Source organism: Crassostrea angulata, chromosome 5 (assembly GCF_025612915.1).
Source record: "Crassostrea angulata isolate pt1a10 chromosome 5, ASM2561291v2, whole genome shotgun sequence".
Lineage (NCBI taxonomy): Eukaryota > Metazoa > Mollusca > Bivalvia > Ostreida > Ostreidae > Magallana > Magallana angulata.
Window position 1 is genome coordinate 18,989,558 of NC_069115.1, and position 144,179 is coordinate 19,133,736.

Consider the following 144,179-nt stretch of genomic DNA (forward strand, 5'->3'; position numbering starts at 1 on the left):
GTGTTTTGTTCAATATTTCTTCTTAAAATTTATTTTTTTTTTTTATTTTGGGACGTTGATAATAAGTTCGGACTAAAGTTATGGTTACATATTGTTGAATACTGCTTTTCAATTCTTTTTTTATTTTGAGATATTGAAGATCAAAATGTTGGACTTCTGGTCCCTTAAAATCCCTAATTAAGGAACATAGGTGTAAACAATTTTCGTGTATAGGTACATCACATTTCGATTAACATAATTGCCTCTGTAATGTATTACTAAATATTTCATAATTAAAAGTTATGGTTAAAAGACTTTAGAGCCTTAACGGCCCCTAATCGAAGGACCAGCCCCTTTTCTTGATGTGAAAAGAAAGCTCTACTCATTTTACACACATTTTGTTCAACAAGTGTTTAGAAAGTATGTACCGTTCAAGAGAAATCTGGAGAAGATCATTTTAGGGGCCAACCTTTATAACTCCTTTTAGGAAGTTATTAACAAATAAAGTTATGGTTACATATTGTTGAATACTGCTTTTCAAATTTTTTTTTATTTTGAGATATTGAAGATCAAAATGTCGGACTTCTGGTCCCTTAAAATCCCTGATTAAGGAACATAGGAGTAAACAATTTTCATGTATAAGTACATAACATTTCGATTAACATAATTGCTTCTGTAATGTATTACAAAATATTTCACAATTATTAGTTATGATTAAAAGACTTTAGAACTCTATCGGCCCCTAATTTGAAGGACCAGCCCCTTTTTCTTGGTGTGAAAAGGAAGCTCTTGTCATTTCAAACACATTTTTTTCAACAAGTATGTAGAAATTATATACCATTCTAGAGATATCTGGAAGAGATCGTTTTAGGGGCCGACCCTATAACTCCTGTTAGGGACCGAATAACAAACAAATTATGGTTGCAAATTGTTAACGACATTATTTGGAGCATCTTTTCTTCAACATTGCTTTTCAAAATTTCTCTCCATTTTCAGATATATAAGATCAAAATTTCGGACTGCCGGCCCCTTAAAATCCGTAATTACGTAACAAAAGAGTAAACAATTGTCATGTATAGGTACATAACATTACGATGAACATAATTGCTTCTATAAAGTATTACAAAATATTTCACAGTAAAAAGATATTATTAGAATACTTTAGAGCCCTTTCGGCCCCTAATTTAAAGGGCCAGCCCCTTTTCCATGATGTCAAATGAAAGCTCTTGACTTTTAGAGTTTTTTTGTTCTACAAGTCTTAACAAAATACTTTTGAGAAAAAAGATATTCAAAGAAAACCACAAAAAAATCATGACGCTTTTTATCTCAATTTTTAGGCTCAGGCGAGCTTCGGTGTTTTTTGTCACAAAACAATGAAAATGCTTCTGTCATGTCTACAATCATAGGTCTACAAACCCTGAAAATTTGAATCAAATATTTGTTTTCGTTTAGGAGAAAATCACCGGACAAGCCAACCCTTTAAATATCGTAAAAACGTCAATATCTTTAAAACGGAAATGACGTCATCAATATAAAAAATTTCCAATAAGGTTCAGATCAATATGTGTTAGTTCTGAAAGATTCATTAAAATCAGTCAAGCCGTTCCCGAGAACGTGCGTGCACAAAAATGCGTAAGAAAAAAAAAGAAGAATAATAATAAGGGAAACAGAAACAAAGCAATAACAAGAAGGTCTTCCGTTGGAAACGGAAGACCTTAACTAGAGCAAAGCTCGTTGCAAAGCAACGAGTGGGTCTTCCGTTAATGTTGAAAGTAAAGCTGGAAGTTCCTGTAAGAAGCAGAGCTCTTAAACCAATAACAAGAGTAACTAAAATAAAAAGATGAAAAAAATCGAATATTCCTGGTACGACTTAACAAAATCCGAATGATTTTAAGAACGTCTTAACAAAAACCTTTCTGATTTCAAGAACGACTTAATAAAAAAAATCCGAATGTGTCCAAGTACGACTTAACAATTATTTTTGGAACGAGTTAATATTACTTTGAACATTACGCTATTTTTTAAACCAAGGACGCGGAATCAAAATTTCCGGAAAAATCAATTTTTAAACCCCGATATCTCTGTAATGCATTGTCCGATTTTAAAACGGCTTTCAGTGTTAGATTCAGCTTAATAAGCTCTACAAAACACATATACATTTTTGATTAAATCAGAAAATTCATTTTTTCAAAAAATTTGTTTTACTTCCGGTTTCGACCGGAAGTGATAGATTTTCATTTCCAGCCTTATTACAGAGGTAAATCGATCAAATCATAAGCATTCAAAATTTCAAGCCTCTATCTTAAAGCGTTTTTGAGAAAAGTCCGGGACAAAATGACTTTTTGAAATTTTTAAAAATGACGTCACGTCAAAACGGAGGTGACGTTCTCTTTAAAACTTTTACATTTTTGAGGGACGCCAACTTGCAAATATCTCTGAAAATTTCATCAAAATCGGTTAAAAATCTTTTGAGTTATGAGGCAAAAAAGGAGTCAGAAGAAAAGAAAAAGAAGAATAATAATAATAACTAGAGCAAAGCTCGTTGAAGCCACGAGTGGGTCTTCCGTTAATGTCGAAAGTAAAGCTGGAAGTTCATGTAAGAAGCAGAGCTCTAAAACCAATAACAAGAGTTACTAAAATAAAAAGATAAAAAAAAAAAAATGATTCCTGGTACGACTTAACAAAATACGAATGATTTTAAGTACGACTTAACAAAAACATTTCCGATTTCAAGAACGACTTTACAAAAAAATCCGAATGTGAAATTGTACGACTTAACAATTATTTTTGGAACGAGTTAATTTTACTTTGAACATTACGCTATTTTTTAAACCAAGGACGCGGAATCAAAATTTCCGGAAAAATCAATTTTTAAACCCCGATATCTCTGTAATGCATTGTCCGATTTTAAAACGGCTTTCAGTGTTAGATTCAGCTTAATAAGCTCTACAAAACACATATACATTTTTGATTAAATCAGAAAATTCATTTTTTCAAAAAATTTGTTTTACTTCCGGTTTCGACCGGAAGTGATAGATTTTCATTTCCAGCCTTATTACAGAGGTAAATCGATCAAATCATAAGCATTCAAAATTTCAAGCCTCTATCTTGAAGCGTTTTTGAGAAACGCCGCGGACAAAATGACTTTTTGAAAATTTTAAAAATTACGTAACGTAAAAACGGAAGTGACGTTTTCAAATAAACTTCACAAACTTTGAGGTATTATAGTTGCACACAACCTCTGAAAATTTCATTAAAATCGGTTGTAAACTTTTTGAGTTATAAAGCCGAAAAGGAGTCAGAAAAAAAAATAAAAAGAATAATAATGATAATAGAAAGAAACCGAAGAATAACAAGGGGCTTCCGTTGAAAACGGAAGACCCTAAAAAGAAACCGAAGAATAACAAGAGGGTCTTCCGTTGAAAACGGAAGACCCTAATAATAAAAAGAAACCGAAGAATAACAAGAGGGTCTTCCGTTGGAAACGGAAGACCCTAATAATGAAAAAGAAACAATAGAATAACAAGAGGGTCTTCCGTTGAAAACGGAAGACCCTAAATAATAGGGAAAAAGAAACCGAAGAAACAATAGAATAACAAGAGGGTCTTCCGTTGCAAACGGAAGACCCTAAAAAGAAACCGAAGAATAACAAGAGGGTCTTCCGTTGAAAATGGAAGACACTAATAAAAATAACTAGAGCAAAGCTCGTTGCAACGAGTGGGTCTTCCGTTAATGTCGGAAGTAAAGCTGGAAGTTCCTGTAAGAAGCAGAGCTCTTAAACCAATAACAAGAGTAACTAAAATAAAAAATTGAAAAAATTGAATTATTCCTGGTACGACTTAACAAAATCCGAATGATTTTAATAACGTATTAACAAAAACCTTTTTGATTTCAAGAACGTTTAATTAAAAAAAATCCGAATGTGTTCAAGTATGACTTAACAATTATTTTTGGTACGAGTTAATTTTACTTTGAACATTACACTATTTTTTAAACCCAGGACGCGGAATCAAAATTTCCGGAAAAATCAATTTTTAAACCACGATATCTCTGTAATGCGTCGTTCGATTTTCAAACAGATTTCAGTTTCGTATTCAGCATAACATACTCTACAAACCTCAGAAACATTTTTAAATGAAACGAAAAATTTAAAAAACCGAAAATTTTAAAACAGTTCAGGTTTGGACCGGAAGTGACGGAAACTAAATTCCAGCCTTATGTCCAAATAAAAACGATCAATGCTTCAACACAGAAAATTCCAAGTCTCTATCTTCAAGCATTTTTGAAAAACGCCCTGGACAAAATCACTTTTTCAAAACTTAAAAATTGACGTTACGTAAAAACGGAAGTGACTTTGTAAATCAAAATTTAATATCTTTGAGGTACAGTGATGCTCCATAATCCCTGAAAATTTCATGTAAATTTGTTGAAAACTTTTTGAGATATTAAGCCTTAAAAAAGTCAGAAAAATAAAGAAAAAGAATAATAATAATAACTAGAGCAAAGCTCGTTGCAAAGCAACGAGTGGGTCTTCCGTTAATGTCGGATGTAAAGCTGGAAGTTCCTGTAAGAAGCAGAGCTCTTAAACCAATAACAAGAGTAACTTAAATAAAATGATGAAAAAATCGAATGATTCCTGGTACGACTTAACAAAATACGAATGATTTTAAGTACGACTTAACAAAAACCTTTCCGATTTCAAGAACGACTTAACAAAAAAAAATCCGAATGTGTTTAAGTACGACTTATCAATTATTTTTGGTACGAGTTAACTTTACTATAAACATTACGCTATTCTTTAAACCAAGGACGCTGAATCAAAATTTCCGGAAAAATCAATTTTTAAGCCCCGATATCTCTGTAATGCATAGTCCGATTTTAAAACGGCTTTCAGTGTTAGATTCAGCTTAATAAGCTCTACAAAATATTCATTTTTGATTTGATCTGAAAATTCATTATTTCGAAAAATTTGTTTCACTTCCGGTTTCGACCGGAAGTGACCGATTTTCATTTCGAGCCTTATTACAGAGGTAAATCGACCAAGTCATAAGCATTGAAAATTTCAAGCCTCTATCTTAAAGCGTTTTCGAGAAACGCCGCGGACAAAATGACTTTTTTAAACTTTTAAAAATGACGTAACGTTAAAACGGAAGTGATATTTTCAAAGAAACTTCATAAACTTTGAGGTATTATAATTGCACATAATCTCTGAAAGTTTCATTAAAATCGGTTCTAAACATTTTGAGTTATAAAGCCGAAAAGGAGTCAGAAAAAAAATAAAAAGAATAATAATAGCTAGAGCAAAGCTCGTTGCAAAGCAACGAGTGGGTCTTCCGTTAATGTCAGAAGTAAAGCTGGAAGTTCCTGTCAGAAGCAGAGCTCTTAAACCAACAACAAGAGTAACGAAAATAAAAAGATGACTAGAGCAAAGCTCGTTGCAAAGCAACGAGTGGGTCTTCCGTTAATGGCGGAAGTAAAGCTGGAAGTTCCTGTAAGAAGCAGAGCTCTTGAACCAATAACAAGAGTAACTAAAATAAAAAGATGAAAAAATCGAATTATTCCTGGTACGACTTAACAAAATCCGAATGATTTTAAGTACGACTTAACAATTATTTTTGGTACGAGTTAACTTTACTTTGAACATTACACTATTTTTTAAACCAAGGACGCGGAAACAAAATTTCCGGAAAAATCAATTTTTAAACCCCGATATCTCTTTAATGCATTGTCCGATTTTAAAATGGATTTCAGTGTTAGATTCAGCTTGATAATCTCTATAAAACACATATTCATTTTTGATTTGATCAGAAAATTCATTTTTTCGAAAAATTTGTTTCACTTCCGGTTTCGACCGGAAGTGACGGATTTTTATTTCCGGCCTTATTACAGAGCCAAAACGATCAATATATAAGCTCGAAAAATTTCAAGCCTCTATCTTAAAGCGTTTTTGAAAAAAGCCGCGGACAAAATGACATGAAATTTTTGAAATTGACGTAACGTAAAAACGGAAGTGACGTTATCTTTGAAACTTCAATATCTTCGAGGCATTATAATTGCACATTATCTCTGAAAGTTTCTTAAAAATCGGTTAAAAACTTTTTGAGTTATGAAGCCGAAAAGGAGTCAGAAAAAAAAAGAAAAAGTATAATAATAAAAAGAAACCGAAGAATAACAAGAGGGTCTTCCGTTGAAAACGGAAGACCCTAATAATAAAAAGAAACCGAAGAATAACAAGAGGGTCTTCCGTTGAAAACGGAAGACCCTAATAATAAAAAGAAACCGAAGAATAACAAGAGGGTCTTCCGTTGAAAACGGAAGACCCTAATAAAAAGAAACCGAAGAATAACTAGAGCAAAGCTCGTTGCAAAGCAACGAGTGGGTCTTCCGTTCATGTCGGAAGTAAAGCTGGAAGTTCCTGTAAGAAGCAGAGCTCTTAAACCAATAACAAAAGTAACTAAAATAAAAAGATGAAAAAAATCGAATTATTCCTGGTACGACTTAACAAAATCCGAATGATTTAAAGTACGACTTAACAAAAACCCTTCCGATTTCAAGAACGACTTAACAAAAAAATCCGAATGTGTTTAAGTACGACTGAGCAATTATTTTTGGTACGAGTTAATTTCACTTTAAACAAAACGCTATTTTTTAAATCAAGGACGCGGAATCAAAATTTCCGGAAAAATCAATTTTTAAACCCCGATATCTCTGTAATGCATCGTCCGATTTTAAAACGGCTTTCAGTGTTAGATTCAGCTTAATAAGCTCTACAAAACACATATTCGTTTTTGATTTGATCAGAAAATTCATTTTTTCGAAAAATTTGTTTCACTTCCGGTTTCGACCGGAAGTGACAAAATATTTTTTTCTGTACATTTGCCATAAGACAATCCGCAGATTTACAATCACAGAAAATTTCAAGTCTTTATAAACAACCGTTTACGAGAAAAGTGCTGGACAAAATCACTTTTTGAAAATTTTTAAAATGATGTAACTAGAAACCGGAAGTGACTTAATGACTAAAAGTTTGAAGTCTTCAAGGGACAAGAAATTAAAATAATCCCTGAAAATTTCTTGCAAATTAGTGGAATAGTTTTTGAGATATAAAGGAAAAAAGAAGTCAGAAGGAAAAACAAGAAGAATAATAATAATAAAAAACTAGAGCAAAGCTCGTTGCAAAGCAACGAGTGGGTCTTCCGTTAATGTCGGAAGTAAAGCTGGAAGTTCCTGTAAGAAGCAGAGCTCTTAAACCAATAACAAGAGTACCTTAAATAAAAAGATGAAAAAATCGAATTATTCCTGGTACGACTTAAAAAAACCGAAGACTTTTACGTACGACTTAACAAAAACCTTTCCGATTTCAAGAACGGCTTAACAAAAAAAATCCGAATGTGTTACAGTACGACTTAACAATTAATTTTTAGGTACAACTTAATTTAACCAAGAACTTGATAATAATTTCTTAACCAAAAACGCGGAATCAAAATTTCCGGAAAAATCATTTTTTGAAATCGTATATCTCTGTAATGCATCGTCCGATTTTAAAACAGCTTTCAGTGTTAGATTTAGCTATATAAGCTCTATAAAACACATATTCATTTTTGATTTGATCAGAAAATTCATTTTTTTGAAAAATTTGATTTCCTTCCGGTTTCGACCGGAAGTGACAGATTTTCATTTCCAGCCTTATTACAGAGGTAAATCGATTAAATCATAACCATTGAAAATTTCAAGCCTCTATCTTAAAGCGTTTTCGAGAAAAGTCCGGGACAAAATGACTTTTTGAAATTTATAAAATTGACGTCACGTCAAAAGGGACGTGACGTTCTCTTTAAAATTTAATACTTTTGAGGGACGCCAACTTGAAAAAATCTCTGAAAATATCATCAAAATCGGTTAAAAACCTTTCGAGTTATGAAGCAAAAAAGGAGTCAGAAGAAAAGAAAAAGAACTAGAGCAAAGCTCGTTGCAAAGCAACGAGTGGGTCTTCCGTTAATGTCGGAAGTAAAGCTGGAAGTTCCTGTAAGAAGCAGAGCTCTTAAACTAATAACAAGAGTAACTAAAATAAAAAAGATGAAAAAAATCGATTTATTCCTGGTACGACTTAACAAAATGCGAATGATTTTAAGTACGACTTAACAAAAACCTTTCTAATTTCAAGAACGACTTAACAAAAAAAATCCAAATATGTTCAAGTACGACTTAACAATTTTTTTAGTACGAGTTACTTTCACTTTGAACATTACGCTAATTTTTAAACCAAGGACGCGGAATTAAAATTTCCGGAAAAAATCAATTTTTAAACCCCGATATCTCTGTAATGCATCATTCGATTTAAAAACGGATTTCAGTTTTGAACTCAGCATGAAAATTACTGTAAGATTCGTAAGTAAATTTTTTAAAATTGAAAAACATGAAAATTCAAAAAAATTGGTTTTGCTTCCGGTTTCGACCGGAAGTGTCCGAATTGAGTTTCCAGCCTTATGTCATAAGTAAAACAGTAGTTCTACCTTCTCTGTAAATCTCATAGCTTTATCTTAAATCAAAAATGAGAAAAGCTCCGGACAAAATCACTTTTTAAAACGTGAAAAACGTCAATATCTGACGAATTTGATGACGTCATCAAATAATTTTTTCATATTATGGAGATCTTTTAAATACACATTAAACCTGTAAATTTCAAAACAATCGATGCAAGCGTTTTTGAAATATTTGAGTTGGAAAAAAAATAAAAAGAATAATAATAATAAGAATAAGAAAAAAAAGAAACCGTAGAAAAACAAAAGGGTCTTCCGTTGGAAACGGAAGACCCTAATAATAATAATAATAAAAAGAAACCGAAGAATAACAAGAGGGTCTTCCGTTGGAAACGGAAGACCCTAAAAACAATAGAATAACAAGAGGGTCTTCCGTTGAAAACGGAAGACCCTAACAAGAGGGTCTTCCGTTGGAAACGGAAGACCCTAATAACTAGAATGGTACTAAGTTGAAATTAAAGGTCCGAGATCAAAGATCTAGTAAAATTGGGCCAGGAAAACTAAATGATTTTATGAAGGGTGGGGGGGGGTGGTCGGTGACTTCTATATTAAACGGAAAATACTAAATTCCCAATATCACTAGAGTTTGAGATACATGCTTGACCTTTATTTTGCTATTTACCAGCTAAACATGATTTGGAAATAGAATGAAAAATCCTTTGATTTAAACAGACTCTTTTCTTCAATTTCTATATCCTCTTTTTCTTTTACAAATAAATCATAAATGTATTGGACTTCTCCTTATAAGGACCATTAAACGAAGTTTTGGTGGTTAAATATTATTACGAATATTATTCTGAGTATCTTCTCTTCTATAATGCATTTCAAAATATTTCTCCTTTTTAAGAAATAAATGATCAAAATATTGGACTTCTAGCCTCTTTAAAATCGAAATTATGTAACATATCAGAACACTTTTAACAAATATAGGTCGATAACTGGAAGATAAACATTTTTGCTTATATAATACATTACAAAATATTTTTCATTAAAGAGATATAGATAAAAGACTTTGGACCCCTCTTGGCCCCTAATATGAGGGGTCAGCCCATTTTGCTTGCTGTCAAGTGAAAGATCTTTTATAGATTAATTTCTGATGCTCTACATGTGTTAGCAAAATATTGATTAGAAGAAAGACATTCGTGTTCAAATCTCAAATTTCGTAAAAATTGTCAAAAAAAATTAACATCAACATTTTCAGTTCCGGGCGAGCTTCAAGGATGATGACTTTTGGTCAAATCTAAAACAAGCAAGCAAATCCACCACAACCACTTTATCTTGCATATAAATTTCAAGTCCCTAACTATAACAGTTTTTGAGGAGATGTGTGGACAATATCATGTTCCAAAATACATCAAAAAGGGAGATAATTCAGAAACGGAAGTGAATTTTCAGACAGGAAGTAAGATGCAAAGAGATATTCACCTAAGACATCATCCCTGTAAAAATCATTCAAATCGATTGAGAAATGGCTGAGAAATTAAGGGTGACTACCAAGAAAAAAAATAATAATATAGAAGAATGAGAACGCGTAGAAAAGCAGTAAAAACAGAAAATAAGAATAAAGAAAAAGAAACCGTAGAATAACAAGAGGGTCTTCCGTTGGAAACGGAAGACCCTAAAAATAATAATGAAGAATTTCCAACAGAATCAGTACAAGGTCTTCCGTTGGAAATGGAAGACCTTAATGAAAAAAATAAACAGGTAAAAAAATTATGTAGATATTGCATATAGTCATACCATTAAATAAAAGTGGGAAATTACACACCTACAAACAGGTACCGGGCTCTCTCTCTCTCTCTCTCTCTCTCTCTCTCTCTCTCTCTCTCTCTCTCTCTCTCTCTCTCTCTCTCTCTCTGGGTAGGGGGTTGCGCTGTATATATCATAACCATTAAAATTAGTACATTTGGCATACTTATTGTAGAGCAATACTCTCTCAAAAATTCTTTGACGTTCGTTGATACCTAAATAAAACTATAAGTTGACAATGATGCAAGGTACAGTATGTGTAATTCTTGCTGCGCTCGCCAGAACGGTAGCACCGTAAAACATATTATTTATCATGCATCAGCCCTTGGTTACCACAGGGAAAGCGAAAGTAAAAAGATCCAGTTTTTTCTCATTGCGCATGCTTCTCTATTAATCTCCCTTTGACATAACTTTGATAATGCAAATATACAACTACTGTGAAAAGGAGAACAATAGACAAACATGCGCTGACAATGTATAATGAAAATAAATTCGTACTTGGTAACAACATACTTTTAATTAACGCAAATACGCAAAGTTGCAGTTTAGATGTTGACCATTTCTGCAATTGAAAGAAAAATCTTCAATTTAAAGCTGAACACCGCTCGTAAATAGGCACTGTCCGCCATATTTCTCTTTAATCACTGCTGTCCCTATAACCCTTATATAAGGGACAGACTTCTAAACAGTTCAAAGTACTTCGCTGTAGAGGTCTCACCTGTGTGGACGTACATTTCGCCTCGCCGTGTTACCCGGTCGCGATGAAATTATCAAATTTTACGCACTTTTTGAAGCCAGGAGAATACTAACATCAAATAAATTGGTCAATGCATTATTTACGAACAGAAAATGAACATAAGATAAGAAAAAAATGCATAAAATCTAACGACCACGAAAGGAATACTACATGTCGGCCACGAGGTTCAGGTGTGCAATCGGGTGTAACGAAATCGAAGGGTTTATATACCAGGTATCTGTGTGACGGTGCCTATTTACGAGTGGTGTTCAGCTTTAAAGTTTAGTTTGTCTCAAATATCGCATGTCCTTAAGTACAGTCATCCTTTGCTGCTGAATACCAAATATATAACAAAATGATTTCATCTGGCTTTACTTGATCTTTTACAGTATTTATAATTTCAATAATTTTGATATTGGTATAAACAATCAAAACTTTAAAAAAATAAGTCCTTGCATCTATTGTGTGAATAAACAGTCAATCAACTTGGCATTTTAGCAGGAAGACCTGATCTCAAGAGAATTGTATGGATTCTTAGATATTTTTCTGTACACCATGAGATACAAAAATATACTTCAATCTGTATTCATATGCATTGAATGTGTATAGCTACAAATATGTAAAATGTTCGCAACATAATAAATAGTTGTGTCAACAATTAGCAACTGATTTTCATAATATTGACTTTGACACATTAAGTGTGTATATCGTCAATCAACAAATATGTATACTACTTGATACATGATTGTAGCATTACCCTCCTTTAGGTGGAATAACACACATGGAAAAAATCACTCGAAGTAACTGTTAATTATTTGATTATGAAAGATATAATGATAAATAAACTATACATATGTCAAATAAGCGAAAATTTTGCAAATTGGGGATTAAAAATGAATATCTAAAAAATCAATTTAGTAAGTAACAACAAAAGCCCCTGCTGAATTCGAACTCAGTATGTACGGGTCACAAGCCCGACACTTTATCCACTTGGCTGTGAGGTAAGTTATATGTTGCCGTCGATAAAATCCTTTCAATAAAACAAAATGTCGTTTCGATCAGCGGTCAGCCATTTTGTGACGATATGTTATTCCACCTTAAGGATATTGTTTCATCAGGGTTTGAGTTCTCAAATTCGGATTCATATAAAGTTTTGTGACATGAGTAAAACTTTTTCTCAACACAAAGTTTTAAAATGAATTATTATTTACATAACAATGACCCCCACCCCCACCAATTATTCTTCAGCAGGGGTGGGGGACCCCTGCTGAAGAATAATTGGATTTTTTTAAGTAAAAAGACCCAGGGGTTATTTTTCGTCATGTTAAACATGATGGAAAATGACCCCCGTAGGAAAATGACCCCCCCCCCCCCCCCGTACACAAGAATAGAAATTGGTTACCCCGTATCCAAGATACGACTTTGAACATACTTGAATTTTCATTCTGTTCAACTGATTTTGAAGCTATAAAACCGAAATTGTAAATAAATCACTGTATATAGGTTTTATACCCGTAGCAACAGTTACGTCACTTCTCTCGTCGACATATTGCGGGAAATGACTCTAATAAGGAAAAACAAACTCATAAACAATGAGGATATTTTGTAATAATTAACTAACAATAATCATGAAAGAATTATTGCCGAAATATTATAAGCAATATTCATTGGTGAATGAATTGTCAATCAAAGAATGATACATGTATATATTTTATTGGAAAAGGACTAAGGAGGCAGGAAACCTAGAAATATGAATACTTCTTATTTACATTTCTGTGGGAAAGTGGTCATTTTAATACGTTAGTTTTGTTTTCTTCTACGTAATACATGAACATTGAAATTCTAAACATTTATTGTAATGTTGTATTTGTGATCATGAATACACTTTATTCTTTTAGAGCAAAAATGTGAAGAGTACCTGTCAATATTAAATCTTAAATAGTTAATAAACACTGATCGATTATAATAAGAAGAGATTGTTTCTAATAGCCTTGATAAGGGGTTTGGGCTCATATTAGGGGTTTATATCCCCCTTGATTTTGATCACACGATCATTACTGCATCCAAAGTTGTGAATGCTCATACAAACTATTGATGCATTAATCATCTTGATATTAATTAAACTATGCCGATGATAAAGTAAAATATATTTTCTGTTCGAGTACTCTCAGTACTTTGACGATTTTCCTTGTTGGCCGTTAACTTCTACTGGCGTAATGACTGCTGTTAGTGCCTGCTAATTTCAGCTTGGTTATTATGCCTAATAATGGAGTAAACTTTTCACAATTTTGGTTTCATCATTAATTTTGGGTGATGCACTTGCATACCTAGCAGTTTGTAGTAGGGGAAAATCGTCAATGCAAGTATAATTCATGAACAATATCGAGTCTACTCTGTTATTGCCAAAAATCATAATTTTTTGTTTATAGTGTCTTGTATCTCCAAAAAATTTGAATGTGTTGTCACTCGTAATTATGAGATACATGTCAATATAATCGTTAAGATGACAACCATACCCCGATGCAATACGTCAGTATCTTGTTATAACGAAACTATTTTTATTTTCTAAGATATACCGCTTCTTTCACTTTAATTTTATTTGAATATGAATTATAATTTGTGTTACTTTCTGTAAACTGCAGTAATTACAAGGGGGTCATAACAAAAAAATAATAAAATTAACTGAAAAACTTTAATCTACAAGGGGGTCATTTTTCTACAGGGGTCACTTTTCTTCATGTAGAGTGTGCTAATTTTTATGAAAATGACACTTATTCTTCAGGCAAAAGGGTCATTTTTCTACGTAGAATAGTGACCGGGGGTCATTTTCCTGCATAGAATAATAACTGAGGGGTCATAATTCTACGTCGAAAAATGACCCCTGGTCATTATTCTACGGGAGTCATTATTCTACGTTACACCGGCAATCCTCTTCAAGTAACATTTATTAAAGTTAAAAACAATGAAAAATAATCACATTGGTTTTATAATAAGTACAAGTTCATTAATATAACACAATCCAGTGAAGATTACCCCGTGACACTATGCCTTACAAATATGCATTTTAGTCCGCAGTCAGTTTGAATTAATAAATTAAACATTAATTATGACATTTATCACAGAAAAAAGTGACACTGTATACTTGTTACCTGTCCAACCAATCAAATAAATGTTTTGTTTAAGAAATGAATGCTGTATGTAGTTGTAATAAAATTATAACTAGCAATATCATTAAAATGATTCACAATAAAACTGGGTTAAGGAAGGAGTCTTTTTATTATCAAACATACTTCTTATAATAAGAAATGCATGACATTTTGACACAGTCAAACGGATCATATTACTTAATGATTCTATCAGTTTAATTAAATTTGACCTTTTTGTTTTTGGATAAAGGTCAGGTCAAGGTCACTACCTTTTTCCTCAACGTAAAGAGTGATAAAAATAAGTGTAGCTCTTTAAAGTTCTGTAGACATTTGTTTAAGATTTGAAGATTCAAATCTTCAATGAAATCATAGACCATGAGAGTGTCTATCAGCTTATACTACTAAATTGGATTAAATATTTATACTAAAATTGATATTGCTTAGCCCGCATTTCCTCTAATTTTCTTAAATTTTGAAGAAATTTTGATTATTTTTTTATGCTTCCAATAATAAAATATTTCTAATTTCTATGTATTATGAAGACTTTTTATAAAGATATAAATTGACAGAAAAGCTAATATATTGACCGTTTCATAAGAGAGAAAAACTGATTTTAGTGATCTTTTCACAAAAATTAATGTATAGAATGGGCGCTTTAAAAAGCTTATAAAAATGTTAATTGATAGGCAAATCATATTTTAAAAACATATTCTGAAACCCAAGTATCATATTATTAGTTCACATTAGTAAAAAAAAAAAATCCAACATTATTGTTATTGTTTTTAAAATGCTATAACAGACTCATTATATACTAGTATATATAATCTGCAGCAATTCTGAATTGCGCAACATGTGATATTTTCCTACGCCAAAAATATAGTCCTTGTTCCACTCTAAACATTGATTACATTTTTCTATGCCAAGTTGTATGATAGTAAAAAAGAAAGAAAAATATACTATTTTAATTTCCTTTCATCTTGATTTAATGAACAATTAATCAAATTTACGTTTGACAAGTCGAAAACCAGAAAAGACTCCTTCCTTAAAGTAAAGTCTGAAGGCCTAGTGGTTTTACTTAGAATATTCATACGCTGACAAATTACTTTAAACTGCCTAGCTTCAGCATTGGTCTAGCAAGTTGAAGAATAATTGTAAGAAATGGGTAACACAGTACTCGGTGGATAAAAATATTAATACTAGTCTTTAAACTTTTATAATCATAAAAAGTTTTTTTCTTGAACTAAACGCAAAATAGAAACTGATCTGTGGGTTTATTATTTGTTACTTAGTAAATGTACTTATAGAAAAAAATATATACTTACATAACAGTATGCCTGAAATTTAAGATTGTTTTTTTTTTTTTAATTTCATTTATTTTAAGGCTGGCAAGGTCGTTGCTATGAAAATGTTCCAAATCCTGCTGATGGGATGTATATTACATCTAACTCAAGCAACCAACGATTCAAGACAAGATTTTGACCCTCAAGACTGGAAGTCTGCATTTCCAAATATCAATAATAAATGGGATGAAGCATTGTTTCCCACGATGGATATCACGCAGAAGCAGATAATAGACACATTTTGTTCTGGAACCGCAGTTAATGTGAACGAAATTCCTTTTTTGTCGAATGAAAGTAACGCAATTCTTGAAAGTATTTTGAATGCCACTAAAAATACATCATTAACTACCCTCGCACTAGCAGGTTTTGGTCAATTTTCTGTGTTAGAGCCTATTATTATTATAACTGGAATAGTCAGTAACTTTTTAACAATATTGTACATTCCTTTGAAAGAGAACTTACGGAAACCTTTTTATTATTGTATTATGAATCTTGCTTTAGGGGATACAATTGCTCTTTTAGTTAACCCGTACTGTCACAACATGATACTAAGTCTTCTATTACTTGAGCGAGGACTATGCACAATCTCAGTTTATCGGTTTATTTTAGAAACAATAAATCGATTTTCCAAACTATTCTCCGAAATAGGGGTGCTGATTCTAGGATTTGTAAGGTTCCTTCTGTTCGTTCATCCCATCAAAAGTCGCATTTACCTCACAAAATATCGAGTCTTATTAAGTTTCTTTTTCGGTTTTGTTATCAGCGCTGCTTACGGATATTTAACAAATTATTTTATTTCTGATACCATGGGAGTCCAATATATAATTGCAATTTCTATTGTCGATGGATTATCATTCATTCTCCTGTTGGTAATTTTTCTGGTTTTATTTTATTACCGTTTTAAGGCGGCACGTACGTCTGTATCTGCACAAAAAACGAAACTACCAATGACTGTTGTCACAATTATCATTTTGGCTCTTAATGTTTCAAAGGTTGCCGCGTCTTTGGTAAACAACTTTCGTTACCTTCTCATGTCAAATCATTACCCTATGTTCAATATCTTAGATTCATATTTTGCAATAGCTAGTGCTATTATTCACAGTGTCAATCCTTTGATTTATTTCATAAAATTTAATGCAGCTCGGCAGATGTGTATCACATGTCTTCTTGTGGGGAAGAAGTAGTTCAACTTTAAAGGTTGTGATGTACAACGCCCTTCAAAAGTTTGAGAAATAACCCTTAACAAAAAAAAAAACAGGCTTATAGATTATTATAATCAAAAACCAATTGTATTTAATTTTAATCTGACTATAGAAATTACAGGTTGATTATCCATAAAATCGTAGCGACGTATTAAAATTCAGTGTATAGAAGAGCAAATAAGAATCCACACTGAAAAAAATTAAAATCTTATGCAAAATGAAACATTGGGTATCAAAAATACCTTTAGAAGGACTGAAGAACTAAAAAGAACTAAAAGCTAAAACTAAAATATTTAAATTAGTAATGTACGTTTTAATAATTTAAGTACTAGACAAATATACAGATACACTCGAAGTTATGTCAGCATACAGCAATCTTTAAATAGTGTCATTATAATTACTTACAATGCCTATTATTTTGTCATGCTGTATTTTAAGAGTAACTTTAATGGGGAAAACTATTTTAAATTGATGTAATAGCATAATTGTCAGTTTGTAACGAAACGTTTCCACGATTTAGGAAAGTTCTACTGGTTCTCACATTCGCGGAGAGAGCATTCCCGACATGAACGAAAATCGATTTGGTTTAATTTAAAACATTTTTATAAAAGGTTAAAAACAAAGAAAATCAGTATTTAAGCATCTCGTTATTAAGAGCTAGACAAATACATGACTGTATCTTGTCGCTACGAGAAAATAACTTATAACGTGTTACATGTAGTGGGCTGTCTAGCAAGTTATTTTTAATTGAGAGTTAGTTATACCTAATGTAAATATATATATATATATATATATATATATATATATCGAGTACTAGTAAGTATCTTTTTCTATCAAACGAGTTGGCTATATTGTTTTAAGTTATCTCGTTATCAATACTGAGTTAAAACATAACACAATAACAGTACACAGGTTTATATACCTGACAAATGGGCGATGTACCCCCTTCCCCCAGCCAATCCCACCATCATCCCCCCCCCCCCCCAACAAAAAAATAGTAGAATAACTGGTGATGTGTTTATGTTTTTGAGGGGTTTTTTGTTTCTGTTTTTTTTTTTTTTTTTTTGTTTTTTTTTTTGCATTAAAAAAAAATCAAAAATCAAATGGGATTTATTATGCCTTACGCATTGAGAATGTAATCAAGATGGTATTTGGAAGCAGTAACTAGAAACAATGTTTGTAATTATACGTAATTATTAACAAAAGAGCTATGTTTTTTAGGTATTGATGATTGATCAAATTCTTTTTGACTTCTTGTCAACGTTTTAACTTTAGAAACTTATTAATATTGTAACACGTATAATGATGCCATGTATCATTTTTCTTCTGGTTGTTGTTTAGAAAATAAATTATTCACGGCCGTTCTTTTTTACGCTTTCGTCATTTTTTTGTTGTTATTGTTTATAGTTTAATATAAATTGTAATGTAAACGTTCTTAAAATTCAGGTGAAAGTTCAATCGTAACACTCGCTCAAGTTAACGCTGAATAAAAACTCCAAAACGAAAGAAAAGGTTCAACAAGGTATATTTAAGTTGGTGAAATAACGGTACATGTTATTCCAATGAAAACCGATTCTCGGAGTTCCCAGATATCAACTTAATAACGACGTGCGGTGATTCCAGCACGGACAGTCCGATATAAGTCTCTACGTAATTGAAAATTCTTAATCTTAGATTGTAATAGATAAGTTTAAAAATATTCGATTTTAAACTTTAAATGTTACAGGCTATCGATTTAAGATTTACAATCTGCTACGAGAACTTTTTTTTCTCTCAGATTGATTACGCAATATACTTTGTAACAAAACGAAGAACAATTAACAAACAAACAAACGGAGATGCTTTCATGTGACAAAAATGATAAATAAATCCTCTTGACACAAGTCTTTGATATTTTCTTTACTTAATCTCAATTTAGATAATTGCTGGACCATATAAGTGCGAAAAATATCTTAACAGCTATATGTGTGAATGTTTATTTTTCTGGCATGTCTCTAACATATTTTTGTTATCGAAAAAGAGCAATGCCTTTCAAAGAAAAAAAAGGGGGGGGGGGAATTGTTGAAGATCGGGAAAAAACGGTTGGGCGAACTGTGCTGGAACCCCGCACGTTAGCAGAGAGTGTTATGTTGGGCTAATTGTGCTGGAACCCCGCATTTTGGTGGAGTGTATGTAATATCGGGCTAGCTGTGCTAGATTTCACCTCATAATACTCATAGAATGATTCCTTATTCCTTAACTATTACAATCTAAGATTAAGAATCTATCTGTGCTAGATTACTGCACGTTTGTGTCGATTTTCAATTGTGTACAGAATTATATCGGACTGTTCGTGCTGGAATCTCCGCACGTCGTTAATTAAGTTGTTATCTCGGAACTCCTGGAATCGGTTTTCATTGGAATACCATGTACCGTTATTTCACCAACTTAAATACTTTTATTCAGCGTAAACTTGAGCGAATGTAACGAATTGAGCTTTCACCTGACGTGAATTCACCAGAAAGTAACAAAACAATTCAGTTGAAGTGTAGATTTATAAATGTGAAGCAACATTTTGTCTCTGAACAAGTTCTTGTCATTTTTTAAGGCTGTAGTTTAAAAATCAAAGTACTGATAGTACTGAAAAGCGCTAACATACCTTGGTTCTAAAGGAACATTTACATTTCAGCTTTTATATGTGCACTATATTTTCTTAACACTGCGTGGCGGCCCATGCAATGATACATGTACGTAAGCCCCGCACATTAGATTCACAATTATACATACATTTAATTCATAAAAGTCCGTGCAGTTATGTGTGTAAACCCCTGAAACTGGATCTCTAGCCAGTTTAAATGTCGATATTTCTGCTCATAGGGGCGGTTATTCGATGCACCGGAAGAAGAAGTCTAACGACAATAAAGCGCTTAGCTATGCTTAGCGCTTTAATGAATATGTTAGGCATACAGGGAATTTAACCCTAAAAACTCATTATTATATAAATTTAACATATAAACATAAAATGCATTTATCTTCAAAAGACATTCGTGTAAATACCTTCTGCATTTTATATCACGTATATCAAGAGAAATGAATTTGCATATCTGTATTGATCAGTCAAAATAAAGAAACAAAGGATGTTTGTAAAACACTTTTGCCCCCTCCCATGGAAACATCTGTGAACAAAATGAATGGAAACTGCAAATTATTTAATCATCTGCGAAGAAAATGAATGACAACTGCAAATAATGTAATTTTTTCAGTCCAAGGCGCTAATTCTGTCAAAAATTGGTTAATCGTACTATCGACGACGAAACCCGTCACGATACATACTCAAGTAAAATTATATTTCATATAAAGTCTATAATTAAAAAAAGTCTGAAAACTAAAACGCGTGTTGGCTTTTTGCAATTTTGGAGGTCTCATGAGGCTGGGTCCAACAACAAGAGAATAAACTCACGGTTGGCCCAGTATTAGGCTTGACGGAAGAGAGCGCCCCGTAATATTTAGTTGGAGAAACCTATACTAAGGGTAACGACACCCGGGACTGCTATATTTTGTAGGAGTCAGATCATGGACCTCTACAACAGTTAAGCGAATTTCACCAGATTCAGAGTTTACATATGATGAAGACGAATAAAACTAGATTCAACATGGAATATTCTTTCCGACCGCAATGGAGACAAAAGAAGTTCAGCTTCCCTTCGTGTAAGCGTCTAGTGTGCGGAAGGTGCGAAAACGTGCATCCAAACGTTTTATGTTTCGCGTTCAACCAAAAGTGTTACCGATGTCCCAGAATTGGACATTATTCCAGAATATGTTTTACACAGATGAAGAAACCAACAAAACGTGTTGAAAGGAAGCAGTTTTTGGTCGTAAAAAGACGCGAGACATTAAACGACTGTGCATATATCTTGAAAACAAACGTACTATGCGAGAACTGCAGTTTAATTAACTACATGTATGCAACAATCAATTTCATTCTTTGTTTGATACCTCAAGTATTCTACGAACTGAGTTACACAGCGTTACGATTCAGATACGCAAGTCCAATCAACTTACGATGAGTATGGCTGAAAAACTACGAAGTGTTGATTCTGTGAATGCAAGACTTCAAAGTGAAAATACGGATTTGAAAACGAAGCTCCAAGAAAACTCGAAACGTTCTGACATTGGTATGTATGTCAAGAAAATTCATAAATTAGAAGAAGACGCACACGGTGACAGAGTAATCATGGATCTAATACAGAGGAAACTAAAAGATATCGGGAGTGAACATTATCAAAATGTAATGAACTTTTAGACGGAGGCTGACGAGACAACCAAACAGCTGAGGAAACAAAACAACTCCCCCAGTTGTCATGTACAAATTTTGATTCTCAATAATCTAAATTTTTGTAAAGAACAGTACCTAAAATCAAACTTGACCTAGATACTATCATGATAAACCTATATACCAAATTTCATTTCAATATCATCCTCTGCGAAGAAAATGAACGGAAACTGTTGATCGACCGACCGACCGATAAACAGACAGCAGCAAAGCAATATGCCCTGCCTTCTTCAGAGGGGGGGGGGGGGGGGTGTGAGTGGGGTGGGTGTTATATTTCAAAGGCTGCCACAAACTAGTTTGATTGCCTAATTTTGCACTCTACCAAATGTTTCAAAACATTGTACGAAGAATTTGCCGTGTTGACACACAAGAGCAAAAGTATATATATATATATATATATATATATATATATATATATATATATATATATATATATATATATATATATATATATATATATATATAAACTACATGTTTTACATGTATGTTGCCAGTTCACGTCTTTGCTCTTTATTTTCTCACAATGTTCACATGTTCACTTTATAAGCTAAGATAAAATCTGACCAATTACATATTGCACAAACAGTGTCTTTCTTGCATTTACAAAACGTCAACATACATTGCTATGTACAGTCCAGTGTTCACAGTCCAGAGTAGAACACATTATACAAGTATTATGATAATCTATGACTCACACTTTGCTCTCAGTTCATATTTATATATTACAGTAGTTAATCCCACAGCCACCTTAGGGCAAAAAAAAATCCCTGTTTCCTGTCTCCCGACCGACCCTATCTTATACCCTCCGACCCTAAGTTATTTTTTTTTAGATCATAATGGTGAACGGTAACTAAATTAACCTCATTTGCAACAGAATGAGAGTAACCTATCTACAGACATCTTTACTGCAGAAAATATATCGTCATACGGTTAAAAACTGGCAAAATCTTATCTTCTGGGGTTATAAATACGGGTGATGCAACTGCACACAACAAAACCGATGTTTAAATTATTACTTTTGTTAAATCCTGATATTAGACAGTTAATAACCTGCTCTTGGTTAATCACTCCGCAATAAATGTTAATATTACCATAAAACTGTTTTTTTTACATTATCTTGTGAACTAAACAGCATACGGTATTAAGTGGGTCAAAGGGTTGGACTAATACCCCAAATACACAGAAGTACAGAGACTGATTTAATAAATATTGTCATTAAGCTATCACAATAAAGAAATATTTATTCATAAAAGGCATTAATACATTCATACACGTAGATTAAATTTTGCAACTAAAATAGGTTTTTATTTTTCATTGAAAAAAAAAATTCACTGCCTGTTGTTGACTAATGATATACATTACATCTATCAATAACACAAAGACATTTGGAAATTTTAAATCTTCATTAACGTATCATAAACTGTGAATATTCTCATTTTTCTCATTATTACACACATGCTCCAAATTTATAAAAAAAAAATTCTTAAAATATTTTTTTTTCCTTCCTTCCCTAATTTTTTTTGGTCGGGGGACAGGAAACAAGAATTTTTTTTTGGCCTTATCAATCAATACATATTCTCTCTACACAGCATCAAACAACTCTGTTTAATATGGCTTGTGTAGTTGCAATGCTTAAAATCAATCGACAAATTGTCATAATATATGCAAGTTGTCTATAAACCATATACATGATATACAAAGCAAAATCATGATTAAGCCAAGAAATATTTAATTGTTTACTTTAATATTCATTATTGCTAATCAACATGTAAAAAAAATTCATCATGGCCTCGCCCATGTATTAACCTCAATATATTTTTGCACTGGTCCTTCACTTGAGGTGGTCTTTATCCAAAGCCAAAATTGTCAACAGAAATGCACAGTGACAAACTTACAGACTTACCACAATATGTTTCCTTTTCAAGGATTTAATTAAAACCATATTACAACCAGTCAGTACTCAGTAGATTAAATCTCTCATTTTTTTTTTTTTACTTGGAACTCCTAATTTATACGTCAAAAACATTAAAACAGTTAAATGTTTAAAAAAGAAATAATCAATAATATGACACATACTTTATACAAAATATATCAAATGATATGACTTTTTTCACTCCATATTGTATGAAAGTTTCAAACATCCTACAAATATATTTTGCACAAAATTAAATGAACCAGATATTGCATCAAAGGTCAGACTTATTTTCTCAACACAAATGGCACTCCTGTGGACTTAATCCGAGTTTTGTCCTACATCCTACACCCTATGTTGATCCTACACCTATGTTGATCCTACATTAGAGTGGTAGTACATTCCAAAAGCAGAGGTGGTAAACCAGGAGGCACACACCCACCACGTCACAAAGGACAGCAAGCCGCGATACCACTGAGCCGAGAACACCTGCCTCAAGTTCACAAAGGTCAAGGAAAACTGGGCAGCCGTCTCGCCGATCGACTCGAGAGTGGTCGAGTTCAAACTACTAGAAATGCCAGCACCTTCGGAAGCCTGAGTTGAGTTTTGGCTGAAAGAGGCAAAATAATCCTCCATGTCTTTTCCCAGAACGGATGACCAGGAGTACTCGCCAAGAGTCTTCTGAAGGAACATAAGAAACAGCAGAAGAATGAGAGGGGTCAGATATTGCAAAGTCACCACACACAGATAGTAAAATATCCTGGCCACCAGTTTCTGGAATTCCACTCCACTAATTCTGCCACTCTCCTTCTTCAAGTTCTCCACTTTTTCATAGGCAGTGTTGAGGTGGGCTTGAAGGTGGGTCGGCATTAAGCAGAGTCTTAACAAGAACATAGCGGCAATCAACAGTAATCGGAGAATGTCAAATTGAGATTCTTGTAAGTGTTTGTATGTAGCTCGCCAGTGTTTTCCACATAACATGGTGCGTCCAATGGGTTTGATCCACAATAAAATAATCACTAGTGGCAAGATGAAGTTCAGCTGCAAGAGTAGTTGTTTGAATCTACTTTCTCTTGCATATTTTAAAGCATCAATGTGTAGTTTCCCATACCGAAGTCCTGGAAATGTTAACAAGGCTCCTAAAATAGCACAAACAAAGGAAAGAATAATCTTGAAAGTCAGGAAACTCACAGGCCCCTGGTAGTCCACATCCTGCTGTTTTAGGAAACTTTTAGCACCTGTGGAAAAGTTCTCATAACCCTCCTCCAAACCGAATTCGAGTATGGACTCATCCACGACTAGAACTCCCATGGCTGCCACCAGAAAAAAGAAACCGAAAGTCACGCACAGAATCTTCTCTCCTCCGTTCTCGAGCCTGAAGTACATGGCTGTCTGAGCCATCAACACTCTCAGGGCGAATCCAATGGCCAGCATGCACCAAAGCATGCTGATGTTGAACTCTGACCTGGGACCTATGGTGTAGTAGACTTCTGTGAGGAAGTAGACCACACCCGCAGACAAAGAGAAGTCCACAAGCCATTGATAGTCTGGGTAGAATCTGAGCTGGAGTAGGTCAACTGCCTCCACTGGGGCAGTGTCCAGAGCGATGTCAATTGTACGGGGGACCGTAAAATTATTGTCCGTAGAGTCTTTGTGGTTCTTCTTGTCTCCTTTTCTCCCTGCAATTAATTAACAAAGAATATATACATACATTGTACACAAAAAAAGTCAAAATTAAGAAATATCTAAGGCCAAAATCAAATTATTGTTTGTTTGGAATTGCCTCCCTCCTCATCGAATTAACCCCCAATGAAATTTTTTTATTACTGTATCGAAAAAGAACTCTCTTTTTGATGGAGATTTTTACTGTTTTGCCAATTAAAATTAGTTAAACTTCAAGTTTGAAAAAAAAAATGTCCTCTCTCCCTCATAGTTCTGGAAACCCCAAGGCAGCAATTCCAAACAAACATTTTTTTAAGGATGGCTTAATAATTTTTTATATATTTCAACATGTTTAATCAGGCCAAATAAAAAAAATATGTGTGGTTCCGGTAACGTCTAAAAAAAATTAGGGTAGGTAGGTAGGGATTTTTTTTTTTTTTTAATGTATAAAATGATTCTCTTAGTACTACATGTACCTAGCACTGCATTGCAGATGGCATTTGTATTTAGTGAGATAAATATACTAAATTAAGATTGGTAGAGAGCATCTATAGCTTTTACTACTATGACACAAATATTTTTAAATAAAAAATTAATAAAAAAAATAATTTCGGTTTAAAAACAACATGGACAAAAAAGAATTAAATGTTCGGTATTATATAATTATAGGGATGGGATGATTCCGAGTTCATTCGATTTGGTTGGAATTTAATTCAGAATGCTATCATTTGTTATTTTTTCTATTCGTTTCAATTAAACAAAGTTCAATCTCAATATTTCTCATTTTAAATTTTAAAAAATTATTTTTAGCTTGCAGATTCCATTTAAATTCAATTTAGGGCCCAACTTAGAGCAAAATTTTAGGGAGATTCACTTCTATCTATCAGAAAAATAGGGAGAAGTTTGAGAAATTAGAGAGACTTCCATTTCTTGACAATAGCATAATGCTAATAACGATATACAAAGTTTAAGTCTTTAATAGTTTAGATTGGATAAGAAACAAGTAAATAAAAACTAGAACAACAATCTATTATTTTTTTTTAAATTATCCAATTTGTTGAATTTAATTTTTTTGATTATTCATACATTTTATATATGAAATGTTTTGCAATTGTGTTAGCTTAATGACAAATAAAATCAGTCTTTGTATTTTGGTGTATTTTGGAGGTATTAGTCCAACCCTTTGACCCAATTACAACTGTTATGCAGATCAAGAACCTTGAAAATAACTGTTAACATATTGTTGCGTGGACCCTGAGGTCCATGCAGAAAATATATAAGCAAGGTTAAACCAGATGCTATGGGGAAAATTCAGCCTGCGCATGAGCTAGTCTGGTTCCTGTGCGTAATGGGTAGCTCAGGGAACCAGGCTATCACACCAATCGCAACTTCTCGGGCCTTTCCAGCAAGCTCGGAAAGTGTTTTTAGTAAACAGTACAGAAACAAAGTATTCCTTTTAAAGAAATGATTGGCAGGTGATATGAACTATCAGTATTATGAAATAAGTTAATGTTATGCCGAAACTACAACACGTATCAATTAGCATAATTTGCAATGTTTTGATGTATTCCGAATACACATGTAACTTACAAATGTAACTTTACTTTTATAGTAGGCGAGGCCAGAGAACTTCCCGATTAATTTTATTAAGCATTTAAGTATGATTGAATAATTATGTCACTGTATAAAGAGTTTATATAATCTCAAGAAAAATGCATCAAATATGAAATTTTTAATTTACACAAAGCTGTCACTGCATAGTTAACAAAGTAGTGCGAATCGTAATGTGTGCGCAAATAGAAGAATTCACCGAATGTCTGATACTATACATGTAAACTTTATTCATAGATAGATCATAATTATTTTCACTGCATAGTTAACAAAGTAGTGCGAATCGTAATGTGTGCGCAAATAGTAGAATTCACCAAATGTCTGATACTATACATGTAAACTTTATTCATAGATAGATCATAATTATTTTAGAAGTATTAATCCTTTAAATTCTGAGATAAAAATTCAGGGCTATACATACATACGTAATACAACAAACAAATTTAGTGGTTAAAAGCAGAGGGCTAGGGTCGGTGGAATCTCTGATAATCTTAAGGCTTTCACGTTTTCGTTTGAAACACATGCAAATGGTCCACGTATTGTAGTCCTTTTTTAAAGGACAGTAACTTGTTTCATGATTATTTCAGCATTAATTTGGCAGTGTTGTAAACTAATTACAAGCTACAAACTAATTATAATAAAACACTAAAAGAAATAAACATCCGTTGTAATTTTCAATGCACAGTATGTGGTTGCATCACCCGTATTTATATTGACCCCTATAGATAAGACAGTCGCAAGTTGTTTATCACAACAGGGGTTAACTGAGACTGTGAAAACGCCTTTAAAAAATGATAGTTATCATTTTTTTTTGCCTATGAGTTTTAATAACTCAGAATACAGGGTGACTTCAACATCTCTTTCAAAGGAAATTCCAGCGAAGTTACCGATCAAAAAGCGAGCATGTCACCCAGTTGGTCCTAATTTATTTATTGTGAGGTACACAGGGTACAAACAGCTCTTGATTTATCTTCTTTTTATTGATCAACTGATAGGAATTAAAATGTTCCAACACTAATTGGAGGCCGTCATTGTGGTATTAGAGCCGATGACGGAAAGCAGGGAAAATTCTGGAAAAATTTGAAAATTGGCGAAAAAAAAGTTTAGGGTCGGGGTAAAAAATAGGGACGTTAGGATGACCGGAACCACAGGTATTTTTTTATTTGGCCTCATTAAGCAAAACATAATTTGAACAATCTCATATCAGTCATTTTAAAATATTTGTATTAAAGGGAGGTAAAAATTTTTTGGACAAATTGTGCTTTTTTTAAAACACTTAAATATGCCCCTCTCTCGAAATACAGATACATCAGTCTTTCATTGATGAGAAATATGTAATATCTACTTCTGCCCTTCTTTTCAGGAAAGAAATGTGCAATTTCTGTTAGTCCTTTAAAGGTAATAAATACATGATACGTACCCTTGCCTCTCCCCTGGTAGTTACTGGGTGTCCCTGCTGCGCGCCTCAGCTCCTCCTCACTGGGGTGTAGGTATCTGACCAATCTGCCAACCAACAGCCATCGCCCCAGGGACAGGTAGGGGGACAACTTCTGCAGGAAGCTGAAGATGATAAGGCTAAATACCAGCTGGGCCCCTAAAACAGCCATGCTGATTGTCACTGCTTACCTGAGGAGGAAAACAATATTTTAAACTCCATGTATTATATTTAAAGCGTAAAAATTTGAAATTCCATGCACTTGTTGAACGCTAAATAAAATTCTGTATTTCACCTTAAAAAAACTGACAATGTTAGTTCCAATGTGTATATATATACATGTACCTGGAACCTCTCTATGAAATTAATTTAACTTTTCTAACATTTTTTGTAAGAAATAAAATTATTAATCAAGTTTTCTTTGAACGATCAAATCTTTTCTTTGAAATAAATCATGTCAACTGCCACTGCTTCCTTAATGTCTTTTGATAAATCAATCTAGTAAATATGTATCACTATGCCTTAAAGGCACACACTTACACATTCAGTCATTGTAATTATAAATTTGATTTGACATTTATCATGATTGTTTATATATTAAATTATATTCACATGTACTACATATATCTAATACATGTACATATACATGTAGCATGCATTTTAAAAAAAATGCAGAGACTAATATTAAAATACTTTTTAAAAACTTGTATTCAACAACCCAAGTTGCAGTTAAGATTTTCAATACAGATAAAAAGAAGACTAGTGGTAATAGTTGATGTACAAATGCAATTTTCTGAACCCACAACAATTCAAAATTAATGATGATCAGTTGCATTAAATACATGTATCATGAACAATATTTTATCAATGTCTTAATGTCACTTGACCATGATTATGCTATGTTCTGATGCACGATATTCTTGCACTATATTTTGCTTTATTATCCAATTGTTCAAAAAACTTCAAGGTTCAAACAATATTCGATGACTGGTATTAAACAATCCAAATATTTCTCCTTTGAAGAGTCCCTTCTAGTTTGTCAGGCTGTAGACTGCAGTTAAAAGTTGAATGTCTACACCAGGAAATTTTGCACTCCTAAAGACATGAATTCAGAGTGCCCGAATGCTAATGTCAAAAAATAATGAAAGGTGGTCCAAATGGAAAAAGATGTCAGACTTCCCAATTATAGCAGATGTAGTCTTTCAGAACATGAAAAGGGAAGAACTGGGATTGAAGCATACTATTTTAAATAGCCAGTGCCCAGAAAAAAAAACTAACTTAATCTTTACATTCTTCATGGAATTTTTTGACTGCACATTAGAACTCCTCCCCTCCCATAGTCCTATGTCAAAAATGACTGACCTTTCACTTAGAAATAATGCAGCTAAATGGCGTTTATCTACTTGATTAGAGGATCACACAAGCTTTGGTCAAAACAAGGAGAGCTTTTCCATCATGTTTATGGCTCATTCCTTTTTTGTATTTTGTGATGAAATGTAAAAAAAGGAAAAGTTATATATATTGATTTTAACTGTATGTATAATTTCGTCAAAAAGTGACAGAAATGGTAACCAAAATTCAAACTAAAAAATGATAAAATGCAGTCGCAAAATAATTTTCCCCACATCTTCCATGCAATTAACACCCAACACTATTTATATAATAGTGTTGTGTTGTGCATGTACTATGCCTAAATAGTAGTCTGGGTTTGATACATAGTGCACGAGCCGGAGGCGAGTGCACTATGTATCAAACCCTGACTACTATTTAAGCATAGTACATGCACAACACAACACTATTGTTATTATTATGCCGACTGTTGAATATACTGACGTGCTTTGGTATAAGTAGCTGTGACGTTCGAGTGTTGACAAGTCGCTAAAAATAATCACCGGAAAAGCAAGCATTTTTTTTTTCTTCTTCAAATTAATCAATTGATTTGATTGCTTATTTAATCAACAAGTTGTAATGTACAATAAAAAGTCAACAAAGGTTTATGTTGTTTTCAAGAAATGAGAGACGTTTGGCCTTAGCGAGAAAACTTGAAATGTTTAGCAGACGAAATCTCATTGAATTTTTTTTCCTGAACATTCTTTATCAAGCGTCATTTAAAAAAGCGTGTCTGTGATTCTCATGTAGAATTTCTTTGAAAATTGTTCAATCAATTCGTTCAAAAGTTTATAGGAAACTTTAACTTTAAAATTACCGTCAATAATGAAGTGTTTTTTTTGAAAAATGAATAATTTTAATTGCTTGATGTCAGTCGTATATATAGAGGATATCTATATAATGTGTGATTTTATATTTGCTTTATCATGTTTATCCAACCAGTTGAAATGGTGTATATATTCGCGCGGCTTGCCAAGCGAATATAACCATTTCAACGAGATGGATAAAGCAAATATAAAATCACACAATTATAGATGTTCTATTTATCTCATACAATTTGATTTATATTATGAAGCTTTTGAGACAGTCCCTTGTGTGACCCAAATTGTTTTTTTTTCAAAGATTAAAAACGATGATGCAACGTTGTGTTATGCGGCTATTGTGACCTTGCGCAATACAATTTAGTACGTCATTCCTGAGATAAATCTAACTGTTTTAATGTAAAGTTTTACTGACATAAACCTTAAAATAATTTTTTAGCTCTAGATAATTTTTCTTAGAGCTTATTCACTTGATTAAATCGAAATTCCGATTAGAAGACTTGAATTTTGTTGACATACACAAAGTTGCGAATGCCCGTTAGTTTGAATTGACTCGAACGAGGAACAGTTGCTGATGTTTAATAAAACAAACACTAGGCTAGCCTTTTGATTCGAAATTGAAAATAGTGAATAAGGATGCTTACTGGTTGTGGAATCAAAGTCTCATGAAACATTATTTTGGTAAGTTCTTGTATATAAACACAACCAGAGCGCTCTGTTTTCATCGCGTCGTCAGGATGAACGCCTTGATAGTTAACGTAGTTTGTAGTTTTATAAACTTCACAAAGCAAATTGAAAGTTGGAAGTGGGCTAAATTTATCAAAAATCTTGACAAACAAGAAAAAAAGGGTCTTGTGGTTACGGTTATGAATAACTTTGCAAAAAAGGTGTGGTGGGGGGGGGGGGGGGCTACCCCCCCACACCCCCCAACTCACAATAGCCCCCCGGTTCCGATGCCTATGCTACGCAGTTATTTGTTTTCCTTCATATTTGTAATTTAAATCTTTAACAAAATTAATTTTATATTAATTTTTGTAGTAGATATAGTTATGTTGAAAGTACTAGCAAATCTTTGAATAAAGGTCACTGAAGCTTTGAAGCGAGGGGCTGTGTCAAAAGTAGTTCCGTCTGGAAGTTTTTGATATAGCATCACCCGTGTGATATAGCAAAGGTTTACCACACGGGTAATATACACCACACGTATGAGATAAATTTACGTTTTATATATATAAATACCGTTAAATATAATAACGGCTAATTTAGTGTAGCGGTAACGCGTTGGGCTTCAAGCTTGAATGATTTTAGCGTCGTGAGTTTGAATCCCGCTGTCGGCGCTTGAAAGATTTTCGTTGAAAATATTTGCCGTGCTCTATTTCGGCATAATATGCTTACGCTATATAAATCCTTTGATACTATGTGAAAATAGATGAGTATTGAATATATAGTGACAAACTGACAGAAGGCATAATAATTTGTTATAGGCGTCATGTTATCTAAATTGGACTGAACATAGTACAGGGACATACATCTCTGCTTTAGGCGGCTTAGTAATAAGTATAACAAATGCACTAATCGGAGACCTCCTCTGACTCTAACCCCCGCTTTTATATTGTGACGTGCATATAAAAGAGGGGGTTAGTGTCAGAGCCCGGAGAGGAATATCAGATTAAAAATGCACATCATGACATGATCATTACATGCAAGCAAAGTGTAAATATCTCTTATTCTTGATCAATACTTTTAAAAGACAACATTATCAGTTTTAAAACATGGGCAATGTTTGTTCTAAAACTGTCTACTAGAAATAGTAATAAAAGCGAGCGCAGCGCCGGCTAGCGAAGCGAGCTCTAAGAACCAGTGTGCGCGGGAAAAAGAACGAGCTAAACCTACAGTTCATCAAACAAAATTTTTTGTCTATGTCCTTATGATACCTGCCTCATTAACATTTGATTTGTTTTTAATCTTTTTTTAATATAGAGATTTTATATATATTTACTAGCAAGAGCCATACTTTACTGTCATATCAATCCATTTATAAAGTAATTGTGCATGCATGTACCGTGCAGTAGGCAGGTAAGTATATGAGTAGGGAGGAAATAAACAATAAGACATTTTGAACTATAATAAATAAAAAGGAATAAAATGAAAAAATAAACAGGTAAAAAAATTATGTAGATGTTGCATATAGTCATACCATTTAATTTAAAAGTGAGAAATTACACACCTACAAACAGGTACCTCGCTCGCTCGCTCGCTCTCTCTCTCTTTCTCTCTCTCTCTCTCTGGGTAGGGGGTTGCGCTGTATGTATCATAACCATTAAAATTAGTACATTTGGCATACTCATTGTAGAGCAATACTCTCTCAAAAAATTTTTGACGTTCGTTGATACTTAAATAAAACTATAAGTTGACAATGATGCAAGGTACAGTATGTGTAATTCTTGTTGCGCTCGCCAGAACGGTAGCACCGTAAAACATATTAGATTTAAGCAACATAACACGTTAGAATATTACAGTACACGTTGATGTCAAATCAATGGAGATGGAACATATGAGAAAATTCGAGTTATTCATGTTGTTGTTTTCATATGAGGAATATCTTTAATTCAGATTTAGGCAATTGGTCTTATGAAACTTTTTGTAATTCTTAACATGCTACCGACGAAGTTTTCTGAAGAAAAATGCTCACCGTTCTACCCACGCCGTTTTGCACGCTTCGGCTTCCCCAAGTTCACACTCCAAAGGTCGCGTTGTTTTCTAGATAATTCATTCATTGTTTATAAATATTCTATGGGCATTTATCTCGTAAATCATGGGTCATTCAATGTGTTACGTGTACCTTATTTTTAATGAATTGTTCAGAAGTTATCTGCGTAAATTTATCGAACCGATCCCTAGGGGTACATGTTTACGTTAGGCCTATTTTGCGTTTCAAACTGGAAAGAGCTAATTTTTCCAGATCTAAAAATAGACTAGTGATAAAATATTCCGTTTGTTATTAATAGGTCAACCCCGTTTTCAGCCAATGAAAACCCGTCTCTTTAAATACTGTAGGGAGAGTTATATTGGGAATTCGGTTTTTCCCCCTGATCTATTTTTGCTGATACTAAATATATAAATGTTGAACGAGTTACATCATTTGAACATTTTTCTGAACAGAGCCTACAACTAAAATCCGATAATCCGTTTACCGTAAGTTTGTCGTGCTACGATTTGGAGAATTTTCTCTCCTGTATTCTTTGTTGGATGACTCTCCAAGTAAGTTAAAAACAAAACCTAGAAAATGCACCAAATGAAGTTTGAGGACAAGAGGAAGGCGCTAGAGGAATTGGGGGTGTCGTTTGCCAAACCCAAGCACCCAGAGTTTTCCCTCGTGGCGAAGCGGTACGGGAGTTTCTCCGAATGGAGATACCACCAGTCCCCAGATAGCTTGGCTAGAGCCGGATTCTACTATACAGGTAAACAAATTAAAATTAAGGAACTAATTCATATAAGATTAAAAGAACATCTTGCGTCATGAAAGAACTTAAGGAAATCTATGAGCAAGAAATGATTGTTATATTCAATTTGGAAAGCAAGACACATCAAAAAATGTTTCATTTGAAATTATGGAGATGCTAATGATTTATTAAAATACATGTATATATAACAATTATTATTGTAATCATGCAATGTCATAAAATTGTTTATTGAAAATAAGTTGATTGATAGTTGCATGGCGCACACACATGATGTATATACTCGTTTGCACAACATTTGGCAATGAAAATAAAACAATTGGCAGAGAAAATATATTAAACATTTTCATTAGACAAGTTATATATATATTTTTCCGATTCCAGTTGAAAATGTTATTTCATTATATAATTTAATGAAATGTGTTTTTAGGAATTATTTAATAATAAAATTAAAATTCCAGAATATACTCGATCAGTATATAGAATCCTAAAAATAACAACTTTCTATAATAATCAATATATACACGACTGATGAAAAGAATGCATTAAATTATAGAAATTGATAAAAAGAAAAAGAAGAGTTCTTCATGTCATAAATGAATGATTATTTCGAATATTGATACGATAAGATGTCAAGTGGAATCTTTAACAGAATTATTTAATGTATGTTTAGGTCCAGATGACAGAGTGAAGTGCTTCTTCTGCGGAAATATTCTAGGACATTGGGAGAAAGACGACGACCCTTGGAAGGAGCATGCGCAATGGTTCCCAGACTGCCCATTCCTCGTCCAGTGTATGGGCAAAGGTTTCGTGTCTGAAATTCAACAAATCGTAGCACAGCAAAAGTCGGAACAGGTAAATGTCAATTATATACAATAAAAGCTGACGTCATATATATTTATATCTATGTGTGAACACAAAATTAAAGCATGGTTTTCAAAAAAATGCCGTCTGATTTTGACAAATCTTTCATGAAAACCCCTCAAACAAGCGTAAAAAGTTTTAGAGGATATTTGAAAAACCAGTCCGAATTCCAAAAATAAAACTTCAGACTTTACTTACAGTTCGAACTCCTTAAAAAAACATGTTATTGGTCCGAATTTTTTAAGTTTCATTCTCAACATATGATAAAATAGATTATTTTGTAGGGGTTTTTGGTTTTGTTTTTGTTTTTTTTTTCATTTTATGTAAATTGTTTATTTATGAAACTTCAGGATCCAAGGCACAAGATAGACACACCCAATTACCAACAATACAAGGAACAAAGGGGCGTGGTCACGTCTCCGAGTTCTCCCGAATGTTCTCTGCAAAGTACGGTCGCCATTAAATGTATACAGATGGGGTACCCGGAACTTACCGTCAGAAAAGCCATCAACATATGGCAAACTCGGCATGGTTCTAGATCGTTCTCTTTAACGGACCTTGTAAATGTGATTCTAGATTTACGGACGAGTGACTCGGGATACAATTCTGTAGAGGATTTGAGTAACGAGGAAAATTTAAATGTTGGGGATAGTAGCGAAAGTAGATCTGAAAGTGTAACAAACAGCGAGAATTTTGTTGTAAAGGAAGAGAAAGTGGAAAATATTGACAGGACTAGCGTTGAGTCAGAAGAACTTCAGGAAAATAAACATATATCGGCTGAAAATGCTGAATGCAGCAACGACGCGACTAAGAATCATATAGAAAACGAAAAGGATTCCGGTTATGATTCCGATAGTGATGATGAAAGTGAGAGTATTTCGGACACTGAAATACTTCAGGCTGAAAATGCAGAACTTAGAGAAAGACTTTTCTGTAGAGTTTGTAAGGACAATACCGTAAGTGTTATTTTTCTGCCGTGTGCACACATGTGCACGTGTGCACAGTGCTACCCAGCCATGAAAGAGTGTCCGATATGCACGTCACGAGTAAAAGCTGTTGTGAAAGCGTTTTTAGTTTAATGTAGTGACTTTTTCACGTGTAAAATAATGCAATGCAATGTGAATGTCTAACGCGAACGTTGGTTTATATTATCAAGTTTGATTATAATTTTATTTATACAGTGGGTCTGAAAGTAGATTTCTGTTTTATCTACAAAATGTTGTTGAGTCCAAATGAAATTTTACAAGACGAGGACATATCAGGGACAACCACTCCCTTTACATTCTTCATTAAGCAACAATGAATTATCTTCACCGTTCCCTCATTCTCCCCAAATACATAACCAGCTTTACGCTCTTATCTTTATTCGAATTACAACATCGTGATACATACATGCTTATCTTTTCAACGAATATTCTAAACTTTTGATTTGTTCTACATGTATTTATCATGAATTTACAAAAATAAGATTTAAAGGCATTTCCTTAAATTTACACCAATCAACCTTTCACTGACGTAACCTATATTTCCTGAAACTACATTTCGATCGTTCTTTTCTGGGAAAAACCGTGATGGTTTTTCATATGCGGCAGGAATTTATATTCGTAGTTGACATTTGAAATTTTTGGCTCGTGAATAACATTCATTTCAATATGTTTTTTTTTTTTTTTTTATTTGAAATCCATATAGTTTGATTAAAATAAATATTATATGAAAAACAATTTCTAACCGATTGTTATCAAATACATTAAATTAATTTAAGTTAGCTATAACTATTATTAACCATTAATTTTAATTTTCATTAAATTTCCTAAAAACTATTTTCTTTTATACATAAAATGAATCAAATAGAAATCTATTATAAATATAAAAAACGATGTTCAATATTTTTTTTTACATTTTAAGGGGCATTCCAGTTGATTAATATTTAATTGTATGATCTTGAAACTTTCAAATATTGATTTGAAAAAGAAATTCAATGATTTAGATGTATTGTGTTCAATAAAAATTCTTATTTCATTGAGCAAAGGAAAAATCAAACGAGTTTGTTGTTATATTATAATTTTTTACTCTCACGTTTCATTTTCCAATTTAAATGAAAACTTCAGAGAGAGAGAGAGAGAGAGAGAGAGAGCTCCCGAGTTTCCTACATTATGGGGTAATCAATTTGTCTTCAGACCAACACTATGGGGAAAGTTGGAAATTGTGGGGAATTAATAAGTTCCCCACAACAACATTCGACATTTTTGACAACTTTTCAACAGCGAACTAAAGAAATTTCCCCGTCGCTGGCCCCTCTCTTATTATGAAGCCTTGCAGTGATCAGCAAATCAACCTGCGCAGCGTTGGTGACGTGCGTAGATTAGTCCAATCAAAATACCCCACAGTGATCATATGACATTCTCACAATACCGTAACTGAATTTTGATGTTCGGAAGTCCTCATTCGCGGGAAAATGTACAATGGAGAATGAACAAGGGATTTCGAGCAAATATAGGTAAGTGGCATGCTACATTTATATTATAAATATATATTCATATGCGAAATAGATAATTAAAGACTTGAAAAGGACAATATAGCATGTATATTAGTGAAGTTTACAAATAAAAACGTGTTCAAAGGCCGAAGATATCAATGAACTGACTACTGTAAGGAAATATCGTCAGCTCTGGTTTTACGTGAACATGGAATGTCATCGTAACAAATATTCATTATATATATCGATACTGTATTAAGCGGATTCTATTTAAAGTAGTACATTTCGAGAATTCACATTTTGTATGTCAGTAGTGGAATATGGGGAAAAATCTAGAAAATAGAGAGTGTAACTCGGGTACAGTGTGGGGAAATTGTGGGTCGCTGGATGTTGCATTATGGGACAAAGAAATTGGCAGGAAAGTTGACGTGAGACGAGATGGAACTTCCTTCTGCTTTCCTGGCATTTTATGACGATTTTGACTACTCTAGAGCGTGCTGTTTTTGTTCGGATTTTGATTTAGATGTTCTTGAGTTGTTTATTAATGGCGTGAACTTTATAGCATTTTTTGATACTACTGAATTTACTGCTTGCAGTTTTTTTTGCGAAATTAATGACATTGCCATTGGGAAATATGTGTTTTGCATTTAAATTCATGGGAACAATATTCATCAGGTATGTTTTGAAAATAATATCTCAACAAGCTTTCAGCATATATTCTTCAATTGCCTAAATTAGATATGTATCTGTTTACATGTGTATAGCTAGTTTTTAATTCAAAACGGAATCAAGTGAAGTCGTAACGTTACCAAAACCGACTCATGCCCAAACAGACTCATAATCCATTTGTTCGATGGTAAACAATGATACTTAAATTGTAAATTTAAAGATAAGCTGTTGAGTTTAAATTTTGACATAATTACAATAATTGAGAAATTATGAGTTAAATGAATGTATATTTTTGATAATATGATGTCATCTCCTATAAGTTTGCCAAAGATCAAGGTTTTTATATCAATATTTGATTGAAAATCTCTGTTTACATTGTACATGCAATCTTAATTTTATTGTCAAATATATCAACTCTTCTCTCTCTCTGAAGGCATGCATAATATTATAATTCAAGTCTTTTTAGCTCACCTGAGCCAAAGGCTCAAGTGAGCTTTTCTGATCACAATTTGTCCGTTGTCTGTTGTCGTTGTCGCCGTCGTCGTCATTGTTGTAAACTTTTCACATTTTCATCTTCTTCTCAAGAACCATTGGGCAGATTTCAACCAAATTTGGCACAAAGCACCACTAGGTGAAGGGGATTCAAGTTTGTTCAAATGAAGGGCCACACCCTTTTTAAAGGGGAGATAATTGAGAATTTTTGAAAATTTGTTGGTATTTTTCAAAAATCTTCTTCTCAAAAATTATTAGGCCGGTAAAGCTTAAACTTGTGTGGAGGCATCCTCAGGTAGTGTAGATTCAAGTTTGTTCAAACCATGGTCCCCGGGGGTAGGGTGGGGCCACAATTGGGGGATCAAGTTTTACATAGGAATATATAGAGAAAATCTTTAAAAATCTTCTTCTCAAAAACTATTCGGCCAGAAAAGCTCAAATTAAAATGGAAGCATCCTCAGGAAGTGTAGATTTAAGTTTGTTCAAATCATGGTCCCCGGGGGTAGGGTGGGGCCACAATTGGGGGATCAAGTTTTACATAGGAATATATAGAGAAAATCTTTAAAAATCTTCTTCTCAAAAACTATCAGGCCAGAAAGACTCAAATTAAAATGGGAGCATCCTCATGTAGTGTAGATTCAAGTTTGTTCAAATCATGGTCCCCGGGGGTAGGGTGGGGCCACAATTGGGGGATCAAGTTTTACATAGGAATATATAGAGAAAATCTTTAAAAATCTTCTTCTCAAAAACTATCAGGCCAGAAAGACTCAAATTAAAATGGGAGCATCCTCAGGTAGTGTAGATTCAAGTTTGTTCAAATCATGGTCCCCGGGGGTAGGGTGGGGCCACAATTGGGGGATCAAGTTTTACATAGGAATATATAGAGAAAATCTTTAAAAATCTTCTTCTCAAAAACTATCAGGCCAGAAAGACTCAAATTAAAATGGGAGCATCCTCAGGTAGTGTAGATTCAAGTTTGTTCAAATCATGGTCCCCGGGGGTAGGGTGGGGCCACAATTGGGGGATCAAGTTTTACATAGGAATATATAGAGAAAATCTTTAAAAATCTTCTTCTCAAAAACTATCAGGCCAGAAAGACTCAAATTAAAATGGGAGCATCCTCAGGTAGTGTAGATTCAAATTTGTTCAAATCATGGTCCCCGGGGGTAGGGTGGGGCCACAATTGGGGGATCAAGTTTTACATAGGAATATATAGAGAAAATCTTTAAAAATCTTCTTCTCAAAAACTATCAGGCCAGAAAAGCTCATATTTGAGTGGAAGCATCCTCATGTAGTGTAGATTCAAGTTTGTTCAAATCATGGTCCCCGGGGGTAGGGTGGGGCCACAATTGGGGGATCAAGTTTTACATAGGAATATATAGGGAAAATCTTTAAAAATCTTCTTCTCAAAAACTATCAGGCCAGAAAGACTCAAATTAAAATGGGAGCATCCTCATGTAGTGTAGATTCAAGTTTGTTCAAATCATGGTCCCCGGGGGTAGGGTGGGGCCACAATTGGGGGATCAAGGTTTACACAGGAATATATAGAGAAAATCTTTAAAAATCTTCTTCTCAAAAACTATTTGACCAGAAAAGCTCAAATTAAAATGGAAGCATCCTCAGGAAGTGTAGATTTAAGTTTGTTCAAATCATAGTCCCCGGGGGTAGGGTGGGGCCACAAGTGGGGGATCAAGTTTTACATAGGAATATATAGAGAAAATCTTTAAAAATCTTCTTCTCAAAAACTATCAGGCCAGAAAGACTCAAATTAAAATGGGAGCATCCTCAGGTAGTGTAGATTCAAATTTGTTCAAATCATGGTCCCCGGGGGTAGGGTGGGGCCACAATTGGGGGATCAAGTTTTACATAGGAATATATAGAGAAAATCTTTAAAAATCTTCTTCTCAAAAACTATCAGGCCAGAAAGACTCAAATTAAAATGGGAGCATCCTCAGGTAGTGTAGATTCAAATTTGTTCAAATCATGGTCCCCGGGGGTAGGGTGGGGCCACAATTGGGGGATCAAGTTTTACATAGGAATATATAGAGAAAATCTTTAAAAATCTTCTTCTCAAAAACTATCAGGCCAGAAAAGCTCATATTTGAGTGGAAGCATCCTCATGTAGTGTAGATTCAAGTTTGTTCAAATCATGGTCCCCGGGGGTAGGGTGGGGCCACAATTGGGGGATCAAGTTTTACATAGGAATATATAGGGAAAATCTTTAAAAATCTTCTTCTCAAAAACTATCAGGCCAGAAAGACTCAAATTAAAATGGGAGCATCCTCATGTAGTGTAGATTCAAGTTTGTTCAAATCATGGTCCCCGGGGGTAGGGTGGGGCCACAATCGGGGGATCAAGGTTTACATAGGAATATATAGAGAAAATCTTTAAAAATCTTCTTCTCAAAAACTATTTGACCAGAAAAGCTCAAATTAAAATGGAAGCATCCTCAGGAAGTGTAGATTTAAGTTTGTTCAAATCATAGTCCCCGGGGGTAGGGTGGGGCCACAATTGGGGGATCAAGTTTTACATAGGAATATATAGAGAAAATCTTTAAAAATCTTCTTCTCAAAAACTATTAGGCCAGAAAAGCTCAAATTTGAGTGGAAGCATCCTCATGTAGTGTTGATTCAAGTTTGTGTAAATCATGGTCCCCGGGGGTAGGGTGAGGCCACAATTGGGGGATCAAGTTTTACAATCTTTAAAAATATTCTGGGAAAGTTTTCGGTTCAATACTCAGTACTTAGTGTGAAAGCACAGGTTATGAGATTAAAGGTAAATTTAAGTTTGATGAAACCATAATTCCCTAGAGAATAGTGGGGCCACGAAATGGGGAGGGGGGGGGTTATAGGAATCGAGAAAAATCTTCTTACAGGTACAACAACAAAAGGGGCTTGGTTTTTACCAAAAAATAAGAGGTGGATAAAAATTGGCAGATTTTCATTTTTTTTTTAGCAAGATCTACTGTACTCAGTTGTCAAGATATTTTGATACTGTAATGCTAATTTGATCAGAATTAAGGCAATTGTTGCTCAGGTGAGCGATGTGGCCCCTGGGCCTCTTGTTTACTCAGATTATTTGATTACAAGTCTGTCCGGGTACGAGTCGGTTTGGTTAAGAGTCGACTGTAATTTTTAAAGATGAAATCTCAGCGAAAATTTGCTTGATATTTGGACTGACACCTTCAACAAATCTCTGGGCAGCCTTAAAGCAATATGAGTTGCATTTTTCATGATGATTTTTTTTTTTTTTTACTAAAATGTTTTTTCTACTAACATGACAAAAATATCATGGTTTTTAAATTTTTGTTAGCCATATTTTTGTGGAAAAGGTTGTTAAGAAGCCTTATTTGGAGCAAAAATGAATTATTGTCATCCTGTACAAAAATTGATTTTCTATATATTCCTTAGAAGAGAAATATTTCCTTTGACAAAAATTAATGATTTTTTTCTTCAAATCTTATTTATCATAAAAGTTTAAGTTATATGCAGACTTATCATATTAGCACGTTTTTGCAGCAAATTAAAATTCTAAAAAATACAGCTCATATTGCTTTAATTCACAATTCACTTCTGGAAATTCACCCCAAACTTTGGGTGCTAATTTAGAAAATGTATGAACAATTTGGGGGGGGGGGGGGGGGTTATTCAGTGAGAAAATTTATGATCAGTATGGGGAATATTCAGTTTTATATCTAACTTTGTTAAATGCTGATGACGTTAAATATATTTCTGTTCAATGAGAGAATAAATATATATGAACAGTATGCGGAATTTTCAGAGAGAGAGAATATAATATAAAAAGTATGTGGAATATTCATATTATTACATATAGTGACGCTTTTACATACTACTAATTTAAAGTTTGAAAGGAACGACTACAGGCAAGAATTTTCTCAGTCGCAAATTTGACCATTTTAGTGGCAACTTGGAGCACTGCTTAGTGAGAAAATATATAAAAACAGTATGGGGAATATTCAGTGAGAAAATATATAAACAGTATGGGGAATATTCAGTGAGAAAATAAACAGTATGGGGAATTTTCAGTGAGAAAATATATAAAAACAGTATGGGGAATATTCAGTGAGAAAATATATAAAAACAGTATGGGGAATATTCAGTGAGAACATAATTATATAAAAACAGTATGGGGAATATTCAGTGAGAAAATATATAAAAACAATATGGGGAATGTTCAGTGAGAAAATATATAAAAACAATATGGGGAATGTTCAGAGAGAAAATATATAAAAACAGTATGGGGAATATTCAGTCAGAAAGTATGTAAACAGTATGGGGAATATTCCATGAGAAAAGAAATAAACAATATGGGGAATATTTAGTGAGAAAGTATATTAACAATATGGGGAATACTCAGTGAGAAAATATATAAGAAAGTATGGGGAATATTCAGTGAGAAAATACACAAACCATATGGGGAATATGGGGAATATTCAGTCGGAAAGTATGTAAACAGTATGGGGAATATTCAGTGAGAAAATATATATATAAAATGGATGGAGAATATTCAGTGAGAAAAAGTATATACAGAAAGAAGTTCATAAGACATAGGTATGTCCAGTTTTTAGCCTCAGCAAGTGATATTGGAAATTTCCAGACATGTGTTTCAAGATCAGTCCAAATATCTAGTTGAGCTGAATCTCCACCAAAGTCATATATTAGAGTAAGGTCATGCAGGTAAAATTAAAATTCTGGTTCTCAGGCCTGCGCGCATCTGTTTCGAGGGAGCCGCATTGCAAATTTCATTGCAATTTTATTCAAATAAAAAGTTGGTAATGCAGCGCCTATCCAGAAAAAAAAATCCCCCTCCACTTTTTCATTATTTGGAACTCCTCATGTCTAACCCTCATCGATCGCATTATCATCAAGTGTATACCAATTAGTTTCACTTTTGCTTTCACTTTTTCTAGTCCTGTCATGTGCAGTAAATACTTAAAATCAGTCTTATGATTAGAAATCATGTTTCAATATAATGGGTTTTAGTCTCGCCCTTGACATGTAAATAAATTTTACAGAAATGCCTGAAGAAAAGCAAGCTGTTTGGGCCAAAGGTTTGCCTGAAGTACCCAAAGCAATGTTGTGGCCTGGTATTTTAGGAGGGTCTGGGGAGAGTGTTTATGTACATTCAGATGAATCTCTGTAAGTATGTTTTTATCACTCATCAGAGGAAATATTGTTTTGATAATATTTTTAAATTTTAGTATTTAGAATCTGAAGGTGACTATGAGCTATATAAAAAGATGTAAATAGAAAGCATAGTCATTCTTCATAACCAGTGGATTGTTTTTCAAGAAATCTCAGTTAACTTGAAGAGATAAGGAATTTAACATTCAATATCTACATTATAGATTTTTTTTTTGTCAGCAAATGCACCATGCCTTGGTCATGCCATATGTTAAATGTCAAGCATTACTCTTTGAACCTTTTGTTGTAGGAAGATTAAATGGTTGATGGATTTGTATTAAACTGTTTGTCTGTTAATTGTCATAGATTTCAATACAAAGAAAAGGTGCCTTTCAGGATTCAGGAAACTGCATTCTATAAAGATCTTTGAATGAGTAATGTTTTAATGTTACAAACACACCCCCCCCCCCCAAAAAAAAAGTGTGTTCAAGGTTTCCAGTTTCCCTAAAATATGATAGGTATTAATAAGGTTGGATTTTTTTTTTATAAGACAAAACTAGATTTAACTTCAAAAGTTACCTCTCTCAAACATTTTATGTAACGTGGTGTGAAAATTGTCACTTAATGCAGTACAGCACTGAATTTGTGCTCTAAAGATGTTCACTTGACGCTCTTAATAAGTAATCATGAAAATAGGTTAGGGGGATAAATAAAGGTTGCTATGGAAACCTTAAACATGTGATTTTTTAAATTTATTTTTGTCTTTCTCGTTTGTTATTTTAGAATGGATGATGGGGATGACGAGAGACGAAAAGATGTAGAAAACTTCATTTTATTGCATGACACTGAATGGGCTGACAAAATAAGTAGCCATGCCAGACAAACAATTGCTGAGAGGAAGTACAATGAATCAGACATATTGCCATTAACTTGTGACATAGTAAAACTGAAAGACTTCCTTCTTCATGAAATTGTCAGGCTGAGTGAATTACTGTTGAAAGACATAAATGCTGTCAACTGGAGAAACTTGGCAGTGGTTGTTTTATGTAGAATTACGATATTTAACAAGCGCCGAGGGGGAGAGACCAGTCAGATGAAACTATCGGCTTACGTAAACAGAAAAACTGGAGAATGGAAGGATGCTGAAAATCTGGAAATAATATCCACTTTATCACCAATTGAAAAGAAACTGATGGACAGGTAAATATGATTATTGGGTGTCTCAATATTTTAAAACAGTTTTGGCTTATTTTTGACAACAATCATTGGACAAACATTTCTACAACATAATGTAACATTTAACGCCTATTGTATTTTCATTTGTTTTGTTTTTGGATGGATTTCAGGCTACAGCTTGTAGAAATAGTTGGAAAGAAGAACAGAAAAGTCCCTGTTTTGCTAACTAAAGACATGTGGAATGCATTAGACTTGCTTAACAGCAAAAGGAATGCCATTGGAGTTCCTCTTCAAAACCCTTTCCTGTTTGCTGCACCATCTTCCAAGTCTGGGCACTTGAAATGTTGGGATTCCCTCAAATGGATAACAAACAGAGTGGATTTAAAGAATCCTGAACTTATTACTACAACTAATATGAGAAAATACATCGCAACAGTTTCACAGGTACACATGTAAATCGCCTCTTGCTCGTGAGAACTTTTTTTTTGCATAATTACTCAAAATACTGTAGTCTGCTTGCAGAATTAAAGGACAGCAGGACTAAGTTTATTAGTCCCCTACCGGTTTCACCGGAGGGGACTATAGCTTTCCTCTGCGTCCGTCAGTCCGTCTGTCTGTCTGTCCGTCCGTCTGTCTGTCCCACTTCAGTTTTCCACTGTTTTTTTTTCTTTATGCGTTGGACGAATGATATGAAACTTGCTGAGCAGCTTCAAAATATCAAACTACAGATCAAGTTTACACTTTTGTAGCGTCTGGTTGACATATTTTCAAGAAAATTAATTTTTTATATTCCATTTTTTTAATGTTCGGGTTCGTTATCGGGCTCGGTGTGTATCAAATAAACGAGGAAAGTATGTTGTCAGTAATAATATCGTGCATTACTTGGACCATTCCTTTTATTGTTCTGTTAAATAGTATCAAGCATTGTGTTGTAAATTTAATCGACAGGGTTTTTGTATTATTACAATCGGGTTCGTTATCGGGTTTGTCTGTTGAGACGGTAAGAAATGATATTCTGCATAGCAGTGCATTGTTTTCACAAATTTCTACAAACCGGTAGGGGACGTGTATTGCTTATGCAATACTCTCAGAATGCTTGTTCAGATGAGTTTTGTGGCCCATGTGCCTCTTATGTGACCATTCTGACTGAATGTGTATATACTTATGGCATTATCATATGGTTCAGTTTTCTGGTATTTTGATACTATCTGCTTAAAAAGTAGGGGTGTATAGAGATGGGGATGTCTGTCAGTAACACATGAGGGAAGTCAGCTATTACTACAAAATTCTTCCTGTATCACTGAAACATTTAACAGAAGCTCTTTTAAAAAGTGCCATTTGTACCCTCCTGTTTTATGTTTGGATAGGAAAACTATTTGGTGTTTTCAATAGTAAAACATAAATGCAGGGTCTGCCATTTTTTCAATAATGTTGATGGTACCCATTTCTTATCTGCAACTCCTTGATCTTATATCGCTGAATAAAATTATAAAAAATTTCACAATGTTTATAAATTACTTTGTAACCTAATTTTATTTTCTGACTGGACAAATACTTGTAGTTTACCATTTCCAAAAAAATAAAAATTTATAAACTTTACCATTATACAGGAGAAGATGGCATTGTGTGTTGTGTGAACTCTGTGTTCATAGTACCTTTAGTGTGTAAGCCTACCAGATGAACCCTTAATGTTATTTTTATTTAAGATAGTTGATCTGGATTCCAAGAACGAGCTAGAATGGCTGGCAAACCATATGGGGCACACCCTTTCCGTACATAGGAAGTACTACAGACTCCAAGAACAAACTCTTGAGCTCGCAAAGGTCAGCAAATTGTTGATTGCTGCAGATTGTGGAATTATCCATAGATATGCTGGAAAAACTCTGGATGATATCACATTGGAAGGTATACAAAATTTGATTTCGTATTGCTCTGAAATCCCCACATGGTTTTAAGAGTGAAGCATAAAATTGACAAGAAGTATTATTTTTATATTTGTCATGACAAATGTTCAAAATAGGCAATTTGTATTTCAGAAATACAGTTAGATAAGTCTGAAGAGGAGGATTGTGATGAGCAAGACTGTTCTTCATCAGAGGTTTGTACAATTTTCTTTAAAATACCGTAACTTTTTTTCATGCCATCAGTATAATATGTTCAACTGTTACCATCAGGATGTCAAAACACATCTTGTAAAATGCAGATCAAGGCCTCTCTGGGTTATAATAACCCCAAGGTATCAAATGATCAATATATCATGAAAATTACTGAGATCCCCACCCTAAATCATATGCATTATTGTTCCTTGTGTAATGGCAAGTCTTGTTACAATTGCAGTTGAAATTATAATTGAGTATATATATCTTTAAAAAATATCCAAAACACTATTTACTCAGTTTTTACAATTAAAAAAAAAAGAAACTTGATTTTTTAGTGTATTTCAGTAATGGTACAAAAAATATTTCCTGACATTTTAAGAAATTTTTTACAGTTTTTCAGAGGAAGTTGAATATTGTTGATAAGTATTGCCAGAATGATTTGAAATCCATGCTACAGATCTGATTTTAGTATTGCTTGGTAGTTGATGGTACAAGCACATTACCTGGGTTTTTTTTATTTCAACAGTGTTGTCATGGTTACAAAAGATTTTTGTTAAAATTTCAAAATGCCAGTAACCCTCTTACAGTTTTTCTCAGATATCATTAAGATTAGATACATAAGTAGATTGTTCAAAATATGTAATCATATTGGGTTTTTGACAAATGATGTTGCCATGGTTATGGAAACAAAAATTTATATTATATTTTTTTTAAAATGTCATTCCTTGTATAGTTTTGGTCTATGTTACATAAGTAGACAATATATAGATGCATCTTTCCTCATTGTAAGTACTGTAAAGCCACAGTCTCAGCAGATATTTCTTGGTTTTTTAAGGAGTGTCAGGAGAGGACCCCCCCAAAAATAAAGGACAGTAAACAAAAGCAGAAGGAACAAAAGCAAAGCGAGAAAGGTAAATTCCTAGAAATGCCTTGAAGAAAACTTATATTTCAAATGATATCCTAAATCAGAAAATTATAGTTTGTTTCACTCATATTTTTTGTAGATACGGAATATGTTTGCAGTAATGCAAAGAAATGTACCAGAAGGCCATGGAAAGAGGAAGATAAACAAGCATTAAGAACATCATTTCATCAACATTTCACACTATGTTGTCCTCCAAGTAAGAGTGATGTAATGCTACAGGGAAGGAAGTCGGACAGAGTTAGAAACTTAATCGAAGAGAGAGGGTGGAAAGCTGTGAAGTATTATGTTTGGAATCTAGTGCAACAACATAAAAAAAGGGGCCAAAATATGACAAATGCCAAGGAACAAAAAAATTAATTGTGTCTCGGGCCAAATTTTGAAATTCTGGTAAAGCAGGCAATTTTTTTTTTTTACTATCATCTTATGTTTTCAGTCATCAGCAGGTTGTCAAACTGATGCAATATTAAGGGTTTTACTTTTTGCTTGGTTTTAACCATACAGTAAAACAGGCAGCCAAGTAGCTGGAACAGATAATTGCTTTTTTGAGCATAATTCATTTTATTTATCAAGTGTTTAATATATTGAAAAGTCAAGAGAAATGAAATCACTATGCTAAAAGAGTCAAATCATTATTGGAATATTTTACTGTAATTTGACCTCATATACATTTCCATTAGTTTAACTTGCATACTTGGTAATGAAACACCAATTGAACATGTGTTATTAGTATGTTTGAATAAAAAATGTAAATCAAATTTTCAGTTCCATCATTTGATAAGTACAAAAGACATGAACAGTCTAGCGAAGAAAATGAGAGAGGGTAAAGTTTATTTTATAGTCAAAAGATGACTGAAATTGTTGTAAAATTCCCATTATCCATGTTATTAGATTAATTGCACAGAGCAATTATAACTTGGAAGATTTCTGAGCTGCGTTTAACAAAAGAACTTACAACCAAATTAATAAGTGCTAGTTAATCACAAACTAATCAATAGTTTATTCTTATGGCTGAAAAACATAATTATGGGAATTAAAATATTTGTAAACAAATGGTTTATGACAATTTTGTTCATTACAGATCATTTTATGAGACTGTAATTATTTACAACTTTGTCGTAAGTTCTTTTGTAAAATGCAACCCTGAAGTTCAATATGAGGATAAGAGAATGACAAATTGTAACAGAGAATTGAAAATGCATGAGATGCAAGTATCCAGTCATGGAGAAAGAGAGACAGTATTAAGATTATTTAGTTAATGGACAGAGGGGAGGTGCCATTGATAAAAGTTTATAATTAGAGTATGCAGAAACGTCAACACTAGTAGAAATTTTCAGAGAGAAAATATTTAACAGAGGGAATACTTGGTGAGAAAATATACATAAACAATGTGGGGAATATTTAGTGAGAATGGAGAATGTATATGGGGGGATATACATTGAGAGAATAACTAAATAAACAGTATAGGGAATATTAAGTGAGGAAACATGTCAACAGTATGGGAAGTAATAAATAAGAAATTCAGTAAGAAAACATATAATCAGTATGGGGAATATTCAGTGAGAAAATATTGTGGGGAGTATTCAGTGAGAAAATATTGTGGGGAGTATTCAGTGAGAAAATATATAAAAACAGTATGGGGAATATTCAGTGAGAAAACATTGTGGGCAATATTCAGTGAGAAAATGTATTATAAAACAGTACGGGGAATATTCAGTGAGAAAAAATACATAAACAGTACGGGGAATATTCAGTGAGAAAATATATATAAACAGTATGGGGAATATGCAGTTTATACGGGGAATATTCAGTGAGAGAATATATATAAACAGTACGGGGAATATTCAGTGAGAAAATATATGTAAACAGTATGGGGAATATTCAGTGAGAAAACAGTATGAGGAATAAACCGGGTAAATCGGCGAGATAGTTTGAAAACGGACTTGGATAATGAGAATAGTGTAATAGAAGTCTAAAGCAATTTTGAGGATTTAAAGAGAAAAAATAGATGAGAGTGATTTCCAGAACAGTATGAGGAAAGCTTAGTGAGAATGAACGCCTGGATTGCGAGGACCGTAGTTTTTTCTAAATTAAAATAATTTGCTCCAATGTATCTGTTTATCGGCTATATATTTGTAGGAATTTATATATTTTAAAATAAATGAAAATAACATTACAGTAATATAAATGAAATCAAATTATATAAGACACTGAACACTGTTGTGAAAGGATATATGTATTCTATACATTCAGAGGGGTTCCGAATTTCATTTCCTCTTTATTCTGTGAGAAAAATTATTTCCCCATATACAAAAACTCCCAAAAGACATTGTTAAAGGCAAGCAATCAAGATATGCAAGAGGTGTTTACATTCATAGACCTTTGTTTAATAATGATATGTTATAATTATTTTAAACAAAGTGTAGGAAAGAGGTTTCCCCATAGAACTGGTGTATGACCCATTCCTCTTAATACAGGAAAGTCGGGTAAGAGAGAGAGAGAGAGAGAGAGAGAGAGAGAGAGGGGGTAAAGGTAGGTAGGTATAAACATGAGAGAGAAAAATAAGAAAGGAAAGATACAAATATTAGATAATGAAACGAAAATGGATTAAAAAACTGTGTTTTTCTTTGATGGCTATAAAATGGGACAAGTAAATGCATAATTTTAGTTTTGAATATAAACATACAAGGATCTTGAATGAATAGAAAAACCTGACCACTTTTCCTCGTAAGAACATTTCCTGTTTTCAACAAGTCATTCAATTTTTGAAAGTGGTCGTTAGAAAATATTTCCGGCCAAAGTAAGTCATTGGGTGAAATTATGGTTAACAAAGTACGGACAAATGCACTACATGTACATGTAGTTTCGAAATGGAAGCCTATAATAATAGCCGGGAATCAATAGATAAACCTCAATGACGTTAGACATGTATTTTTAATGCCTTGCAAATTTATTGCGAAACTAGATGTCTAAACTAAAAAATAAAGTTGAAACAACAGTATTCAAGCGCGTATAGCATTATCCCCCCCCCCCGTCAATATTTATATAGAGTAGCAAAAATATACTATTAAGGCATGATTGACTGAATACATGCAGATGTATAGGCTGCAAAATTTCACATAACAGAACTTGAGACTATTTACAAGTTACAATTTATACTAATCGCAAGATCCGCCTCTCAGTTAGTTGTAGATTAATGTATACAGCAGGCGCGGATCTAAACCCCAGGGGGGGGGGGGGGGGGGGGGGGTTTGTCAGGGTTCGGATCTTGACCCCTCCCCCTCCCTCCTGGAAAATTCAAATTTATTAAACTCACACATTAAAATTCCGACAAACTTAGTATTTTTAATTCAGTTTCATTAAATCAGTATATAATTGAATTTTGACTGATGCGGTAAATTACGCAGTGTACAATGTACACATGTGACACTCAATAAACTACAGAATTATTGATATTTGATCTTGGATCTCTTTTTAATCAGATTGAGCCTACGCGTGGAAATATCATCAATTTTCTGTAAATAATCATATATACACGCATGCATCTAAATATAGATATGCAATTACAATAGAATTTCGCGGCATGACTGTGAAATGTATGAATGAAGCCTATAATCTCATTTTTATTGAAAACAGGTTCTTTAGCCTAAAGGTATTTGAACGATGATATGCCCTAAAGGTACTAGTAAAATAAGGAAAAAAAAAACAACTCCGCGGTTTAAATTATAAATGAGTTTTGAATTGATATTCTCTTGTGGTTTGTCATCGTCGGAAACCCAGGGTCAGTCTTGCATACGCGTACATGCGAGACTGGCCGTGGGTTTTCGACGGTGGTGATTTGTATACCTTGTAAAATTCAATCATGAACAATTTTTTTTTTTATTGCTACTGGAATTCCTTTCCCTTTATCTCAGATAAGACACAAAAATATGATTTTCAAATAATCTAAATTAAAGATAGCAAGTGTATATCTATCTTTACGATTAAATTAAAAGACATATTTCTACTCTTTATCTCAATCATCAAGTCAAATTTAGATTACAGTATTTGTTCTGTAATATTAACAACAAAATGCATTAATATCTAATTTCGAACAGAGCGCATAATTAAATTTTCTATATAATAAATATAATATATATCGAGGTTTTAAAACAAGTTTTGCATTTTTTACCGTAAAAAGTGTATGTCATATCTCGTTTATATACATTTCTATTTTTTATGGCTTTCTTTTAATCAAACAACTCTTTTAGAAATCGCGTTAGAAATGTAAACACACTCTAAAACTTGGTTAAATAATTCGATATTTACTTCGAAAATTCCAGTATTTAAAAACACTTTGATATTTCCGTGCGGCAAATCCAATGGTATTTGTGACTTCATGCATAAAATTCAAGATAAATTTGTTTCCGTTTAGTGACATAAAAATAGCAGACTCTCGGTCTAGGGTTTTCCCCGTGGTTGTCGTTTCGCTATATTTAAATTTTGTTGTTTAATATTGCGTGTAGCTTGTTTTTAACTACCTGAGAATAATTTTTGCTGCAGAATGATGATATAAGATAATGATGGAAAATGAAAATTAAACTACACCCGAGCCAACCAAATTAGACTGATATATTGTAAATATGTATCTTAAAAATGGATTAAACTTTGCATTTCATTAATTTTTGTTAAAAGTACATGCCGAGCAATATCTTTGTCAGTCATATAATTGTTATGATAATGCTTACTGAAAATCACTTGATTTGATTCGACTTCTTATCCGAGCAATATTGGAACGCATGATTAGCAGCATGCGCAGTTTCTACTCATACATGTATATCACAATGTGAAATTCCAACTTTTGAAGTTTTTTAAACTAATAATGCGTAAAAATTTAGAACTTCGTAATAATTTTTATTTTTTCTCTCTTGCAAAAGTGAGACTTTTTACGTGCAGTTTCATTTCCACCTTAGACATAGTTTTTGGGTTTAAACTAAGGATTGGCCTGAAATTGAAAAAGAAAAGTTCCCCGTCGTTTTTTTAAAATATATTTATTTGCGAGATAATAAATTAAATATATTTTAAAACACACGTAGGTCTGCATGTGTCACTAGTTGGACTATAGTCAAGTTGTTTAAATGTTTTTAGCAAATCCTGATGGAAAACGATACCAAGGGCTAGGTCTCAAGTGCCGTCGTGTTTTTAAAAATGCTTATTGAATAGGTTTGTGGAAAATTTCCATATGTGTAGGCAGTGGTAACTGCACTAATGAAAAACATGTGCAAACATAATTTAAAACCCTTGCAAGTAAGGATTCGTATTTTTTTTCTTGATTCTAACATGCAGGATATGTAAGGGTGTTAAGAAAGTTCGTTCCGTGATTTACTTTAGCCTAGATTCATTAATAAACAACTCGTGTTCAAGTTTTTTTGATTTTTAATAACCAAATAGACCACCATTGATTTTCACTACATCACTCTATGACACCACCAGAGAGCGCACATGGGGGAGGATAACTGCTGATATGTTGAGAGAATATCCTCTAGCATAACCAGAGTGAATTTGAAACAAAACTATTGCTTTTATCAATTTAATTTTTGTCAATTTACAAACAGAACGAACTTTCTTAACTCCCTTTATAAAGTAGCTGTAGAACCATTTCAACAAGAGCTTGGAATTTCAGTAAGACATAGCTACCTAATTCTTGCGTCTAAACAATTTAGTTAAAAATGACGCGGTTTCGAGCGAATAAGCATCGATTGCGTAGTCATAGCTCAAAAGCCAGACATTTAGAGAGCCATGGCTGAGTGGCCAACAATGAGATAGACAGGCATACCTCACATTGTTGTTTGACACAACTACCCAAAGTCCAAGTTCTTGTTAAAATGGTTCTTAAACAATGGCATACCTTTACTGCTGTGGAATATCGGGTAGCTTTTTTCTTATACACATGAAGATAATAAACGTATGCTAAGTACTATGTCCCAATTCTACCCCTTTCCCTCGTGTGTGCATACAAACGAAGAAGGAAAAAAAACTATACTTTTACCCACACTAAATCTGGTGGTTGTGATTTAAGTAATGAAATACATCTAGAATGAATTAAACATTAGATATCTGAAAAAGCCGTGTATAGATGCAACTCTCTCTCTCTCTCTCTCTCTCTCTCTCTCTCTCTCTCTCTCTCTCTAAAATGTTGCTATGTAAACAAGATTTGAAATATCGGTAATTAAAAGTTTATTAGGCGATATCAATATTCGTGTTATAACGCACGCAATTCAATAATAGTAATATTCACATTGGTACTAAGTCTTTTAGGATAGGCTTCAATTTTCTTTAAGAATTGATCCGCTTAAAATGTTTTAGGTCCAAAGTTAATAAAACAGGTTCAAAATCCTCTGTATCTTTATCTGACAACCATAAGTTATCGATAGACCGAATTGTCTCTAATATAAATGTTTCACTTTTGATATATATATTTATTCATTTGATAAAATTTCAGCAATGTACTAAAACATAAGTATGTCAAGCATAACAATAATTTAATGTAAACTTTTCACGCCAATAAAGTAAATAATATCTCATGCATCAAGTATTAGTTGATTAGAATAACTGAACATTTTGTTTGGACAATAATCATAGCAATACATCCTGCCAACTATTTCACAATACTAAAATAATTAATTCATTGAAAGAACAAGATTTAACATACGTTTAAATCAGTCACTTTGTGTATAAATCTAAAATGCATAATCATACATGTATGCCACCACCAATAATAATCCAATCGGATCTTTTAGATTTATAACCGAATTAAAATATAATGAAAGAACTATATATGATATGAGTTAAATTTGGCCTCAATTATTCGCCATCTTTTAAGTGTTTCTGGTACAAGAACATATTATGTTATATTCTAGAAGAGTTGATATAAACTATATTTTTCACCTATTTATTTGATTTATTTGCACTCACTTGCAGTATATGACGAGGGAAGAGTCGCTTTTTCTATAATTCAATTAAAATCAGTCAAAAATTGAAATTTTTCTTATCTTTTTACGAATGGGAAACATAGAGCGCATGTTTGAACAAGGAAAAAATTTTTGTCAGTTCTAAGTCTAGGCTAGTTACATCTCTGACTAAAATATCTTGTTTGTTCAAGCATGCGCTCTATGTTTTCTGAAAGAAACACTGCTAAAAAACAAGCTGTTTTATACTAAAAATGCAAAAATGGCGGGAAAAGGTTGTCTTTAATACGGTATCGTATGTTTCTAAATTGTGGGCAGTTGAATCAAAATGAACATAATGTAAAAACATCACATCTGTACAAAGAAAACAAAGAATTACAGTAAAATGACAATGTTCATTTTAGGGGGCCATTTTCGGCCCATATCATATATAGTCCTTTCTGTAGGACTAGGATATCATTTTTTTAAGAATTATGAAGTTATCAAAATTTATATGGTTGGGGCAGGGTGATCAAATCCAATAAACCCGAAGGGCTTTTTAAAAGATCGATATTGATCACCTCATGTTATTTAAGGAAGGATTCCACATTACTTATATTTGTATGTAACTAATGTTCATTCAAATTTCAAATTATTGCAATTTTAACATAATTTTAATTTCGCATAATCAAAAATTATGCAATGCCCGCTAGCGCTGCGCAATACGATATATATGCATCATTGATGAAGAGTATTTAACAATACTGTAAAGGTTACAAATTTAAGTCTTAGTAATATCACAAACAAAGGCACTGGAAACTGTAAATATTAATAGATAACTAGATCTCGTTACGAGTAACGAGTAGGTCTTCCGTCCGATTTTGTTTTCATATGATACGATGAAATATCGATATTCTCTGCCAAATCTGCGATCTTGGTGAATCTAGGTTTTTTGTCTCGAGACCGAAAACGGACGAACAAAAGAGGTTTATGAAAATAAAAGCTAGGGTTTTTTTATACATATGTTTAGTGTACACTACTGTTAATCATAGCAGATGAAACACCAAAGATAATCAGTTAAACTTGTGAAAAAAATGAATTGTTTGAACTCTTCTGGTGAGTACCGGAAGTGACGGTTGACAAAAGAAAACCCGTTAAATATATCTTCAATCGATTGTCTATCATTTATAAAAGTTTGTGTCTCAATCACTTACAGTGACTAAAATCTCGCTGGTATCAATTTTGTAAAAAAAGGCTAAGTACCAAAGATATTTGAAATCTTGCTTGTTTTCAAGTTATCTGTAATATAGTTTACGAGTGTCTTGGCTCCTCATTTAAGGGGCCAGCCCCTTTTTCTTGAGTTCAATCGAAAGTTCTCACGAATACTAACATTTTTTGTTCTTACACCCATCTAAAATTGTTGTTCATTTTTGAGATACAAATGATTGAATATTTTAGGGGCCAGCCCTATAGATCCTTAATGGGGACAGACTTTGGAGTTTTGATTAGTGGAATTGATTAGAATCATCAATACAAACATTTTCTTTTCTACATTGCCTAACAAAATATGTCTCCTTCTCTAGATATATTGCATCAAAGTTTAAGTACTTTGGCCCCTTAAAATCCCTAATTACGTCATAAATGAGTGTGAAAATGATTTTACCTGATAAATATTGCTACAATCAACAACTTTGCTTCTATATTGCATTACAAAATTTTGATCGTTTTTAAGTTATTTGTAATAGAGTTAACGAGTGCCTTGGCCCCTTAAAAAAGGGGCCAGCCCCTTTTTCTTGATTTTTTTGAAAAGGTCTTATGAATACTAACATTTTTTGTTCTTACACCCATGTAAAATTGTTGATCATTTTTGAGATACAAATGATTGAATATTTTAGGGGCCAGCCCTATAGATCCTTAATGGGGACAGAAATTCGTGTTTTGATCAGTGGAATTAATTTAAATCATTTATTCAAACATTTTCTCTTCTATGATGTCTAACAAAATATGTATACTTCTCTAGTTATTTTTCGTCAAAGTTTAAGTACTTTGGCCCCTAAAATTCCCTAATTACGTAATAAATTGGCTTGGCAATAATTTTTTCTTATAGATATTGGTACGATCAACAACTTTGTTTCTATAATGCATTACAAAATCTTTATCGTTTTTAAGTTATATGTAATAGAGTTTACGAGTGCCTTGGCCCCTAAAAAAAGGGGCCAGCCCCTTTTTCTTGATTTCGTTGGAAAGAACTTATAATTATCTACCACTTTTGTTATATATGTCTTAACAAAATATCAACTGATAAAAAGATACAGATCAAAACGTTTGAAATTTTTGAATGAAAATTCGTACTCAATTTTCGTGCCCAGGCGAGCTCCAAGAAATGGCGCCACTGGCGTAAAACAAAATAATAGTGCACAACTTCAGACTATAGACTACCTATCCTGAAAATTTCATAGTCACATCTCTGATAGTTTCTGAGATCAGCTCTGCACAAAATAGGTCGTAAAAATGTACAAAATGGCCGATAAATCGGTACCGGAAGTGCCGACAGGAAAAATCTCCAAAACGTATGAAGTTTACACCAAGACTCATCTTCTCTGAAAAAATGGTCGAAATCGGTCGAATAGTTTTCGAGAAATCTCGTGCACAAAATTTGTGGAAAAAAATAATAATAATAATAATAATAAGAAATCGTACGAAAACTATAAGGTCTTCCGTTGGAAACGGAAGACCTTAATGAAGGAAATATCATATCTCTAACTGCAATCCTTTCTTGTGTAATTGGCTATCTCTCTAAGTCCCTAAATTTCTGTTGAGCTTTCTTGCATTTCAGACTGTCCCCGAGGTTTACTCCAAGGATATTCATTAGGTCCTCTTTTTCCAGCATTAGAAATGTCTCCAAATTATCTATTCCATTTTCGTGACATTTTTCTCCAATAAACATTATCTTAAAATCTTCGAGAAATTTCTCAAAGTTTTTCGAATAATAATCTGAAATTCAAATACAAAAGGATGAACTTCATGGTATTTCAATAGCATGCCATCCTCCCCAAGCTAATGGCATTATATATAAAAAATTCATAGGCTATTATGTTTGGTATAATTCATCAATGTTTAATATTTTAAAAATATAAATCCAAATACTTAGTAGTCGTATAGGCTTTTTTAGCACTGACCTTTGGTTTTATGCGAGAGTGCAACTTGTGCATGAGAAGATTCTGGTCCAGCCCTTGGCTTAGTGTCAGTTATCTTTGCGCTTTTTGGTAACGATCGTTGACTCTTTTCTGCTGGGTAGTTCATGGATTTACGTGACTGATCAAGTTCGTTAACTCCCCGTGGAGGTTTTCGAGATGTGGTTTTGGGCAATGTCCAGGGATCAAACGTGAGTGTGTGTAGAGACGTCTTTTTTCCGGAATCCATGCTGTACGTGATCGTGGAATAAGGAGCCCCGTGCATGCCTCCTCTTTTGCGTAAAGGCGGGAATATATGATTGTCGTCTGCTATTGGAAAAAATGTAATAAGCAATGAATTTTTCGGAGTTTCTGGGCCTACAAAGGAGTTCCCCTTAACATCAACTCTTAAGCGCTGTAGTTCTGAAATAAATATGTCTTTCGAGTCTGCATCTTTCAATTTCTGAAGTGTTGGATGATCTTCCAGACGTTTTTCTTCAATTTCCTTCCAATCTTCTTTTTTCACTAACTCGCACCAAACTTGCACATAATCCTCCGTCAATTTCTTTACGAAGGTGACAAGTTTACAATGGTATTTGAGGCCAAGAGAGATAAGTGCCTCCATGCTGCTCATACTATCAATACTTCCCCGTCTGACCCCTGCTCCAACATAGCTGTAAGTAGTCAAATATGCATAATATTTTCAGTCATTAATTTATTACAAATTATTATTTTCTAGCTTTAATGTAAGTCAAAATGATGTCCATATTTTGAAAATAACTAATCTCTCTCTCTCTCTCTCTCTCTCTCTCTCTCTCTCTCTTTATATTTTGAATAGCATTAAACGTTTTCTTCTCTCTCTCTCTCTCTCTCTCTCAACGTTTATCTCTTTATTTCTTTATTTTATCAAAAAAAATATTTTCAGTTATTAATCTAGTACAAATTATTAATTTCAAGCTTTAATGTAAGTCAACATGATGTCCATATTTTGAAAATAACTAAACTCTCTCTCTCTCTCTCTCTCTCTCTCTCTCTCTCTCTCTCTCTCTCTCTCTCTCTCTATAAACGCTTATCTCTTTATTTCTTTATTTTATCAAACAACATACGTGCTAAACTTTTCCACGTTTGTGACGATTGTGTCATTCCGCTTTTCTACTTGTTGATTTCTCAGCCGTGTAACTATATCACCGTCAATGTGAAAAAACACATATTCAATATCCATCTCATCATCTTTTCCAACAGCATTTTCTATAGTTTCCAATGGTAGATGAACCTGGACTGCTTTACTGAAAGCGTTTCCTTTTACTTGTATCCCCTTGGATACAGAGAGAAACTTGTACTGATCGGGGAATTTTTCTTTTCTTTTCTTCATCTCATCTACTTTTACAGGAAATATCTAGAAAAAAATGTTTACAATGATAACAGTTTTAACACAGGGTAAGGATCTGCCTTCCAGTCAACTGAACGTTAACTAAAGGTCTGGAAATTTAAGGTTACTTTCATTAACATTCAGTCAATCTTTCTGAAAGATTAGATTACTCTCAGCAATATTTAATCAAATTGAATAATCATTACATCTATTTGTAACATCATTTGAAGCGTATACTAGTATTTGCAAAACGAACGTGACATTAGTAAAGTCATACCGTAACTCTAAACGTTTCGGATTCTTTAACAGACCCTTCAGGAAAATCCAGACAAACACGTTCGTCTGTTTTGTGAACATAGTGACTCCCCGATGGATCCACAACGAATTCTCTTTCTTTTGGTGTTCCTAGGATAAAGAAAGCCTCCACCTTTTCTGATCTGAAAACGACATAGTCTCCCTAAACAGAAAAGAAATTAATTAGTAACAATTTTTAAAAAGATAAATATCATTACTTACGACTCACTTTGCGAGATGATTATCTTAACTTACGTGACAATGGGTCTCAAATAGTTTCCATTTTCCCTCATTGAGTACATTCGCCTGTAAAACGATTTCATCTGTTTGCTGTACAGCTTTTGTTGCAACATAGAAATTCAGTGCTTGTCCCGTTTCTTGTTTTGCAACACATCGTTGTTTGGAAATTTCAAACCAATAGACATTGGACTCCATCGTTTGGAATGGGTCTAATGTAGGCATTTTGTCCACACGTTCTTGGTACTCCCACGGGGAGACAGACAGGTCGGGTATATTTGATTCACTTATCTTACCATCTCTCTCTATACGAATGAGGTTTCTGTTAAAAAAATGATTTATCAACAGATAAAGCTAATAAGTGAACTTTTATTAAGACCAAAATATTCGTTTCTTGACATACATATACTGTAAACAAAAAATGAGTTATAGTTGCTTTTCTAGCATGGCAATCGAAAATATATAAAAACTGGTTATGTTTGCATTGAGATTTGTAATACAAACACTGTTTATTCCTAGTATACTCCATATGGCATCTTTTTTGCTTATGATAACTTAGAAGCTGATTGCGCGTTGGATATTTTACTATTCACATATTGTTAGATGGTGATCGTACATGTAACGATATGTTTTTTGAGTTTTCGTATGAAAAATATAATATTTACACTACTGTGCAATATTTCAATGTGTTGAATCTTATATTGAGGGTTATTTTGCTTATCTATGGGGGTGTTATTTCGTGGATGCGTCGGGTTTTAGTTTCAGTAAGAATGATAAATCTTTCTGAATTGTATTTGTATTAATAGGATTTAAATTCTTGGGGGAAAGGCTTCTTATGAATACCACGAAAATCGAGCCATCATAAATTCTCATGATTCCACGGTTCTGCCTTATCATCTTCTTTACTCTAGCAATGCAATTTTTAAACGTTTTCATGGAAGGCAACGTTAATGCATGTTGATCTTTCATATGGCACGTCGTGCTATCTAGACTTCTAAATTGATGTTTCTCTTTTATATTTATAGACGACTACATACATTCATCAACCAAATAAATACTGTCAATAAATATGTAAAGTACATGTAAGATAAAGTTTAAAATGACAAAATGCCTAAAGAAAAAAGTTTGGTATGAAATCATCAGGGGGAAATTACAGCAAATGTGCTTTTTTTCATTTACAATGCTTTTAATTTTCTGTAAAGCATTACGGTTCCGAAGAATTTGGTTCAATAATTTGATTATAGGCATTACGCCATTTTTTAAAACCAATTCTCTATACAGTTTAATACAGGAATGCAGTTTTTAATTCCAGTGACACTCTAATCATTTATCAATACAGTATATATGTTTATATCAATATTTAGAATTTAACATACTTTTGTGAGCGTTCCTCAGCAAACCTTATAAATATTGTAATTTTTTCTTGCACTGGAGCTATAGTTCTTCGAAGTGTTTCCAAGTTTTCTGATCTTAAATTGTTTATCTTTTCCATGATCTCGTTTACACCTGTCATCACCTTCTCGTTTTCCTTTATAAACGCCAGTGAGTGCTGGAAATCAAATTCATACGCGAAAACTTTGCTAAAATAGACGCTGATAGATAGATAGATAATAGCACATAAATAGAGGTAAATAAATAGATATACTAGTATAAAGGGAAAAATTGACGCTATGATTTGACGTGAAAACCTTGGTAAAGCTACAAGTACATGATTATTCGTTTAACACACTTTCACTACATGTATTAGCTCATTAATTTGAATAAAATTCGCAAATTTATACATAGTGTTAAGTTGTGATAAATTTTAACGTCAACCTTACCATCCAGTTTGACAGATTGCCCTTTTTGATGCTCTTCTCTGCACATTCTGTCCATTGTGATATTGTCTGTAAACCCTTTGTAACTTGGTCCTCAAGCACTCTCAGACTCGAAAAAAGAACACAGTCTACTGAGAAGATTTGGCTGACAACCATGATTCCTTTCACATTTTGAATACAGATAAAAAGGCTAGTATAATATCAAAGTACTAAGGTACTGAAAGCCGGACTCTTTTGGTGTGTCTTTATGCATATTGTGTATTAAAGACTGAAAATATCTCTCTCTCTCTCTCTCTCTCTCTCTCTCTCTCTCTCTCTCTCTCCCATTTCTTCAACGCGAAGCAAAGTAGTTCATGGAAATTCATGCGCATTGTATGTGTTCAAAATGCATTGTCTTGTTTTTAAAACACGTTGTTAATAAAAAAAACTAAAAAAGATAGACAATTCTCTCGAAATTAAACAATGAAGAAACAAAATGCCAGTACTTTTGACAAAACGTAGCTTTTTGTGTAACTATTTGGTATAGCGGAAGCTTTTACTTTGACGCTGTTTTTGTTTACTTTTGAAGTTCTGCTATTTATAGTAACACTGGCGATTTGCCTGCCTACAGCCAGGACTCTGCTTTCAGTAGAACTTGGCTAAAAACAACAACGAAACCAGTCTTTACAACTAATCAAACATTTTTAAAAGATAAACCTTATAAAAATTGTCATAGATTAAAAAAACATTTTGATACACGCCCATTAGTTTACAAATATATATAAACCTATCCAGATCTGAACTTTTCAGAACCTATTATCCTAAATAAGACTTACGACATTGCTATTACTAGTATATATTAAAGAGGCTGAAATAAACTGCAATGTAACAATTGTTACTGTGGGTATATTATTTGAGGTAAGGGCTATCAGCATTTCTTGAGTTAGAATTTCATACACTTCCAGACACATATAGACACACATCCTGGTGACAGGCGTGGTGTAATACTGCACCATTTAGCAATTTCATAAACTATGTACGGGAGTTAGATAACAAAATTCGGGATAAAACTGGATACTGATTTTGCACATGCATTAACGCATACTTGATCTTAAATCGGAGAAAGAATTTCTAAAAAAAATATTATACTCACACTTCTTGCCTTTCTCTAATCATTCCATCACCTTCTTGTGCAAGCGTACCCAAGGCATTGTTAATAACAGAGAGCGAATCCTGGATTGGTGCATAAAATTCCAAAAGAACTGCAGGATCGGACACGTTTACCAACTGATATTCGAGGGCTGAAAAATCCTTGATGAAAAAAAAATCATATTTTTTTGGAATGAAACGCACGAAGAATGAGAAAGATGCACAATTTAAATTGAATACAAGATTAAGCAGGTAACGAGGCATACACACCTGTTCCCCAGACATCATGTTTTCCTTCTCCGATAGTTTTGAGCTACATTCGGGGTGTATCTCTAAAACATATCTTATTGTTTGTATGAATGACAATGACGTTTACGATGCATGAAACAAGGAAGTAGTTACATTGTAGACATAAGAATGCTGTAAACATCCAGTCGATCGACTTTTAAAAACATTGACGAGAGAGATCTATACTCATTGATTGAATTTAAATACCTTAAGGTTTGGCCTTTATCTTTAAACAGTCATCTTGAAACAGTCATAGAAAAACCCTATTTGATTTAATAAAAATTGAATCCATAAGATGTAAATGCATTTCAATCTAAATGAATTTATCTGTTAAATACGTGTTACTTTATATAAAAAAGTAGCTTACATGTATCAAATAATGTTTTTGCTAGAAATTGAAAAATAGAAATGAGTTCATAATGATAAAGAGCCCGGTACGTTAGTTATAGCAAACCGGCCCTATTAAATGCTTCAAAAATAAAGTGAGATGATTTAAATAATCCATATATGGTTTTAAAGTTTATGATCCCAGGGACAAGTATGCGAAAATATTTGGGCGGATCGTAGCCCTATCATCAAGATATATAATACCCAAACCTATCCGGGATCCGGAAAACAATAACTTTTTCTGATTTTTCACATTGTTTTTTCAAAAATTTAATATGGTCACAAGCATCGGCCAAGACAATGAATTAAACAAAAATGCGTTGACTTAAATGCAAACAATTGATACTGGTTTTATTCCGGCCGAAGGCTGTGGCCACTTTGAATTTTGAAATTTTGTGTCATCAATCGTCTGCTTACTTTGACTTTTGCGAATCATGGCGAACAGAGTAAGGCAATTCAACGATGAAAAAGGAATATTCTGAGGACACGCGATTCAACTTTAAGGTATGTATTAATTACAAGGAATCTAGATAACACACAACATGACACAAATAATGAATTTTAGAAAATTCCTTGCTACATAATGATTTTATTCATTTGATCAACATGATCAATTGTTATTCTAATGCGACGATCGACTTTGAAACTATAAAACAGAATCAAATGCACACACACGTATTTATGTCGTAAACATTCAGATAGTGAGTTGTAAAACACATTCTTTAAATGTTACTAAGGTTAATAAATCATGAAAATGCATTTAATACAAATAAATAGTGGCTCTTAATGCTGTACCCGTAGTCTAAAAATAGAACTGTTTACATTGACAACTACAGGGGCATTCAAAATTGTCTTCCGTGATCTGCGCATTTTTTCGGTTTTGTTGAACACAATTAAAAATAAGTTGAAGTTTTTACATTTTAAAATTCTTCATGAGAGCATCAACCGTTTCCTTTTGAATGCTAGAATATGCAAGAATTGTAAACATAATACATTTTTCAAACATATAGGCCTAAATATTTTTTTAAAAGGTGAAATAAATGAATCTCTAGCTGACACTGACTAAACCTATTAAAACACTTAATTGTTTCCTAGATATAAATAAATAATGTATGTGAGTTTATTAAGTAAAAGATGACAAATTAAAAAAAATAATCATATATCATGATGTTTAATATTTTTGATAAAAAATAGACTGGTGTTTTTTTTATTTGTTTGTTTCTTTCAAATGCATGTATAAAGAGAAGCTATCACAGTAGGTTAAAACTAATTGTACTGTAGACATCATGTATATATAATCCACTGTATTTTATTAAGATTAAATAAAAACTAGGTTGTTTATATATCTAATAAAAAAAATCTGTAATCATTTAAAACTGTATTGAATTAAATTATTTATAATTAACTTTAACATATTCACACAATCACAAAAAAATACAGCATAATATATTATATATGTGATCACCTCTTTCATCTCATTGTTCATTTCTTTTTTAAATGAGGATATGTTATGACTATGATGAATTCATTAAGAGGTAATTATATTAAAATCTATAAATTAATTGTGGATCAATAAAATTATAATTTTAATACGTGTATTTCAAATTATGTTAATAGTATGCTAATTTTAAAACCAAATAAAATATGATTATTTATGATGATCAAGACTGTCAATGCAAACAAAAGAGAGAGAGAGAGAGAGAGAGAGAGAGAGAGAGAGAGAGAGAGAGAGGGGTGTTATTCAAATCAGATACCAATGATTTTTTGATTTTAAATAAATGCATAATTTTGTTTTCTTTAAAGATATGCCTGGTAGTGGTCCTAAGAATTATCCTTGTACACTCTGCAAGAAGCGGACAAAGCCAGATGAAAGGAGACCAGTGAATAAAGACACCAGGAAAATTCTACGAAAATGTTTTATGATAGACTGTGCAGATGGTGTTTTATGCAGAAAATGTCGACACAAGTGTGGTAATTTAAAACCAACATCATATCGTACAGAGAAGTCATGTGTCCCACCCTGTGCAACTCCCATACAGAGTCCTGTGGGAAAAAGTACTGTTGTGAGCATGAAGAGTCCACCCTCTGTTACTTTGCCTTTACAAAGCACAGCAAATACACGTGCCTACTGTGTATTGTGTAGAAGACCTGGTCCCAAACTTGTTGTGGTTCCTGCACAGACCAGGTTCACCTTTTTCCTAGAGCAGAACATTTTGATATCTTCAGGTACCAATTATTTTTTCCTTTAAGCTTATAAAATTAAAAAGAGAATTAGCTTTTAAATATCTGTACATATATATACTAGTACATTCATGCTTGTCATGGTACATTTATATACATGTATCTACTGTAGTTTTTTATGATTAAGTTTATAATAAATCAATGTAACAAATGCAAATTAAATGAGAATTTGTCTCATATTGTAAACTTAATTTTAAACTCTTAATTTTAAACTCTTCATTTTAACAGGTGCTCGTTGTTGTCCAGCCCACATTGTAAATGACACCATCAACACAGAGTCAATAGAAAATCTGGTTCCACCCAAAGATACAAGTTTTGTCAACAGGACTACTATCATGGAACTTGTAGAACAACTTAGAGAAGAGGCCCTACAAAGAGGATCCAAGAGAATAGATTTTGATGACCCTTCATCATTGTCAGACAAGGACTATCTCACTTTGACTGGGCTTAGGAAGTGCGACTTTGATGACTTGCTATTGCATGTTCAATCGGCAGACGTAAGACCATCAAAGACAAGAACTGTGAGAACTTGCTTAGCAATTTTTCTGACCAAAATGAAGACAGCAATGGACAATAACATGCTAGGAGTTTTGTTCAACATGTCAAAACCTCAGGTTGGTGAAAAGCTTATTACCCGGTACAATTAAACAGTCAATTGATAAATATATTTGAATGAAGAGAATCAGAAGTGATTCATATGTCAGGTTATACTGGTATGCAAGTTTGTTGGGAGTATATCATGTATTTTTACTAGGTGGAATTCAGGAAATATATACCTCAATATTCATTTTTCTTCACTCAGATAAGGCGAGCTGTATCTTCTATAAGACAAGTTCTGTCCAACAAGTTTGTCCCAAACCACTTGGGTTTTCAAACACATCACCAGAGATGCTGTGATAAGTGAGCACACAAGACCTCTTGCCAAGGAACTTTTTTCTCCCACCTTCAACCAAGCCATATTGGTCCTTGATGGAACATACATGTATGTTCAAAAAAGTTCACAGTTTTCTTTTCAAAGGCGGTCATACAGTATGCACAAACAAAGGTGAAAAACTTAAGATAGAATAAGTATTGACTAGTATTGTATCAATTTTGTTTTTAACATATATTAATTAAGTTAGATCACGGAGAAAACATTTGTGTAATCTCAGCACAAAAATGTTTATTGCTACACATTTACTGTTAAACAAATATTACATGTACCAGTCATATATGATGAAAAGAATATTTGATCTTTTGAATCATGTAATACAATATAATCCTAATTACCGTAAGTCATTATCACAAATATTTAGAAGTAGATATTACTCATGACTTGAAATATTTATTAAACAGACATCTGTTGAAACCAATGATGATTGTCACCACCACGGGGTACATTGTTTCTGCCATAGGACCATATTTAGCTGACGGCAAAAATTCTGATGCCAAAATCCTCAACCATATCATTGGTACAGACACTGAAGAAATCAAAACGTGGCTCCAAGAGGATGACTGAAGAAATCAAAACGTGGCTCCAAGAGGATGACATTTTGATAGTGGACAGGGGCTTCAGAGACTCAGCAGGTGTATTAGCTGATCTTGGTATTCAGATGGAGATGCCGTCCTTTTTACAAAAAGGACATAAGCAACACAAAACTGAAGATGCCAATAGTTCTCGGTTGATTACAAAGGTACATTCATATACATGCACATATTAATTGTGTTTGGTCATTGAAAATTATACATTATATACATGCATATATATCTTATGTACATTGTAATGTATTGGTAAATGTATGGAATGATAAAGTTTTTCTTAACCATGATGATAACAGATAAGATGGGTAGTGGAATCCGTAAATGCCAGAATTAAGACATGGCGCTACTTGGCAAGACAGCTCCCGAATTCTCAAATTCCATATGTTGGGGAATATGTATGAATCATTAGTGCTCTCTGCAACAAATACAGGTGCTCATTAAGCATATTTGTAATCTATCAATGTAGTTACAAAACCAACAATATCCTGAACATATAATCTCTAGGTACTACAAAAAATCTTACTGAATTGGAATTTTATTGTAGGCCACCTCTTAGCAGTGGAGATGAAGAGAATGACTTGCAGACAGCTGCAAAGATGCGTCACCTCTCTACACAGACTAATCTGCTGCAGACTGAGGTAGAATCAAATAATTTGCAAAAGAAACGATATGTCTGGAGAAAGATCGATGACGAGAACATTGATATCCCCGACTTTCCCCAATATACAGAAGAGGAAATCCGGGAACTAACTCTTGGAGTTTACCAAGTTAAGTTGGCGAAACATTACACCCAGGAACACATGAGCCAGGAAGGGTGTGAACTTTGGGTCGATCATCACCAACCAGGTCTCCTTGTTGTTAAGATCTAAAGCAGGCATACATCAAGCAAATCCTACCTATGCTGGATTAGATTTGAAGAGGGAGCAGTGACTTCGTGGTATTGCTGTTGCAAATCAGGCGCAAGAGTGGTTGGAACGTGTGCACACATTGCCAGTGTTATATGGTATTTGTCTTTTGCCAGACACTCCGGGATCCCGCGTAAATCTTGAACTAAGCAAGAACTGGTTGGACTCTGTATGTGATGCAGCCATTATTCCTGAGGTTGCTGAGGTTGTTGATGAAAGCGACAGTGAGTCTGAAGCCATGGGGCAATGACATTGAATGTATCTAGTTGTATACTGGGGTATTTTTGCAATTCAAGTGTGTTTATTATTTGTTTATTCATGTCCAGATTTGTTCACTTGGTGCTTTTTTAAAACCCTGGAACTTGATGCCACCTTGTTTAAGATGCAAGTATATGTCCTAAAATTCATTTTTACATAATTATGTGAATAAATATACATGTGTATTATGCTCTCATCTGTTATTCACTTTTTGAAACATTTGTAAATCATAATTGTGTTAAATTGATGTACATGTATAGAATACATTACTGCTACTCTAAATAGATTCAAACATTTAACTTTAAGTTAACTTAATTAATTTTGTCAGATTAAAGATTAAAAAGCTTGCATCGTAAATACGTGTACATGTAGGGCATATATACATAAGTTATAATGCCATTAATGACGTAGTTTTTTATTATTTCTTTTTTTAAAATACAGTTTATTTTGAGGGCTTCACAATATGTCATTTATATCATTGACTTTCACCTGGCATTTATCAAGCAATCCTTCATAACTTGTTATTAATGGCCATATTAGGGTAAATGTGCTTGCATATAGATCTGTTGTTGAATTTCTAGTGCAAAAAGGTCAAATCTAATGCACAGATGGATTATGTGTTTGTTCTTATTATCTTTAATTGTGAATAAACCTCTTTACAAACACATATATGTACTATTATTACATGTGGTACTGAATTTTTTGTAAAATCAATGCAGAAAAATGTGCCATGTTAATGAATCCATTGCAAAAACGATGAAAGGGTATGTACATAGATATCGTCACTTTGGAGTGCCGTATTTTCAAAAGTAGTGATAGCTATATATTAATTTAAATATTTTTAGAACTAGCTTTTCAAAGACATTATTTTTGCCAGTTCTTATGATATTTGAAGAAAGGGCCAATTTTCAGTACTAATGTACCTGGCTCTTTGTGTATCGATTTCAAGTCGCCCTTTTTTAATTAAAATTGTGCTTGGTAATCCTCTTTGTATCAGCTATATATTTTGATATGCTGCATTATATTTCTATTTATTTTACTCCTTTAATAAACGCATTTCATATCAGTAAAGCTCATTCGAGAAATCAAGCTGAAAATTTAAAAGATGCTTCTTGTTCTGATGCATCTCTGCATTATTTTAACGAGGATAATAGTTTGTTTTTCGAGTAAAAATGATTCCATCGTAAGTCTTAGCCATCCTGATCTATGCGAGAACTCCACCTTCAGTATGTTTCCTGCCTGTTATTGCGATAACCAGTGTGTTCATTACGGAGACTGCTGCTTTGGTGTGCAATACCCCGTTGGAGAATCACCCATCTTGAATACAACCAAAATGTGTGAGAAAAATAGCTATCTTGGCCAAATTTCTTACTGGACAGTCACCTCTTGTGCACAAGAAGGGATGGGAGAGACTCATAATGAGGTTCAAATTCCAGTAGTCGATGAAGATGGCACAGTCTACACAAGCGACCAAATAGCTAAATGTAACAATGCCAGAGCATATCCAATGGACATTTTTGTCCGCCTTACAGCGAAAACTTGTGCCGTAAACTCTATTATGACATTACTTGAAAACCCTTTATTAGATTTATTTGAAGCCATTTTTACTTCTAATTGTTATTTCGCGTTTGTTCCTAACAGTTTTAACAAGATATTGAATACATATCCGAGGTATTGTATTGACTGGCCAGAAAGATATATAAGTGAATATTTAAGCGTACATTGCCAGGTATATCAAAGACCATTCAAAGAGGCGTCTGTGATATATAAAAATGAATATTGTTTTGAAGATTTAATCGGCCATTCTTTGACAGACAGAGATGGTTCATTCACAGATGAACTACACCCAGCTCCTTTTGAAAATGATATGCATCTCTACATTCAATTTCAGCAAACTTTCGAGTTTTCAACTTTAAATAATGTAGGTTATATTTTCTTATATTCGGCAAGGCAAAACTAGTCATTATAGACAATATTAATTCAAGAGAAAAAAGATTGTGATTTCAAAACATATTGTTTTTCTAATTTAGTTTTTCTAAACTGTTCAAACGTTATTTTCATTTTTGATTTTTTTTCTTTAGAAAATATGTTCTGACTCCAACGACAGAAATTGCCACACAAGGTCAATCACAAATTGGAAACAGAGGTTAGAAGTTACCCTGGGATCGACGCAACCAATCCATGAATATCACGTGAAGTACAGTAGTATTTTCTTTCTGAATAATTTTCTAAAGAATAACCCAAAGCTCACTTTTGACGATAAGGTTTATGTTTATACGCCATATGATAACCAAACAACGCCAGGGTGTCATCCAGTTTTCATTACAACTACTGTTAAGAGTGTGCGAGATCTCGGCGTAAAAGAGATGAGGGATGCAGTGAACTTTCTTGAAACATTCAAAGTATCAACGTTTTCAAGTGCAATTAATTTTCTCAACGGAACCTATTCAGATATCAACTCTTTCGATTGCAAGTTGGATGAAGAAAGTAAAAGGAAACTTCATCTAAGACCACGCATAGCTTTCAAGGTTGGTTATCTCAAAAGTATTATGAAATTTTTGGGAGATTTAAGCAAGTTCAATACTGAAAGTTTTTGTCCAAACTTGATGGTTGGGAGTAAAGAAAGAGAAAACAGACAATATGTGGATATATTTTTATACAGATGGAACTGCAAATGGCAGAGTAAGGACATTCTTGTGATTTTGAACGCTCCGACTTTTCAATTTTATATCATTATCGTTGGTTGTATATCGGCTATTACAATTATCATTAGTTTTGTTACTATTGTTATAATTAAGCGTTTTCCAAAAAATTGACAATTGCCATTTCCAGAAATGTGCTTGTTACTCTTTGATACTGTCCAATTGATCAACAAACCGCTGCCCTTGAGACAATAAGGGAAACCAACGGTACTATAGACAAGCTTTTTATACTCTAAAATGGTATTGTCCATAATTTGTTTGAAATGGGCATAAAAATAAAGTTAATAGAAAAGTTATTTTAGAAACTTATCACAGCAATGTTCAAAATGCTGATGAGGATATATTTTCATGTATGATTTTTTTGTTATTTGTCAGAAGCATTTGACTAGGTAAAATTACTATGCTTTCTTTGATGATTCATTCGGGTTATGAAGGTAACGGCAATCATTGCAGAACAAATGTACATAATCCGCTATCGCGGTTGCTTTATCACAGTTGTGCTCAGCATCTAATCCAACTATGATTAATACATGTATGTGTTAAGTTCTAAAACTTCATGTCCATTGTCATATTTTATGCTCGTCAAGTTGATTTAAGTGTTACATGTAATATACATGTACAACACATGGCAATGCATTGGTGAATTTAGTACTACATTTACCACTACAAATCTCCTGCCCGTTTGTATCACTCATTTATAGCCCATTTCACAGAAAATATTGCATTTTTATTTTAATTTGCACTTATTTAAAATATGTGCATTTCACAGAAAATATTGCATTGTAATTTTACTTTGCACTTATCTAAAATGTGTACATTTGCATAATGATTACTTGAAAATATATTAAATTTTTGTAACAACGTGATGCTTAACAATGATCATGTTATTAGCCACCTTTTGTATATGATGTTTTTAGAGTGATCTCAAGTATGTGCAACAATTTTATTAGGTAGGCAGCCTTTGTAAACAGCACGACAATAGCTGAGAATTGCTCTTCGCGCAATACATTTTTTAATAAGATTTTGCTTAAATCTCACTTTTTTCCAGGCACTTATGAATAAGTTTCTTTGAAAAACAATGCTTCTGAAAACATTACATTGACTTAATCGATTATTATCAAGTACTAAGTCTAGACAGTAGTGATGATTTATGCTAAGGTTTAAACACTGTTTCACTTCCGGTTTGCTAGAGTAACTGTATCTATTAGCCTAATGAGTTTTGATTAAGATCAATTCCCAAAGTAACAAAAATTAGCCTCGAAATTACTCTTGATTTCCGTCTTTTCCCATCCATCTCTCTCTGTCAGCAATTTATGTAGGGCAGTATTAATAATAATGAACGACTCTTAGATCGGTTCATAACAGTTTGTGAGGGAAATATCGTCAGATTTTTCATGCAGCTGATATTCAAAGGCAGAGAATTTAAAATGCTTTTAAAAAAAATTTAAAACCAGTCTTAACAAATTTAAAAGCAAAGCAAAATACCGATTACAATGGGTTGGTATGTAATAGCAATTGTACTTTCTTACAAGATCAAGAGACATTTTCATCCTCTACACTGGTTGTAAGATGTTAAAAATCAACTTTATTTTCCCCTTAAGCAAAAGTGGCAGACGTGAGTTCTTTTTTAATGCATGCAACTAGGACCTTTAGGTATATTGTAAACATTTGTCCAATTGATACAATTGCGGTTAATTAACAGTAATCGATACCAGTCTATCACTGTGCTTTCCAAAATGAGCACTACGGTTCCAAAATATTCTAAGAATTGTCATCAGATGAGGAGTAGGAAAAGAACTACACAAAGGAATCGAAAAAACGACTCTGATGTTGATTCGATAAGAAGAGGCATGAATTTACATCACTTTTTAAGTTAAGTAAGCAATGAAAAACTTTACTCGATATATTTTCTTTATCATTTCGAGACGCCATAAAGTGTAGAAATGGGTCCTGGCTCCGCCGTCACCAACATTTTCAAATCCCTCAACTCATTCCTAAACTCAAATTCTGTAAAGAAAAGTGCATAAATTTGAGGTCAAACCTCAGATTTGAGGATGAGTATTGACTTGTGGAAAGTTGGTGAGGGCGGGGCCTGAATACATAATAACTAATGTACTGCGGCCTGTCTGGTAAGACAGTATTATGCAGCTGTTCTTTAGGTTTGTATAGACTGGCAAGCAACCAGTAGCGTTAATTGCTTCTGATAATAGTGTTTTTTAAAACACAACAAAGAGAGAAAAATGCTCTACAAATCTAAATAACCAAATCCACTGATTCAGAAAAGTCTTTTTTGTATAAATTTGTATCACAAAAAAATACATTAACACAAATGTAAACAAGAGGACCACAGGCCTCGACGGTCACCGAAGTATCATATCCGTCCGAGTCTTATGCTTGCATTTTAAGCTTCATTTTGAAGGCTAAACTCCTTTGACTGTTACCTAGTTCTATTACTTGATGTTTGAAAAACATTTTTTCATGAAAATGTTGAGGGCGGGGGGGGGGGGGGGTGAAAAAAGTAATGCACAAAAAATGAAAAATACGTAGAGAAACATGTTCAATATTATGGTCATATTTATCACCCCCCCCCCCCCCCCCCCCCCCCCGATATAAAGCCTCAACTTCTGTCCCATGGCATGGGGAGTGAATTTTACAATTTGAACTCAGGTCATTATGAACATAATAATAATGCATGGCTTTATATCCAATTACTGTGAAAGTACAGAGAAAAATATTTAATCAATACAGTTTGGCCCCGGTCTAAGGTCTGATCCCCTGACCCAGGGACTATGAATTTTACAATTTAGGAAGAAGGTTTAATGGACACCATAACCATAAATTTATTTTTTCTCAAGTACATGTATATATGGGAGGAAGGAGACGACTTTTTAAGGATTTAAAGAGTACTTCATCACGTACCAACCAATTTCATATCCCGGTGAATTTTTTTAACATTGCTGTTTATTACTTGTGTTTACATTTGAGAAATGCAAACAATTCAGAGTGTCTAATAATAAGCGCTTAGGATAATCATTGCGATGCCATTAAAAAGTTCGCACAAAATTGAACGTTTTCGCTACTTTGTAGGTTCATGTGAGGTAATATATTAACAAATTTAAATATAAGCATTTAAAGATACGAGTGTACATTAAAATGACAGATGCTATGTTTTGTTTCAATAATATTGACGCATTTCTATTTGAAGATAATGACCAAGTTAGGTTTTAAAATGTTCGGGTATTTATTTATATCGACACATAAAAAAAACACTATACAAGTAACATTTATCGCAGTTCTATATACATGAATATTTTAAAGGTAATACTGGATTTTTTTAACTTTGCCTTTGTATAATTCGGCAACGAAAAGGTTGTCACTTATGTCCACACATAAACCAAACGGATGGTTTAAATCACACTTGTTAATATAGCGAAGGAATTGTCCATCCTGATCTACAACATGGATACATTCGTTGTTCCAGTCTGCTGTTAGGATCCGACTATGGCTGTCTGTAGTGATACCGACTGGTTCAAACGGTAACGTGGTAGAGGAGAGATGACCAGTGTAAGTAAACCGAAGTTTCCCGGCCTGGTTGACTACCACAACTGCATTGGCGTAATAGTCTGCTACGCAAATATCTAGGTTTTTGTTCTCACATATGTATTTAGGGTAAGGGTCAGATGAATAGAGTTGTTGCCCTTTGTCATCATATTGAATTGTTTGTTTCTCTGTGGAACCAGAGTAACGCACGACTTTTGTTTCTGTTTCATCATCACTGACCATGACGACCAGAAGATCACCAGAAGAGGTGCTAAAGATGAAGCCAGGAATCCACTCTCGTACTCTGATTACTGTATGTATCTGTGTATCCTTTACTATGTTAACAGTTTTTTCGTATGAATCAGTATAAACTAGGTCACCACCCTGTGTCACAGTTATGCCCTCTGCCTCGTTTCCTGACTTGGTTCGGACTGACTGCTCTAGTTTTCCTTGAAGACTGTAAAGTCTCAGTATGTTGTCTTTTCCACAAGTCCAAACGTGTTCATCACTCAGACAGGATACACTGCATAATACATTAGATTCTCCATACTCTGTGTTTATTTCCGTAATTATCTTGGATTCATCAATGAGCGGTTTGACCTGGGGAGAGAACACAACATCAGGAGAACCCATTTGATAGTAACATTCGTTTCCTGGAATGGATACAGTTGACAGGGAACCGAGCAGTTGACTTATCTGGTCTTTTTTAATCTTCTGAGGGATGAATCTTGGAAAGGAAACTGTTAGTTTAGGAGGCAATCTTCTAAATTCATCATTTCTTGATATGTAGGCATAGACAAAGCTAAACTCATCGGAATTTAAAGCTTTTTCAAGATTATTAATGCTTCTTGAGATTTCAGATACACTGCATTTGATTTCGTCTTCCTTCTTACTTAAAAAATCATATTTTTTAAATGCTATTTCATCCACATCACTTAATAATTTCTTGATAGCAATGTCTATTTCCTTGTGTAATTCTTTTCCATGTTTGCCGATTGCTTCTGCCAGTTTACTGGTGTTCTTTTTTAGATCTTCTTTCAGAACAAGAACTTTTGATGTAAGGTCTTGGTATTTAGGATAAATTATTTTTACTAATTCTTTCAAATCTTTACGTAATATTGATTTTTTGCTTTCAAGTGATTTCTCAATATCAACTATTTTATGTTTTTTGTGTTTTTTAGAAGAAACACATTGTACGCAGATTGCCTTTTTACAATTTTCACAATGAAGCTCACATTGTTTAGTTGAATGTATTGGGCATTTGGGGTAATTGGTTGTTGATCCTCGTCTTTTGAATGGCACTACTTTGTGTTCCTTCGATTCATCTAAGAGGTGTTCTCCTACGCAAACCACACACAGATGCATGTGACAAGTGTCACAGTGCATAGGGGGAACAGGAGTCTCGCATACATGGCATCGCAGAACATCCTGAGCCATACAGTGAAGATCCATCCTTTGATTCTGTGAATTACTCTAAGAGAGATAAAAAAATAATGTTTTTGTTGTTAAGCTTATTTAGAATAATTTCTTGTACATGAATTACATACAACAATATATTTGATGATTGTCAAAATAAGCTGCGTAACTTTTATGTATTTCAAACAAACACAAAAAAATAGTTCTTATTTTCTTGTGTTTTTTTGTTAATCGTAAACATATTCTTTTTCAAGCACCTCTTTAACCTTAATAATCATGACGTTTTAGATATCTGATTTATCATATAAAAAATATATAGTAGCTCGGTTGCATAGATTTGGACATTTTGAAATCAAGATAATTTTGAAATCTTACTGAAAGAAAACCAACCTCTTCTGTCCAGTGTGGTGTTAACCCCTGCCAACTCTTATATAAGATTCAAGAGCATCATTTTGATTGAAATAGAAAACACAGGAAGAAAAACTTTAAAACAGGAAGTATGTATGTAATAAACGAGATAAACAACACTTATACCAGCGAACTGATAAGAAAGAGGAAGACACTCTTGAAATAATATCTTGTTCATAAGAATATGTTGAGTTAAACAAAATACAAGCCGCATTTTCTTTAAACTATAGCTTACTTCCGGAAAGTTCATCATAAGAAAACAATAAAAATGTATAAGAATTTTTTTCAACTAATAATTTGTTTATAGCGTAGAATATTCACAGCCTTTTACCATTAGCTAGAAACAGAAAAAATAAACCGATGTCATTAAATTAGCATAATGTTAACAACATTTGCAAATACACAAGACTCAGAAATGCCTAATTAACAACCAAAACAACATTTTTGCGTTGTTTCGACTATTGACGAACTTTCATTAAAATGCTTGTCTAGCCATCAACGAAAATATGTTGATTATTATTTTACATATTCATTCAAAAGAAGAAAGAAATAGGAAAAACAATAATGTTTTTTTGATGATTATACAACGTAGGTTCTTCTCTACGACTTTATCACAATAAAGTGTTTTTTCTCGGAAAAAGTCTATGTAAACGGAGGAAGGAAGATACGCCTACAGATAGAGAGCAAGTCTTATATTGATCTTAACACATGACCAGTAACTTAAAGATTTATTTGTATGCAAGCGATTCACAAAAAGCAAACTAAATTCAATTGACTTTGATTTACTGCATTTTTTAATGTACTCATGTAAGAGCAAAAGATCTATGTATATCTTTTATAACATACAACTTAGCATAGCATAGTATTTACATCTCATATCATAGCATAGAAATCTCATACACAGCACCAAAATATATATGAGCCTCATAGAAAGAAAACGAAACTAGAAATATTCCGCGAGCCAGTAATCGTTGGTACGTGCGCCTTGACCGTCGCTTCAAACCTACCGAATAATTGTACAAGGCCAACGAAGAAAAAAAACTCACATTTTTAACAATGAAGAATAATGGTATAGTAAATGAAGAGAGCTACGTTAATATAAGGAATACCTATGATAACTGACTTCAATTTTAAGCGTTAAAATTAATTAAAATTGTTTTTATTTTGTAGAATGTCACTCAACGCTAATGAGATGGACAAATATGCCATGTCAAAGGGGAATATATCACGCGTTGATAATTAAACCTTTCTCTCCGATGAACATGTTCCTTCAAAACATATTGTTGTTTATGTTACCCGTTTCTCCCCGGCCTCTCCTGCAAATTGGATGGGTCACATTTCAAGTTTCATGGAGAGTCAAATTTGTTTATGAAAATGGAGATTCAGTCATCCATATAATTTTTGTCGTGAATAATTGCTATATATACACAAATGTTCACGTGATTTTACGCATTTAGTTTGATTTACTTCGCGTTACTCACAGTAGGGAATATATATTAACAAGTTTAAAAAAAAAACTCGTCGAATCGGGCATGTTTCCTTATACATACAAGCAGTGTATGTAATACCAAAACAAGGTAATGACTGTAGCAAGAGCGACAACTTTAGTGAGACTTCCGTATGTTCTCCAGACCCTAGTGGCCGTTTTAATCTTTAAAAAGCTAATTGTGACCACAAATTACCATTGTATACATGTATAACGCCAGGTGCCGTTGAGAGAACCAAACTCCCAGATATTTTCATTCAGAAAGAAAAGAACATTGCAAAAAGGAATAAATGGGCAAACGTAAGGCGATTGGCTCAAAACTGGTAAGTAAATAATTTTCGTTTTGCAGTATAAAATGTCTTTTTTAAGAAAAATAAAAATGATTGAATGATTGAATAGAGGAAGTAGTGTTAAAGAAAAAATACTCCTATGAAAAATTGTAGGGTCGGGGTTGATAATTTTTATTTTTAGAACTTTTGTTGTAAGTTGATAACAATTGCAAATGACCTTTGGTCGTCACGGGACCCTATGTTTTTTTATCATTTTCTGAAACGGCTTGTGATGAAATTTCAAATGTTGCCGAAGATTTGGCTGAACTTATCAAAGTCAAGTATCGATAATATTTGTAAAGAGCTTTTTTTTTGGGGGGGGGGGGATAGCCTTTCCCTCTACATTATATTATTTGGTACGCACATAGATTCATTGGAGTAAACCACTCTTAGTGGAATATTTTGCTACCTTAGCCGCACAAAAAATGAGGACCGAAAAGGAAAGGGAAAAGAACGTTAACACAATGGCAAGATATATTCACAAGGGCCCATGCTCCGATTTCATATACATGTAGATGACTTTATAACATTCGTATATAAGTCAACACAAGAAAGAAAATAACCAAAAATAAATTCCCTTATTAAAAAAATAATGTTATTACAGTTTTTCAATTCATACTGCAATTAAAATACATATATTTTTGGAGTTTTTTTACGTTAAGAATTTAGACACAAAGATATATCACTAACATCATTTATCTAGGTGGAGTCTTATGTATTATTATACTGCCCTATTTTGTAAGAAGAATTCTACTCAATTGATCACAAACGGACAGTTTGTTCTTATCTTTGATTCTGATAAAGCTGGCAAGTCACGACGCCTTAAGCCAGATATCTTGAGACAAAATGGTGGCTCTATTGTTGTTAACAGTTTTGTCAGCTGTATGTAAGTATGATTATAATTCTTATTGTTAGACATTTATCAAGGAAAATCTATATATACTTTTAATAACTAACAGTTAAAGAAACACACTTGAAATGAATTTGAATTTAAAAAAAAAAAGGTTGTGCAATCTGCTAGTTAAACATAAAAACAGTTGATTCATAGCTGACCTTCAACCTTCGATTTTTTGTCGAAACGAAAATAGCCGAAAATGTTGCATATATGATCATCTAGTAGAATATATACAGTGTATCACAAAATGCCGAAAAAGCTGTTTCTTTGACCTGTATTTCAAGTAAACGTGTATTGAAGTGTTACTCCTTATCTTCAACTGGTACATGGCAGTGTTTTAAAAATGACCAAACACTCTAATACATACCCTTAAACAATACTAAATAAAAGCATACTGGATTTAAAAAAACAAATTGATTCAAACATAGTATTCATAAAAAAAGATCTTGTGTTGTTCATTTTTAATCGACATCATTTCCTTCTAACATAAATATTTGTTTGAAGAGTTTTGGGTGTTAAAATTGTTAAATTATCTTTAAAAAATATTATAATGATCTTAATACGTATGCATTTACTAAGTTAACGAACGAGTTTCTCTTTTCAGATGCTGCTGATAACGTTAAGAAGTGTCACGACGTCAATCAACAAGCGTGTCAGAGGATGTTTGCCAAGCAGCATGATATGTGTGACGACCCATGCATAGCCAACATTTGCAAGGACACGTGCCGCTATTGTCGTATGTTATGATCATCGTTTTAATTTAAAACTTTTTAAAAACTAAATATCACTTTAGGTTAAAAAAAGAAATAAATTTAAATGCTAATGAATATATACTGTATACAGGGTAATTTTCGCCCCGTGTATTTTTCGCCCTTCTACTTTTGCAAACAGTTTCACCCGGTCTTGAATTCGCCCAGACATAGGTGTGTTTTAAGAGAGATGGTTTGATACACCGCTATTCGCCCAGTCTTAAATTCGTCCGTTGACAACGAGGGTGAAAGGGGCGAAAATAAAACGGGGGCGAATATTTCCCTGTATGCAGTATTCAGTTTTATTTCCCTTATATCGTTTTCAATCTTCTTGACATTGTTCAGAACATAAGCCAACAAATAATTCCACTAATTATGACCTATATATTCTAGTAATCAATATAGTTAAGTGTATCATTAAGTTCATCTTATCATATCGGTGAACAATTATGACTGCAGGCATTAATCTTTTTTTTTTTCGTTTTTATTTGCTTTTAATAGTGATGTTTTTGTAAGGACACACAGATGTAGATGTTTAAAGAACCACATAACATGTAGTTTATCTTTCAGCCGTGACTTGCTATCATTGTGATGAGGAGGCTACACCGGAAGCCTGTACTAAAGAAATTCAGTGCTTGACAACAAATCAGGTGGGTTTAAAGGCATTTAAAAAATCATCTTTGTATATGGTAGTTGCATGTTAAGGTGCACCTCACATCCACTAGTCCACTAAATATTAGCATATCTTGGATTTAATGCATGATCAATCGGTTTCTTATACCTTCGTCTTATCAGAAATTAATTATCAAATGTTAAACGTTATTTTAGACAAAATATAATATTATGAAAATTACTTATAAATCTATGGAATAAATACTTCTTATTGGTCGCTTTGGTCGAACTTTGTAAAATTATTGATTCTGTATTACTTTATGATTTTTTCTATATTTTTCCAGCTATGCATTGCCGCTCAACGATTCACAACCGGTTTTCATTCTCTATTTACTTCCGGTTGTGCAGAAAAAGAGGTTTGTTGATTTATACAAATTAAAAAAAAAAACTCTCATATCTAGCCTGTACTTGTACAATATATGGGTTCCAATGAATGTAGGACGTCAATGTAATGTATCTGTCTGCCTACATTTAGCTTTGTCACAGTCTCTTTGGGTTCGATTCCACTAAACGTGAAGTAGAGACGACCATTAATGAGAGAGCCTACCACTTACACGGTGGTTGCTGTGATTCCAATCTGTGCAACATCCACGACCCATCCAATGTGTCAGCCACTGTGGATCCCTCGAGTCGACCACCTAAACCAACTGGTAACTCAATAGCACAATACAATTTCATAGATAATGTTTTGATTATATGGTAGAGTTCTTGTGATAAGGAGCGAAAAATATTTAAATTTAATGATTGAAAGTAGTCCTACAAAACGAGAAATTTTATTTTAGGCATTTAGAAGACAAAATGTATCAGATTATTCCTATCGGATTCATAGACAATTTTTCATATATTTTGTTAAATGCCGTTTAAAGATATCTCGATATTAATAAACAAATAGTAGCAAAAACAGTATAAATAACAAATTTGTGAAGAAAACATCTGATTAGGCCTATCAAATGTCATAATGCATGTGCGTGTATTCAAATGCAATGTTTCAAAATTAGTCTTATAAAAAAAATGTTTAAATAACGTTAGTTTAAAAAAATTATTGTTAAAGGTTATAGATTTCTTAAAATTCTTAATCGGATTTCTAGATAATATAAACTAATTTTAATAGGGACTAACCCGCTTCTTAGTAACACCACTCACCAGGTGAACAAGGTTTGTAAGGATAATGACCTTGACACCGAGGCCTGTCGTCTGCTGAACTCCACTGATCCAACCATTTGTCAGAACAACTGTATCGCCACTACTCTCTGTCCTTCATTCTGTGGAACATGCCGTCAGTACTGACTATAACGCATTGTTAAATGTTTTTAAGTGTTTAATTTTTTAACCAATATTATGAAAATGTTCAATTTTAAGAGGACATAGCTCATACAGTCTGTGTTATATACTACTTTATTTGATTGTTTGTTAATTCTAAACAATCAACACATTGTCGGTTTGCTATGGAAGGTGATTTCTTAAATTATAAACATATATAAAAAAGTTATTAGATGTATTTGAGAGGTAACCATGCACTTTTTTTCAGTCCACTGCAAGGATTGTAAATCTGTTTCTGATACAAATGAATGTTCAAACCAAACATTGTGCAAAACTGAGCAGGTAAGTTTTTTCTTATCTTGGTTTTTTTGCTTTATGTACAATTTATATTTGTAGAGAACATACAGGTATTATGTTCGTTTAAATATCTAAAAGCTACACCAGTTGCAGAATTAATTTTGCACTGTATTTGTTTTTTGTATCAGATTAAAAGAAAACAGTTTTTAATCTTGTATTCACCCGGGTCTTGTTTAATCTGATCAATGTAAAGATAAAATACATATTCCAAACATACGCATGTGCACTTGCTACATAATCATGTATCATTCAAACATTATGCACGAAATTCCGTTCAATTAAATTTTATAACTTACAGTTTTGTTTTTATTTAAAGCAATGTGTTACAATTGAACGACTCGATGCAAACCTTCAACTGTCTATTGTGCTCGGGTGTATGGACACAAAAGTTTGTAACATTTTTCTCTCTGCATGAATATAATGATAAAAATATCACCCCCCCAAAAAAAAAACAACAAAAAACAAAGAAAACAAACAAATGGCATAAATTAATTGAATACCTGAATTTAAACCCCATGGTACATGTATATTTAATGATGCCATAGGAAATAAAAGTTAATTTTTGTATTTTTACCTTTGTTACAGATTTGTAACGCCTACTTCAGCTCCAGACAAGGTGGGGCAGGGGCGTTAGGTAAACGACAGTTTGGTGGCACAACTCTTAGAGGGAAGTGTTGTGACACTGATATGTGCAACGTGAATGGTATCCCTACCTAGCTTTGATGTAATCTCGAATATATTTTGTTGGTTGTTTTGCAAATAAAGGAGGATTTATGAGACAATATTTATTGCAAAAATACGTTTATATTTGAATTTTGCTGTTAAACTAGGATTCAATTGTCAAAAATCAATATTGCAAATCATATAAATATTTAATTCAATGTGAAAGTTACATTAAGATGCAGCTGATACAAACTAGATCATTTTAAAATTGAAATAGTGGTATATTTTGCTAAGGTTTACCTTTTCCCAATGTAACTATAAACGTCCTACTTAAAATCATTTGACAATGGTCCTGTTAATTAATTATACACATTTTTTATGTTCTCCAGTGTAATTTACAAGATCACTGTCCCTGGGTTTTTTTCCGTATAGACGCAGTAATATTGCATTTGAGAACCTAACTTCCTTTATTTAAAATATCACACAAACAACAGGATGAATGGATGAAATTGTTATCAATTATAAATGACGTCAGGAAATTATAATAGATATACAAATCAGTAAAGGGGAAATCACTCTTATACAATATGTCACTTATAAAAACATGATAATACATTGACCTACCCAATTTATGAAATTTTATTTATATTCAAATTAAACAATTCAGTATCAAAATGCTTACATCTTTCATATTTCAACACGTGTGAGATGATGTCCATAAGCTATTATTGAATCATACCTGATTAGTAATTATTGTAAAATTACTTTAAAACTTTATTCCTTTTATTTTTGATAAACCAACCAAAAATAACAAAAACGAGAATAAAGTGGTGAACACGCTTTGGTGGATCCAAGTCAGTTGGGATTTGTATAAAGATATGTAATTGCAACGAAATAATTTTGAATAATTGCGTGAGGAGTTTATACATTTAACGTGAATTCAGTTATAATGATTATTGACATAAGAGATGACAAAATTTGAAAATAAAATAAAATCAATTTGTTTCTTTAATGCACAATTTTAAAACTAAATATAGAACAAAGAAAAAACTGAAACAGTTTGTAATTTTGTAAGTCAGCGGCAACAAAAAGAATTTAGGACACATTTAATCAATTTTAGTTTAAAATTTCATCCCTACACGCTCATCTAAATATCCAGTCAGCTACTTTATCACATAGAAAGTTGGGAAAAACAACTGAGAAAAAATATTGGACATAATATATACAAATAAGTATGCACAATATATACAAAGCCCATAAATGTGTAAAGTATTAATACCCCGCGCGTGGGCGGGATATCATCTAATGTTGATTAAAACGGTCACATATAATGTTTTAATGACACATATGACAATGGAAGTCGACCAATGTCTTAACCATAACGAAAAAAAAAATAAAAACAAATATTCAAGACTAAAAACAGTATACGATAATATTACTATTAATTTACATTGTTGTTACAGTACATTATATCTGTCGTTCAAAACTAGCAATTCTCTACGATTGGATTTCATATACATTTTGACTAAAAAAAACCCCACCCCACTCACACATAGAAATAAAAGCAACAATCCAAAAAATTGGTAAGAATATCTAGTACGTATAAACGTAATATCTAAACATGAATATGATCTATTCAACTTAGGTTGAACCTTAAGATTACAGCAGATAACTTCAGACCTAAACATGTTGTAAGATACATCCAACACTTCACACATTATTCCTCATAACACTTTGACACAAAACACTTGCAAATTTAATCATTTAGTCTGATGTACGTTTTAAAAGCGCTTGAATTTCATTTCCCCGTCTTTAAATTGAATTGTCAGTGTACCCCAGTTTCGCTGCACCAATACAGAAACAATGCTCTTTGTTAAACTTTCGATCAAGCCCCATAGATTATACCGTGGATCTTAGCTGTTTTATAACAAGATATGTAACAGGGTGAATGCCTATGAATTAAGATAAAAGTCCTTAATCATGTGTGAACAAATATAGAGCATGAACTAGATACTTTGCTAAATTTGAGAAGAATTCAAACAATTTAAATCACAATATGAAAAAAAAAGTTTGTATTTGTCTTAAATCATTTAATAATAGCAGATTAATTTCGCGGTGATATTATTTATTGTTTGTTGTAAGTTTTTAAAATTGATTTTAAATTAATCATATAGATAATATGGCAAGTATAATTGCAAAGTACGTATTCGAGAACTCCTTTACTCTTGCTGTTAGAATTGTCTTCCCACTTGTTTACTTGCTTTCCAATTGTTTTTGTAAATTTGAAGGACAAGGGTATTGCTCTTTCTCCTGTTCAAGTTTTGTTTTTGTTTTCACAATGATCCATGCTTAATTGGATGACTGTAAATATTGTTCCTGTCTACCATATTATCTGCGCTTTGATAAAGCTCGTTTTCTATTAGTTCACCTTTAAATGGATTAATTAATCCTTCGTTTTTCACAGAGTAAGCCATATCTGTTATCTCTCTCGTTTTTGATGAGGATTTATATCTGTACATAAAAAATCAACAAAAGCAAAATTAAGACCACGTTTACATGATTACCAATTTACCAGGGTTCACTATAAACCAGATTTTTTAAAAACTGAATTACTGTAAATTCCTAATCAAACGCGAGTAATTAATATACGATAAAATTGCGAGAAGACCGTCTCGCGAATTTTAAAATTTCGCTTTTAATTTTCGGACAAAGTAAACTTCATGAAACTATGATAAAATTTCGGCATTCACGATTTTATGTTCTCGTGATTTGATGGAAAACCGTTGAATTGTGGAATTAAGTACTCGTGCAATATAAGGAATACACATAACATACCGTTTTTCTCTGCAGACAGCAAAGATGATGATAATAGTAATTAGAAAAAATCCACCACCAGCAGTAGCAATGTATATTTCTGTAATGAAATGATATTATTCAAGATGAATTAGTACAGCGTAATTCAATTTAGATAACTGAAAAATTTTGTTTTATGTGAAATCTGCAATTTGTTTACATTTGAACACTTCTTCCACTTTCGATATAGAGATCACTCGTGTATTGAAAACACAATTATAACTCTATTTAAGCCTTCATTTGATAATTTCATATCATGTGTATTTGCTTCATACAAATTAAGACAGTCAGTATCAGATACTCCTAAATCAGTTTCAGAGAGGGTATGGGTTTTTTTTTTACCAATTGATTTTGATGAAATATTAGGTGATGTCATTGGTGTGGTCGTTTCTGTCACCGCAAAATCTAAATTATGAGAAATTCTAGGATGTTAAAGATGTTTGAACACTTTTAAATGAAAAACATGACAAATGCAAAAATCAAACAAAAGGTCATCATTAAATTATCAAAACGGTTATGAAAACTAATGTTATAACAGAGAGAGAGAGAGAGAGAGAGAGAGAGAGAGAGAGAGAGAGAGAGAGAGAGAGAGAGAGAGAGAGAGAGAAAATATAATTATAATTACCACAATAAGATTCATTATAATTGTTTCTATTATAAACCGCTCTCACGAAGTGGACTTCAGTACCATTATTGCAATATTCATTTCTTTTATCGACAAAATGTGGATTTTTAACTTCATAGTTAAGGCTTAAATCATTGCATGATATATTTTTAAACATATCACATAGCATTTCTTTCACTTTAACTGAATTGATTACGAAATTAATACATGTCTCAACAACAAACATGCTTGTAAAATTGCTATACTCTGCTATTAGCTGTCCATTTACCTGAAACGAAAAAAAAATATTGATGCCTGTTTGTCAAACTATACTTCTATTTACTTTATAGATATTCTTTTATTACAAACTATCAGAAGCGTGTGAATCCACGAGAAAAAAAAAATAAAACTATAAGCTTCTCAAAAACCTCGGTGGTTATTAGGTTATTTTTAAATATATTCTGCAGATTACAATTATGAGCTAAAATGCAAATAACATGAAATCATTTGCTGCAAAATTTTATTCTACATACAAGGTAAGGGAACTCTTTTTAAAAATCATTTTATCATTTACAATGCTTGAGGAATGTATCTCTAACGATCATGTGACATTTGAGAGTCAGGTGTAGAGTTATGAGCAAGATACAAGGCTCATAATTCTTAGTCATGTAAACAAGGCTCGTGCCCTGTTTTAGTTGACATAGGTTCAATATACCACTAAATATATTTTTTTCAAGCTGAATTGTCTTCTTTTTCATTTTAGGTATAAATAAACAGTGTCTAACGTTTTACACATTCATTTTAGCTAAACTTAGAATTTTTACTTCAACAATCAAAATGTAAACAAAAGCTTTGTTTACATAGTCAAGAATTGTAAGCTCTGTAACTCGCTTATAACTCAAGAAATGACACTTAAATTGTGTTTGTTTATCAAAAATGCATCACTGAAGCATTGTAAACATTAAAATCAGAAAATTTTTTTTTGACCAAAATCGTTAATATGACCCTTAAAGACCCTTCATTACGTTTTTTGGGGATTTGTTTTTGTTTTTTGTTGTGTTTTTGTATGAATGCCCTTCAAATATTATCGTTACAAAGGCACGGAAACAAATCCGTTTTGTCAAGAAGGAAGAATTGATTTTAAAGTGAAACTATGTTCAACTGGTTGTATGTAAGGTATATAAACAACATTCAAATTCTTTTTTGATATCAAACCAGGGATTTGGGACAGGCTGAGTCTCTGTATCTATTTATGAAATTTAAATTTAGATCTATCGCACAGCGATCAGAATTTGCCTTGTGTGGTCATTATAAAATGTATATTATTTGTTCTTTTTAACTATTGCATACATTTATTTTGTGCCTTCTGTTGTTTTGTTTCTATACGTCCAATTCCCATATATTTTCGAATCGTATAAGAAGCACGGCAAATGTTTTCAACGAAACTCTTACTAGAGCCGACATCAGGTTTGGAAAACACATAAACATTCGTTGATGTTTTAGGGTTGTATGGCAACATGTTTAGTAACTAATCAAGTCAACTTGATAATTAATTGAAAGAGCAAACCCTTCCTTTCCGATGATTACTTTTGGAACTTGACAACACTAAAACGTCACATGTGTTTAGAAAGGCACGTCAGTATACAGCAGTCAACATAAAAAAAACAATAGCCTATCGCTTGTGCACTACGTATTAAACCCTACCTACATTTTAGGTATAGAACATGCACAATATATAAAATTAGATTAATTCTGCTTATTGTATATATGATGCATTGATTTATATTTGTATTGTATTTAACAGACATATTTTGTCTATGTTTATCATTGAAATGTTTTCTTGGACAGCAAGTAAAGGATTAAAACAATCTCGTTTTACTTTATTGATATACAAAACTCCTTAATTCTGAAATTTGAAAAGAGTGCAATGAAAAACACTTTGCAAAATACACAGTGGTTTGATGAAATATGACACTCGTTTTACCTTTATACAGCTATCTCTAATTTGATTATCTTATATATTTTTTGTACATTGAAAAAAATCAAATTCTAGTTTAAATAAAGTATTTAACAGAGTTTTAAAACTTATCTGCTTTATGCCTTTTCTTCCAAGTTGGGAATTTCGGAATGTTCACTTTGATTACGTTATTAAAGTTTTGAAGAAATGAGAAACATTTTAATTACCTTTCCTTTTAAATTTTACAATGCGCATGAATCTGGATAAACGTGTGAATAATGTTTCGCTAAATTGGATTTAAGGTGGATTTTTTTAAACAAGTGTTATGTGACATTAGTAATTAATCGATCTTTAAACGGTAATAAGGTCTTAGTTTCATGACTCAGAAACAGACGTAGTATGAAAAACATAACAAAGTTGATGATAAATACCAGAGAACCATTCAAAGAAAACGTGAAGTTCACCGCCGTGTTGATTGTCAATTCGCTACATACAGAGGTTAACCTCTCTTCAAGCATTACAGTTGTAGACATGAGTCGTTTCGATACATTGGCACAGTTTGACGGAACGACGTTGTTTATTTTCCATATTACTGAATACGTGACATAAATTACAGGTATACCTAGAAGGAAAACAGTATATTAACTTTTTTGTTTTGGATTGAAGCATCAATTACATATTTTGCGTTACTGAATTTACATACACAAACTTTAGAAAAATAAATTATTTTGTTAAACTTCATTTTTGTATTGTTGTTGGTTAACATGGTCCGATAAGACACATGTAGCAAGTCAATTTTATCACGAGATCTTTGATATGAGAGATATATTAATTGACGTTCGGGAAATATCTTACGCTTGCATGTTGATAACACAGGTGACCATACTCCATTCAGACAACTGTAAGATTGTTTTGTTTTACCACTTGAAAATATGAAACCACGGTAGCACTCAGCATCGCAAGACCGATTGGTTGTACACAGAATAGAGGCATTATCTACAGTCAGGTTAATCTTCTTCACAGAGCAACAGCCGGTCAGCACTGCCAACAAATTTTAGTTATCATCCAATTGCAATATACATATATTCAAGGGAAAATGATGTTACAGACATGCACGTTGCATCATTCTAAAGAATTAAGCGAAAAGGGACTAGAGGTACTGTGAGCTTGTTGATGATACCCCCGCTAAAAAACTATAGCAACTCTAGTATTTGTAATGGCTGCACCATTTTTACAGTCACTATAATCAATCTTTGTGTCAATTTTTAATTCCAATCATTTTCCATTGCAAGATATGACCAAAATAGGAAATTCGCATTTTCTTAACAATGACCTTAAACTTGCACAACTGACCCTGGGTCAAGTTCATGCACATCTTCAGGTCATTAGCATTTATTATGTAAAGTAGGAAGGTCCAATTTTATTTTCAGAAAGTATAAACCGGACACAGACTATGAACTTTTTTTTTCTTTCAAATGACATTGTACTTGCTCTTATAACCTTAGGTCAAATTCATGACACCCCCTTAGGTCATAAACACTCTTATTGTAAAGTAACAATTTTTAATGATTCTCCATTAGAAATATTAATAATAATAAAAAAAAATAATAAAATTTGAACAGTTCCTTCCAGTGACCTCGAACTTGCTATAATAGCCATGGGTGAAAATCATGACAAACCCTCAGGTCGTAAGCAATCTTTATGTGAAGTAGGAAGTTTCAATGTTTCTCCATAAGAAAAATATGATCCGAACACGAATATTTTACATTTCCTTTCAGTGACCTTGAACTTGACCAAATGACTTTGGGTCAAAATCACCACACACTCTTAGGTCATAAGCAATCTTTTTGTCAAGTATGAACTTTAAATGTTTCTTCATAAGAAATATATGAATCGGGAACGATTGTATAGACAGTTGGACGGACGGACAAGGTAATTCCTGTAAACCCCTCCAAACTTTGTTTTTCGTGAGTATGAAAATCTACCTACAATCTGATAACCATAGATAAAGAGCAACAACAAAAATCAACATTTACTTTCAGTTTGTAGAACTCAAAAAGTTCGGTAAAGTTTAAAATTTTGGAAGAAAAAATTGTCCGCTTCCTGTTTCGTTGATAAAGATTGATTTTATATTTCATGTCAATAACTTACCTGCAAACTGGATCAGACACAATACCACCATATACAAAGCAATCATTTTGACAAGGAAGATTTTGATTTTTCAATCTAGAAAAAGGACGGAAATCGGACCAGAAAGCCATATGACGTCATAAATAATGGAAAAAAAATCGCATGGCAATGTTTAGGTCAAACTTTTTTATCATTACTCTTGATTCTTCATCACTCCTCTTGATTAATCATTATCACCGATGCTAGGTTTAAGTGTAATAATAATCTTTATTTCCACTCGCCCACTGTCGTTTATCTGTCTGTCAATCTTCATTACTCTGAATTGAATTACTTGTTTTATATATTCATCTTTGTTAGCCTGAAGTGAGCATAAGATCTCATTTTTACTAAATAAAATACAAATCGCTTTTTGTTTATTTGCATGTATGTATACTATAGAGACTAATGGTAATTATCATTTGTAAATGAGGATATTTTTTTTAATTTCTCAAAGTTTTTTTTCTCATACGTAAATAATGTACTTTATGAAAAAGAAATATGGTATCCATTTCAAAATATTTTAATTGCAGACGAAAGGCTGTTTGAGCATCAAGGTAACATTTCGGTAATAAATACTTTTGATTTACACATGCTTAAATAACGAAACCGTTCTACTTCCGGTGAGACTTCTCGAAATCTTAGGTAAGTTTCTTTTACACAAATGTTCTACCCTCGAGATCTTCGAAACTATAACATATCAAAGCATAAAACTTTCATGGATGATAACATTTGATTGAAGATGTGTCTAATGGGTTTCAGTTTGTCTTCCGTCACTTTTCGTTCTCACCGGAAGCGTTCCAGCCAATGAAGTTTTTCATAAGTTTTTTTTTCTTATTCAGTTTAAAAAACATTTATGTACCATAGAAAATTGTAATAATAATGCTCACTTTTCATTTCGTTAATCACTTATTTTCGTCTGTTTCCGGTACTGAGACAAAAAACCTTCTTTCAACAAGATCTCAAAACTCACAAAAACTTGAACAACCAAACTCTGAGGAAAGACAGAACAATGTATGAAGATATTGTAACCATGTTCTGTTTGATACGGCGTAACTTCCAGGCGTCATGGGAAGAAGTCCAAAAATAACATTTTTCGATTTGTTTTTCATAAAAATAATTACTGGAAAATGTCTACACAGCATATACTATATCCATTTACTTTTATAAGAGAAATGCGTTATTTACTGATTAATACATGAGGGACGGTAGACATTTTTGTTGCTCTAGCAACAAGAGTCTAGTTGAATTATCTTTTGGATAAGACATATCTTAATAGTGAGATTTATAACCCTATGCCTACTGTGCTGACGTCTCATGGGCGGGGCCATATATGCCAACGATGACTAAATTTCCATAAAATATCTTCTTAAATCCCACACTAAGAAACACAAGGGCATAGTATAATTATTGTCAATTAAGCCACACTAAACTAAATGTGCTGTTATTTAGTCGTTTATTTCATCTTCTTATCTTGTGAAATTAAGTGCATTTGGAGCAGGGGTTCAGGCTTTTCATTTTTTTCTGAGGGGTGTTTCGGCTCGGTGAATACTGTCCTTTGTGGGATGCTAAATCATCGCACTGACCTCAAAAAACAACAATTATCGTTTAATGATATGATTTAGCGACAAAGTAAAACAGACATATCAAATGGGGTGTTATCAAGCAAAGATTTTAGTTTGAAGCCACAGCCAAACAAATTAATTAAGAAGCGCAATATTTCATTTGAAGATCCTTTTTTAGTCCAATGTAGAGAAATTCAAATGTTATATCGATCTCGTATGCTATGTGCAGGTGAATAAAACGTTTGATGTTTCTTTGATTGTTAGATATCGGCCAATCAGAGAGAAAGAGTTTAAGGTGGCTCACTACACCTTGAAATATTTTCTCAAATCAGCAGAGTATTACTTAATTATAATAAATATCATAATGGATAAGAGGTATTTAAGTCAAATAGGTAGAACAAATGTGCAACTTTGGATAAAAAAAATTACATTTTCGAAAATTTAATTCAGTAAACATGAACAAAATCTCCAGGCGGATTCAAACTCATGATCTTCGGTTAAGGAGCCCAATACTTTAGCCACTGATCTACAACGATATGCAACCCAATTGAACGATACAAACAGTTTAACAAAACATTTAAATTCCCATCTAGTGACGTAGTGTCTTAAAAGTATAATTCTTAGTGTAGCGAAGTACCTTAATCAATCACATCAAAATATTTAGCCATTTTAGTCACTTATTTCACTCGTGTTCTCTGATTTCTGTCCTCCAACTTTCCACTTTTATGAATTGATGTTTGAAAATATGTATGAATGACGCTTAAAACTGATACCTTTTTATTTACTTACAAAAGTTACCTGTATGCTTTTACTCTATGTAATTTATTACTGACCCTTTGCAAATTATAGTGTGTAATGCTTTAAAATATGAAATATTTACTCTTGCATATACATTTCCTTTAATAACACTTTTGAGCATTTCGCAGTTATTCCTGCATAACATAAAATACTTGGTCAATTGTTCAAGGTAGCGCAAGAATAATCTTAATTGAAGAATTATTATTCCGCCGAGCTTTACTTGTTAGTTTTTTCAATTATAGGACTGAACCTTTTTTACTGTTCCATTTGATGAAATAAAACGTAATTGCTTGTCAAAAGTAGTGTTATGTAACACTCGGAACGCTTGTCTTGTGTTGAGAACAAAACGATGTAAAGTTTATAATTTATTCAACCATAAATAACATGACACAAATACATGTAACAACGCCATTCAAAAAGTCTGTATATTTATATAGTGCCAAAAGCAAACGATAAATTAGAACCAATAAGATACGTTAATCTTATCCCGTTAAAAAGATTATCCAATCATAGTTAATCCCCATCCCGTAAAAGAATCTCGGTCTCGTATCAATTAACGTGAAAATATTACAGTACAGTAAATAAGTAAAACAATTTAAAGTTAATTATCAAACACAAAAAAAAATAACTTACAAGTATTTTATAATCGATATAAACGTCAAGTAAATTAAATTTATCCGCCAAAAGATATGAAAATAGAATACAAAACCATGGGTAAGAAAGATGAATAAGAAAAAATGGCCGCAACGTAAACAACCAAAGCATGTGTGAGAAAATAAAGAAGAACTACAGGAAGTCAACTGTCTGTCGTAACCAACTATTTTAAACTGGAAATGACTCCCGACGGGTAAGTGTGCCAAAATTTGAGATTAATTATTTATATAACAATATTTAAATAACAAATGCATAATACACAGGTCAAATGTTACGTTATACTCGTCACAGGAATCATATTGATACACAGGCAAACCATTAAGACAGAGAAAACATTCATACAGAAATAAAAAGGGAATAAGGGCATTATAATGTTACAGTTATTTTGAAGCTTTCTAGGTCATCAGAAAAAAGAAATAACAAAGCGCTGTTATGCATTTATTTGCAGCAAATTTTAATCCGTTTTTAATGTACATCGGGATAAATACGGGTTGGTAAATGATCAAATCTTTCATAAAATCTTTCGGGAAAATTTATGGTAGATTTATAGGTAATTATTTGTCAACTAAGCCTATTCTTTTAAAACAATCAAAACTGCAAACCATTTATTTAACAAACGTGCCTCAAGTAGGACATTTAACTTGTATCACGTTTATTCTCTCTACCAAACCAAAGGAAAACACAGAAAAAATGAATCCTTAGAAAGTAAAGTTTTAGATAGAATAAAGACTGTTCAGAAACATTTGATTTTTCCACGGATGTTTGAAAATACACTTGCTTTACGGATGCAAAATAACGTCACAATTGTAGACTGAACACGTGGGGTTTAGTTAAACTATGCTCTAAGATTTGATTAAACGTTTTATGTTACAGATTAATTATGCTGTCTGTAACAAAACAAAATTGTATTATCTCCTTTTGAACGACAAAATATGCATCGGGCCAACGCTGACATTGTTTACAAATTAAATTGTTCAAGATAAGTTTTAATTTAAATTACAGCGAAAAGTATAACCTTGTCTCTAAAAGGTTTCATGCATTTAGCATGGTAAATTATTTTGTCATCTATTCTTAAAAATCAATAATTAATATATCAAAAAATACTTTTTAAACACTGAAAATGTCACACATTATCCCCTGGACAAAAATCTAGAGGTGGCGTTGAAAGTGGAATTTAAAGTATTCTGCAAAACACAGGGCAAGAGGAAGGAAATCTACCAAACAACGAATGTGGTGGTTTAACACAAGAAACTAAAGATTTTCATTTAAGCTCTTTTTCTTTAATTTCTTATGCTATGTATTGGTAGAAAAAGTTATAGTGCTTAATTCAATAAAAGTAAGTTACTTCTTCAATTATAGCAATCAGATCTTCGGGCAAATGTACCTGTATAAAACACAATAAACTGAATATGAAGTAAGAAGTTTCAAAACCAAATAAAAATACCATTATTTAGTCATTTTCAAATAAACAGTCGAAGAAATCCTGGGATAAAACACATTACAAACATGTTGAGGAAGAGAGATTTGAGGAAAGAAATGTGTTTGCATCTCATAATTACAAAGATTCAGGTTTGTTTATTTAGACTGCACAATTGTCTATACAATTGATAATTGACATAGATAAGTGAGGTAAGATAAAAAAAAAAAAGGCTAAATACGCAGAGAAAACCATTGGAAAACTAACAATAGCTATTTTTAGGTCGTCTCGGTACTCGGTATGTTTTATTTTTTTTTGATAGATACTCCATGTTCTTAAACAACAAAGCTAAAATTAAAACTTTCAAATTAATTTGAGCAATAAATTGGTGACAATAATTAAGCATTTACTTCAGACGGAATGTTCCCGACAGAAATAACCTCCCGGACGAAGAGGCTCTTTTTATGTTGTCTTCCGGTCGGAAGTATAGCGATATAAAACTAGTTCATTTTATCTTTGAGCGATAAACGATGTATTGTGTCGATGTATATGAAAATTACAATCTAGTTGGTTTTGAATGCACGAAAGCTTATATATAATCTTATAATCTTATAACTTATGTATCATATGAAATACATACACAAACGCTAAATGTTCCTAACAAAGAGAAATACAAATTATGAAATAGAATGATACTTATTTCATGGAGATGCTCAACAGAATTAACAAAAATTCTAACTTTTATCAGAAGTATTTGTTGATAACCCCATTATTTTGTTTTTTAATAATCATTTGTTTTTTTTTATAATGGTTTGTTAACTTCAGCATACTTGAAGTGTACCAATTTGTTTTTATTTTTTCTCAATCAAGCTTCGCTAATTAAGAGTCATTCTCTATAAGCACTCTAACTTTTTCCGCAAGCATAGAAACGGATTTTGCAGAAATATTTCCAGAATGTAGACCTTATTAAACTATCTAAAATGCATATTCCAAATTGTCTATATACAGACCAGTTTTCATGGAAACTCGACCCAAACTTCATTATTTATTAAAATAGGCCATTTTTACTGCAGTGTTATAAACAAATGCGACAAGCTCAACGTTTATCAAGCATAACATTAAAATCACCAATCCTTCACCCATCTAATATGAACCTCTATTAGTGTTTCTGAAATCTCATCCAATGCCTTATCATGTTTAATTAGTGCAGTTGGACTTAATGGATCTTTGTTACTTCAGGTTTGTTGAATTACTGAGAAAAAGCATAAATTACAAAAACAAATACCAGTTACATTAAATGCAATACCACTGGAACTTATTTTACATGCACACTGTTGTGTTATTAATGTTTCTTTCAATCTAAAAAATATGAGTTGTTTCCCCTTTTAGTACCTTCAATCTCTGTATGCAAACAAATTAAAAAATCAATACAAAAGAAAACAAAACTAAATAGATCTGTAAGCAAAAGGAAAAAAAAAATGTGTGCAAAGATAAAGCTATAACGATACATCTTCTGGTATTCTATTAATAATATAAGAATTATTGCCCTCATTAAAGAAACTCCTCCCTCACTGCAAAAGCTTTTTAAAAATACACAAAAAACTACATACGTATGTATCATTAAATTTTGTAAGTTAGAAAATTAATTGTTAAAACTAAACACTTTTCACATATGCTTATATGTACAGGTATTTATTTTTAAAATATTACAACTGTTTGTTTTATGTAAATTTTTGTAGAATACATTCATACATGTATGGGATACAATCAACAGTCAGAGGTAGTTTCTAAATTTATGGAGTAGAGTATTTTGTTACTTTCTTTTAAGTTTCCTTCTAGCTATTAAGAAAGTTGAAACATGTTACCAAACTAATTGGTATACTGTTTGAAGGGATTATTTTTCCAAGCATACTCACATCAATGAATAAAAATGCATGTAGATAATGTATTGATAGGTATTGTATTGTATTGGTGTCGGGAATCAGGGTAACTTCCCTTGTTGTATTTAGAATTACAATTTTCATAAAGAGAACTGAAAAATGACAATGAATCCGGCCTACCCAGGAAAAGACTTAAAAATCATATGATAGGAGTTACCTTAATTTACTTTCATTATCTATTGTAATTCACATTCATTAAGATTTACCATCATTATAAACTTTTGAAATCAACATCAACTTTATTACATTTGGGATAAGTATTGAATTTATAGCTAACTTGATGAAAGTAATATTTTTTTTCTGCTGAGAATTTATATTTCATGCATAACTCCTATACTGAGTTCAATAAATGAGCCATTCTGATTCAACCAAAACTGTTAAATGGTATAAAACATTGAAAGGAACAAGATATTATGCATTGGGAATGTAAAAATATCATTTAATACAAACTTGATATTTGGATTAAAATGTTTTGATATTCTCTGCACTGTTAACCTGCAGGAATTGTATTTTTGTAAATCATGTAAATTGATAATTATGAATAATATAAGGTACTTGTATAATATAGATTGTGAAGTTTTAAAAAAGATGATTCAAAAATCCATGATCCTTGATTAGTTACAGTTAATAAGCGTTTAAAAGGAAATAATATAGAAAGAATTTAGTGGTCATTTAAATACGTTGATCTAAAGTGAATAGTGTGTTCAAATACAATTCTATTACTATAGTCTGTCCCAAGATATTTATGCTGCATATTTGAACGATTTTTAATAAAAATACACATACCTGTGACTGAACTGCAATTAAAATCGATGAAAGGGAAAATTCCCAAGATAACTTCATTCACACATTATCATTTTTCCCTCGTAAAAATTCACAGGAACGAAAACAGATTTCCTACGGAGATTTATAATGGGGAATGTTGACATCTTTTCTCCATTCGGAAATACTCGGGACCCCTCGCGCAATTTTTCAACCTTATCATCCGGGCATCTTCATCTCCTTGGCAATGGAAAAACCTCGTAGACTTTTTTATTTTTAGCCGTGTACTGACACCCGACAAGCTAGAGGGGGCGTTACAAAGGGGAAATCTTGGGATTTTTTCATACTATTGAATGAACATCGTCTGAACCAAGAGGTATTTATAAATATTGAATAATTTAAGAAAATATGCGGCAAAAATATCTTGGGACAGACTATAGGACTTATTTGGTATTGAAAGTATACATACATGTACCTTAACAAAGATTGTGTTAAAATTTGAAGCATTAGCATTTAAAAGTCGCTCAGAAAATTTTGACAAAAATTTGTTAAAAAAATTAGGCTAAAAATAAACTGAGTGGTGATTTAACAAGAAGTTGACGTTGGATTGGTACAAAAATCAATTTCAACATATGACATACCTAAAAAATGTTAAAATGTCAAGTATCAGCGATTTATAGTTGCTAAGATATCTGTGACGAAATTTTGTTACTGACAAATAGAAAGACACACAGACAAACAGAAACACGAGGATAAAACAGAATCTCTATATCGGACGTGGGTAAAATGATAAGATGGAAAGACTTCTAGTTGTTCAAGAACAATTAGTCTATTATTCATTAAACATGAAATGTAAAATTATTTTTACATATACTAGTTGTTGTATCCAATATAAATATGTTAAAATATTATAGAAAGAAAATCAAATTTAATGTTTAGGTATGTTAAAGGGTTTTTCATTATCAACAAACTCTATGTACCAGATACTTCTTTCTTTGCAGTACTTTCTTAAAAGGTTTGAAAATAATTTTTTTTTGACCTTTCTTTTCGTCAGTTAATTGTTAGCTAGGTGGAAACTATTGTAGTTTTCACATTGTCTTAAATAATTATTACAAGTTTGTCAATCTACACTTTTGTGTGTTAAAAGCGATTTTCCCGTCTCTGACTTTTGTATCCGATTACTTCATACTGATGTAAATTGTCTGTCATGTTAATATATTGTGCCTGTCCATCCGGTAAACTTGTTTCATATATGTCCTTCCTTCCCTGGGCTTCAGCACTGAAAATAAATTGATATGGTTTAATTAATAAAGCACGTGTTTTCCCAGAATAATACCTATTAGTTCAATTGCTTTCATCAAGTACATTGAATGTGTCATATCACATTTTAGAACTTTTAGAAATAAAGAATACGATTTATAGATGAAACAATGTTTAACAGAAAAAAAAAACGCTTATAAAACAAGAGGCCTATGGGCCACATCGCTCACCTAAACAACAGTTCCTTGTAACATTCTATTTTGTAGCATATTCTAATTCTATTTTGAACTTTAAAAAGCCCCAATATTGTTCTGTGGTTTTTTTGTTTGCTTTAAAAATTTTGAATCTACACTATCTTAAAATGCTTGCTTAGGAATCGCACAAACTCTAGTTTTCGAAAAAAAATTTTTTAAACATTTTCCATAATATATATTTCTATGTTAAACTTTGAACCCTTTTGGGGGCGAGTATTAGTCCGGTGGTCACGCCTTCATTGATTACATTATTTAAATATGCCTGTATAGTAATCTCACAAATTAAAGCATTGTAGTTATTGAGAAGATTTTAAAACATATACTTTAAGTTATGAACCCCACCTCAGGACCCAGTTTTTTCACTTGATAAAAAAGCTTCTGCGTAAATATTGGCTTTTTTGGTACAATGGTTTTTGAAAAGAAATTTTTTTAGCATTTTTCTACGTGTTTCTATGTTAAGCTTTGAAACCCGCCTGGGGCCCCAGTTTTAGTCCGAGGGTCACGATTTTACACTTAGTAATTCTCACTATATAAGCAAGCTTTTGTGTGAATATTAGCATTTATGATGCAGTGGTTCTTGAGAAGAAGAATTTTAAAGACACACACCCTATACTCACTGTTTCGCAATTATCTCTCATTTAAAAAGTGTTCTGCCTTTTATTTTAACAATTTAGAATTACCTTCCAATAAGGATGCTTTGTACCAATAGAAGTCACAAATGTGAAACGTTTACAGACGTACGGACGGACAAACGGACAGACGGACGGACGCCGGACAACAGGTGATCAGAAAAGCTCACTTGAACCTTCGGTTCAGGTGAGCTGAAAATATAGTTCAAAAATGTATAATCACTTCTCTCACAGCAGTTATTGTATTTGAAAAAATAAATACCGTTTTTTACGATAAATTAACAAAACGACTACGCAAAACAGCAAAAGAAATCCAGCTACTGGAACCAATATGTAACTACCTACAACAGAACAAAATATGAATTAAAACATAACATTCATTACTATCAAATCTACTTGACTGTCTACAACCTTCATAGATCCGTCTGGATACTGTGATGATTGTTGTTTTAAGTATACTTTTGCAGAATGATACATGTATATGTACTATTTGCATAAAAATGAATGAATGTGAAATTCATTTTAACACACTCAAAACGTATAAGAATAAACCTTGTGTTTTTTCATCTTTCGTATTATATTAAATGCTCCAAACAAAGAATTTAACATTAAAAAAATAAATCTTTGATCTCATATCATGTGGAATTTTATCCAGATGTTTACGAAATAAATCGAATTGATAATATTGATTTTAATGACATATTACTATCTATCACAGAGAAATCGGGCCACTTGGAATAGAGGCGTCTACCCTGACCGAACAAAAAGACATAAAGGTCAAAGGTCAAGGTCATTTGGAAAGCTGTTAATTAATGAATTTCATGTTTTGAAATACAGAATTATAGTAAGGGTTTCAAAAGCTTGCTGGATTGCGCAATAAGGTATTCAACTGGGTCAGCCAGGTATCACATCAAGTCCTGTGGTTACTCAAGTGGAACTTGTTTTTACAGTCAACCCATTCATTTTGTACAAAGACAGCTAGCCTGTAGAACACTATTTTCTATTGTTAGGTTTACTGTTTATATGATTGTGTAAAGAATATTCGTTATGCTCAGTTTTGTTCATAGTAAGTTGGAAAAAAATCAGAAAAGTAATTAAATAAATGTTTACGATATATACAACATGGAATTCTTAAAGAAATGGCTTGAAAATAATAAAAATCTCTTTAAAAACCATTTATCATTTTATGGCTTAGTGGTTTTCCCACTTTATAGTACCACATCTATCATACAGGTAGGTATAATAATTTTTTGTATACCTTATAGATCAATCTAGCAATTCATTAAAAAGATTAAGGTGGAAAAACCTCTATTTGTTCGTGAACAATTAGCCTACTAGTAATATGAATGAATTCTGTACGTCTAGCATTAATGACAGCATGTATGTAAAAGAAACATGCGGTTTTATAGTGGTTTGATATAATTAATTTTTAACGTTAAGATACATTCCCTGAGAACTATCGACAAGAATGCAGATCGTGCCGTCAAAGTTAATAATGACGTCATATCGTATGAAGTGCAGACAAGTGACTTTCTATACATCGCTTTAGTCAGTAAATTGCGTGTGAACGGATTGATTTTGTTGTATGTTTATTTTTCTTGTCGTAAAAATAGGATAACGCATTTATTTACTACAATTGATGTTACAGAACCTTAGTTTTATTGGTTTTTGTTTAGCTTTCTTTTTTGGTGTTTTTTTTCTTTTCTTGCTTTTTTGTTTAAAACTTAATCTTTCAAAATGCATATTTTTATTGCTAGAATTAAATATTTAGATGTACACATGGATACGAAGTGCTTGTTCCATTTTTTCTATGAATCTCAGGAGATTTCTTTTAACTGAGTCCCTATCTTGAATAAAAATGTTCACCACCTTATTGTCAAAACGTTATAATAATAATTTCTGTATCTGACCACAAGTTTTACAGTGGTCTAATTCATTCATGTTTTTGTTCAAAAAATGCATGTACAAATATTTATGGATTTATGTTTACATTCAGTACAGACACTTAGGACAAACCAGAGATCTACAAAATGTTAACTGTAGGCGTAACAATATACGCATTCTTTTAATTTTAAACACTTGATGCATTGTTTAGCTCTTTGGTTCAAATAAAAATTATGAATAATTTTTGCATCGTTATTTGATGTCTTTTTTACACTTTTGCTGTTGCTCTCAATCAATCAAAACTGAAGCTACATCGAGAGCAAGAAATCCACGGATATGTACGGACTTACTAAGACTTCTAATAGACCGTAGTTAACACGGTATCCTTTTACATATATGGTAAATTGGTTGTTCCTTCTAAGTAACTTTTAAATCGACAATTATAATAACTTACATGCTTTACTCATTTTTATGTATAATTGATTTAATAGGTCAAGGGTATATTTAAGGTAAAGTTTGCGGTTACAGGGAGATAACTCACACATTTTCATTGTGACGTACCACCAATTACCCTTTATTTCAGCCATAACGTCAACATTTATATTTCCTCAATCAATCTATGTACTTTCATGTCGATCGACCAACGACAGCCATAACAAACTGATATCCTCAACAGAGCAACAACCGGTCGAACTTGAATTATTACTAGCATTCATTAAAAACACAACTACACTGATAACATAATCAAAGGGTATTTTTTATGGATGTAATAATTTTTAGATGAAATACGTACCAGTTGATTGACCAAAAACTTCATATAATAACCTGCTTTCATTTTAATCACAAAGCTGTTGTTCAAAAATCAACATGAATAACCTGCATACAGAAATGGGTAACAATATGTAGTTGAGCGATTTTGCACAAATTTAAAGCCATATTCCTTTATAGCCGGACGGATAACTTTAAACTTGGCGTTATAAATCCTTAATCTTGTATGCCTTGCAAACGAAAACACAAAGTGTGCACAATGAAAAATGTCGCAATTTTTGTAATAATTATTTCTCTTGTTTATTTACTACGTTGAGGACACAATGCAAAGGATGATGTGATATATGGTCTTCTTTGTAGATACATACATGTATAAACTGTTGCATATTGATTTATATTTGTTTTTTTTATTTTCAGATACATACTAAATATTTGCATGTGTTTCAATTTTAAATATGCCCAATAACACCGCGCCGCATTATTATGCCTATGCCAAGAAGGCATTTGTACATGTACACCCGTCTAAGCTGCATGTTTCGAAAAATTCAAACGTGCTATATGATAGGCCATTTCTTAAAGAGATTAGAACCACCCTTTTTATGAATGAGTATTTCCTATCAGGTGATCAGATATTTACATTTAAAAATTAAATTTCTACAGGAAAATATTTTTCTATAGAAAAATCAATTTTTCTTATATGCTATTTGGAATGTCCTACCGGAATAAAAGAACTTTCTACAGAAACTAATATCCGATATGATTTGAACAAAACTCTCATGGGTTTTCGAAATCCGATAAGAAATTTTTACTTGTTATTGGAAAACAACCTGTCTTAATCAAAATTCTTCAGGGAATAATTTTCTGATATATGAAATATAACTCCTATTGGATTAAAAAATAATAAAATCTTACAAAATTTTGTAAATATTTTTGGCGGAAATAATTCTTTATCGATTTCTAATTGACTATTTATTCTAAAGGTAAATATCTCATCTGTCGGGAGAGACACACTAAAACAAAAGAAGTTATGTATATACAAGAACACTTTAGACAATGATCTATAAGATATCATTTAGACCTATATACATTGATTTTTACAAAACTGCATCGTATGCGGGTGCAAAATTGTCACCTTGGCCTGGCATAGTTATCACACAGTGTTCAATGTTTAATCAGATTTGTCTTTCATACAGATTTTAAAGTAATTGTGTTAGTGTTCATATTCATTTTTTGAATCCGTATACCTAACGAAATAATTTTATAAAAATATATAAATTACGGGAACGGCTAAATTAGTTATTCTATCCTGTGTCCGTCAACTGCGCCGCATTTGTCCCAACACTCTCTAAATTTGATTGTGCAGGAACGAACGTTGTTTTTTTTTTAATGAGGATATGATGGTAAAAAAACGTGCGATAAACAAAATTGACGGAAGGCTATTAAAAGAAGCACAGAGCTAAATTTCCCGAGGGCTGAAATTATTTTGATTTAGATTCGTGAGTTTGAGTGGTAGAGTTGGTGTTCGTGACATTTTTTTTAATATCAATACATTGTACTGTAGTAAACTCCAGGTATTAAAATAATACCACTCTGATCAATATCTTTTTAAACAGCAAGTTAAACGGTACAATTTTAAGTGTATCGCTGTCGTTTTATTTTCTATGGATATTTTGAAGATTTTGACATCGGAAAACTGATTAGATGTATGGTTGCGTCATATGAACATTTAATTTACCTTAGCTGTACATATCGAAAGAAATCAAGCAGCAGATGAAGAGAGAGAGAGTCAGTCGCATTCAATTAACAACAATGATTGAATCAACGAGCAGTCACAATGTGTTATTAATGTTATCCGAATCATAAACATTAGTTTTCACTCCAAAGGAAATTAGAAAAAAAAATAATTGAGAGAAGTGCATTCAATTGGTACTTTATGATGCCCAAGGTTCTCAAGTTAGTAACTAGGAATATGCTTATAGTCGTTCACCATATTTATAAGAAATCCCCATTATTTCCAGTGCCAGAATAATTCAAGCTTTTGCAAGAAATGACTGACAATGTAGGCCATTCGAGAAATGATGATTAAAGTTTTTGAGTTTTGTTGGTCAGGAATCAAGTCATGTAAATGGAATTAGAAAAAAATGCCATAAACTTGTGTTTGAGTATTACCGTATTTAAGTTTGCATCACAGCTTAAGCATGGATATCTATGTACCATTAAACGCAACCAATTAATTATGTATTTAAAAATTCATATAAAAAACATATTTTGATAATTTTTTGTCAGATCTGCTTAAGCTACATGTATGCATCGTAAATAAGCTTACACCACTTGTAAATGATTGAGTCATTACCCCTTACTCTGTCCTCACATATTGACTATTTCTGAGACGAAATAACAAAATATTATATATTAAATTTTAAGCACATTTATGTACCCTTGGAAAAAATGCACTTGCAGAATTTTTCCACTAGACAAAAATATACGCCAATAGAGGCTGTAAATGGCGAAACTTAATATAGTATCCACAAGTCAATTTTATATCAAATATTTTCCACAAGTGTGATATATCATTTTAAATCTTGGAAAAAGTATAAGAAGACAATGAAATTTTGGAATTCTTTGGTAATACATTGTTACTAAAAATAGACCGCAAAAAGTAGTGTTTATGTTTTTGTTTGTGACCATTTCTTTGGAATACTATTAATTTTAATAATCGGCATATATACTAGATAATTATTATCACAAATCAAAATAAGTACAATAGGATTGTAATACACACTTTCTTTAAACATACTTTTCTGATTTTTATTGGTTATCCCAATCCCTTTATTATTCCGCACCTCGTATTTAAACGTATTCCTACGCCAACGTCCCGCTGACAAAAACGACGTCAAAACATCAACGAATAAAAATTTGAAATTCCGATATAAACAGTTCAAATTATTGCAATAACTTTGCTTGGGATTAAATTGGACAAATTTACATATTTTAATAATTTACTAACTTCATTTAGTACCACAGGATGAATGACCACCTTTAAGTCCTCCTTAAAGATAGCTTAAAGGTGTTTAAAGGTAGCTTAAAGACGATCTTTAAGCCACCTTTAAGCTTTATGTGTTGCTTAAAGGTGGCTTAAAGAAAGCGTAAAGATGGCTTAAAGGCAGCTTAAAGACTATCTTTAAGCCACCTTTAAGCCACCTTTAAGGACAACTTATAGGTCCTTAATGTCCAAACTTCTTTAAGCCACCTTTAAGCCACCTTTAAGCCATTAAAAAAAATTTAATTCAATAGTGTGCTTAATTTCCAACAAAATGTATTAACTTTATGAAAGAAAAGGTATTAAAACGGTTTTTGTTCTAGAAAGAAAAATGAAAAAAAAAACACACAAAAAAAACCGGCCACGGCAAGAATTGAACCCGGGACCCTTAGTTTACTAGCATCACAACACTTCCTCTGCGCCATGGCAACTTACATATATATGAGCGTTTTTATATCCTATATATCAGTGGATATTGAATCACAGTATTGAATGTGTTTACTTGAAAAGATTCTGACAAACCATTCAGTTTGTAACAATCAATTATATTTACATGCATGCATGTATTTAGAATGAAATACGGAACTTGGTCTTCAGTGAACAAAAATATATTATACCTAAATGGAAACCGTTAGGTTCACTATAGTAGGCTTTCTTAGTTAATAAATTTAAACCGAGTAGATATACGTTCATCTAATTTATGGTGGCTCTATACACCACTTTTTGATGACGCAGTACGCAAAAAAGTAAATCTGGAAACATGCATTTCCGGTACTGGCTGATTTAAACTGAGGTGAATTGTATGGGAACCGTTATTTTGAAAAATTTGTTAAATGGATAGATTTAATTTGATAATTGGAAAATTCATTACTTACAAGTAATGTGGTATGGGACACCTTCACTTTGTATGGTATTATTTATCGAAATAAACAATAAAATCAAATATAAATTTTTAAAGAGTTTCTTTAGCATCATCGATATGTTACATCGTAGCGCAGTGGGTTAGTGGGTTCACTACAATCCAGTAGGTCATGAGTTCGATTCCCGTTGAGAACAATAAAATTTTTAACTTTCCAAAAATTTCTAAAACGTATTTTTTGGTTGAATACCGTGAAAGAAAATTCTAAACAGGTGAAAATATTTCAATTATAATATACTTTAATGCACATTAATATCGACACCTAACGGGGATGCGAGGGTTGCTTTGAATTTCTCTCAGTTGGGATACATAAATCCTATTAGCCTAGTCAATGTTCCCCTTTATTTATTTGACTTAGTTTTGCATTAAAGCGAATATATTCACTTATACAGGGCAAAGTCTATAATGAAATATGTATGTATTTATCATTCCAACATTATATTTAGGAAATTTTCTTCAACTCAGAAATGAAAAGTCCCCAAGGTGTTTGGGCCTTGGGACTTAGGAAGGATAACCCTTACATGAGGAACTTTCATACCAAATAAAATTTAAAATATTTTTTGTGTTTATTTGCAATGGTTTTCATTCAATTTTTTTATGTCACATTTATTAAAATACACTTTCTTATAACATCAAGCAACTTTTTCAGATGATTTGTCAACAGAGTAAGAAAATATGAAAAAATCTGTTTTGAGGAAATACTAAAAAAAATTGCAATAATAACATTTTTGAATGTTAGGAAGTGTTATATTTTTTTTATGTGTCCGAAGGTAATATCCATCATATGACAAGATAATATCTCTCAATTTGTTGATAGCTGTCTTTTTAAAAAATATTTTACAAAAACACGAAAAAACATTAAAAATTTCTTTAAAAATACCTATAGTATCCCTATCGTCATTTTAATATTTGATAAGTATATGTTTTGTGGTCTTCTATTGAAAATTGGAATAAACTGTGGGTGTATAGAGCCACCTTATAGCTATAAAAATGTAAGAAAAAAAATGAAATCATTTCTTTTATTAAATGCATTGATACTATTAGGGTATTTGTTCAATTTCCCGCAATTTCCTGGTTTTCATGATCGCGGCGCCGTTCCAATTTGTTTAAATATTTACATGTAATTGTATGTACATGATTTTTAAACTATCAATTCTATAACAAACAAAATTACCAATTACCGGTGACGTATTTACTGCATGTGGCAATTGCAAATGACTTGTACATACAATTGTATGATGTGCCAGGCCGGGTATATTTGACATATTTACCCTTATACATATATTTAAATAATTGACCCCTATTTATGATCACCGGTACATTCATTAATTAGCCTCCAGATTTTACTCTTACATACTTGTATCGTTAATTTGTAGACGTAACATCTTTGAAACCCACAGTTAGGAAATAATACTATAGAAAATGAATTACAAATGTAAATTAACTTTTATTCACTAGACTTATCGTATACTCATACATACTAAGATTCAACGCCTTTAGAAACCCTGACGTGCACCTGGGCACACGACACACCTGTTGTGTATATCTTGTATATTCTGTGTTAGTTCCAGGGGTTTTCTTAAGTTGGACAAACAATAGACTTTAATTAGATATACACAAACATGCACCTGGGCACACGACACAACTGTTGTGTATATTCTGTGTTAGTTCCAGGGGTTTTCTTAAGTTGGACAAACAATAGACTCTAATTAGATATACACAAACGAACAAAACTATGTCTAGACAAACAAAGCAGTAATACCCTGCCCGATATAACAAAGGCAGTTGAGAGTCTTTTCATCTTTAACATGTATCTAGCAGATCTAGAGTTAGAAATAATGAAAATTGAAAAAAAAATACAAACCTTAAACCGATTATCAAATTAAATCATGCATTTTTGGTTCATTATCTTTATTTTGTTTAATAACCGGATGAACTGAGAGAGAGAGAGAGAGAGAGAGAGAGAGAGAGAGAGAGAGAGAGAGAGAGAGAGAGATTTTTTCACCGATTAATTTATAATAGAAAACAAACATACTTTAATTAGTTTTATGCACATATTAAGATACAGAGACTGCGCTCATCCCTACAATAATTTTGAAACCCCCCAAAAATTATAAAGAATTTTATAACGGCAATCTGTGTCCATCGGAGCGGTGCTGAAGATAGCGATCTGTGTTTATTTTGGTTCATTATCTTTATTTTGTTTAATAACCGGATGAACTGAGAGAGAGAGAGAGAGAGAGAGAGAGAGAGATATTTTTTTTCACCGATTAATTTATAATAGAAAACAAACATACTTTAATTAGTTTTATGCACATATTAAGATACAGAGACTGCGCTCATCCCTACAATAATTTTGAAACCCCCCACAAATTATAAAGAATTTTATAACGGCAATCTGTGTCCATCGGAGCGGTGCTGAAGATAGCGATCTGTGTTTAATGGAGCGACGATTAAAACCGCCTGGAACACCCCCCCCCCCCTTCCTTGGAAATTATATTATCACTCGGATGACCCCCTCCCATCTCTATAAAAGAGCTTTTGCATTTAATATATGTTTTTATTGTTCAGCTTGATCAATATTGACTTAAAGGCCACTTAAAGACAGTGTAAAGGCAGTGTAAAGAGAGCGTAAATGCCACTTAAAGATGCTTAAAGGTGGCTTAAAGGTGGCTTAAAGAAGTTTGGACATTAAGGACCTATAAGCACTTGCTTAAAGGTGACTTAAAGGCGGCTTAAAGGTTGTATAGCCTTTAAGCTCCTTTAAGCCACCTTTAAGGACTTGCTTAAAGATGGTTTTTCGCCCTGTGAATACGTCTTACCACTACTAATACATGTACTACATAATACTAGTTACTAGACGCAAAAATGCATTATCTGTAAAACAATAGTAAGCCTTTTGCACCAATTAATCTTTATAAATTATTTTACAAATCAAATATGAAAAAAAAACGATCAATGTAATTAATACTTTCATACATGATTTGCAGGTGATTAATTTAAACCGATTTTAGTTTTTTGTCTTGATCAGTCTGCTTCAAAACCTTTTTCCTGTAGCGAAGCTGTGCTTTCAAAGCATTACATTTGTCTGATCATGATGTAAGATTCAGCTCTTTCATTTTTAGTTTGCACTCTTGGGGTGATTTCCACAAGCCATAGTTAACAATGTCATCACTTTGTTTTTCCAGCTGCATTCGTTTTTTTTCTCCTTTTTTCAGCTCTTTTTTGGAACTCCTCTTCTTGTCTTTCTTCTTTCTGTCGTTGTATTTCTGCTTTTTTTTCGGCTGAATAGTTCCCTTTTATCAATAACTGATCTCCTTGCTTCTGAAATAAGAACGTCGATATTTTCACTGTTTCTCATTATCCATGTGGAGGTTTTGTTCATTAAGAAGAGAGTGTACGCCTCGATAGCCGGGGTTGATATGTTTGGTTTTGATTTCAGGTTTTGGTCAATGTAGGCAAAAAGTCGCTCAGAATAAGAGTTGTGTTTGTCCACACTCTTTGTAGCTTGTGAGAGTTCCTCTGTGAATGATTCAATCTACCATTTGGCAAATGATCTTTGTAGACATGAAGCACTACTTTTCGGATTGATGGCAACAGGACTTTGAGAATGATTTCCACGTCAGTATCATATGTTGACTCTTCAGGTAAGGATTCGAAAATTTTGTCACCATGAAACGCTACTCCTTTTTTAAGGATGGAAAAGTTCCCTTCATGAAATCAACGACGTTTTCGCAAGCATCTACCAAATACAAAGACAGATGGAGATAATGCTGTGCCTTGTCTTCAATTGATGTGTCCCTGTTCTCAAGAAGATTCCACAGGGGCGTTGTAACCATCTTTGATATCAAACCTGACGCTTTCAGTCCAGCAACATAAAAGGAGACATAAAGATCCGATAGAACAGATTTTAAAAGTCTTTTGTTTTCCGTATCTGATTTCTCCAGAAACTCAATCATGTGGGAATGGAAAAATGATAGACAGGCAGCATTTTGAAACAGAATATTGAATCTATGGTCTTTGAAAGATTGAAAAGGTAGTGTCGTCATTCTATTTTCAGCAAGAAAAGGCTGCATGTATGTTCGGAAGGTTCCATAACACCTACAGTTTTCATCCCCTCTTCTAGCAAAAGCTTTGCACGCACTTCTGATAAAACGGAAACAACCAGATTCATCACTCTTGGAGAACATTTTGTCAAATACTGGAGGATGTCCTGCAAAATTCCCGACCTCTGTTTCATATAATCCTTTTTGTGCAGCATTTGCTATATGAAAAAGACCATTAAGACCACAGAAGAAATTGTTAAGTAAACTGACTTTTTCTTTTTCTTCATCATCCATGGTGTTGTAATCTGCTCGTATCTGTGGCAACACCTCCTCTCTGTAACCTTTTAAGGGCTCATTGAACTTTAACTCAGTTGAAGCACGATCACTCATAGTATTTTAAATGTTACATAAAATCTCGTTTCCGGCACTCTGAGCATGAGTTTCTTTTCTGGTGTCTGCAATATCCTGCAAAATTTACTTGAAAGTATCCAGTGTGCTTTGTGCTGATTTTGTAGCCATTTCACGAAATCCTAGAGCAAAGTAACTACCTTTTACATCACGAACAGAAAATCCCCCGTACTTGATGTCAACTTGATGATATTTGATTTGGGCTGAAATGTTCTCGGCAATTGGCTAGAGTGTGTGGTAATGAAAACAATGTTAACTAATCGTACGCAGAATTTGTATGTGTGTAAATATTTATTTAATTTTAATGTAATATAATTTGTTTTTGATGAATCAATTTCTTATACAGAAAGAAATGTAATTATGATAGATTTTATTTTTTAATTCAAACAAGAGTTGGATTTTTATAATTGAACCCGCTATTTTCGGTGTGATTTGATCTCGCGCTGAAATATTAGCAGCGCTCGGCTAGTGTGTTTGGTATTAAAAACAATGTTCAAAATACAGAACATTTATTGATCATTTAAGCTCATAATTTTACATGTAGTTTTCAAAATTATTCGTCATTTTTATACATTCTATAAATGATGCAGCGACGATTTACAACTCGGCAATTGTTTCTAAAAAGATATTCCACGTAAATCTTTATTCATACAGCATTATTGTAAATAATACCATTTATGTAAATTGTGATATGTTATTTTTATGCCAGTACCAGAAATAATAGTCTAAGTATAATATAATTGTAATTCGTATTGTTGAGTATTTTTGAGTATTTAGCTGATCTTCCTTTTTGTCTACGTTAGCCAATCAGAGTGCGGCATTTAGTCGCACGATGTTTTGACTACGCCATTTTAACTGTCAGCTGTCAACAAGTTTGTAAATACCGCAGTCAACCCACCCTCCTTCCCCTTCATCACCTTTGTAGTTGGGGATTTATTTTGCAATGTATTACACATGTATGTTGCTGTTGATGTGTGAAATGCTGTTTTTGTTCAACAATATTTTTGTTGTATGTGTATTTGGTTCATGTTGATATTGTATACATCTTTGTTTAATATGGGGGAGGTCATTAGCTCACTTTTTATAACTTGCATTCAATGTCTGGTAATTGATATTATGACTGTTTGATGACCTCCCCTTATTGCCTAATTTTTCTTATTAGCAAAAATAAATGGCAGTATATACACACACCTTGTTATATTTTTCTATCAATCCTAGCCAAATCAACAATATTACGTAAAACGTGTTCTTTATCAAGTTCTGCCATTATCAGTTTATTCGTGAAGATCATTTAAAGCGTTTATACGTTTATCATTAACATCGTTTATCCTTTCCTATCGTGTATCAATCATATCACATCGTGCTTGTATACTGTTTTATCATGCGTCAATCCTATGCTACCGTGCGTGAATCTTATCCTATCGTTTATCGTGTAAAAAAATAACGTTGCGGTTACTGTACCAATTTGCGTTGAAGGAACATTGTGTTCGAGAAGAGAATACACACATAAATGGAGTTCTGGGGTGAAATCTTTTTTATTTCTTGTCAAATATATGGATGGCTCTCGTTTCATCCCCCTCTTGTACAATGTAGCTGTTCGATGAGATAATTAGCGATTTGATCATCCCTTTCCTTTAATGCAGTTTGACGTTCATTGATATTCATTCTTTGTTGATCATTATCAATCTGCAGTTCATAAATAAGTTGTTGATAGTCTTCTTTTGTTGTGTCAGTTGTTGTCTCCAGTTTTGTACGTTTGGTTTTCCAGTAATCCTCTTTACTTTTAGTGCGTTTGACTGTTTTGTTTCATGATACAAAATTTTCTTGTAGCACTCGGTTTTTCCTTGATACGTTTTCAGACTTTATGTTCAACGTTTGCAAGTTAAATATAGTTTCAGATAACTTGAACTTAATGTCGGATTACAATTTTCAGACTGTGTTACAATCCACTTGGCAGTTTTGGATGTCCCATGTGATATTTTAGATCAAATAACATCAGAATTCCAAATCATTTGGGTAGAGCAAGACATCTAACGAAGAGTTTGTTGAATAAGAAAAGCAATCAGCAGTATCCAGCAAGTTCTGAGATAAAAATTAACCAGTCGTAAATAGATATACTCTTGGATGTTGGTAACTGTAAAAATTTAATACCGGTATATTATCAGATTTACAAATCATGTTACATGGAACCACGGTATTGAAATATAAACCTACTTAGTTTTTGCTTGCTTTGATTTCAGAGTTAAAAAAATGACTGTAAATATTTTTCCATTAACTGGAATATATTTATAATGTTTTTAAATCAATTACATGTATTAACGTTTACAACAATCGATCAGAAAAAAATCATACATGTGTGTTATTTTTTTTAAAAACTTTCATACCGCATAATGTATTATGTTTTGTGTATATATGTATGTGCTTCAGTGTGCATGCATCCGGGCACGCACGTGTGCATATGTACATGTGTGGTTTAACTTTCGTGTATCTTGATTTAATCAAAGAAATTATACTACTAAAGTAAATACAAATGAGTATTGTGTCCTTTACGATTATCTTGCCTATACCCGTGCTTGTACGGAAAGTACCGTCCAAAAAAGCATAGATACAGGTGCCTGTAGTAATATGATTTTCTAAACCTAGGTACATATATTTTATAATAATGTTTGTATCCATTAGTTTGGAATAAATTAAGAAAACGAGCATCTAGAAATAAATATACATAACATTGTACATATTCAAATTCAGTTATTATTCTGAATCATGATTACATCCAGCATAATGCAATGAATGCTACTTCTGCAGGTGTAAACAAAATGTAGTGCTTTAGAAAAATGTTTATACTCGATGTGCTGATACTCAGAATTTTGCAAGAGAAATTGAAAAAAAAATTCAACGAATTTAGATAAATGTTATTAATATTCTAAATGGTTATACTTAAAGAAAAAATATGTGTCACTTTATGATTCTTCGGAAATCAGTTAATCAACCGCAAAAAGATTTGCATCACCACTAGGCCATTCAACACGCATTTTATTCAACAAATTAATTGCATGTTTTTTTATATACGTAGATATGAATAAATATTTATTTTTTTAAGTTAAATGTTTTAATGATGTAGTGGCAGATATATTACTAAGACTCTTTTCAATTTGCATTTGTGTAATCTGCGTTTCTGTAAATATGATTAAATAAATAGTCTATAACATTGAAAATGTCTTTGCTATACAGATTAATTATTTACATGGCTTTATAATATGGCTTTGTAAGCTGGTGCTTTCATAATTTTAAAGTACTGGAGAGAACCCGATCATTAGATGGATAGATTTTAATTTATTTTCTCAAAATAAATAATTGTATTTGAAAGGATAAAAACTATTTTTCAACTAATATATTTGAATGATGTTCACTCTGCATGCATGTTGAACCTATATTTATATTATTATTATATTATCAGTGTACAATACAACGTTCAATTTTTATTTAATTCTTCATTGTTAAATGTTTTATTTTTTTCTATAAAATATTCTAATAATAACAGATTAAATAAGTTATATGTTACAATAATACTAGTTCCTATAATACAGGTTATAAAATCTATGAATGCATAGCTAATAAGGAAGTGAAAATAACAGTGAAAAAGTGGATATTATTCTACATTTCCCAGTAGGGTGCCCCATATTTGAACTTGCTAGAGTTGTTCCCCGTAATATATCCGTGGTAACAGTAAACAAACTCCATCCGCGATTTTCTCTGTCCATAGACGACGTCAAATTTCAGTTACAGCTAAAATATGTATCATGTTATTTTCAAAAGCGCTCGTTAACGCAGATGTTTACTAAGGAAGTATATATGTATTAGTTTGAAGAGGAGTTAATATCGCTTTCATTAAATGCCGTTACAGATATGCAAGCTGTCCGAGAAAACGAGGGATGTTTTGATTAAAAATTACTTACTTTCTGTAGTCTGTTATCATGGCAGTATAAACATTTTTCGTGCGTTGTTTGGTATCATTTTGTTCTGCAAGTTCTCCAGCGTCTGTTTGTAACAAAGAACAGTCTCCTGCACCGTTATTGTCCTTGTAACGGCCGAATAAAACAACGCGACTTTTTCTACCTGTTATATTTCAGGCGTAGTTTTCGCAAGCAAGCGCGATACTCTTTTCATTTTAATTTAATTGTAGACGACGTTTTATGAAATAAAATACATACACAGGTATTTTAAGGTAAATCATTCCACATATATTTTTGTTCTATGATTATTGAGTGAATACAAGCTTATGAATTTACTGTTTGAAAACGCTTAATTTAGTATAGAGTCACATAGCGTTACATTATGACGTGACTGTGTTTGTGGATGCAAAAAACACAACACGTGCTCCTTGCTAAGATCAATAATCCTGATTATTCAAGATGAATGAGTACAGTCTCATTTAATTTAAATAACTGAAAAATTGTGTTTTTGTGAAATCTGCAATTTGTTTACATTTGTATACTTCTTCCACATTCGTATATTGAAAACACAATTATAACTCTATTTTGTAAAAAAAAATATGAAATTTCTGTTTTGAAGCCTTCGGTCAATGCACTTGATACCTACTTGATTCCTTATTTAAGCCATAATTTGTTAATTTCATATCATTTGTATTTGTTTCATACGTATAAAGACCATCAGTATCAGGTACTACTAAATCAGTTTCAGAGAGGGTAGTTTTTTTACCAATTGATTTTGATGATATATTAGGCGATGTCATTGGTGTGGTCGTTTCTGTCACCGCAAAATCTAATTATGAGAAATTCAAGGATGTTAAAGATGTTTGAACACTTTTAAATGAAAAACATGACAAATGCAAAAATCAAACAAAAGGTCATCATTAAATTATTAAAACGGTTATGAAAACTAATGTTATAACAGAGAGAGAGAGAGAGAGAGAGAGAGAGAGAGAGAGAGAGAGAGAGGGAGAGAGAGAGAGAGAGAGAGAGAGATAAGATAATTATAATTACCGCAATAAGACTCATTATAAATGTTTCCATAATCAACCGCTCTCACAAAGTGGACTTGAGAGCCATTATTGCAATATTCATTTCTTTTATCGACAGAAAGTGGATTTTTAACTTCGTAATTTAAGCTAATATCATTGCACGATATATCTTTAAACATATCACGTAACATTTCTTTCACTCGAACTGAATTGATTACAAAAGCAATGCATGCCTCAGCAACAATCATGCTTGTAAAATCGCTATACTCTGCTATTAGCTGTCCATTCACCTAAAACGAAAAATAGAAATAATATTGATGCCTGTTTGTCAAACTATACTTCTATTTACTTTATAGTTATTCTTTTATTGCAAACTCTCAGAAGCGTGCTTTTTCCTTCAAAAACTAAGTTAATTTGTTCGCAATAAAAATCATTTAAAACCACTGCATTACTTTTTTTTTTTTTGGGGGGGGGGGTTGTTGTATGAAGAATGCCCTTCAATATTCTCCTTATAAAGGCACGGAAACAAATCCGTTTTGTCAAGAAGGAGGAATTGATTTTATAGTGAAAATATGTTCAACTGGTTGTATATAAGGTAAATGAACAATATTCGAATTATATTTTGATATCAAACCAGAGATTTGCCTCAAAGACTGGCCGAATCCCTGTATCTATTTGTGAAATTTAAATTTAGATCTATGGCACAGCGATCAGAATTTGACTTGTGTGGTCATTATAAAATGTATATATAATTTTTTTTCAACTATTGCATGTATACATGTATTTTGTGCCTTCTGTTATTTTGTTTCTATACCTTCAATTCCCATCTATTTTCGAATCGTATACGAATAGGTGTATAAAGCATAAGCATATTGAGCCGAAATATAGCACGGTAAATGTTTTCAACGAAACACTTACTAGCGCCTATAGCAGGTTTGGAAAACACATAAACATTTGTTGATGTTTTAGGGTTGTATGGCAACATGTTGAGTAACTAATCAAGTCAATTTAATAATTAATTGAAAGAGCAAACCCTTCCTTTCTGGTGATTATTTTTGGAACTTAACACTAAAACGTCACATGTGTTTAGCAAGGCACGTCAGTATACAACAGTCAATATAAAAATAACAATTGCCTATGGCTCGTGCACTACGTATCAAACCCTAACTACTATTTATGTATAGAACATGCACAATATAATTACATCGTACATTATCATATTTTTACTCTTTTTCTGCTTGATATTGTATATATGATGCATTGATCTATATTTGTATTGTATTTAACGAACACATTTTGTCTATGTTTATCATTGAAATGTTTGTTAGGACAGCGAGTAAAGGAATAAAACCATCTTGTTTTACTATATCGATATACAAAACTCCTTAATTCTGAGTTTTAAAAGGAGTGCAATGAAGAACACTTTGCAAAATACACAGTAGTTAGAAATAATATGACATTTGTTTTACCTTTATACAGCTATCTCTAATTTGATAATCATATTAATTTTTTTTACATTGAAAAGAAAATCAAATTCTAGTTCAAATACAGTACTCAGGAGAGTCTTAAAACTTATCTGCTTTATCCCTTTTCTTCCAAATTTGGATTTTCGGAATATTTACTTTGATTACGTTAAGAAAGTTTTAAAGAAATGAAAATCATTTGAATTACTTTTCCTTTTAAATTTCACGATGGGCATGAATCTGGATAAACGTCAAAATAATGTTTCGCTAAATTGAATTTGAGTTGGATTTTTTTAAAACAACTGTTATGTGCCATTAATAATTAATCGATCTTTAAAGGGTAATGAGGTCTTAGTTTCATGACTCAGAAACATACGTAGTATGAAAAACATAACAAAAGTGATGATAAATACCAGAGAACCATTCATAGAATACGTGAAGTTCACTGTCGAGTTGATTGTCAATTGGCTCCATAAATAGATTAACCTCTCTTCAAGCATTTCACCTGTAGACAAGAGTCGTTTCGATACATTGGCACAGTTTGATGGAACGACGTTGTTAATTTTCCATATTACTGAATACGTGACATAAATTACAGGTATACCTAGAAGGAAAACAGTATATTCACTTTTTTGTTTGGATTGAAGCATCTGACAATTATATATTTTGTGTTACTGAGTTTACATACACAAATTTTAGAAAAATGAGTTCTTTTGTTAAACTGCATTTTCGTATTGTTGTTGGTTAAGATGGTCCGATAAGACATTCTTATCACGAGATCTTTGATATGAGAGATATATAAATTGACGTTCGGAGAATATCTTACGCTTGCATGTTGATAACACAGGTGACCATACTCCATTCAGACAACTGTAAGATTGTTTTGTTTTACCACTTGAAAATATGAAACCACGGTAGCACTCAGCAACACAAGACCGATCGGTTGTACACAGAATAGAGGCATTATCTACAGTCAGGTTAATCTTCTTAACAGAGCAACAGCCGGTCAGCACTGCCAACAAATTTTAATTATCATCCAATTGCAATATACATATATTCAAGGGAAAATGATGTTACAGACATGCACGTTGCATCATTCTAAAGAATTAAGCGAAAAGGAACTAGAGGAACTGTGAGCTTGTTGATGATACCCCCTCTAAAAAAACCATAGCAAATCTAGTACTGGTAATGGCTGCACCATTTTTACAGTCACTGTAATCACTCTTTGTGTCAATTTTTAATTCCAATCATTTTCCATTGCAAGATATGACCAAAACATGAAATTCGCATTTTCTTATCAATGACCTTGAACTTGCACAACTGACTCTGGGTCAAGTTCATGCACATTTTCAGGTCATTAGCATTTTTATGTAAAGTAGGAGGGTCCAATTTTATTTCAAGAAAATATAAACCGGACACAGACTATGAACTTTTTTTTCTTTCAAATGACCTTAGACTTGCTCTTATAAACTTAGGTCAAATTCATGACGCACATAAGCAATCTTACTGTAAAGTAACAATTTTTAACGATTCTCCATTAGAAATATTAATAATAAAAATAAATAATAATAATAAAATTTGAACAGTTCCTTCCAGTGACCTTGAACTTGCTGAAATAGCCATGGGTTGAAATCATGACAAACCCTCAGGTCGTAAGCAATCTTTATATGAAGTAGGAAGTTTCAATGTTTCTCCATAAGAAAAATATGATCCGAACACGAAGATTGCACATTTCCTTTCAGTGACCTTGAACTTTACCAAATGACTTTCGGTAAAAATCACCACACACTCTTAGGTCATAAGCAATTTTTTTGTCAAGTATGAACTTTAAATGTTTCTTCATAAGAAATATATGAATCGGGGACGATTGTATAGACAGTTGGACGGACGGACAAGGTATTTCCTGTATACCCCTCCCAACTTTGTTTTTCGGGAGTATGACAATCTACCTAATAATCTGATAACCATAGATCAAGAGCAACAAAAAGATCAAATAGTTCCGGCTGGTATATGTAACATTTCTTTAATGCACATATCAACATTTACTTTCAGTTTGTAAAACTCAAAAAGTTCGGTAAAGTTAAAAATTTTGGAAGAAAAGTTGGCCGCTTCCTGTTTCGTTGATAAAGATTGATTTTATATTTCATGTCAATAACTTACCTGCTGACTGGATCAGACACAATTCCACCATATACAAGGCATTCATTTTGACAAGGAAGATTTTGATTTTTCAATCAAGTAAAAGGACGGAAATCGGACCAGAAAGCCATATGACGTCATAAATAATAATAAAAAAAAGTTCACATGGCAATGTTCAGGTCAAACTTTCTTATCATTACTCTTGATTCTTCATCACTCCTCTTGATTAATCATTATCACCGATGCTATATTTAAGTGTAATCTTAATTTTTCTTCACACTCTCCCACTGTCGTGTATCTCTCTGTAAATCCTAATTATTCTGAAACATTGAATTGATTTTTTTATATATTCATCTTTGTTAGCTTGAGGTGAGCATGAAATATCATGTTTACTAAATAAACTACAAACCGCTTTTTTGGGTAATGTATGTATGTATGATTACACACCAGAGTTAATTATCATTTGAAAATGAGGATATTTTTTTTTAATTTCACAAAGCTGTGTTGTTTTATTCTCATACGTAATTGATGTACTGTATGAAAAAGAAATATGTTATCCATCTCAAAATATTTTAAATGCAGACGAATGGCTGATTGAGCATGAAGGTATCATTTCAGTTATAGATACTATTGATCATCTACACATGCTTAAATAAACGAAAACATTCTATTTCATTTCCGGCGAGACATCTCCAAATCTCAGGTAAGTTTCTTTTACACAAATTGTCTACACTCGATATTTCAGAAACTGTAAGAGATCAAAGCATAAAACTTATAAGGATGATAAACATTTGATTGAAGACGTATCTAATGTGTTTCATTTTGTTTTCTGTCACTTTTGGTTCTCACTGTAAGCGTTCATGCCAATGAAGTTTTTAATAAGTTCAGATTTTTTCTCTGAATATTTTTATTCAGTCCAATAAACAGTTATGTACCATAGAAAAATGTCCTAAATATACTCACTTTTAGTTTAGTTAATCACTTCTGTTTGTCCGTTTTCGGTTCTGAGACAAAAAACCTTTCCTCAACGAGATCTCAAAACTCACAAAACCTTGAACAACCAAACTTTGAGGAAAGACAGAACAATGTTTGATGATATGTTAACCATGTTCTGTTTGATTAGGCGTAACTTCCAGGCGTCACGGGATGTAGTCGAAAATGACATTTTTATTTTGTTTTTTGGTTTGTTTTACATAGAAATAATTAGAGGAAAATGTCTATACAGTATATACTATATCCGTTTACTTTTACTAAAGAAATGCATTTTTTTTTTACTGATTAATACACGAGGGACGGAAGACCTTTTTGTTGCTATAGCAACAAGAGTCTAGTTGAATCATATTTCGGATAAGACATATCTATATAGTGAAAATGAAAATGAAAGCTGAATACTATAATACTAGTAAATAACAACACAATGTGTGGAATTAGCAACGATACGCTGCAGCTATTTAATATATGGCTTATTGAATGTACAAATAGATAATTATGACATAAAGTTGGATCACATGATTTGTTTACTTTAATAAAAAAAATTCTTAAAATTCAAACTGTCCGCTGTACATGTTGTCCTAAACTAGTATTTAACACCTGAGCAATTCTTTATATAGCCTTGCTAATAAACCAGTTCTAAAGAACCAGGTTTGTTTACCAGACTGTACAGTTGTCTATACTATAGATAAGTGAGGTAATATATAAAAGGGGCTAAATACGCACAGAAAACCATTGGAAAACTAACAATTATAGCTATTTTTAGCTCGTCTCAGTACTTGTAGTCCATTGATAATTTTTATTTTGAGATAAAAAGGTAAATTTAATATATATATATATTTTTTTAAATACTACATGTTCTTAAACAACAAAGCTAAAATTAAAACTTTCAAATTAATTTGAGCGATAAATTGGTGTCTATAATTAAGCATTTACTTCAGACGGAATGTTCCCGACAGAAATAACCTCCCGGACGAAGAGGCTGTTTTTATGTTGTCTTCCGGTCGGAAGTTTAGCGATATAAAACTAGTTCATTTTAACTATATCAGAAGTATTTATTGATAATTTCTTTATTTTGTTCTTTAAATAGTCATTTATTTGGGGTTTTTTTCATAATGGTTTGTTGACCTTAGCATACTTGAAGAGTACCATTTTGTTTTTCTTTTTTCTCAATCAAGCTTCGCTAATTAAGAGCCATTCTCTGTAAGCACTTAAACTTTTTCGACACGCATAGGAACGGATTTTGCCGACAAATTTCCAGAATGTAGACCTTATAAAACTATCTGAAATGCACATTCCAAATTGTCTATATACAGACCAGTTTCCATTGAAACTCGACCCAAACTTTATTTTTATCAAAATAGGCCATTTTTACTACAGTGTTTTAAAAAAATGCGGCAAGCTCAACGTTAAACAAGCATAGAATTAAAACCATCAATCATTCACCTATAAAAAAATGTACAAACATGGTGGGGAAGCTATCCTTATTGTTGTGAAATAATAAGTTCGAAAATGATTGTGGCTTTTTCCAAAAATCTTGAAGATTTTATCCTTATTTTTGTTATGACCCATATGCATTGTCACTACACATCTAATATGAACCTCTATTAGTGTTTCTGAAATCCCATCCAATGGCTTATCATGTTTATGTAGTGCAGTTGGACTTAATGGATCTCTGTTACTTCGGGTTTGTTATGCATATGAATAACTGAGAAAAATCATGAATTACAAAAAAAACCACAAAACAGTTATATTAAATGCAATACAACTAGAACTTATTTTACATGCACACTGTTTTGTTATTAATGTTTCTTTCAATCTAAAAAAATATTAGTTGTTTCCCCTTTTAGTACCTTCAATCTCTGTATGAAAACAAACTAGAAAATCAATACACACAAGAACACCAAACTAAATAAATCTGTAAGCAAAAAGAAAAAGAATTGTGTGCAAAGATATGGCTATAGCGATACATCTTCTGGTATTCTATTAATAATATAAAAATTATTGCCTTAATTAAAGTAACTCCTCCCTCACCGCAAAAGCTTTTTAAAAATACACACAAAACCACCTATGTATCATTTGTAAGTTAGAATATTGATTGTTAAAACCAAACACTTTTCACATATGCTTATATGTACATGTATTCATTTTTAAAATACATGTAGTACAACTGTTTGTTGCATTTACATTTATGTAGAATACATTCATACATGTAGGGGATACAATCAACAGTCAGAGGTAGTGTCTAAATTTTTGGAGTAGAGAATGTTGTTACTTACTTAAAAGTTTCCTGTTAGCTTTTAAGAAAGTTGAAACATGTTACCAAATTAATTGCTATACTGTTTGACGGGATTATTTTTCCAAGCATACTCGCATCATAGAATAAAAATGTATGTAGGTAGTGTATTGGTAGGTATTGTATTGTATTGGTGTCGGGAGTCAGGGTCACTTCCCCTGTTGTATTTAGAATTACAAATTTCATAGAGAGAATTGAAAAATGACAATGAATCCGGCCTACCTAAGAACACACTTAAAAATCATGTTTATTAAAATGTATTGTGGTGTCTGCTGTATTATGATAGAAGTTACCTCAATTTACTTTCATTATCTATTGTACATTGTAATTCACATAGCTTAAGATTTACAATTATTATAAACTTTTGAAATCAGCATCAAATTTATAACATTTGGGATTAATATTGAATTCATAGCTGACTTGATGAGAGTCATATTTTTTTCTGCTGAGAATTTATATTTCATGCATAACTCCTATACTGAGTCATAAATCTGCCATTCTGATTCAGCCAAAACTGTTAAATGGTATAAAACAATGAAAGGAATGAAATATTGTGCATTGGGAATGTAAAAATAACATTTAATGCAAACTTGCTATTTGGATGATAATGTTTAAAAAATCTCTGCATTGGCAACCTGCAGGAATTGTATTTTTGTAAATAATGCATGTAAATTGATAATTATGAATTATATCAGGTACTTGTAAAATATAGATTGTGAAGCTTTAAAAAAGATGTTTTAAAAATCCATAATCCTTGATTAGAGTTAATAAGCGTTTAAAAGGAAATATAGAAAGAATTTAGTGGTCATGTAAATACTTTGATCTAAAGCGAAGAGACTGTTTCAAATACAATTCTATTACTAGGACTTATTTGGTATTGAAAGTATATATACCTTAACTAAGATTGTGTTAAAATTTGAAGCATTTGCAATTAAAACTTGCTCAGAAAATTTTGACAAAAAATTGTTCAAAAATTTAGGCTAAAAAAAAACAAAGTCGTCATTTAACAAGTTGGCGTCGGATTGGTACAAAAATAAATTTCAACATATGACATACCTCAACAAAAGGTGTGTTAAAATGTCAAGTATCTGCGATTTATAGTTGCTGAGATATCTGTGACGAAATTTTTTGACGGACAAACAGAAAGACACACAGACAAACAGAAACACGAGGATAAAACAGAATATCCCCTCTCCTCCGGACGTGGTTATAATGATAAGATGGAAAGACTTCTAGTTGTTCAAGAACAATTAGTCTATTAATCATTATACATGAACTGTAATATTGTTTATACATATATTAGTTGTTGTATCCAATATAAATATGTTAAAATTGTAGAAAATAAATCATATTTAATGTTCAGGTATGTTAAAGGGTTTTTCATAATCAACTCTATTTACCAGATATTTCTTATTATCTTTGCGGTACTTTCTTAAAAGGTTTGAAAATAATTTTATTTTTGACCTTTCTTTTCGTCAGTTAAATGTTAGTTAGGTGGAAACTATTGTACAGTTTTCACATCATCTTAAATAATTATTATTAAGTTTGTAAATCTACAATTTTGGGTGTTAAAAGCGATTTTCCCGTCTCTGACTTTTGTATCCGATTACTTCATACTGATGTAAATTGTCTGTCATGTTAATATATTGTGCCTGTCCATCCGGTAAACTTGTTTCATATATGTCTTTCCTTCCTTGGGCTTCAGCACTGAAAACAAATTGATATAGTTTAATCAATAATGCACGTGTTTTCCAAGAATAATACCTATTAGTTCAATTGCTTTCATCAAGTACATTAAATATGTCATAACGCATTTTAGAACTTGTAGAAATAAAGAATACGATTTATACATAAAACAATGTTTAACAGAAAAAATAATATTTATAAAACAAGAGGCCCATGGGTCACATCGCTCACCTGAACAATAGTTCCTTGTAACATTCTTTTTTGTAGCATATGCTTATTCTATTTTAAACTTTGAAGACCCCAGTATTGTTCCGTGGTTTTTGGTTTGCTTTAAAAAATTTGAACCTACACTATCTTAAAACGCTTGCTTAGTAATCTCACAAACTCTAGTTTTCGAAAAGAAAATTTTTAAACATTTTCCATAATATAAATTTCTATGTTAAACTTTGAACCCCTTTTGGGGGCCCATTATTAGTCCGGTGGTCACGCCTTCATTGATTACATTATTTAAGTATGCCTGCATAGTAATCTCTCAAATAGAAGCATTGTAGTTATTGATTTTAAAACATATACGTTAAACTTTGAACCCCACCTCAGGACCCAATTTTTTCACTTTATAAACACGATTCTGTGTAAATATTGGCTTTTCTGGTACAGTGGTTCTTGAGAAGAAGATTTTTAAACATTTTTTCTACGCGTTTCTATGTTCAATTTTGAGCCCCACCTCGGGCTCCAGTTTTAGTCCGAGGGTCACGAGTTTTACAATTGGTATTCTCACTACATGTATATAAGCAAGCTTTTGTGTGAATATAAGCATTTCGGATGCAGTGGTTCTTGAGAAGAAGAAATCTAACGACTCACACCCTATACTCACTGTTTTTTAAAAGGTGTTATGCCCTTTATTTTAACAATTAAGAATTACCTTCCAATAAGGATGCTTTGTACCAAGTGTGGTTTAATTCGGCCCAGTGGTTTTAGAGAAGTCACAAATGTGAAAAGTTTACAGACGTACGGACGAACAAACGGACGGACGGACGCCGGACAACATGTGATCAGAAAAGCTCACTTGAACCTTCGGTTCAGGTGAGCTGAAAATATAGTTGAAAAATGTATAATCGCGTGTCTCACAGCAATTATTGTATTTGAAAAAATATATACCGTTTTTTACGATAAATTACCAAAACGACTACGCCAAACAGCAAAAGAAATCCAGCTACTGGTACAAATATGTAAATACCTACAACAGAACAAAATATGAATTAAAACATAACATTCATTACTATCAAATCTACTTGACTGTCTACCACCTGTATAGATCCGTCTGGATGATGTAATGATTGCTGTTTTAAGTATACTTTTGCAGAATGATACATGTATATGTACTATTTGCATAAAAATGAATGAATGTGAAATTCATTTTAACACACCCAAAACGTACAAGAATAAACCTTGTGTTTTTTCATCTTTCGTATTATATTAAATGCTCCAAACAAAGCACTTAACATTAAAAAAAAAATCTTTGATCTCATATCATGTGGAATTTTATCCAGATGTTAACGAAATAAATCCAATTGATAATATTGATTTTAATGACATATTACTATCTATCACAGAGAAATCGGGCCACTTGGAATAGAGGCGCCTACCCTGATCGAACAAAAAAGACATAAAGGTCAAAGGTCAAGGTCATTTGGAAAGCTGTTAATTAATGAATTTTAATGTTTTGAAATACAGAATTATAGTAAGGGTTTCAAAAGCTTGCTAGATTGCGCAATAAGGTATTCAACTGGGTCAGCCAGGTATCACATCAAGTCCTGTGGTTACTCAAGTGGAACTTGTTTTTACAGTCAACCCATTCATTTTGTACAAAGACAGCTAGCCTGTAGAACACTATTTTCTATTGTTAGGTTCACTATTTATATGATTGTGTAAAGAATATTCGTTATGCTCAGTTTTGTTCATAGTAAGTTGGAAAAAAATCAGAAAAGTAATGAAATAAATGTTTGCGATATATACAACAAAGAATTCTTAAAGAAATGGCTTGAAAATAATAAAATCTCTTTAAAAATCATTTATCATTTTATGGCTTAGTGGGTTTCCCACTTTATAGTACCACATGTATCATAAATGTAGGTATAATAATTTTTTGTATACCTTATAGAGCAATCTAGCAATTCATTAAAAATATTAAGGTGGAAAGACCTCTATTTTGTTCGAGAACAATTAGCCTACTAGTAATATGAATGAATTATGTACGTCTAGCATTAATGGCAGCATGTACGTAAAAGAAACATGCGGTTTTATAGTGGTTTGATATAATTCACCTTAAACGTTAAGATACATTTCCTGAGAACTATCGACAAAAATGCAGATCGTGACGTCAAAGTTAATTATGACGTCATATTGTATGAAGTGCAGACAAGTGACTTTATATACATCGCTTTTAAAAAATCCATCGGGAAGCCTTAACATATAAGTCAATAAATTGTGTGTGAACGGATTGATTTTATTGTATGTTCATTTTTCTTGTCGTAAAAATAGGATAACGCATTTATTTACTACAATATATGTTACGGAACCTTAGTTTTAATGGTTTTTGTTTTGCTTTCTTTTTTGGTGTTTTTTTTTTCTTTTCTTGCTTTTTTGTTTAAAACTTAATCTTTCAAAATGCATATTTTTATTGCTAGAATTAAATATTTCGATGTACACATGGATACGAAGTGCTTGTTCCATTTTTTCTATGAATCTCAGAAGATTTCTTTAAACTGAGTCCCTATCTTGAATAAACATTTTCACCACCTTATTGTCAAAACGTTATAATAATAATTTCTGTATCTGACCAAACGTTTTACAGTAGTCTAATTCATACATGTTTTTGTTCAAAAAATGCATGTACAAATATTTTTGGATTTATGTTTACATTCAGTACAGACACTTAGGACAAACCAGAGATCTACAAAATGTTAACTGTAGGCGTAACAATATACGCATTCTTTTAATTTTAAACACTTGATGCATTGTTTAGCTCTTTGGTTCAAATAAAAATAATAAATAATTTTTGCATCGTTATTTGATGTCTTCTTTACACTTTTGCTGTTTTCAATCAATCAATCAAAACTGAAGCTACATCGAGAGCAAGAAATCCACGGATATGTACGGACTGACTAAGACTTCTAATAGACCGTAGTTAACATGGTATCCTTTTAAATATATGGTAAATTGGTTGTTTCTAAGTCACTTTTTAATCGACAAGAATAATAATTTACATGCTTTACTCATTTTTATGTATAATTGATTTAAAAAGTCAAGGGTATATTTAAGGTAAAGTTTGCAGTTACAGAGAGATAACTCACGCTTTTTTATTGTGACGTACCACCAATTACCCTCAACGTCAACATTTATATTACCTCAATCAATCCATGTACTTCCATAAAAAACTGATATCCTCAACAGAGAAACAACCGGTCGAACTTGAATTATTACTAGCATCCATTATAAACACAACTACACTGATATCATAATCAAAGGGTATTTTTTATGGATGTAATAATTTTTAGATGAAATACGTACAAGTTGATTGACCAAAAACTTCATATAATAATCTGCTTTCATTTTAATCACAAAGCTGTTATTCAAATAAACAACATGAGTAACCTGCATACAGAAATGGGTAACAATATGTAGTTGAGCGATTTTGCACAAAATTAAAGCCATATTCCTTTATAGCTGGAGGATAACTTTAAACATAGCGTTATAAATCCTAAACCTTGTATGCCTTGCACACGAAAACACAACGTGTGCACAATAAAAATGTCGCAATTTTTGTAATTTCTCTTGTTTATTTACTACGTTGAGGACACAATGCAAAGGACGATGTATGGTCTTCTTTGTAGATACATGTACATACATGTATAAACTGTTGCATATTGATTTATATTTGTTTTTTTATTTTCAGATACATACTTAATATTTGCATGTGTTTCAATTTTAAACATGCTCAATAACACGGCGCCCAATTATTATGCCTATGCCAAGAAGGCATTTTGCACCCGTCTAAGCTGCATTTTTCGAAAAATTCAAACGTGCTATATGATAGGCCATTTCTTAAAGAGATTAGAACCGCCTTTATTATGAATGAGTCTTTCATATCAGGTGAGATATTAACATTTGAAAATTAAATTTCTACAGTATAATTTTTTTCTATAAAAAGATAATTTTCTTATATGCTATTTGGGATGTCCTACCGGAATAAAAGAACTTCTTACAGAAACTAATATCCGATATGATTTGAACAAAACTCTCATGGGTTTTCGAAATTCGATAAGAAATTTTAACTTCTTATTGGAAACCTGTCTTAATCAAATTTCTAAAGGGAATATGTTTCTCATATATGAAATATAAATCCTATTAAATTAAAAAACAATAAAATCTTAATTACAAGATTTTCTAAATATTTTTGGCGGAAATATTTTTTTTATCGATTTCTAAAGGGCTTAATATTCTAAAGGTAAATATCTCATCTGTCGGGAGAGACACACTAAAAACAAAAGAAGTTATTTACAAGAAAACTTTACACAATTATCTATATTTAGCTATCATTTAGACGTATATACATTGATTTTTACAAAACTGCACCTTAAGCGGGTGCAAAAATGCCACCTTGGCCTGGCATGCATTGTAGTTGTCACACAGTGTTCAATGTTTACTCAGATTTTATAATGTCTATCATACCGGTTTTAAAGTAATTTTGTTAGTGTTCATATTCATTTTTTGAATCCGTATAACTAACGAGATAATGTCATAAAAATATATAAATTACGGGAACGGCTAAATTAGTTATTTTATCTTGTTTCCGTCAACTGCGCCGAATTTGTCCCAACACCTTCTAAATTTGATTGTGCAGGAACGAACGTTGTTTTCTTTTTTTTCTTTTTTTTAAATGAGGATATGATAGTAAAAAAAAGTGCGATAAACAAAATTGACGGAAAGCTATTAAAGGAAGATCAGAGCTAAATTTCCCGAGAGCTAAAATTATTCAGATTTAGATTTTTGAATTTGAGTGGTAGAGTTGCTGTTCGTGACATTTTTTAATATCAATACACTGTACTGTAGTAAACTCCAGGTATTAAAATAATACCACTCTGAGCAATATCTATTTAAACACCAATTTAAACGGTACAATTTTAAGTGTATCGTTGTCGCTCAATTTGGTATGGATATTTTGTAGATTTGATATCGGAAAACTGATTTGATGCATGGTTGCGTCATATGAACAGCTGTACATATCATAAGAAATCAAGCAGCATATGAAGAGAGAGTCAGTCGTACTCAATTAACAGCAATGATTGGATCAACGAGCAGTTACAATGTGCTATTAATGTTATCCGAATCATAAACATTAGTTTTCACTCCAAAGGAAATAACGCGGGTATGATAAGGCAACTCTCAGCGATCAAATTCCTCTGATCGATATGACGTCACAATAAGCAGCATGATGTCATATTTTACTCAGAAACATGTCGATTTTAACTTTATCTCTGGTTTAAATTATAAAAACTACATGCATAAAATATCACTAGAAACTCTTCTAACTGAATATAGCTTCGATTTCTCCCTATTACGTATAATTATCATTGATGAAGTCACAAGCATGTTTAATAGAGAAGATCATGTCGTGAGACAAATCATCGGAATGCAGTGTAAACAATGCCGAAATAAGACTTATTTAATACAGATACCTAAGATTTAGATGAGTGTCAGTTAGGATATAATCAGGATAATACAGGCATGGATATTTTGTTGTATCAGCGAGTGTTTTAAGGTAAGCAGATCGACATTTATATGGCTTGACCATCCTTTCCTCTGTCAATGTGTACAAAAAAAGGCAAAAATGTAACACTACCCCGGATATTATGAAAGATGACTTTGGTAAATATCAACAGTATATGACCTAAACTACTTGAAAAGTGCGGCTAGAATCCTGTGCTTCGTTGTTTTAAATGAAAAATACGTAGTATTTTCAATGAAATTATAGAAGTTGAGAGGGTTTCCGATAAATATTAACAATATCTTTTTCATGCGATTAACAATAGGATTCTAGCAGTAATACCAATAAACATGAACTAATTGCCTATCGAATTATAGTAGCAAACATACAAATAAACTTCGGGGTATGTTACACTTTTTCATTTTTTGTTAAGGTAAAAAAGTGATCTATTTTTAACTGTCACGTGATACCATGGCTCAGCAGCTTCAAAGATCGAGTCGATTCCGAAGTAGAAAAATGATATCTTTGGGAACACATTCACTTGGTATTCATATTTAGCACTGTTTTCATAAAAATTAACAGTTTTTAAATTGATCATAATTTTGACGGTCATTAAACTCGGAGATGCCTTAACCTACCCGCGAAGACAAAAAAATAATCGAGAGAAGAACATTCAATTGATACTTTGTGATGCCCAAGGTTCTCAAGTTAGTAAATAGGAATATGCCTATAACCGTTCACCATGTTTATAAGAAAGCCCCATTAGTTACAGTGCAAGAATAATTTGATCTTTGCAAGAAATGCCCGACAATGTAGGCCATTTGAGGAATGATTTTAAAACTTTTCGAGTTTTGTTGGTCAGGAATCAAGTCAAGTAAATGGGAATAGAAAAAATGGCATAAACTTGTTTTCAAGTATTACCGTATTAAAGTTTGCATCAGAGCTTAAGCATGAATATCTACGTACCATTAAATGCAACCAATCAATTATGTATTTAACAATTCATATAAATAAACATGTATAAATAATTTTTTTGTCAGATTTGTTAAAGATACATTTATGCATCGTAAATATGCTTACAGCACTGGTTAAGGATAGAGTCATTACCCTTTACTCTGTCCTCACATATTGACTTTTTCTGAGACGAATTTTAGGCACATTTATGTACCCTTAGAAAAAATGCGCTTGCAGAATTTGTCTAGTATATATCTTTTTTTTTTTACCACAATAGACAAAAATATACGCTAATAGAGGCTGTAAATAGCGAAACTTAATATTATATACAGTCATGTGAAAGTAGCAGTTGGAACTTCAGCTACCTGAATGTCTGAAAAAATGCATGCAAGTCTGTGGTGCTTTATGATTAGCTTCTGTTGTAATAAGTAATAATTAATGCAGAATCAACTGCAAAAACAATAAACGCCTTAAAATAATATATAGAATTTGTTTATCAATCGTTGTAAAATAAATAACGTTCAGATTCAGGACTAAAAACAAAAGTAGTTATATACAAACATAAGCTATCATTTAGACCTTTATATATTGATTTTTACAAAACTGCACCTTTAACGGCTGCAAAAATGCCACCTTGGCCTGGCATAGTTATCACTAAATGTTCACTGTTTAATCAGAATGAAATTGTGTATCATACGGGCATTTAAGTGATTGTGTTAGTGTTCATTTTCATTTTTTGAATCCGTATACCTATAGAAATGATTTTATAAAAATATATAAATTACGGGAACGGCTATATTAGTTATTTTATCCTGTTTCCGTCAGCCGCGCCGCATTTGTCCCAACACCGTCAAAATTTGATTGTGCAGGAACGATCGTTTCTTTTAAATGAGGATATGATAGCAACAAAAAAAAGTGCGATAAACAAAATTGACGGAATGCTATTTAAGGAAGATCAGAGCTAAATTTTCCGAAAGCTGAAATTATTCAGATTTAGATTTTTGAGTTTGAGTGGTAGAGTTGCTATTCGTGACATTTTTTAAAAATATCAATACACTGTAGTAAACTCCAGGTATTAGAAAATTCCACTCTGTTAACAATATCTTTTTAAACAGCAAGTTAAACGGTACAATTTTAAATGTATCGCTGTCGTTTAATTTTCTATGGATATTTTGAAGATTTTGACATCGGAAAACTGATTAGATGCATGGTTGCGTCATGTGAACATTTAATTTACCTTAGCTGTACATATCGAAAGAAATCAAACAGCAGATAAAGATAGAGTCAGTCGCATTCAATTAACAGCATTAATGATTGGACCAACGAGCAATCACAATGTGTTTTTAATGTTATCCGAATCATAAACATAAGTTTTCACTCAAAAGGAAATTAGAAAAAAAAATCATTGAGAGAAGTGCACTCATTTGGTACTTTATGATGCCCAAGGTTCTCAAGTTAGTAACAAGGAATATGCTTATAATCGATCACCATATTTATAAGAAACCCCCATTATTTCCAGTGCCAGAATAATTCAAGCTTTTGCAAGAAATGACTGACAATGTAGGCCATTCGAGAAATGATGATTAAAGTTTTTGAGTTTTGTTGGTCAGGAATCAAGTCATGTAAATGGAATTAGAAAAAAATGCCATAAACTTGTGTTTGAGTATTACCGTATTTAAGTTTGCATCACAGCTTAAGCATGGATATCTATGTACCATTAAACGCAACCAATTAATTATGTATTTAAAAATTCATATAAAAAACATATTTTGATAATTTTTTGTCAGATCTGCTTAAGCTACATGTATGCATCGTAAATAAGCTTACACCACTTGTAAATGATTGAGTCATTGCCCCTTACTCTCTCCTCACATATTGACTATTTCTGAGACGAAATAACAAAATATTATATATTAAATTTTAAGCACATTTATGTACCCTTGGAAAAAATGCACTTGCAGAATTTTTCCACTAGACAAAAATATACGCCAATAGAGGCTGTAAATGGCGAAACTTAATATAGTATCCACAAGTCAATTTTATATCAAATATTTTCCACAAGTGTGATATATCATTTTAAATCTTGGAAAATGTATTAGAAGACAATGACATTTTGGAATTCTTTGGTTTACATTGTTACTAAAAATAGACCGCAAAAAGTAGTGTTTATGTTTTTGTTTGTGACCATTTCTTGGGAATACTGTCTATTAATTCTAATAATCGGCATATATACTAGATAATTATTATCACAAATCAAATTAAGTACAATAGGATTGTAATACACACTTTCTTTAATCATACTTTTCTGATTTTTATTGGTTATCCCAATCCCTTTATTATTCCGCATCTCCGCGGCTATGTTAAGGCTGTCCGAAGCTAAATATATATCGAAAAATGATACTATTTTAATTATCGAAAAATACTTTAACCGAGCAAGTTTCTTTAAACTTTTATTACATAAATTAACAGTGACATCTAACACTATAGTTGATGTATTTTTGTGACGTCATATATTTTTCTTAAGCACGTGACGGGTGTATTCTAACACGGTAAATAATCTATAAAAATCGCATCGGCACAAGTGAATAATGTCATTAAATCAAAAATATTTTTATGTAAAACCCCTCGATAAGTAATGTTTTTTGCAGTTCTTGCTGGGGGTTCAATTGAATATTTCGTTTATTTGAAATATTGTCAAAACATTTCGCACCGCCATCAAAATTAGGCACATTCTTACCTTTTAGGCTCGATTTACACAAAATCGGGTCAATCTGTAGGTTTCCCCCAGCAAGATTCACATTGGTACTTATTTTCTCTCCCGATTTCACTTAAAATATACTAAGATTGTTTTTATCTTTCACTTGTGCCAAGTCGTTTTTTATATGCATATACATATCACCATTCATTAGATTACACGTAGCAGGGGGAGTCTCAAAACCATTAGTTTATGAATAGTTATTTACCTATTACGAAGCTTTAAAACTGTTGATTTTTTTAATACTCCATATCGGTGATATTGAATTTAGTATCACTAGTACTTATAACAGTGTCTATGTAAAGGAATGAAGCGGTTTTATATTATGCACTATGAATTTCACTTATTATGTTACGATACATTCCCTAAGAACGATCGAATGGAATGCAGATCGTGACGTCAAAGTTAACTATGACGTCATATCTTATGAAGTACAGACAAGTGACGTTCTACATATCGCTGTGAAATTAATCGGGCAGCCTTAACATAGCCGCGTCGTATTTCAACGTATTCCTACGCCAATGTCCCGCTGACAAAAACGACGTCAAAACATCAACGAATAAATATTTGAAATTCCGATATAAACAGTTCAAATTATTGCAATAACTTTGCTTGTGATTAAATTGGACAAATTATATGCCATTTACATATTTTAATAATTTACTAACTTCATTTAGTACATAGTAATACGTCTTACCACTACTAATACATGTACTACATAATACTAGTTACTAGACGCAAAAATACATTATCTGTAGAACAATAATAAGCCTTTTGCACCAAATAATCTTTATAAATTATTTTACAAATCAAATATGAAAAAAAAAAAACGATCAATGTAATTAATATTTTCATACATGATTTGCAGGTGATGAATTTAAACCGATTTTAGAACTTTCAACAGATTAGACATAAGTTTCATGTGAGTCCGTAGGTGTCTTTTTCCATTGCTGCCTATTTTAGAAAATGAATACAGTTTTTTGTCTTGATCAGTCTGCTTCAAAACATTTTTCCTGTAGCGAAGCTGTGCTTTCAAAGCATTACATTTGTCTGATCATGATGTAAGATTCAGCTCTTTCATTTTCAGTTTGCACTCTTGGGGTGATTTCCACAAGCCATACTTAACAATGTCATCACTTTGTTTTTCCAGCTGCATTCGTTTTTTTTCTCCTTTTTTCAGCTCTTTTTGGAACTCCTCTTCTTGTCTTTCTTCTTTTTGTCGTTGTATTTCTGCTTTTTTTTTTCGGCTGAATAGTTCCCTGTTATCAATAACTGATCTCCTTGCTTCTGAAATAAGAACGTCGATATTTTCACTGTTTCTCATTATCCATGTGGAGGTTTTGTTCATTAAGAAGAGAGTGTACGCCTCGATAGCCGGGGTTGATATGTTTGGTTTTGATTTCAGGTTTTGGTCAATGTAGGCATAAAGTCGCTCAGAATAAGAGTTGTGTTTGTCCACACTCTTTGTAGCTTGTGAGAGTTCCTCTGTGAATGATTCATATCTACCATTTGGCAAATGATCTTTGTAGACATGAAGCACTACTTTTCGGATTGATGGTAACAGGACTTTGAGAATGATTTTCACGTCATTATCATATGTTGACTCTTCAGGTAAGGATTCGAAGAATTTGTCACCATGAAACGCTACTCCTTTTAGGGATGGAAAAGTTCCCTTCATGAAATCAACGACGTTTTCGCAAGCATCTACCAAATACAAAGACAGATGGAGATAATGCTGTGCCTTGTCTTCAATTGATGTGTCCCTGTTCTCAAGAAGATTCCACAGGGGCGTTGTAACCATCTTTGATATCAAACCTGACGCTTTCAGTCCAGCAACATAAAAGGAGACATAAAGATCCGATAGAACAGATTTTAAAAGTCTTTTGTTTTCCGTATCCGATTTCTCCAGAAACTCAATAATGTGGGAATGGAAAAATTATAGACAGGCAGCATTTTGAAACAGAATATTGAATCTATGGTCTTTGAAAGGTTGAAAAGGTAGTGACGTCATTCTATTTTCAGCAAGAAAAGGCTGCATGTATGTTCGGAAGGTTCCATAACACCTACATTTTTCATCCCCTCTTCTAGCAAAAGCTTTGCACGCACTTCTGATAAAACGGAAACAACCAGATTCATCACTCTTAGAGAACATTTTGTCAAATACTGGAGGATGTCCTGCAAAATTCCCGACCTCTGTTTCATATAATCCTTTTTGTGCAGCATTTGCCATATGAAAAAGACCATTAAGACCACAGAAGAAATTGTTAAGTAAACTGACTTTTTCTTTTTCTTCATCATCCATGGTGTTGTAATCTGCTCGTATCTGTGGCAACACCTCCTCTCTGTAACCTTTTAAGGGCTCATTGAACTTTAACTCAGTTGAAGCACGATCACTCATAGTACTTTAAATGTTACATAAAATCTCGTTTCCGGCACTCTGAGCATGAGTTTCTTTTCTGGTGTCTGCAATATCCTGCAAAATTTACTTGAAAGTATCCAGTGTGCTTTGTGCTGATTTTGTAGCCATTTCACGAATTCCTAGAGCAAAGTAACTACCTTTTTTATCACGAACAGAAAATCCCCCGTACTTGATGTCAACTTGATGATATTTGATTTGGGCTGAAATGTTCTCGGCAATCGGCTAGAGTGTGTGGTAATGAAAACAATGTTAACAAATCGTACGCAGAATTTGTATGTGTGTAAATATTTATTTAACTTTAATGTAATATAATTTGTTTTTGATGAATCAATTTCTTATACAGAAAGAAATGTAATTATGATAGATTTTATATTTAATTCAAACAAGAGTTGGATTTTTATAATTGAACCCGCTATTTTCGGTGTGATTTGATCTCGCGCTGAAATATTAGCAGCGCTCGGCTAAGCTGTTTGGTATTAAAAACAATGTTCACAACACAGAAAATTTATTGATCATTTAAGCTCATAATTTTACATGTAGTTTTCAAAATTATTCGTCATTTTTATACATTCTATAAATGATACAGCGACGATTTACAACTCGGCAATTGTTTCTAAAAAGATATTCCACGTAAATCTTAATTCATACAGCATTATTGTAAATAATACCATTTATGTAAATTGTGATATGTTATTTTTATGCCAGTACCAGAAATAATAGTCTAAGTATAATATAATTGTAATTCGTATTGTTGAGTATTTTTGAGTATTTAGCTGATCTTCCTTTTTGTCTACGTTAGCCAATCAGAGTGCGGCATTTAGTCGCGCGATGTTTTGACTACGCCATTTTAACTGTCAGCTGTCAACAAGTTTGTAAATACCGCAGTCAACCCAACCTCCCTCCCCTTCATCACCTTTGTAGTTGGGGATTTTTTTTGCAATGTATTACACATGTATGTTGCTGTTGATGTGTGAAATGCTGTTTTTGTTCAACAATATTTTTGTTGTATGTGTATTTGGTTCATGTTGATATTGTATACATCTTTGTTTAATATGGGGGAGGTCATTAGCTCACTTTTTATAACTTGCATTCAATGTCTGGTAATTGATATTATGACTGTTTGAAGACCTCCCCTTATTGCCTAATTTTTCTTATTAGCAAAAATAAATGGTAGTATATACACACACCTTGTTATATTTTTCTATCAATCCTAGCCAAATCAACAATATTACGTAAAACGTGTTCTTTCTCAAGTTCTGCCATTATCAGTTTATTCGTGAAGATCATTTAAAGCGTTTATACGTTTATCATTAACATCGTTTATCCTTTCCTATCGTGTATCAATCCTATCACATCGTGCTTGTATACTGTTTTATCATGCGTCAATCCTATGCTATCGTGCGTGAATCTTATCCTATCGTTTATCTTGTAAAAAAAATAACGTTGCGGTTACTGTATCAATTTGCGTTGATGGAACATTGTGTTCGAGAAGAGAGTACACACATAAATGGAGTTCTGGGGTGAAATCTTTTTTATTTCTTGTCAAATATATGGATGGCTCTCGTTTCATCCCCCTCTTGTACAATGTAGCTGTTCGATGAGATAATTAGCGATTTGATCATCCCTTTCCTTTAATGCAGTTTGACGTTCATTGATATTCATTCTTTGTTGATCATTATCAACCTGCAGTTCATAAATAAGTTGTTGATAGTCTTCTTTTGTTGTGTCAGTTGTTGTCTCCAGTTTTGTACGTTTGGTTTTCCAGTAATCCTCTCTACTTTTAGTGCGTTTGACTGTTTTGTTTCATGATACAAAATTTTCTTGTAGCACTCGGTTTTTCCTTGATACATTTTCAGACTTTATGTTCAACGTTTGCAAGTTAAATATAGTTTCAGATAACTTGAACTTGATGTCGGATTACAATTTTCAGACTGTGTTACAATCCACTTGGCAGTTTTGGATGTCCCATGTGATATTTTAGAGCAAATAACATCAGAATTCCGAATCATTTGGGTAGAGCAAGACATCTAACGAAGAGTTTGTTGAATAAGAAAAGCAATCAGCAGTATCCAGCAAGTTCTGAGATAAAAATTAACCAGTCGTAAATAGATATACTCTTGGATGTTGGTAACTGTTGAATAAGAAAAGCGATAAGCAGTATCCAGCAAGTTCTGAAATAAAAAAATAACCAATCGTAAATAAATATACTCTTGGACGTTGGTAGCTGTAAAAATTTAATACCGGTATATTATCAGATTTACAAATCATGTTACATGGAACCACGGTATTGAAATATAAACCTACTTAGTTTTTGCTTGCCTTGATTTCAGAGTTAAAAAAAAAACTGTAAATATTTTTCCATTAAATGGAATACATTTATAATGTTTTTAAATCAATTACATGTATTAACGTTTACAACAATCGATCAGAAAAAAATCATACATGTGTGTTAATTTTTTTTTAAACTTTCATACCGCATACTGTATTATGGTTTGTGTATATATGTGTGTGCTTCAGTGTGCATGAATGCAGACACGCACGTGTGCATATGTACATGTGTGGTTCAACTTTCGTGTAACTTGATTTAATCAAAGAAATTATACTAGTAAAGTAAATACATATGAGTATTGTGTCCTTTACGATTATTTTGCCTATACCCGTGCTTGTACGGAAAGTACCGTCCACAAAAAGCATAGATACAGGTGCCTGTAGTAATATGATTTTCTCAACCTAGGTACATATTTTATAATGGTGTTTGTATCTATTAGTTTGTAATAAATCATGAAAACGAGCATCGGGATATTTATATACATAACATTGTATAGATTCAAATTCAATCATTATTCTGAATCATGATTACTTCCAGCATAATGCAATGAATGCTACTTATACAAGTGTAAACAAAATGTAGTGCTTTAAAAAATGTTTATACTCGATGTGCTCATACTCAGAATTTTGCAAGAGAATTGAAGAAAAAAAATCAAGCAGTTTAGATAAATGTAATTAATATTCTAAATGGTTATACTTAAAGAAAAAATACGTGTCACTTTATGATTCTTCGGAAATCAGTTAATCAACCGCAAAAAGATTTGCATCACCACTAGGCCTTTCAACACGCATTTTATTCAACAAATTAATTGCATGTTTTTTTATATACGTAGATATGAATATTTATTTTTTTAAGTTAAATGTTTTAATGATGTAGTGGCAGATATATTACTAAGACTCTTTTCAATTTGCATTTGTGTAATCTGCGTTTCTGTAAATATGATTAAATAAATAGTCTATAACATTGAAAATGTCTATACAGATTAATTATTTACATGGTTTTATAATTTGGCTTTGTAAGCTGGTGCTTTCATAATTTTAAAGTACTGGAGAGAACTTGATCATTAGATGGATAGATTTTAATTTATGTTCTCAAAATAAATAATTGTATTTGAAATAACTATTTTTCAACTAATATATTTGAATGATGTTCACTCTGCATGCATGTTGAACCTATATTTATATTATTATCATATTATCAGTGTACAATACAAAGTTCAATTTTTATTTAATTCTTCATTGTTAAATGTTTTATTTTTTTCTATAAAATATTCTAATAATAACAGATTAAATAAGTTATATGTTACAATAAAACTAGTTCCAATAATACAGGTTATAAAATCTATGAATGCACAGCTAATAAGGAAGTGAAAATAACAGTGAAAAACTGGATATTATTCTACATTTCCCAGTAGGATGCCCCATATTTGAACCTGCTAGAGTTGTTCCCCGTAATATATCCGTGGTAACAGCAAACAAACTCCATCCGCGATTTTCTCTGTCCATAGACGACGTCAATTTTCGGTAACAGCCAAAATATGTTATTTTCAAAAGCGCTCGTTAACGCAGATGTTTACTAGGGAAGTATATGTATTAGTTTGAAAAGGAGTTAATATCGATTTCATTAAATGCCGTTACAGATATGCAAGCTGTCTGAGAAAACGAGGGATTTTTTTTATTAAAAATTACTTACTTTCTGTAGTCTTTTATCATGGCGGTATAAACATTTTTCGTGCGTTGTTTGGTATCATTTTGTTCTGCAAGTTCTCTAGCGTCTGTTTGTAACAAAGAACAGTCGCATGCATCGTTATTGTCCTGGAAACGGCCGAATAAAACAACGCGACTTTTACTACCTGTTATATTTCAGGCGAAGCTTTCGCAAGCAAGCGCGATACTCTTTTCATTTTAATTTAATTTTAGACGACGTTTTATGAAATAAAATACATACACTAAGTATTTTTAGGTAAATCATTCCACATATATTTTTGTTCTATGATTATTGAGTGAATACAAGCTTATGAATTTGCTGTTTGAAAACGCTGAATTTTGAAATAGAGTCACATAGCGTTACGTTATGATGTGACTGTGTTTGTGGATGCAAAAAAGGCAACACTTGCTCCTTGCTAAGATTCAATGAAACTATTGGGGTTTTGCAGGGGCTTCCGGATAAGCCAATGGTTAACTCGTACAGAGTTTTTTTTTCTCCGAATTTACCGAGTGTCTCAAAATTAATACATACTATTTCATATAAAAACAAATAATCCGGATTATTCAAGATGAATGAGTACAGTCTCATTTAATTTAGATAACTGAAAAATTGTGTTTTTGTGAAATCTGCAATTTGTTTACATTTGTATACTTCTTCCACTTTCGATATAGAGATCATTCGTGCATTGAAAACACAATTATAACTCTATTTTGTAAAAAAAAAACAGATATGAAATGTCTGTTCTGAAGCCTTCGGTCAATGCACTTGATCCCTACTTGATTCCTTATTTAAGCCATTATTTGATAAGTTCATATCATGTGTATTTGTTTCATACGTATAAAGACCATCAGTATCAGGTACTCCTAAATCAGTTTCAGTGAGGGTAGTTTTTTTACCAATTGTTTTTGATGATATATTAGGTGATGTCATTGGCGTGGTCGTTTCTGTCACCGCAAAATCTAAATTATGAGAAATTCTAGGATGTTAAAGATGATTGAACACTTTTAAATGATAAACATGACAAATGCAAAAATCAAACAAAAGGTCATCATTAAATTATCAAAACAGTTATGAAAACTAATGTTATAACAGAGAGAGAGAGAGAGAGAGAGAGAGAGAGAGAGAGAGAGAGAGAGAGAGAGAGATAAGATAATTATAATTACCGCAATAAGACTTATTATAAATGTTTCCATTGTAAACCGCTCTCACAAAGTGGACTTGGGTGCCATTATTGCAATATTCATCCCTTTTATCGACAGAAAGTGGATTTTTAACTTCGTAATTTAAGCTTATATCATTGCACGATATATTTTTGAACATATCACGTAGCATTTCTTTCACTGGAACTGAATTGATTACAAAAGAAATGCATGTCTCAAAAAGAAACATGCTTGTAAAATTGCTATACTCAGCTATTAGCTGTCCATTCACCTAAAACGAAAAATAGAAATAATATTGATGCCTGTTTGTCAAACTATACTTCTATTTACTTTATAGATATCCTTTTATTGCAAACTCTCAGAAGCGTGTGAATCCACGTTAAAAAAAAATATTAAAACTACAACCTTCTCAAAAAAAATCGGTAGTTATTATGTCATTTTTAAATATATTCTGCGGATTACAATTATGAGATAAAATGCAAATAACATGAAATCAGTTTCTGCAAAATGTTGTTCTACATACAAGGTAAGGAGAACTCTTGAACATAAAAATTAAGTTCTATTTTTACTTTGTTCATGATAAATTGTATGTATACATCATTTACTGTATAAACGAGCCTATGTTTCACACACACACACAAACGCATTGTTTGTTGTTTTTTTTCCTTCAAAAACAAAGTTAATTTGTTCGCAATAAAAATCCTTTAAGACCACTGCATTACTTATTATTATTTTTTTTTGGGGGGGGGGGGGTTGTATGAAGAATGCCCTTCAATATTCTCCTTATAAAGGCACGGAAACAAATCCGTTTTGTCAAGAAGGAAGAATTGATTTTATAGTAAAAATTTGTTCAACTGGTTGTATATAAGGTAAATAAACAATATTCAAATTATATTTTGATATCAAATCAGAGATTTACCTCAAAGACTGGTTGAGTCCCTTATCTATTTGTGAAATTTAAATTTAGATCTATGGCACAGCGATATGAATTTGCCTTGTGTGGCCATTATAAAATGTATATATATATATATATATATATATATATATATATATATATATATATATATATATATATATATATATATATATATATATATATTTTTTTTTTTTTTTTCTTTTCAACTATTGCATACATGTATTTTGTGCCTTCTGTTATTTTGTTTCTATACGTTCAATTCCCATCTTTTTTCGAATCGTATAAGAATAGGTGTATAAAGCGTAAGCATATTAAGCCGAAATAGAGCACGGCAAATGTTTTCAACGAAACTCTTACTAGCGCCGATAGCAGGTCTGGAAACACATAAACATTTGTTGATGTTTTAGGGTTGTATGACAACATGTTGAGTAACTAATCAAGTCAATTTAATAATTAAATAAAAGACCAAAACCTTCTTCTCTGGTGATTATTTTTGGAACTTAACACTATTTTAAAACATCACATGTGGTTAGCAAGGCACGTCAGTATACAACAGTCAATATAAAAATAACAATAGCCTATCGCTCGTGCACTACGTATTAAACCCTAACTACTATTTATGTATAGAACATGCACAATATAATTGCATCGTGCATTATCATATTTTTACTCTTCTTCTGCTTATTGTATATATGATGCAATGATCTATATTTGTATTGTATTTAACAAACACATTTTGTCTATGTTTACCATTGAAATGGGAGTAAAGGAATAAAACCATCTTGTTTTACTAAATCGATATACAAAACTCCCTAATTCTGAGTTTTAAAAGGAGTGCAATGAAGAACACTTTGCAAAATACACAGTGGTTAGAAATAATATGACATTAGTTTTACTTTTATACAGCTATCTCTTATTTGATATTCATATAGATTTTTTTTACATTGAAAAGAAAATCAAATTCTAGTTTAAATACAGTACTCAAGAGAGTCTTAAAACTTATCTGCTTTATCCCTTTTCTTCCAAATTTGGGTTTTCGGAATATTTACTTTGATTACGTGAAGAAAGATTGAATTTGAGTTGGATTTTTTTAAAACAACTGTTTTGTGCCATTTATAATTAATCGATCTTTAAAGGGTAATGATGTCTTACGTTTATGATTCAGAAACAGGAGTAGTATGAAAAACATAACAAAAGTGATGATAAATACCAGAGAACCATTCATAGAATACGTGAAGTTTACTGTCGAGTTGATTGTCAATTGGCTACATACAGAGGATAACCTCTCTTCAAGCATTTCAGCTGTAGACAAGAGTCGTTTCGATACATTGGAGCAGTTTGATGGAACGACGTTGTTTATTTTCCATATTACTGAATACGTGACATAAATTGCAGGTATACCTAGAAGGAAAACAGTATATTCACTCTTTTGTTTGGATTGAAGCATCAATTATATATTTTGCGTTACTGAGTTTACATACAGAAATTTTAGAAAAATAAGATCTTTTGTTAAACTGCATTTTTGTATTGTTGTTGGTTAAGATGGTCCGATAAGACACATGTAGCAAGTCATTCTTATCACGAGATCTTTGATATGAGAGATATATTAATTGACGTTCGGGAAATATCTTACGCTTGCATGTCGATAACACAGGTGACCATACTCCATTCAGACAACTGTAAGATTGTTTTGTTTTACCACTTGAAAAAATGAAACCACGGTAGCACTCAGCAACACAAGACCGATCGGTTGTACACAGAATAGAGGCATTATCTACAGTCAGGTTAATCTTCCTCACAGAGCAACAGCCGGTCAGCACTGCCAACAAATTTTAATTATCATCCAATTGCAATATACATATATTCAAGGAAAAATGATGTTACAGACATGCACGTTGCATCATTCTAAAGAATTAAGCGAAAAGAACTAGAGGTACTGTGAGCTTGTTGATGATACCCCCGCTAAAAAAACCATAGCAAATCTAGTACTGGTAATGGCTGCACCATTTTTACAGTCACTGTAATCAATCTTTGTGTCAATTTTTAATTCCAATCATTTTCCATTGCAAGATATGACCAAAACAGGAAATTCGCATTTTCTTATCAATGACCTTGAACTTGCACAACTGACTCTGGGTCAAGTTCATGCACATTTTCAGGTCATTAGCATTTTTTATGTAAAGTAGGAGGGTCCAATTTTATTTTAAGAAAATATAAACCGGACACAGACTATGAACTTTTTTTTCTTTCAAATGACCTTGGACTTGCTCTTATAAACTTAGGTCAAATTCATGACGCACATAAGCAATCTTACTGTAAAGTAACAATTTTTAACGATTCTCCATTAGAAATATTAATAATAAAAATAAATAATAATAATACAATTTGAACAGTTCCTTCCAGTGACCTTGAACTTGCTGAAATAGCCATGGGTTGAAATCATGACAAACCCTCAGGTCGTAAGCAATCTTTATATGAAGTAGGAAGTTTCAATGTTTATCCATAAGAAAAATATGATCCGAACACGAAGATTGCACATTT

General features: G+C 32.4%; 8 protein-coding genes, 3 long non-coding RNA genes and 1 pseudogene across 12 annotated transcripts in view; 6 read left to right on the forward strand and 6 right to left on the reverse strand.

Moving 5' to 3' along the window:
* Positions 1 to 21,475: 21,475 nt before the first annotated feature.
* On the reverse strand, positions 21,476 to 32,677 carry LOC128184960 (transmembrane protein 161B-like). The gene is made up of 3 exons (XM_052854613.1): positions 32,521 to 32,677; positions 27,607 to 27,812; positions 21,476 to 24,592 (listed from the first exon to the last, which is right to left on the reverse strand). The coding sequence occupies exons 2-3, from the start codon at positions 27,791 to 27,793 to the stop codon at positions 23,283 to 23,285; spliced, it is 1,497 nt and encodes a 498-aa protein (XP_052710573.1). The 5' UTR covers positions 27,794 to 27,812; positions 32,521 to 32,677; the 3' UTR covers positions 21,476 to 23,282.
* A 282-nt stretch (positions 32,678 to 32,959) lies between these two features.
* LOC128184320 (baculoviral IAP repeat-containing protein 2-like) lies at positions 32,960 to 35,283 on the forward strand. The gene is made up of 3 exons (XM_052853757.1): positions 32,960 to 33,289; positions 33,963 to 34,144; positions 34,504 to 35,283. Exons 1-3 carry the CDS (start codon positions 33,115 to 33,117, stop codon positions 35,230 to 35,232), a joined length of 1,086 nt encoding a protein of 361 aa, XP_052709717.1. The 5' UTR covers positions 32,960 to 33,114; the 3' UTR covers positions 35,233 to 35,283.
* A 677-nt stretch (positions 35,284 to 35,960) lies between these two features.
* Positions 35,961 to 49,053, forward strand: LOC128184319 (uncharacterized). 2 transcript variants are annotated; one of them, XM_052853756.1, is made up of 8 exons: positions 35,961 to 37,304; positions 42,826 to 42,949; positions 43,718 to 44,134; positions 44,281 to 44,554; positions 45,817 to 46,015; positions 46,147 to 46,208; positions 47,045 to 47,120; positions 47,214 to 49,053. In XM_052853756.1, the coding sequence occupies exons 2-8, from the start codon at positions 42,828 to 42,830 to the stop codon at positions 47,489 to 47,491; spliced, it is 1,428 nt and encodes a 475-aa protein (XP_052709716.1). In that variant the 5' UTR covers positions 35,961 to 37,304; positions 42,826 to 42,827; the 3' UTR covers positions 47,492 to 49,053. The 2 variants fall into 2 exon arrangements, with proteins under 2 accessions (XP_052709716.1, XP_052709715.1); XM_052853755.1 differs by lacking the exon at positions 35,961 to 37,304 and having other exon boundaries at positions 41,532 to 42,949.
* Positions 49,054 to 56,800: 7,747 nt separating this feature from the next.
* LOC128182757 (uncharacterized) lies at positions 56,801 to 62,496 on the reverse strand. The gene is made up of 9 exons (XM_052851500.1): positions 62,346 to 62,496; positions 62,080 to 62,237; positions 60,951 to 61,056; positions 60,507 to 60,679; positions 59,149 to 59,452; positions 58,877 to 59,056; positions 58,337 to 58,626; positions 57,237 to 57,904; positions 56,801 to 57,051 (listed from the first exon to the last, which is right to left on the reverse strand). Exons 1-9 carry the CDS (start codon positions 62,361 to 62,363, stop codon positions 56,846 to 56,848), a joined length of 2,103 nt encoding a protein of 700 aa, XP_052707460.1. The 5' UTR covers positions 62,364 to 62,496; the 3' UTR covers positions 56,801 to 56,845.
* Positions 62,497 to 62,795: 299 nt separating this feature from the next.
* Positions 62,796 to 65,895, forward strand: LOC128185190 (uncharacterized). The gene is made up of 4 exons (XM_052854849.1): positions 62,796 to 63,254; positions 64,554 to 64,976; positions 65,220 to 65,605; positions 65,794 to 65,895. Exons 2-4 carry the CDS (start codon positions 64,556 to 64,558, stop codon positions 65,893 to 65,895), a joined length of 909 nt encoding a protein of 302 aa, XP_052710809.1. The 5' UTR covers positions 62,796 to 63,254; positions 64,554 to 64,555.
* A 606-nt stretch (positions 65,896 to 66,501) lies between these two features.
* On the forward strand, positions 66,502 to 67,334 carry LOC128186353 (uncharacterized). The gene is made up of 3 exons (XR_008243937.1): positions 66,502 to 66,664; positions 66,809 to 66,942; positions 67,057 to 67,334. It is a non-coding gene; the product is annotated as an uncharacterized LOC128186353 (long non-coding RNA).
* Positions 67,335 to 68,780: 1,446 nt separating this feature from the next.
* LOC128185998 (uncharacterized) lies at positions 68,781 to 70,733 on the forward strand (annotated as a pseudogene).
* Positions 70,734 to 73,599: 2,866 nt separating this feature from the next.
* LOC128184764 (tripartite motif-containing protein 3-like) lies at positions 73,600 to 75,708 on the reverse strand. The gene has a single exon (XM_052854354.1). It carries the CDS (start codon positions 75,367 to 75,369, stop codon positions 73,690 to 73,692), a length of 1,680 nt encoding a protein of 559 aa, XP_052710314.1. The 5' UTR covers positions 75,370 to 75,708; the 3' UTR covers positions 73,600 to 73,689.
* A 2,615-nt stretch (positions 75,709 to 78,323) lies between these two features.
* Positions 78,324 to 82,273, forward strand: LOC128183496 (uncharacterized). The gene is made up of 9 exons (XM_052852519.1): positions 78,324 to 78,442; positions 79,056 to 79,187; positions 79,771 to 79,850; positions 80,157 to 80,228; positions 80,348 to 80,522; positions 80,984 to 81,148; positions 81,401 to 81,474; positions 81,806 to 81,877; positions 82,075 to 82,273. Exons 1-9 carry the CDS (start codon positions 78,403 to 78,405, stop codon positions 82,204 to 82,206), a joined length of 942 nt encoding a protein of 313 aa, XP_052708479.1. The 5' UTR covers positions 78,324 to 78,402; the 3' UTR covers positions 82,207 to 82,273.
* Positions 82,274 to 83,039: 766 nt separating this feature from the next.
* LOC128183497 (uncharacterized) lies at positions 83,040 to 85,760 on the reverse strand. The gene is made up of 4 exons (XR_008243611.1): positions 85,631 to 85,760; positions 85,348 to 85,410; positions 84,988 to 85,066; positions 83,040 to 84,663 (listed from the first exon to the last, which is right to left on the reverse strand). It is a non-coding gene; the product is annotated as an uncharacterized LOC128183497 (long non-coding RNA).
* A 2,341-nt stretch (positions 85,761 to 88,101) lies between these two features.
* LOC128183498 (uncharacterized) lies at positions 88,102 to 89,813 on the reverse strand. Its single transcript, XR_008243612.1, has 3 exons — positions 89,718 to 89,813; positions 88,422 to 88,607; positions 88,102 to 88,188 (listed from the first exon to the last, which is right to left on the reverse strand). It is a non-coding gene; the product is annotated as an uncharacterized LOC128183498 (long non-coding RNA).
* Positions 89,814 to 140,318: 50,505 nt separating this feature from the next.
* The window catches only part of LOC128185191 (uncharacterized), a 4,425-nt gene continuing 564 nt past the window's right edge, over positions 140,319 to 144,179 (reverse strand). The window contains exons 2-5 of the mRNA XM_052854850.1: positions 143,272 to 143,457; positions 142,849 to 143,039; positions 140,726 to 140,993; positions 140,319 to 140,521 (exon numbers count right to left, since the gene is read on the reverse strand). Coding sequence (XP_052710810.1) covers positions 140,319 to 140,521; positions 140,726 to 140,993; positions 142,849 to 143,039; positions 143,272 to 143,457 — 848 coding nt within the window. The remainder of the gene's footprint in view (positions 140,522 to 140,725; positions 140,994 to 142,848; positions 143,040 to 143,271; positions 143,458 to 144,179) is intronic.

Bases quoted from the DNA above. Each gene is read 5' to 3' on its own strand.
- LOC128184960 (XM_052854613.1), bottom strand. From the start codon at position 27,793: ATGGCTGTTTTAGGGGCCCAGCTGGTATTTAGCCTTATCATCTTCAGC. The intron at 24,593-27,606 runs GTACGTATCATG...AATTAATTGCAG, and splicing joins CTACCAGGGGAGAGGCAAGG to GGAGAAAAGGAGACAAGAAG.
- LOC128184319 (XM_052853756.1), top strand. From the start codon at position 42,828: ATGCCTGAAGAAAAGCAAGCTGTTTGGGCCAAAGGTTTGCCTGAAGTA. The intron at 46,209-47,044 runs GTTTGTACAATT...TGGTTTTTTAAG, and splicing joins AAGACTGTTCTTCATCAGAG to GAGTGTCAGGAGAGGACCCC. The intron at 47,121-47,213 runs GTAAATTCCTAG...TATTTTTTGTAG, and splicing joins ACAAAAGCAAAGCGAGAAAG to ATACGGAATATGTTTGCAGT.
- LOC128184764 (XM_052854354.1), bottom strand. From the start codon at position 75,369: ATGGATCTTCACTGTATGGCTCAGGATGTTCTGCGATGCCATGTATGC.
- LOC128184320 (XM_052853757.1), top strand. From the start codon at position 33,115: ATGCACCAAATGAAGTTTGAGGACAAGAGGAAGGCGCTAGAGGAATTG. The intron at 33,290-33,962 runs GTAAACAAATTA...ATGTATGTTTAG, and splicing joins AGCCGGATTCTACTATACAG to GTCCAGATGACAGAGTGAAG. The intron at 34,145-34,503 runs GTAAATGTCAAT...ATGAAACTTCAG, and splicing joins CACAGCAAAAGTCGGAACAG to GATCCAAGGCACAAGATAGA.
- LOC128182757 (XM_052851500.1), bottom strand. The intron at 60,680-60,950 runs GTAAGGTTGACG...TTTGATTTCCAG, and splicing joins GCAATCTGTCAAACTGGATG to CACTCACTGGCGTTTATAAA. The intron at 58,627-58,876 runs GTATGACTTTAC...ATTTTTTTCTAG, and splicing joins CCGAAACGTTTAGAGTTACG to ATATTTCCTGTAAAAGTAGA.
- LOC128185190 (XM_052854849.1), top strand. From the start codon at position 64,556: ATGCCTGGTAGTGGTCCTAAGAATTATCCTTGTACACTCTGCAAGAAG. The intron at 64,977-65,219 runs GTACCAATTATT...TCATTTTAACAG, and splicing joins GAACATTTTGATATCTTCAG to GTGCTCGTTGTTGTCCAGCC. The intron at 65,606-65,793 runs GTTGGTGAAAAG...TTCTTCACTCAG, and splicing joins TCAACATGTCAAAACCTCAG to ATAAGGCGAGCTGTATCTTC.
- LOC128183496 (XM_052852519.1), top strand. From the start codon at position 78,403: ATGGTGGCTCTATTGTTGTTAACAGTTTTGTCAGCTGTAT. The intron at 81,149-81,400 runs GTCAGTACTGAC...ACTTTTTTTCAG, and splicing joins TTCATTCTGTGGAACATGCC to TCCACTGCAAGGATTGTAAA. The intron at 81,878-82,074 runs GTTTGTAACATT...CCTTTGTTACAG, and splicing joins TCGGGTGTATGGACACAAAA to ATTTGTAACGCCTACTTCAG.